Genomic DNA, 133,718 nt, shown 5'->3' with positions numbered 1-133,718 from the left:
TCCTCGGCTTCTCGCTTCCTCCAACTTGGACACGTTGGGGGGTTTGGGCGAAAACGCCGGAGACCGAGTGTATATTTTACTGTAGGAATCAAATTCTGAAGCCTTCTTATGGAGCTGGTGTATTCCATCCAGCAAACTCTTCCCCACTTTCCCGATGCTACCCACTGATACGGCTATTTGCTCCAGCTGTTGACAAATATCCAGGGCAGCTTGGCAAATCTCCTGGGCCTTGACTTTAGGGTCACACTCTTCCTCTCTTGCGATGGAGTCTCTCAGCCTTTGCAAATTCTTCTTCACCCACTCCGTTTTGATCTCCCCGCTCTTTTCATCGAGAATCAAGGTGGTCTTAAGGCCCCCCTGGTCGTCCAAGAGATTCCTCAAGCTAGTCGCGAAAGTCAAAAGCTCGGCTGACTTTGAACATATGACGCTGGCCGAGATGAAAGGAATCATCCTTGTCAGCCCTTCACCTCCGCCCATCTCGCCTGCTTCTCCAAATGTCTTCTGCTTCCCTGCTAGCATCCGGCTGAACTCAACTGAAAGTGTCCCCAGGGTCTGGGTGAGAGTGGTGACCAGCTCCATTCCTACCGCATCCCACCCTGTAGGGATGGATTCCATGGCTTCTTTATACTGTTGGAAAGACTCTTCCACTTGCTCTTTCATCTGATGGTGGTACCGTTCGGCCATCTCCTTCGCCTCCTTGGCTGACTTTTCTCGGATCTTGGCTTGCTCCAGAGCGACCTGCACGTCCTTCAGCTCCTTCTCGTAGCCCCGCTTGGCATTGAGGCAAGCCTCCAGGAGTTCTTGGATGAGGTGGATCACTTCTGTGAACTTGGCCCTCACCGCCTTGGCCAGCCCGCCGCATTTCTCTGTCACAGCCTGGAGGTTTTTGAGCTGGTTCGGAAGCAACGCCGTGACGACCTCGGTCTCCTGGAGGAGAGTCCGTACAATTGTCTTCATCTGCTCTGGGATGCTGCTTGCTAAGAGCCTAATCTGATCCATGTTGACGTGGGCTTCGTTGAAGGCGGTCCAGCCTCGATTGCTGACTTGGCACAGGGAGGCTTTGAAGGATTCCGGATACTTGAGGTGCTGGAAGCCTCCTTCAGGAGGTAGCACGTTGATGGAGAAATCCCCCTGCCCTGTTGAGATGAAGATCAGCTCCCCTAGGATGGCAATGGAGATGGGCGCTGGCATGAGGAACTCCTCCCAGTTGGCATAAGGCTTCATGAGAAGCTCCGTTTCTCTCCGTACATCTTGCCCTCTGCTAAGGGTCTCTATGGCTTTGGCCACCTCGTGGGATTGTCCCGCCGATGCCATAGTGGGTAGCCTGCAAAGAAAAATGGACATCACTCTTAACAAAGGTAGTCCTCAGCTTACAAACGGTCACTTATCAACAAGTCTATGTGTCAGCATTCCAAATACCTTATTTTTCAGAGTATAAGACGCACTTTAGTTTTGGGGGAGGAAAATAGGGAAAAGAATCTGCTGACCAGATATTCATCTGCCTAGCGTCCTTAGCCTGGTCAGCTTCAGAACATTATTTTGTCCCCTGGTTAGGGCTTAAAAATAACCTTATTTGGAGAGAGTAACAATGAAAGAGCTTGCAAGCCAGTAAGTAAAACTCTTCAACACCACCGATAACACAACTACTCTCCAAAAAGACCTTGACGCTGTTTCTGAGTGGTCTAACACCTGGCAACTCCAAATCTCAACTAGCAAATGCTCTGTCCCACACATTGGGAAGAAGAATCTGAACTCCAAATACGAACTGAATAATCAAACTATCAAGATAATCCCCACTCGGTTAAAGACCTTGGTATGCTAATAACAAAATATTTAAGTGCCAAAGCCCACTGCAACAACATAGCCAAGAAGGCTTCAAGAGTTGTAAACCTAATCCTACGTAGCTTCTGCTCTGGCAATCTCACACTACTTACCAGAGCTTACAAAACTTTTGCCAGTCTAGAACTAAGATGCCTTAAACAAGATCTAAGTATTGCCCACAAGATCATATGCTGTAATGTCCACACACAGTGTTGAACAGCAAAAACCACGATCTTGACGAAACTACGAATCAGATAAACTGCCATGAGGCTAAACCAGCAGGCTGCTCTTTTAGCTGTAGCACTAATTACAGCAGCCCCACCCAACCACAGGTGGCCTCACTTATCTCCTGTAATAATCCTTCAGTTGATCTCTCCTATGCATCACTCTACGCATGCGTGGATGTGTCATAAGTTCTTGTTCAGAATCCAGGGATGATAAGGATGATTGATCTCCTCCTGGGCTGTCTGCCAAACTCCCCTCTTCCAAGTCACCCCCACCTTCTTCTTCTTCCGAGGAAACTTCACTACCTGACTCTGTCGGCAATAAAACAGGCCTGTGACATGTTGATGTTTCCCCTGCATCCACCTCCACATTCCTTGGGGCAGGAGCTGGGCCAGAGCCAACCACAACAACTGCCCTAATGTTTGCAACCAGAATGGGCAATCTGAGATTAGTAGCAAGAGGCTTAACAAATAGGGTTCTCTATTTATTTATTCATTTTATTTACTAATTGGATTTGTAGGTCGACCCTCTCCGAGGACTCAGGGCAACTCACAACATTTATATAAAAACATAGTTATAGTATCTGTGTTATGCTAGTTCCTAAATCCGGGGTCGCCATCCTGGCTGGGGGATTCTGGGAGTTGACATCGACAACTCTTAAGTTTGCAAAAATTTGGAGATCTCTGCCCTGAACGGATTCACTGTTCCCTTGAGTTGTTAAACTTATCTACAATTTGACTAATGAATGGAAGGAGCCCAGGGCCATTATCTCCTCATCATTTGCCATCTGATTTTTCCTCCACTTTTTTTTTTTTAAGTTTACTCGGGATCAAAGATTGATAGTCCTGTGGATTGTAGCAATGCAAGGACAATTAGTCATTCTTCCCTGAGATGCATTAAGGCAGTAGATTGGTAAGAGGCCAAACCATTAACTTTTCACATCTGGATGGGTTTATTAGTCCTTGCTTAATATGCCCTCGTAAAAAACTAAGCAAAAGAGGGCTGCTCCCTTGTTCTTGGCTGTTAAAGTGTTTTATGCTGACAGGGACGGTCATAAGAAGGGAATGTAATCAGTAAAGGACTACTCATACAAGTCGACATTAAGTGATTTTCAATTCCATTGTAACAGTGGTACAAAAGTATCAGCTGGGTTAAAGTCTTGTTTCTCAGCAAATTCATATTGTGTTATAATAGCCATTTTATGTAGCGTGCACTTACAACTTAAGGGCAGCACAAGCAAATGAAAAATATATGCAATACAGTGATACCTCTACTTACAAACTTAATTCGTTCCGTGACCAGGTTCTTAAGTAGAAAAGTTTGTAAGAAGAAGCAATTTTCCCCATAGGAATCAATGTAAAAGCAAATAATGCATGTGACTGGGGAAACCACAGGGAGGGTGGGGGCCCTTTTTTCTCCCAGGAGATTCCTAGAGAGGCCCCACGGAGGCTTCTCCCTGCCTTTTGCGTTACAGTTTCGGAGGCTCGTGTTTGTAAGTGGAAAATGTTTCTTATCTAGAAAAGTTAATAAGTAGAGGCATTTGTAGGTAGAGGTACCACTGTGTAAACAAACATCGCAAGAAAACAATATAAAAGCCGGGGTGGCGCAGCAGGTAGAGTGCTGTACTGCAAGCCACAGAAGCTGACTGTAGATCTGAAGGTCAGCGGTTCAAATCTCATCACCGGCTCAAGGTTGACTCAGCCTTCCATCTTTCTGAGGTGGGTAAAATGAGGACCCGGATTGTGGGGGCAATATGCTGGCTCTGTTAAAAAGTGCTATTGCTAACCTGTTGTAAGCCGCCCTGAGTCTAAGGAGAAGGGCGGCATAAAAATCGAATGAATGAATGAATGAATGAATGAATGAATGAATGAATGAATAAATGAATGAATAAATAAATAAATAAATAAATAAATAAATAAATAAATAAATAAATATAACAACCCACATAAATAATTGTCTGACTGTAAAATTACTCTGGTGATTCAAACGTACTTTTAATTTCTGATGTATGTATGGGCTCAATTCATGGAGCTGATTTGAAGTTTTAGGTGCTAGGAACTCATGATAAAAAATATTGTCAGTTTTCATATGAATTGAAGAAAATCCAAGAAGAAATGTATGTAGAGGGAGAAGCATAATAAATAGCTATTAGGAAAGTGAGAAGTGGCCCATTAGCTACCAAATGCCCATTCAAGCTGCAAGTTAAGGCTTTTTCCTCTAATGCTGAATTTGCTGAATTTGCTTTCCTGAATAAAGTACTGTATAGCAGTATGGATTAGACCAGTGATCCCCAAACTACGGCCAGTGGGCCACATGCGGCCCGCTGAGGCCATTTATCTGACCCGTGGGCCTTTTCCAAGGCCGCACTGGAAAAGCAATGAGAATGTCCCCCCCAATCTCATGTCATCCGAGGTAAAGTAAGGCTTGCCGAAAGCCGAGCTGGGCACAACACACACATACATGCACATATCCGCCTCCTCATCCTCTTTGAGTTGCTAGCTCCCATTTTCTGAATGGGGATTGAATGGGAGTCCGGGGTCGGAGGGAGGAGGCTTGTCAGGTGAGTCCTCCGCGGGGAGAGAAGAGGGAGGGTGAAAGAGGGAAAAGAGAGAGAGAGAGAAAGAAAGAAAAGGGAAAGAGAAGGGGAAAAGAGCGAGGGAAAGAGAAGTGGGGAGGAAGGAAGGAGGGAAGGGAGAGAAGGAAGGAAGGGGGAGAAAGGGAGGGAGAGAGAAAGGGAGGGAAGGAGGAAGAGATAGCGAGAGAGTGAGAAAGAGACAGAGAGCAAGAGACAGAAAGAAAACAAGAGAGAAAGAAAGCAAGAGAGAGAGAGAAAAAGAAAGAAAGCGAGAGAGAAAGAAAGCAAGAGAGAGAGAGAGAGAAAGAGAGTGAGTGAGAGAGAAATAAGGTATGTGCAGTGGGCATAGGAATCTGTTCATAGGTTTTTTTATAGTCTGGTCCTCCAACAGTCCGAGGGACAGTGAACTGGCCCCCTGTATAAAAGGTTTGGGGACCCCTGGATTAGACTATCTGGTTTGTAGAGACATGCCATCTACCACAAATGAACCAAGGACTGGTTCCATGGAGAGATTTTTCTGCAGACTGGAGGGACATGGTTTCTGTGTGTTGCATGCATCCTGTGGATGGGGCCTCATTTGCTTGCACAGCCCAGTTTCTGGCATGCTGGAATACTGTGTTCAGTTCTGGAGACCTCAGCTACAAAAAGATATTGACAAAATTGAACGGGTCCAAAGATGGGCTACAAGAATGGTGGAAGGTCTTAAGCATAAAACGTATCAGGAAAGACTTAATGAACTCAATCTGTATAGTCTGGAGGACAGAAGGAAAAGGGGGGACATGATCGAAACATTTAAATATGTTAAAGGGTTAAATAAGGTCCAGGAGGGAAGTGTTTTTAATAGGAGAGTGAACACAAGAACAAGGGGACACAATCTGAGGTTAGTTGGGGGAAAGATAAAAAGCAACATGAGAAAATATTATTTTACTGAAAGAGTAGTAGATCCTTGGAACAAACTTCCAGCAGACGTGGATCACGAGGTCTTTTTCTGCCGTCAGTCTTCTATGTTTCTATGTGCCCCAGAGCATGGGGGGAGGTGTTCGCGATTTCTGAGTTACACTACAAGAAGGAGGAGGAGAGTGGAGGGAGGGGGAGGAGGAGGAGGAGAAAAAGAAGAAGAGGAAGAGGAGGAGGAGGAGAAGAAGGAGGAGAAGAAGACAAAGAAGAAACATAGAAACATAGAAGACTGACGGCAGAAAAAGACCTCATAGTCCATCTAGTCTGCCCTTATACTATTTCCTGTATTTTATTTTAGGATGGATATAGGTTTATCTCAGGCATGTTTAAATTCAATTACTGTGGATTTACCAACCATGTCTGCTGGACGTTTGTTCCAAGCATCTACTACTCTTTCAGTAAAATAATATTTTCTCACATTGCTTCTGATCTTTCCCCCAACTAACCTCAGATTGTGTCCACTTGTTCTTGTGTTCACTTTCCTATTAAAAATCCCTCCTGAAGCTTATTTAATCCTTTAACATATTTAAATGTTTCGATCATGTCCCCCCTTTCCCTTCTGTCCTCCAGACTATACAGATTGAGTTCATTAAGTCTTTCCTGATACGTTTTATGCTTAAGACCTTCCACCATTCTTGTAGCCCGTCTTTGGACCCCGTTCAATTTTATCCATACCTTTTTGTAGGTGAGGTCTTCAGAACTGAACACAGTATTCCAAGTGTGGTCTCATCAGTGCTCTATACAGCAGGATCACAATCTCCCTCTTCCTGCTTGTTATACCTCTGGCTATGCAGCCAAGCATTCTACTTGCTTTCCTTACCGCCTGACCGCACTGTTCACCCAAAAGGAGGAGAAGGAGCAGGAGAAGGAGAAGCAGAACTACTACTCACCCATGTGCCATATCCTTTTCAACAAAACTGTTAATTGTCAAAGAAATCTCTAATTTAAGCTTCAAAAATGCTTAACATTTCTTATATGTTAATGGCTGCCCGAAGTTTTTTTCCTGGCTTCACAGGTTTAACTTTAGATGCTCTGTATAGCTTTTATCATTCCCCCCACCCACCTGTGTAATATAAACACGTAAAATGTTACATACTGTCCTCCTATGATATTCTCTATGAAAAATTGTATTAATTGTTTTAGAAATTAATTTCACGATATTTTCCTTAGCAAAATGACTAAGTAAATAATCAGGGTGCTATTACATCTCCCTCACTTTTTCAATTCCACTCTGTTCTTCCTTCCTTCCTTTCTTCATTCCTTCCTTCCTTTCTTTTTTCCTTCCTTCCTTCCTTCCTTCTTTCTCTCTCTCTTTCTCTTAGAAACAAAGAAACAAAGAAGACTGACTTTCTTTCTCTTTCTTTCTTTCTTTCTTTCTTTCTAACATTTCAAAACTATTTGTCCCTTTCTTGTTTTGGTCCCCTTTAGAGTCTTGGGATCATTCCTAGATTCCCATAACTTTAGTGCATTCTCCCATCACCTCCTATTTTGCCAATCTTCGGATACAAATCTAATAAATAAATAAAATAAATAAATAAATTTCTATCTTCTTTTTGCATAAGTCTGAGAACACATCATAAATTCGTATCACCCCACCTTGCCCTGAATGCACTCACCTTTTATTGGAGATAAAGATAAAATATGCTTAGGTCTCGATGCAAAAGCCTAAATATGTGTCAGGGCATTTGCAGAGACGCACAAGCTTCTGAAATCTTTCAAAATAGCCTGGCTGCACCAGGAAAAAAAATGCATTTTAGTTCCGCCCAAGTTGAGATTTAAAGTATTTGCAAAGCTGATGGGAGGGGAAAGTTTCATACCCGAGGAATTAGCACAAATACCAAAGTTAAGGGAGATTTGATTGGTTGGTTGTCTCATCAATCACTGATTTTTATCATTATTTCTGAGGAGGGGAAAGGTGGTATTGGAATCAATAGTGAGATTGCAAGCAAGACGGGGGAACGGTCCCAAGATTTTCAATTGGGTAAGTTTTACACTACTACTCTAAGAGATAGGCGGGCGATTGCATTTTGTTTCTGATACTAAAAATAAATTTTAGATCATACGTGCCCTTTGATTGAAATAATTTGGAATACACGTAAACAGGAGGGAGGAATTGTACTTTGGCCTTCTCATGCAGAAAGTAGCCAGTTTAAAAAATTATAATCCAATTTTTTAAAAAAATCCAATTTTTAAAAAAAGTTGAGATAGATTACATAGAAGGGTGTGTGAAAATTTTTGCTTGTGTTCGGGTTGTCCAGCTGATAAATAACAAAGCTGACTTTATATCAAGTTTCTCTATGCAAGTTTCATAGAAACATAGAAACATAGAAGACTGACTGCAGAAAAAGACCTCATGGTCCATCTAGTCTGCCCTTATACTATTTCCTGTATTTTATCTTACAATGGATATATGTTTGTCCCAGGCATGTTTAAATTCACTTACTGTGGATTTACCAACCACGTCTGCTGGAAATTTGTTCCAAGGATCTACTACTCTTTCAGTAAAATAATATTTTCTCATGTTGCTTTTGATCTTTCCCCCAACTAATTTCAGATTGTGTCCCTTTGTTCTTGTGTTCATTTTCCTATTAAAAACACTTCCCTCCCGAACCTTATTTAACCCTTTAACATATTTAAATGTTTCGATCATGTCCCCCCTTTTCCTTCTGTCCTCCAGACTATACAGATTGAGTTCATTCAGTCTTTCCTGATAAGTTTTATGCTTAAGACCTTCCACCATTCGTGTAGCCCGTCTTTGGACCCATTCAATTTTGTCAATATCTTTTTGTAGGTGAGGTCTCCAGAACTGAACACAGTACTCCAAATGTGGTCTCACCAGTGCTCTATATAAGGGGATCACAATCTCCCTCTTCCTGCTTGCTATACCTCTAGCTATGCAGCCAAGCATCCTACTTGCTTTTCCTACCGCCCGACCACACTGCTCACCCATTTTGAAATCACAACCCCTAAATCCTTCTCTTCTGAAGTTTTTGCTAACACAGAACTGCCAATGCAATAACTCAGATTGAGGATTCCTTTTCCCCAAGTGCATTATTGTACATTTGGAAACATTAAGTTATTCTCATAGTTCTTCTCAAGGGAGACTATATGTGCCTCAAATTTCGATATGGCATGAATGACAAAGGAATGAAAGTTGTGAGAGAATCCTAATTGTCTATATTAGTGGAGTTATTGCACTTCTCCTATGCATGCACCTTTCTGTCTTTTATTCACAGCAATGGGGTACGAAGCAATGAAATGACTGAGCAAGGGCCGATTCATCTTTGCAAATCTGGAGAATGCTTTTGATTTTTAAAAATCACAATATTTCATGTTACCTTTAAGAAGTGTGAAAATGTTTGCAAGGCATTGTGTTTTTCATTTGTGTGAACACTGAGTCACTGAATCCAAATTTACATACATTGAATTTATTTTAAATTGTGCCACAGCCTTCTCTTTTTAAGATTGATTTCATTTTAGGGGATGTCCTAGAACCGCGATGGCGAACCTATGACATGCGTGGCAGAGGTAGCACGCAAAACCATATCGGAGGGCACACGAAACGTTGCCCTATGTCAGCTCCAGAGTGCATGTGTGCACAGGCTAGCTGATTTTCAGCCTTGGGGAGTCCTTGGTGCTGTCTTGGTCAAGCTACGATAACTGAATAACAGACTTGGAAGGGATCATGCCCTCATCACCTCAAGGTTCGACTACTGTAATGCTCTCTACATGGGGCTACCTTTGAAAAGTGTTCGGAAACTTCAGATCGTGCAGAATGCAGCTGTGAGAGCAATCATGGGCTTCCCAAGGTATGCCCATGTTACACCAACACTCCGCAGTCTGCATTGGTTGCCGATCAATTTCCGGTCACAATTCAAAGTGTTGGTTATGACCTATAAAGCCCTTCATGGCATCGGACCAGAATATCTCCGGGACCGCCTTCTGCCGCACGAATCCCAGCGACAGGTTAGGTCCCACAGAGTTGGCCTTCTCCGGGTCCCGTCGACTAAACAATGTCGTTTGGCGGGACCCAGGAGAAGAGCCCTCTCTGTGGCAGCCCTGGCCCTCTGGAACCAGCTCCCCCCAGATATCAGAGTTGCCCCCACCCTCCTTGCCTTTTGCAAGCTCCTTAAAACCCACCTCTGTCGTCAGGCATGGGGGAACTGAAATTTTCCCTTCCCCCTAGGCTTATAGAATTTATACATGGTATGCTTGTAGGTATGATTGGTTCTTTAAATTGGGGTTTTTTAGATTATTTTTAATATTAGATTTGTTTACATTGTCTTTTTTATTGTTGTTAGCCGCCCCGAGTCTTCGGAGAGGGGTGGCATACAAATCTAATAAATACAATACAATTAAATCTTGTAGGTCATCTAGTCCAACCCCCTGCCCAAGCAGGAGACACTTCATCATTTCTGATACATGGATGGCAGTCCAGTGTCTTCTCGAAAGCCTCAAGGGATGAAGCACCCACAACTTCAGAAGGCAAAGCTGTTCCATTGGTTGATTGTTCTCACTGTCAGAAAACTTTTCTTATTTCTAGGTTGAATCTCTCCTTGATCAGTTTCCATACATTATTCCACAAAGCTTAATGTGCTTTGGAAAAATAGCTTGACACCACCACACCCATCCTCAAATATTGGAAGACTGTTCTCATGTCACCTCTAGTCCTTCTCTTCCCCAGATTAGACATACCCAATTCCAGCAACTCTTCTTTATCTGTGTTAGCCTCCAGTCCCCTAATCATCTTTGTTGCCCTTCTCCGCACTTAACATCCAAACTACTATATACAGTGGTACCTTTACTTACGGACTTAATTCGTTCTGTAACCAGGTTCTTAAGTAGAAAGATTTATAAGAAGAAGCAATTTCCCCCATAGGAATCAATGTAAAAGCAAATAATGTGTGCGATTGGGGAAACCACAGGGAGGATGGAGGCCCTGTTTCCTCCCAGGAGATTCCTAGAGAGGCCCCATGGAGGCTTCTCCCTGTCTTTTCCAGCCCTGTTTCCTCACAGGAAATTCCAAGAGGCCCCACAGTGGCTTCTCCCCACCTTTTCCAGCCCTGTTTCCTCCCAGGAGATTCCTAGAGAGGCCCCACGGAGGCTTCTCCCTGCCTTTTCCGGCCCTGTTTCCTCCCAGGAGATTCCTAGAGAGGCCCCACGGAGGCTTCTCCCCGCCTTTTCCGGCCCTGTTTCCTCCCAAGAGATTCCTAGAGTGGCCCCATGGAGGCTTCTCCTTGCCTTTTCTGATTACAGTTTCAGGGGCTCAGATTTGTAAGTAGAAAATGGTTCTTGAAAAGAAGCAAAAAAATCTTGAACACCCGGTTCCTATCTAGAAAGGTTCATAAGTAGAGGCGTTCTTAGGTGGAGATACCACTGTATATTGTACATAAACTCCAACATAAACAAGGATCAAGCCCCCGTTCCCTCGCACTGAGGTTAGAGGGGTGATTGAAGGTCTGGAAGCAAACCAAGAAGCTTAGAGAGCACCAAGGCCTTCACAATTGAACCCTGGGCTTCAGATATTCTCTTCTGTTTGTTTCTTGCCCTCCCAGGGCCGATTTAAGTTGTTCCTTATCAGTGTTATTAATGTTTTTATCTGTTAGGTGATAACCTCTGCCACAGGCCTCTTAAAGTTAAAGGAATGCGAAGGCTGCCTCGGGGATAGAAGGCTGACACATCTTAAAAATGCTGATCTCAGGGGAAATTCTTGTTCAGAAACCAGGACTTCCTTCCAGATCCCTGGGGAGGGAATTCCCCTCCTGTCAAAAAAATAAGAACAAAAACAAGGCTTGTAGGCTCGACAGATTGCTGAGGTCTTCTCATCTCCCCGAGTCTCCGGAGAGGGGCGGCATACAAATCTAAATAATAATAATAATAATAATAATAATAATAATAATAATTATTATTATTATTATTATTATTATTATTATTATTATTATCTCTTCTCGAGAACCATTTTCCACTTACAAACCCGAGCCTCCGAAACTGTAACCGGAAAAGGCAGGGAGAAGCGTCCATGGGGCCTCTCTAGGAATCTCCTGGGAGGAAACAGGGCCTCCACCCTCCCTGTGGTTTCCCCAATTGCACGCATTATTTACTTTTACATTGATGGGAAAAATTGCTTCTTCTTACAAACTTTTCTACTTAAGAACCTGGTCACGGAACAAATTAAGTTCGTAAGTAGAGGTAACACTGTATAAACAAACAAACAAACAAACAAACAAACAAACAAACAAACAATATAACCCAGCTATTCATAAACAGGAACCGGTTGCCAAGTGTCCGAATTTTGATCTCATAACTTTAGAGATGCTGCAATGGTGATAAATTTGAAAAATAGTCAGAAGTATTTTTTTCCATTGCTGTGGAAACTTTGAACAGTCACTAAATGAATGATTGTAAGTCAAAGACTATCTGTACATCAAGAATTCTTAGAATTGAAGTGTATACACCTGAAAGTTGCCAAGGTTGAGAATTACTGATCTGGTGAGAACCTAACAATGCTCAGAACTCAATAGGGGACTTCTAGATGCTGCTACTCACCACACTACCTCCCTTCTAAAATTCAAACAAATACTGTAGATTTTGAGCACAAAAAAACAAGTGCTCTTAAGTTTAACCTATCTATCTATCTATCTATCTATCTATCTATCTATCTATCTATCTATCTATCTATCTATCTAGTCAAACAATTATAGGGTGGTAATTTGTACAAATAAAACATTAGATAAGTAATGATAAAAAGTAACAAAAGAAGACACGGACGGCAGGCACAGTGGTGCGCTTATGCACGCCCCTTACAGACCTCTTAGAAAGGGGGAGAGGTCAATTGTAGATAGTCCAAGGCTAAAGGTTTTGGGATTAGGAGTAGAAACCACAGAATCAGGTAGTGCATCCCAGGCGTTGATTACTCTGTTGCTGGAGTCGTATTTTTTGCAGTCAAGTTTGGAGCAGTTGACATTTAGTTTAATTTCGTGCTTGTGTGTTGTTGCGGTTGAAGGTGAAGCAGTCGTTAACAGGTAGGACATTTTGGTATATGATTTTATGAACTATAATTAAATCGGAACGGAGACCACGGAGTTGTAAGTTGTCTAAACCAAGAATTTTAAGTCTTTGTTGTATTTTTTCTTCTTCTAGCTCTGAATCCATCTCCATTTCTCATGGCTCCTTTGCAAAATGAGAGCTGTAATGAGTCCACTAAGGAACAGTTGGAAGCAGGAGTGCAACAACTTGTGTTCCTAGCTGAGCTTCTACTCCTCCTACGGCCAGACGAAGAGGCCTGCGTTAAAATCCGTAATTGTGTTGACACGGCCCTTCGCTATTTTTCAGAGGCTGAAGAGAAGGTAGCATCTCAATTGCTGCTGGCCGATTCTCAATCTGAGTCCCTGATAGCAGTGAAGAAACTCATGCAAGATGATCTGAGGGAGAAACAGAAGAAGTTGGCGGATTTGAAAGCTCAGGTTGTTGCCCTTCAAGAAGCCAAGGAGAAATCGGTGGGCACGTTTCAAAGTGCCCAGTTGCACCTGGAAAACACAAAGAAGCAGCTCACATTAGCTCAGGAAGAAATGGAAAAAAACTCTGCGGGACGAGATATTGGTATGCACCTGATGCTCCTTCCAGGACTTGGGACATTCATAGGTAGGTCATTTAATCCCCAAACCAATAGATTTTGAATCTGAAGGGATTCCTTCAAAACTATAACCTCATTCTCTGTAGAGATTTAGAGCACATCTATTATCCCTCAAGTAAAACTGAGGTAATTTAAAAGCCAGTCCTCATTACTGTTAAGTTTAAGCAGGCAACATTAGTTAGATGATAAAAAAACACCATAAATTATTATTATTATTATTATTATTATTATTATTATTATTTATTAGATTTGTAATCTGCCCCTTTCCGTAGACTCGGGGCGGCTCACAACACAATAAAACAGTTCATGACAAATCTAATAATTTACAATTTAAAATATTTTTAAAAAACCATTATTAAGCAAACATACATACAAGCATACCATACATAAATTGAATTGAAGAGGCCCGGGGGAGATATCTCAGTTCCCCCATGCCTGACGACAAAGGTGGGTTTTAAGGAGTTTACGAAAGGCAAGGAGGGTAGGGGCAGTTCTAATCTCTGTGGGGAGCTGGTTCCAGAGTGTCGGGGCCGCCACAGAGAAGGCTCTTCCCCTGGGGCCCACCAACCGACATTGTTTAGTTGACGGGACCCAGAGAAAGCCCACTCTATGGGACCTAATCGGTCGCTGGGATTCGTGCGGCAGAAGGCGGTCTCGGAGATACTATATCCCACCAATTAATTAAATGTAGACTGACTCATAGCCTGTGCACTGGAGATCATAGTTACTGGAATTTTCTTAAGACCTGGTTTTGTTCCCAAGCCTGGGTTTAGAGCAGTGTTTCCCAACCTTGGCAACTTGGAGATATTTGGACTTCAACTCCCAGAATTCCCATGCTGGCTGGGGAATTCTGGGAGTTGAAGTCCAGATATCTTCAAGTTGCCAAGGTTGGGAAACACTGGTTTAGAGTATTACAGAGTCCCCGATGTATTTTCAGGTATTGGGCAGTGTTGTTTTGGTCTGGGCAATTATGTGTTGTTTTAAAATGGTTTTTTTAATCGCTGTCTCAGAGTCCCTCTTTTTTTTTTTTAAGTTTTAAAGTTTTGGATTTTTTAAAATTCATCTCACCTCACCTTCTTCCTTCAGAAGCGACTGTCCTCCTCCTCTTCTTCCTCCTCCTCCCATCCAAATTCCGAGCTTTTATTTTTTTCTTAATGGGTTTGCACGCATTATTTGCTTTTACCTTGATTCCTATGGGAAAAATTGTTTCTACTTAAGAACGTTTCTACTTAAGAACCTGGTCACGGAACGAATTAAGTTCTTAAGTAGAGGTACCACTGTATTTTGAAGAGTAATGAAACAGAATGCCTTTGGTACATACCTTAGATCAAGAATGTATCTTTGTTAGAAAAACAGCTGAATGAAGGGAAAAGGAGGGAGTGAAACTTTGATTCAGATATACAGTGATACCTCATCTTACAAACCCCTCATCTTTTTTTGCCTCTTCTTCCAAACTATTTTCACTTTACAAACCCAAGCCGCTGCCACTGGGATGCCTGGCCTCCAGACTTCTGTTGCCAGCGAAGCGCCCATTTTTGCACTGCTGGGATTCCCCTGAGGCTCTCCTCCATGGGAAACACCACCTCCGGACTTCTGTGTTTTTGCGATGCTGCAGGGGAATCCCAGCAGCGCAAAAATGGGCACTTCGCTGGCAATGGAAGTCCGGAGGTGGGGTTTCCCAGCGAGGAGAGCCTCAGTGAAATCGCAGCATCACAAAAACACGGAAGTCCGAAGGTGAGGTTTCGAGGACTTCTGTGTTTTTGCGATGCTGCAATTTCATTGAGGCTCCCCTCGCTGGGAAACCCTACCTCCGGACTTCCATTGCCAGTGAAGCACCCATTTTTGCGCTGCTGGGATTCTCCTGCTGGGATTCCCCTGCAGCATTACAAAAACACGGAAGTCTGGAGGTGGGGTTTCCCATGGAGGGGAGCCTCAGGGGAATCCCAGCAGTGCAAAAACGGGTGCTTCGGCTGGCAAAAGGGGTGAGGTTTGGGCTTGCACGCATTAATCGCTTTTCCATTGATTCCTATGGGAAACATTGTTTTGTCTTACAAACTTTTCACCTTACAAACCTCGTCCCTGAACCAATTAAGTTCGTAAGACGAGGTATCACTGTATTTGGTTCAGAATGTTCAGAATACAATTATTTCAGTGGATTCAAAACATTTTTTTTAAAAAACGACCCTTTTGATTCCTCTGGTAGCATGGCTACTTATATGGATTTGGACACAACACAATCTGTACAGCACACTATAAAACAGAGTCCCTAATTATCAATTGATTATTAATATCATAATTGGTGATTTATTCTAACCAGTTTTAGTACTGACACGATGCCTGCAGCCCCTTCAGACAAAACTCTGTCCAAACTTTCCTTAGTTCAGCAGCTGATATTGGAAGGATTTTTTTAAAAAAAAATCGTTGTTCTTGCTCTTGGAAAACAATTGGGGGTTAAAAGCCATATCACTAATTTTTTCTTTCTTTCTAGGTGCTGGTGTATTCATTGGTTATCAAATAGCCCTGGAGTCAGCCGAAAATCTAGTCGCAGAAGCGCAACGGGCAGTAGAAGAATATACAATGGAAGTGGCTGGTTACCAAGATAAGTTCCTACACTTCTCCGAAAAGGAACAGGAATTACAAGATGGGATCACCACCATGAATCAGAAGCTCATCCAGACCAAGGTTCAATCCGATGAGCTGCTTGCTTTCCAAGGGGATGTTCTAATAAAGCAATCCTGGATCAGAAAATGCCTTGTGCTGCTGGATGTACTGGCAGGCAAGGTTCATGTAGCCTCCATCATGTCTCAGCATGCTTGTTTCCCTGAGCTGCTGATGGACATCTTAGGGGACATTGCACAAGTGATGGGTGAGAAAGGTGGGGAAGTGTTCCATAAGAATCCGAAAATCCAGGATTCAGTTCTGGAAATAAAGAAAGCAGTGAAGACTCTGAAAAGCAGAGTGGGAAAGAGCATGTTGCAAGGTTATTAATGTTTCCATGGTCTCCTCCATGCTCTAATTATTTAACAAATTAACAGAATTGCAGGTCATCTAGTCCAACCTCCTGCCCAAGCAGGAGACCCTACATCTGCCTCTACCTAGGATCAAACTCACAACCTGCTGATTGTGAGGCAAGAGCTCCACCTCTAGGCCACTGCAGAGAAACAATTTCATTAATATGACTGTGTACAGGTAGTCCTCAACTTACCACCGCTTGCTTAACAACCAAAGTCATGACCTATTCTTCCTAGCTACCATATTTTCTGGAGTATAAGATGCACCTTAGTTTTTGGGGAGGAAAATAGGGAAAAGAATCTGCTTAGCAGATATTCATCTGACCAGCGTCCTTAGTCTGGTCAGCTTCAGCACATTATTTTATCCCCTGGTTAGGGCTTTAAAAAATCTTTATTCAGAGAGAGAAACAATGAAAGCGCTTGCAAGCCAGTAAGAGCTGGGAACATCATTAGCACCTGGAAAGAAACATTTGGAGCAAGTAGAGTAATGGGAAAAACCCTGCAAAGACTTAGGGCTTGGAAAACATTCTTCGCAGAGAGTAACAATGAAAAGGTTTGCAAGCCGGTAAGACCTGGGAACATTGTGAGCACCTGGTTAGGGCTGGAAAGAAACATTTAGAGCAAGTAGAGTGAAAAAAATCTGACAAAGACAGAGTTTGGAAAACATTTTTTGCAGAGAGTAATAATGAAAAAGCTTGCAAGCCAGTAAGAGATGGGAATATTGTTAGCACCTAGTTAGGGCTGGAAAGACACTTATTTGAGCAAGTTAAAGCAATGAAAAAACCCTGCAAAGACTTAGGGATTGGAAAACATTTCTCACAGAGAAAAACAACGAAAGAGCCTGCAAGGTAAGAGCTGGGAAGATCCTTAGCAGCTAGTTAGGATTAAAAAAAAAACTACATTCAAGTATAAGATGCACCTAAATTATCAGCCTCTTTTAGGGAGGACAAAGGTGCATCTTATACTCTGAAAAATATGGTACTTACAACCCAGATTCGAAGTTCTACCCTCAGTCAAATATCTCCATTTTAAGCACTCAGTAATCCATCCAACATTTATGGCTATTTGCAATATCCTGCGGCCTCATGAACATGTATTACAGAGATTATACCAGAAACTGGCATTTACTTCTGATTTTCAGCAAAATTGGCCCGTAGTAAACCATTAGGCAGGTTCCATTGTAGCAACAGCAGTATCACTTAGACTTATATACTGCTTCATAGTGTTTTTAAAGCCCTCTCTAAGGAATTTACAGAGTCAGCATCTTGTCCCCAATAATCTGGGTCAGGTTCAAACTACTGTCAGTCGGCAGAGTTAACTTCAATACTGCATTCTAACTACTGTGCCACCACGGGTCTAACTGGTCATAACTCAAGGACTACCTGTGTTCAATCCATGTTCCAGTTCCTTATAGGGTACAAACATGGAACTAAACACTGAAATAACCTACCAATTTTGTATGCATTCCACTGGCACAACTTTTTCCACCTTTTTGCTTTCTAGCCATGTTGAAATACAATTTTCCAGATAGGTTATCCAGGTCCTATTGTAGTTCAGAATGTATTTTTCTAGCAGATGCTTCCAAGATGAGAGTTTTATTATACAAGTGTCCTGCCTCTTTGTCAAGAAGGTAGATACTACAGACTTCAATTTGGAAAGCTCTTGTATTTTGTAGCCACTTAGGCCTTTTTTGTCTTCCAAGAAAAGACTTATTATCAGACAAGAATGAGTGCAGAGTATTGAAATAGTCATCTCTGTATGTCTGGACTCTGGGAAAAAGTGTTATGTATGTTTAAATGGTTACCTCTTTTTTTTGTTCCCCTTCTTTCTCAGCTAAAATCCCTTTCACCTGTGATTATTGTATTTAAGTTTAGTTTGCTGTCCTCACTTTGCTGTCCCCCCTTTTTTTTCTTTCTTACTGTACAAATGTGATGGTGCATTATATGCTCACTTGTTTAGAATGTTTTTATTGTTAGAAAGGAACCCCCTTTTTTTTTTGCATAGTTAATTTGGTGTTGAACCAGAAAGGTAATGTGTATTTTGTGGGTTTACTTTTGATTAAAAACTGTTTCTTTTGACTTGAATTATTCAAGTTTAGCTTGAATTATTATTTAGCTTGAATTATTAACACAGAGTGTCTTTGTAGTCATAACCCAAAGAGCCATCCATGTTCTAATTCACTTTCTGCAACCTTCTCCTTTCTGACTGAGCATTTTTGGAAACGCAAGTTTAAACACTTCTGGACTTCCAGATGGGGAAGTCCATTCTAATAAAACATTTTATAGTGTGCACTTTTGATAACCTAAATGTGACTGAATGCTTGCATTTACTTGTATATTTGCATTACTCTGAACACTGAAAAGTGATGTTTGTGTATTTGTTGAAACCTGCTTGTACAACAATAAATGTGCTGGTTTTGAAGATGTCAGAGCTGCTTGATGGAAATACCAAGGTTTTGAAAAATACCAGATTTTCAGTGACAAGTTCTCTCTTGCTTTATGAACATACATCCCTCTGCCATGCCTGTAACCTATTGATCCAAATTATCTTTAGATGCAATTTTAGCATTCCTTCGAGAGGAACAGTCCCACATTTGGAAAATATAAGCAGTAATTTGACAGGTGATTTGCCATCCCAGGTTCCTTTCACTAAATCCCAACACCTATAAAAAAGTATCCCCCCCTCCTCAGCAGACAAAACAGTATCTGATAGGAGGGAAGAGAAAAAAGAGGTTCTTCTATCCACAGCTTCAACTTGGTGTTTCAAACTTGGCAACTTTAAAATGTGTGGATTTCAGCTCCAAGAATTTCCTGGCCTTAAAGCTGCCAAGTTTTAAAAATATTACTTTGTCCTTCTCTGAATGAATAGCAACACCATGACTCCCAGGAAAATTGACTGCAGTGAGGCCTGATTTGGAAATAAAGATAATTCAGGTTGTTTATTTGGTTTATTACATAAACTGCTTGATCATCTGTGCAATGCTAGATGACATGAATAATTTAACAAAGAAAAAAATATGTTAAATTTGGCTGGAATACTTTTCTTCTAGCTGAAGGACAAGGAGGCATTCTAGATTATCTGAATTTGTGATCTCCACAAATGCTAAATATGATCTTAGTTACAATTATAATGAATCCCTTTGATCAACTTTCACATTACTTTCATCAAATGAGATGAACAAACCCACTGAATTCATTCATTCATTCATCTATTCATTCATTCTAGAATATAGAATTCTTTATTGGCCAAGTGTGATTGAACACACAAGGAATTTGTCTTGGTGCATATGCTCGCAGTGCACATAAAAGAAAATATAGATTTGTCAAGAATCATGTGGTACAACACTTAATGATTGTCATAAGAAATAAATAAGCAATCAGGAAACAATGTTAATATAAATAGTAAGGATACAAGCAACAAATTACAGTCATATAGATACAGTCATAAGTGGGAGGAGATGGGTGATGGGAACAATGAGGATAATAGCAATAGTAATGTAGCCTTAGTGAATAGTTTGACAATGATAAGGGAATTATTTGTTTAGCACAGTGATACTGGTTTAAGAGAAGAAGCCACGCTTCCTTTTCTCTTAATTCACCGTTTTAGGTCGGAACCATAGAAGCGGGCGTTTAAATATAAGGTTCTCTTATTGGATGGAAACTGTTCACTTTAATTTTTACAGAAGTCTATCTTAGCGCCCTCATCGCTTATTATTGCTCTTCTCCGTTTTCATTGGCTTAGCGTTCGCGGATGGGCGGAGCTAGAGTGCTTCCTCTCTTGGCAACCGAAGCTTCCCCCCACCCCTTCTAAATTCCAACCCGGCCCGCTGCAACTACGCGCATGAGCAGTGCGAGATCCCCGTCTGTTGACCGAACGTTGGGGACCGTTGGTAAAATATTCGAAAGGGGCGGGGACGAAGGGGGGGGAGAAACATATTGGAACTAACCAATGAAAAAGAAGGGAGGATCTGGGGTAACCTGGGTTCCAGAGCCTCACAGCCAATCAGAAAATTCGCGAATGCTGGGTAAGTTGAAACATGGGGAGAGGTGTGTAGGGAAGCTGCTTCGAAGGGCGGGCGTTGTCTTGAATCGCCAGTTTTTGTTTCTTATTTGGGTTTACCGTATGTCTCATTAAAAGCTTGGGGACAAAAATTGGGATTGAACCAAAGGAGGTTTCATGCGCAGGTAGCTATGAAATGTACAGCAACATAGCCATTATATTACAACTTAATGTGTACATTAATAAGTACATTCCAAGTTAATGTGGGGCATTGGGGCTATCTGAATCGCCAGTAGTGGTTAAAGGAATCTTCATCCCTGGATGTTTTTAAGAAGAGACTGGACAAACACTTGTCTGAAACGGTATAGGGTCTCCTGCTTGAGTAAGGGGTTAAACTAGAAGACCTCCAAAGGTCCCTTCCATCTCAGTTGATTGATTAATCCTTGATTTAAGGGTACAGTTTATGCTGGATTTGATCAGAAGTTATATGAATTACTCTGAAACCAAAGCACTGCATGAATCAAGGTGAATGCTGTTTCATCAGATTGTTTTAAATATCTGACACTCAAAATTCAGAGAGTTTAAAAATCCGATAAATGATGAAGAAAAAAAACTCCTGGAATTTCCCATATAGGAAAAATAACTTGAGAATCCTGTGTCTAAAACCATCCTTCTCCAATGTGGGGACTTCAGCTTCCAGTCATGTGGAATCCCAGGTTGGTTGCATAGCCTAACTCAGGAAAGTTGGCTCTTCTGTGATATGTGGACTTCAACTCCCAGAATTCCTGAGCTAGCTTGTATTGGCTCAGGAATTCTGGGAGTTGAAGTCCACAAGTCATAGAAGAGCCAGGTTTGCTTACCTCTGCCCTAACTGAAGCATCTGAGTGAGATTGTAAGATTGGTCAGGCTCTGGTTTAGAGTCTTAAAACCAACGCTTTTCCATTTTTAAGATATGTGGACTTCCAATTTCCAGAATTCCCCAGTCAGGACACTCAAATCTCTTTGTTATCCTTAGATGATGGAATGATCTTCCCCAGTGTTTGTCTACAAGCAATAATAGGCTCAATGAGAAATAAACTGGAATGAATCCACACAAATGGAAATATTTTTTGTTGTAAGGGGACATGATCTGGAAGATGGAATCCTCCTTTTCCCAAGGGGGGAAGAATGAGGCTTTTATCAGCTAAAACTAATTTGGCAGCTCCAGACTTTTCTTGAAAATATCTAACCGATCTTTAAACAGTGATGCATTGTAAGGTTTCCTGCAAAATGGAACGTGAAGTACTGTATGTGGCATATGTACACACATGTATGTAATTTGCATGTAATTTTCAGTAAAGTGGCAGAAAAATTTATAAGGTTATAAAAAAAAATTGTTCTTAAATAGTTACATTGATTTCCTGTAGATTCTCAGCTTAAAATACTGTATAAAGCATATTGGCTGTCATCTTAAACAACTAAATTAGGTTAATTTTACCTAAAAGGAGACCATTTTTATATAATCTCTGCAGTAACAGTGTTTCTTAAACCTTTTTTCTTTCAGGATTCCTTCCCATTTTTAAAATTATGAAAAACTCCAAAAGAGCATTTATTTGTATGGGTTATATTTATCAATATTTACTATATTAAAAAAAAATGGATGTATTCACTGCCATTACTATTTCTCACAACTGTTTGATAGGATTTTAATATTGTATTCCAACATAGGCTGGAGAATAATCTTGATTTCATGGACCACTGAAAGGTTATTGGGAAACCCCAGGGATGCCCTTTAAGAGACACTGCTTTATGTAATCCTTCTCAGATAGTGGAACTGCCTGGAAAGATACTCCTGAGTGCCATCAATTCAACAGATTGTGACTTGTGATCAGTCTTCTGTCATTGGGCAGTCATTTGGGGTCTTAAGGAGGATTTCCTGCTTAAGCAGTTGGTTTGATTAGATTCTAGTCTTCTTCTAGTCACTAGAAGGCCTCTTCCAACTCTGTTATTCTCAGTCATTACCTTTAAGGTCCAGTGGCATTTTTCCTTAATCGGGAGTCTACCTTCTTTATAGTCCTGCAAATAGGTCTTTGATTGTAATAGATTTAATTAATTTTCACATGAATGTTGTTCATTCGTTAGCAAAATTTTGATTTAATAATGTGTTTAAATTGTCATGAGTAGAATTGAAATTGTTATTACTCGATGCATTTGTATATTTTGAAGGACATTTTAAATGAGACTATGGACAAAAGGAAAGATTCAGGCAAGCACCTGGACTCCCCTGCTGTGTTCCGGACTACAAGGCCAATGGGTAAAGACTCAGCAAATTCCTTCTTAGAGATAACCTAGTCATAAAGTTATTGCTATGGTTGTAACTTCTAAGATAGCCTGTTTAATGCATTACATGTGTTCTGTAGAAAGTACCTGAAATCCACAAAGAGCAAAGTAAATTTTCTGGATTTTTTCCTGAGACTAACCACAATTGTTAAATTATGAGACTAATGCACTTCTGGTTGCATTTTAAAACGTTGCCTATAAAGCCTTTACAGAACCAGTTTCATATAGTTGTTGAGGCACCAGGCTAGAAAATAGGAGACTGTTTTCTGTTTCTAGTCTCCTGATATAAATAGCAGTCACCAGAAGTCAATATTGACTTGAAGATGTGTATACACAGAGACACACACCATACCCTTTTAAGAAAACAGTCCTATATCTCACTGTGGAGCACTTTAACCTCTGAGGGGTTCTCATACAATATGAGAAATCAGTCAGGTGACCAAAAGAGCAAAGAGATATTTGTGTTTATAATTTTCTTTCATTAAACCAGCACAACAGCTGTCTGTTTAAAACCTAAGATCCCTGTTCTGTGTTTTCATTAACAATGAATGGTCTTCTAGCTGGGGAGAGCTGGCTTAGCATTACTTATCCAAATAGAAAAGCATAGGTCAGAGGTCTTCAAACTTGGCAACTTTTAAGACTTGTGGACTTCAACTCCCAGAATCGTCTAACCAGCAGGTGTTGTCTGTGTTTTTTGCCCCCCTTAGGATTTAGAGAATTGATTCCACCTTCACATTTCCAGAGCCAATCAGCACCACCTTTAATAGTATCTACTACTGGGCTCTTGGGGGCCACAGCTTACCCTAACTGGGAAGAGGCTGCTGAACTCCGACGGGAGAATTTGCGTTTAAAGGAAGAACTCCAAAGATGGAATACCAAAGTAGATACAACAGAAGGCCTAAAGGATAAAACCAGGTGAACAATTCTGTATTTTATTCATTTTCTCTGAAGTTTGTTTGTTTATTTGATTGATTGATTGATTGATTGATTGATTTATCTGCCACCCAACTCCAATAGGACTCTGGGCAGCTTACAGTCATGAGAATAAATACCAACAAACAACAAATAAAACAAACAAGAACAATAAATACAAAATACAAAAACAGTATAAAAGACATTATTAACCCTAAAAAGTCATACCTACCCTCACTTATTCAATGTTCCCAGACCTGTCGGAAAAGCCATGGTGGGAATAATATGGATCTCCAGAGGCAGTTTGTTCCAAAGCAACGGAGCTGCCACAAAGAAGGCCCTTCCCGAGGCCCCACCAGCCAACATTTTTTGGCAGACGGGACCTGGAGAAGGCCGAGTCTGGGGTCGTAGGGAAGTATGAGGTGTGAGCTTGGAGAGGAAACCATTAAAAGAACATTGCTTTGAACTGTTTCTTAGCTGAATGATTGAGAGAGCCACCTTTTACATTGATTTTACTCTGGCTTTGTTTTGCTTCTTTGGATACTGTACAGGTAGTCCTCCACTTACGACCACAACAGAGCCCAAAAATGTTAATTACTAGGAGGGTTTGACCCATTTAACGACCTTTCTTCTAGTGAATCATAGCAGTTAAATGAGTAACATGGTTGTTATGTGAAACTTGCTTTCTCCGCTGACTTTGCTTGTGAGAGGGACACAAAAGGAGATCACGTGACCCCAAGACACTGCAACCATCATAAATACATGCCAGTATTTATCTGAGTTTTAATCCCGTGACCATGGGGATGCTGCAACGATTATAAGTGTGAAAAAAACAGCTGTAAGTCACTTTTTCAATGCTATTAAATATCTTAAAAGGTTAAATAAGGTTCAGGAGGGAAGTGTTTTTAATAGGGAAGTGAACACAAGAACAAGGGGACACAATCTGAAGTTAGTTGGGGGAAAGATCAAAAGCAACATGAGAAAATATTATTTTACTGAAAGAGTAGTAGATCTTTGGAACAAACTTCTAGCAGTCGTGGTTGGTAAATCTCCAGTAACTGAATTTAAGCATGTCTGGGATAAACATATATTCATCCTAAGATAAAATACAGGAAACAGTATAAGAGCAGACTAGATGGACCGTGAGGTCTTTTTCTGCCGTCAGTCTTCTATGTTTCTATGTTTCTATTGTACCTTTGAACGGTCACTAAAAGAATGGTTATAAGTTGAGGACTACCTATATAGCAGATCAATCCATTTATCGTCTCCTTGACTCGCAGTTTTTAGCTGAGAAATATTATGTATTCCATTGTTATTAAGTGAGTAGTTCCTAGAATTATCCTTCCTAATGTAGATGTCCTTCAAGATTGTTTGGACATCAAAATACCAGGATTCACAGCTATGCTGGCTGTGCAATTCTGAGAAAGTCTGCCTAGAGCAGGGGTGTCAAACTCAAGGCCTTAGATTTGGCCCACAAGGAAGCCTGGATTCATCGGCCCATAGGCCTTGAGGAGGGGGGGAAGGAAGGATGGAAGGAACATTATACTGAGAGGGAGGATCTGAGGGAAGTCCTGCCTTAGCACTTGGCCACCACATGTGCCTCAGAATGAGTGGCATTGAACTGGCCATGTCCGCTCCAGCCACACACACCCCGCCCACCAGGCGGGGGTTCCTACTTACCATCATGACTGGAATGGTGCGTGCACAGCTCTGTATCACTGGCATGCATGCACCCCAGCAAGATTTTGTTTCTGCATATGTGCTGGAAACAAAATTTTGTGAGAGGACGTGCGCGTGAGAGAGATTTCAGCGATTTTTTTCCCTTCCGCGCATGCGCAGAAGCAAAAAATTCCCAGATATGCCCATGTTTCGTCATCACTCCACGGCCTGCACTGGCTGCCGATCAGTTTCCGGTCACAATTCAAAGTGTTGGCTATGACCTATAAAGCCCTACATGGCATCGGACCAGAATACCTCCGGGACCGCCTGCTGCCGCACGAATCCCAGCAACCGATTAGGTCCCACAGAGTTGGCCTTCTCCGGGTCCCGTTGACGAAACAATGCCATCTGGCAGGACCCAGGGGAAGAGCCTTCTCTCTGGTGGCCCCGGCCCTCTGGAATCAGCTGCCCCCAGAGATTAGGACTGCCCCCACTTTTCTTGCCTTTCGCAAACTTTTGAAAACTCATCTATGTCGCCAGGCATGGAGGAATTGATATATCCTTAGCTGCCTTTGATTTTATGGATGGTGTGTTAGGGTTGTATGACTGTTTTTAATAGGGGTTTTTTAAAGACTGTTTTAACATTGGATTTGTATATGATGTTTTATTGTTGTAAGCCGCTCCGAGTCCTCGGAGAGGGGCGGCATACAAATCTAATTTTATTATTGTTGTTGTTGTTGTTGTTTTTATTATCTTGTGCACATGTCCTCTCGTGAGATTTTGCCTCCTGCACATGTGCAGAAACAAAATCTTGCTGGGGTGCACACGCATGCATGCCAGTGACACAGAGTTGCAAATGCAGCTCCATTTTCACTACCAGTACGGAGTGTGGCCTGTACCGGCTAGCAACCCAGTACTGTCGTCCCCCCCAGGTCAAATCCAACCCTGCTGCGACCCTCAATGAAATTGAGTTTGACACCCCTGGCCTAGAGCATTCTCCCTTGAGATAGGAGAACATCCTGACATCTTCCTCTCTTCTATCCAAGGTCCTTGGATAGGTTGGCTGAGCCTTCAAATGTGACCCTGGCCATGTCTCAACAGGCTGAAATCATCTCCCATCAGCTCCACGAGATCCAGCGGCTGGAGTCAGACGTTAGCACCCTCCGAGTTTCCTCTGCCCAACAGGAGGCGACCATAGCTGCTCGGGAAAGAACCCTGTCCAGTCTCCAAGGAGAACTAACCTCCCTCAAAACCCAGAACCTTACTGAAGTTTCTATCCTGAAGACCCAACTGGAAGAAGTCAGGAAAAGTAGTCAACAAGAGAAAGAGGCCCTAAGGAATGAATTGGAAGAGCTCAGGAAGCAAAGTCAGCTGAAAGCAGATTTTCTGAGAGAGGAACTGGAGTCAACCAAGGAAAGGAGCAACCATGAAATCACCCTGGCACAGGAAGAGCTGCAGTTGTTGAGGGAAGAGAGAGAGATGGAGCGGAGGAGGCAGGAAGCCATGGTTCAAGAATGCCAACAGTTGGTGCTAAAAGAGTACCAAACAAAGGTAACTGCAGAACTGAAAATTGAAATACCATATTTTTCGGAGTACAGTGGTACCTCATGATATGAACCCCTCGTCTTACGAACAACCTGAGATACGAACCCGGGGTTCAGAAATTTTTTGCCTCTTCTTACGAACTTTTTCCTTCTTACGAACCCGCCGCGGTGGCGAAGCCTTGCCGCCTGGCTGTCGCTTTTTGAAACAGCCGGGGGGCTTCTCAGCGTCCTCCTGAACCCGAACGCCAAACCCGAACTTCTGGGTTCGGCGTTCGGGAGGCCGCCAAAAAGCCCCCCGGCTGTTTCAAAAGACGACAGCTGGGTGGTGGGGCTTCTCAGCGTCCTCCTGAACCCGAACGCCAAACCCGGCTGTTTTAAAAGGTGACAGCTGGGCGGTGGGGCTTCTCGGCGGCCTCCCGAATGCCGAACCTGGAAGTTCGGCAAAAGTTCGAGTTCGGGAGGCCACTGAGAAGCCCCGCCGCCCGGCTGTCACCTTTTAAAACAGCCGGGGGGCTTCCCGGCGGCCTCCTAAACGCCGAACCCGAAAGTTCGGGTTTGGCGTTTGGGTTCAGGAGGACGCTGAGAAGCCCCCCGGCTGTTTCAAAAGGTGACAGCCGGGAGGTGGCGTTTTTTTTGCGGGGGGGTTTTTTGGTTGCACGGATTAATTGATTTTACATTGTTTCCTATGGGAAACAATGTTTCGTCTTACGAACTTTTCGTCTTACGAACCTCCCCCGGGAACCAATTAGGTTGGTAAGACGAGGTATTACTGTATAAGGTGCACCAGAATATGACGCACCTTAGTTTCTGGGGAGAAAAATAGGGAAGAGAATCTGCTTACCAGGTATTCATCTGGCTAGCGTCCTTAGTCTGGTCAGCTTCAGCACATTATTTTATCCCCTGGTTAGGGCTTTAAAAAAACTTTATTTGGAGAGAGTAACAATGAAAGAGCTTGCAAGCCAGAAAGAGCTGGGAACATCATTAGCACCTGGAAAGAAATATTCGGAGCAAGTAGAGCTATGGAAAAAACCCTTCAAAGATCTAGGGCTTTGAAAACGTACTTTGCAGAGAGTAATTATGAAAGATCTTGAAAGCGGGTAAGAGCTGGGAACATTGTTAGCACCTGATTAGGGCTGGAAAGAAACATTCGGAGCAAGTAGAGAATGAAATAAAAACAAAACCCTACAAAGACAGGGTTTGGAAAACATTCTTCGCAGAGAAACAATGAAAGAGCCTGCAAGGTAAGAGCTGGGAAAATCATTAGCAGCTAGTTAGGGTATAAGATACACCCAAATTATCAGCCTCTTTTAGGAAGGAAAAGGTGGCATCTTAAACTCCGAGAAATACGGTAAGTGGAATAAAAGATATGAAGCAGGCATCAAAGATATTATACAAAAAGTAAGGAGCAAGTAAGTAAGTAAGGAGATGATGAAAATCTCTGGATGTATGGATTGTATAGAGCAAAAACTGGAATATATAATATGTTCTGCCGGCGTGTTTCAACCACCTGTAATTACAGGGTAATTAGTCCAGGAAGACACACACCACACGATAAAAGGGAAAACCCAAAAGTTTTTATAAACAGAAAAACAGAAACAGCTCCCTTTTTAAATGTCAAAGGGATTTTCTGGTTCACACATGGCACAGGTTAAATGCAATCCAATTGCTCACCCAATAACTGGGAAATTGAGTCCAATTCTAAAGTCCAGAGAGTCCACACACAATCTTGAACTGCACAAAAACCACGATCTTGACGAAACAATGAATCAGATAAACTGCCATGAGGCTAAAACACCAGGCTGCACTTTTATCTGTAGCACTAATTACAGCAGCCCCACCCAACCACAGGTGGCCTCATTTTCTCTTGTAATAATCCTTCAGTTGTTGTCTCCTATGCATCACTCTACGCATGTGTGGATGTGTCATTAATTCTTGTTCAGAATCCAAGGATGATACAGATGATTGATCTCCTCCTGGGCTGTCTGCCAAACTCCCCTCTTCCCTGTCACTCACGCTTCCTTGGTCAGAGGAGGCTTCATCGGCAGATTCCATTGGGAGCAAAACAGGCCTACGGCATGTGGATGTTTCCCCCACATCCACCTGCACATTCCTTGGGGCAGGAGCTGGGCCAGAGCTAACCACAACACAATACAAGGAATAACAAGCATAGATCAGAACTACAAGGAAAGAATAGAAGAATCTGAAAAAATGGAGGAGACATTAGAATTGGGAAATCAACAAAAAAGAATAAAATAATGAGGATAATAATAAAATTGATGGTGAAAAAAGGTTTAGAGCACAAGGAAAATACTTTTAAAAGACATGGAAGAGAAATGGGAGAAACGGGAAGATAGCTGGAGAGAAGAAAGAAGGGACTAGAATAGGGAGAATAAAATATCGAGGGATAAAAATAAGAGGAAAGAAAGTTAGAGATTATAGTCAAATTACGGACTCAGAAGCAGATGAAATAAATGATTTAAAAGAAGTGTATAGGAGACAACCTGAAAAAAAAGAGAGAAGAGTAAAAATTTGGATGAGGGTGAAAGATGTGGGATAAAGAGCAATGAAAAGAGAAGGAGCAATAAATAAAACATTTTATGAAAGCTAGAATATTAGAATATTAGAATTATATAAATTGAACAATTGTATGGTGTAAGAGAAAAAATATTTTGTGATGTAGATAAGGAATGTAGTAAAGGAATTTATATTGTTACCAGAATTGTTTAAGTTGAAAAATGAGTTGTACTAATAGTAAGAGTACAAGAAATGAAGCCTTGGAGAGAATATTGTAATAAGTCTCCAGCATCTCTTTTTTCCTCCCACAGTTGAATGAGCTGTCTGAAGTCTATGAAGCTGAAACGACTTCCTTGAAGCGTCAGATAGGCGCATTCCAGCAGGATTTGGAAGCTCAGCGTAAGGAGGCCAGTCAGTTAAGGGAGAAAAAAGATATACTCCAGAACCAACTCAGGTTAATTAATTTTCCTTCCCCCTTCTCCCTTCCTTGGTACAGATATTTCATTCAAGGTAATCCCTGGTTTCTGTCTTCCAGCGTAACTGAGGCAGAACTGGCTTCCCAGAGTGCTTTGGTGCTGCAGTTTAAGGCCTATGTGGGGGAACAGAAGTCAAGTAAACCTGGTTTTGAACAGGAGCAGCTGATAAACCGAATACAGGTGAGACTACAAGCAGGGCTGCTGGTTTGGCCCTCTAACCCATCCAGTCTAGCAGTCTGCTCTTTGGATCAGCTCCAGTAGAGAGCCCATTAGTCAACTAGCAGACGGCTTGGAAGGCAGTCTCACTGCCATTAAAGCTTATAGTCATAACCGGTGTGTGTGTGTGTTGTTGCTTCTACTAGTGTGCTGTGCACGCAGCTTCACGTCTCCGGCTTCTGTGTGCGCGTTCGAGTGAGATTTTGCTTCTGTGCATACGCAGGAAGCAAAACCTTAGAGGGAACGTGAACATGAGATTTCAATGATTTTTTTTTTTGCTTCCGTTCAGAAGGAAAAAATCAGCAAAATCTCGTATGCGTGCACGTTCCCTCGTGAGATTTTGCTTCCTGCACATGTGCAGAAGCAAAATCTCCCTTGGATGCGTGCACACACTGAAGACCCAAAAATTTGCGTGCAGCTCAATTTTTGCTACTGGTGCGGCGACCTTATCCGTACCGATAGCAACCCGCTACTAGTCATAACATAGTCCTTGAATTCCATGCCAGTGGTTGTATGTGAAAATTGGTCACAGATCACTTTTTTTTCAGTGGCGGTGTAAGTTTGAACAGTCACTAAACAAAGGGGCACCTGGGCACCATTGTTTCTTTTTGTTTCAGCAACTGGAGGATGAGAAAGAGGCTCTCAAAATGACAGCTGAACTTCTGCAAGTTCGTGTGGCTTCGTTGGGCGATATCTTGACTCTACAGGAGACTGAGCTGGGTAAAAAGGTGATTTCATTGGATCCCTTGAGAAAATTACGATGTCTTATCTAATTGGGGTTTAGAATATAATGATACATATAGCATTGTTGTAATACCAGTACTTGTAAGGGAATATAAAACCTTACACAACGTAAGATCTGGTTACTGCACTGCATAGCAGCATTTCCCAACCTTTCTGGATTGGCGGCCCGGGGTAGAAGGAAGTGGAGATGGTTTTCTGCAAGGAACAGGCGTGTGTTTGTGGGAGTGGGGCTGTCAGTGGTGGCACCCACCGCTTGTGAGTGGGGCTGCAGTCACATGCTTACACAGCTCAGTTATGAATGGGCCATGGCCAGAGATAGGTTCCTCCCGATTTGGTCTGGTTCGGTCTGGTAGCGACCCAATGGTGACATCACAATGACATCACGGAACCGGTTCAGTTGGTGCTGGTCCATGGGCACTGCCATCTTTAAAAAAAATTTTTTTTAATTAGTTTTTTCTTCTGAGCATGTTTCTCCAACACTCCGCGGACTGCATTGGGTTGCTGATTGGTTTCTGGACACAATTCAAAGTGTTGGTGATGACCTATAAAGCCCTACATGGGATCGGGCCAGATTACTTAAGGGACCGCCTTCGGGCCGCATAAGTCCCAGCAGCCGGTTCGGTCCCACAGAGATGGCCTTCTCCAGATCCCGTCGACCAGACAGTGTCATCTGGCGGGGCCTGGAGAAGAGCCTTGTCTGTGGTGGCCCTGGCCCTCTGGAATCAACTCCCTCCAGAGATTCATACTGTCCCCACCCTCCTCAACTTCTGCAAAAGTCTCAAGACTCACTTATGTCGCCAAGCATGGGGCAATTAGATCATGCCCCCTTGGCTGTTAAATGTGATGTGTGGTTGTGACTGAGTTGGTTGACTGTTTTTAATGTAGCTTGTTTTTTAATTTAGATTTGTATATGCATTGTTTATATTGTATCTTGTGAGCCGCCCCGAGTCTTCGGAGAAGGGCAACATACAAATCTAATAATAAATAATAATAATAATAATAATAATAATAATAATAATGTGTAAAAGAATAGAACAGAATAGAATAGAATTCTTTATTGGCCAAGTGTGATTGGACACACAAAGAACAAGCCAAGTTTCTGTCACTGTGCATGTGGTCGCCATCTTATTTCCTCATTGTATTGACCTTGGAAGAATGGAAGGCTGAGTCAGCCTTGAGCCAGTGAGGTTTGAACTCCTGCCTGTGGCCAGAGTTAGTCTGTGATACTCCATTCTAACCACTGTGCCACCCACGGCTCCTTCTAGCCTTTGCTTCACCACTGAACCAAACTGGCTCTCCTATCATGTTCACTTGCATTTAGTTTTGGTCGCCATGATGTAAAAAGGATGTTGAAACTCTAGAAAGAGTGCAGAGAAGAGGAACAAAGATGATTAGGGGGACTGGAGGATAAAATATATAAAGAATGGTTGCAGGAACTGGATATGTCGTAGTTTTATGAAAAGAAGGACTAGGATTGACATGACACCAGTGTTCCAATATCTCAGGGGTTATTGACATCATCAACTCAGAGTTTTCCAAACCTGCCCAGAAGCCGAGAGGGAAAGAGTGAGAGGGAAGGAGAGAGAGAGGAAGAGAGAGAAACAGATAGAAAAAAGAGAGGAAGGAAAAGAGAAAGAAAAAGAATGAGGAAGAGAGAAAGAAAATCAAAATCTAGTTTGAAACTAGCTCAACTATTTGAGTGGCATTTTGATATTGATAGTTGCCCTATTATGAGCTCACTGTTATAGACACACAGTACAGTATTTTATTTTGAAATTCTGAGGCAAAACAGGGTGGGTTTTTTGTTTGTTTGTTTATTTGTTTATTTATTTATTTATTTATTATTTCTGTGCCGCCCAGTCCCGAAGGGACTGCCGCTCAGACACTATACTTTTCCACCCACCCCCCCAAAAAATTAGAGGGAACACTGGCCACAAAGAAGAGAGAGTCAAGCTATTCTCCAAAGCACCTGAGGGCAGAACAAGAAGCAATGGGTGCAAATTAAGCAAGGAGAGAAGTAACTTAACTGCCACACAGAGGAGGGGGTCAGACTGTGTTCCAAGGCACCAGAAGGCCAGACAAGGAATAATGGATGGAAACTGACCAAGGAGAGATTCAACCTGGAAATAAGAATAAAAACCCTTTCTGACAGAGCGATCAACCAGTGGCACAGCTTGCCTGCGGAGGGTTGTGAAAGCTCCAACACTTGAGACTTTCAAGAGGAGATTGACGGCCATTTTTCTGAAATGGTGTAGGGACTCCTGCTTGAGTGGGGGGTTGGACTTGATGACCTACAAGGTCCATTCCAACTCTAGTAATTTAATTTAATTTAATTTTTCCATATGCTACCAATGGTGTATTTTGTCCTTCCTGGTATCTGCAATAATTCCAAGTAGAAAGGGATTTATTTATTTATTTATTTATTATTTAGATTTGTATGCCGCCCCTCTCCCGAAGACTCGGGGCGGCTCACAACAAGATAGAACAAATCATAAATAATCCAAATAACTTTAAAATATTTAAAGATTTAAAAGAACCCCATATACTGAAACTGAACTGAAACATCTCCCCTGGGCATGTACAATTTATGTTTGGTATGTTTGTGTGTGTGCTTGTTAGTATATTGGGTTCTTTTTAAAAACTTTTTCTTTTTTAAATATTTTAAATTTATTTGAATCTATTTGGATTTGTACGATTTGTTTATGCTTTGTTGTGAGACGCCCCGAGTTCGCGGAGAGGGGCGGCATACAAATCTAAAAAATAAATAAATAAATAAATAAATAAATAAATAAATAAATAAATAAATAAATAAATAAATAAATAAATAAATAAATACTAACAGACACACACACACAAGCATACCATGTATAAATTGAACATGCCCGGGGGAGGTGTTTCAATTCCCCCATGCCTGACGGCAACGGTGGGTTTTAAGGAGTTTACGGAAGGCAGGAAGAGTAGGGGCAGTTCTAATCTCTGGGGGGAGTTGGTTCCAGAGAGCCGGTGCCACCACAGAGAAGGCTCTTCCCCCTGGGGCCCGCCAACCAACATTGTTTAGTTGACGGGACCCGGAGAAGGCCCCACTCTGTGGGACCTAATCGGTTGCTGGGATTCGTGTGGCAGGAGGCGGTCTCGGAGATATTCTGGTCCAGTGCCATGAAGGGATTTAAAGGTCATAACCAACACTTTGAATTGTGACCGGAAATTGATCGGCAGCCAATGCAGATTGCGGAGTGTTGGTGTAACATGGGCATACCTTGGGAAGCCCATGATTGCTCTCGCAGCTGCATTCTGCACGATCTTAAGTTTCCGAACACTTTTCAAAGGTAGCCCCATGTAGTGATGGTATTGGATGTCTGATTTTGTGCTTTTATCTTCTCAGGTGCATCTCCAGGACCCTCTCCAATCTGAGTCATCTCAAAAACTTCAGTGCCTGCTGACCAGATGGCGGGAGAAAGTATTTTCTCTCCTGGTGCAGCTGAAGTCTCAGGAGCTGACCCCATAGGGGGGGCACTAAACATTTGGAGAAGAAGGTATGGTCTATCCATGAACAGGGACTGGGGGCTTGACCAGCTGTTGTGCATTTTACAAATGGGACCTCCTGAACTTGTCTGGCTCTGTGGTGCAGTGGTTAGAATGCGATACTGTAGGCTAACTCTGCCCACTGACAGGAGTTCGATCCTGATGGGGCCCAAGGTTGATTCAGCCTTCCATCCTTCTGAGGTTGGTAAAATGAAGAGCCAGATTATTTGGGGGGGGGGGGGGGGGGGGGGGGGGCGGCGCGGCATTTGCTTACTCCATAAATTGCTTAGAAAACTTTGTAAAGTGCTATGAAGTGGCATAAAAGTCAAAGTGCTGTTGTTGTTTGGTTGAATTGATTAAATGCATCTTCCCAATATGTTTATTGAGAAATGGGTACGTGTTCCAGAAAACTTTGCAAAAACGGTGGCATTTTTGCCATCTCCAAGCACCGAGGAGCTCTCTGAAGGCTTCCCAGACTCTCTGTCCACTCTATTTTTGCGAAAAACCAGTCCATTTTCCCCCCAAAAAATGTATGCAGGGGCAGGGCTTCAGGAAGCCAGAAATGGCTATATTCAGTGTATAAGGGCACACCCAATGTTCCACTCTCTTTTTTGTGGGGGGGGGGGGGGGGGGGGGGGGGGGGTGTCTTATACTCTGAAAAATATGGTGATTTGTGTTCATGTGATTGGTTTTGATCAGAGCTGCACCTTTGGCTTTCTCTGTGTTATTTGAAATAGAGCTCACAAAATGCCCCTTCAATTGCCAATCCAATTTTTTGGTTTATTGTTTCTTCTGTTTTATTGTTTTATCCATCTTTGTTTGTAAAGTGTGCTTGGTGGTAGATGTTGTGAGGAGTAAATTATATAAGACAAAAAGATATTGACAAAATTGAACGGGTCCAAAGACGGGCTACAAGAATGGTGGAAGGTCTGAAGCATAAAACGTATCAGGAAAGACATAATGAACTCAATCTGTATAGTCTGGAGGACAGAAGGAAAAAGGGGGGCATGATCGAAGCATTTAAATATGTTAAAGGGTTAAATAAGGTCCAGGAGGGAAGTGTTTTTAATAACACAAAAACAATGGGACACAATCTGAAGTTAATTGGGGGAAAGATTAAAAGCAACATGAGAAAATGTTATTTTACTGAAAGAGTAGTAGATCATTGGAACAAACTTCCAGCAGACGTGGGTAGATAAATCCACAGTAACTGAATTTAAACATGCCTGGGATAAACATATATCCATCCTAAGATACAATACAGAAAATAGTATAAGGGCAGACTAGATGGACCATGAGGTCTTTTTCTGCCGTCAGACTTCTATGTTTCTATGTAAAGGATCTCACAAGCTTTTACATTCTTGAAAGTACAGTATAAAAGTTAACCCTGCTCCTATGCTCGGGTCTATATGACCCAAAATGAAATTTGAGATCCTGATGATGATGATGATGATGATGATGATGATGATGATTAATTAATTAATTAGATTTGTATGCTGCCCCTCTCCGGAGACTCGGAGCGGCTGTCATGCTAATCTGAAACGTGATTAATTGACTTTTCCTCATTTGAGGGGTTCTTACTATTAGTGTGGGGGGTTTTTTCCGTTTTGTTTACTTTTTGCTACACATTGATTGTTACATTTTGTTACACCCCGGAAACAGAACAAGTAAATGTGAATACAACAGCAGGGCTAAGTGACATTGTATCTAGCCTTATGTATTCTTAACTACAGTGATCTCTCGTTAGCGCGGGGGTTACGTTCCAAGACCTCCCGCGCTAACCGATTTCCGCGTTATATTGGATGCGTAAGTAAAACCACCATCTGCGCATGTGCGCCATTTTTTTCATGGCCGCACATGCGCAGATGGTGGAGTTTGCGTGTGGGCGGCGGGGAAGACCAAGGGAAGATTCCTTCAGCCGCCCAACAGCTGATCTGCTCCGCAGCGCGGAAGCAGCGAGGAGCCGAAGATGGGGTAAAGGCAAAGGGGAAACCCCATCTTCGGCTCCTCGCTGCTGCCGCGCTGCGGAGCGGATCAGGTGTTGGGCGGCTGAAGGAACCTTCCCTTGGTCTTCCCGCCAGATCACTTGCCGCTTGCCGCTTGCCAGTCCACACACGCCCCCCTGGATGAGCCGGCCACAGGGGCGAGGGGTGGGGATGAAGGGGCAGGACTTCCCGGGCGGAAGGCATGCTCGGCTCTGCCGCTCCAGCCCCTTTTGGTCGAGCCTCCCTAGCCAAGCGACTGCCTTCCGTCGCAGCGGGGAACATCGGCGCAGGAGGCAGGAGAGGACCGGGCGACCGGAGAAGCAGTGCTGCCGCCGCCACGCCTGGCTCGACTTCCCTGGCTGCTTGGCCGGGGAGGCTCGGCCGAAAGGGGCTGGAGCGGCAGAGCCGAGCACGCCTTCCACCCAGGGAGTCCTGCCCTTTCATCCCCGCCGACCACAGGGGCGAGGGGTGGGGATGAAGGGGCAGGACTTCCCGGGCGGAAGGCGTGCTCGGCTCTGCCGCTCCAGCCCCTTTCGGCCGAGCCTCCCCGGCCAAGCGGCAGCCTTCCACCGGGAGGCTCAGCATTCCGTCAGTCGCAGCGCTGGCTGTCAACTTTTATTTTTAGCACTGGGGAGGCAAGTCAGCTCCTGCCCAGTTTTAAAAAGAAAAGTTGACAGCCAGCGATTGTTCCGCTGCCGCCAGCATGGCCTGGCTGGCAGCGGAAGATGTAACGGAGCCCACGGGGGATTCGCCTTCCTCCCACCCGCAGCCGAGACTGATCGTGGGCTCCTTCGCAACCTCGGAGAGCTTCCGGGGCATGAAAGCTCACGAAAACCAGGAAGCTCTCCGAGGTTGCGAAGGAGCCCACGATCAGTCGGCTGCCGGCGGGAGGAAAGCGAATGCCACGGGGCTGGGCTCGGCTCCCCCCCCGGCTCCCCCCCTTACCAGCCCCGCTGCGGAAGGCTCCATTCTGTTCCCTGCCGGCCCGATTGAGCGGCCGGCGGTCTCCATTCAGGGAACAGAATAAAAAAAAATTTATTTTTTAATATTTTATTTTTTTTAATAATATTTTTTGAAAAACCGCGTTGCAGCGTTTCGCGCTAATCGAGAACGCGCAAGTCGAGGGACCACTGTATAGGCCCTCCAGAGTCTTTTTGGAGTTGGGCAGCCTTGAAACCCAAGAAATCAGAGGCCGTTTAGTGTAGTGTTTAAGGTGCTGACCTAAAAACCAGGAGACTGTGAGTTCTAGCCCCGCATAAGGCATGAAAGCTGAATGGGTGGATTTTGTGTCAGTCATTTTCTCTCAGTTCAACTCACCTCACAAGGTTATCGTGGGAGAAACGAGGAAGGAGTATTCTGTATATTCATTGCCTTGAGGTACTTATAAGTGGATAATTCACTATCCCCAGGTAAAAGACATGGAAGAAGAAGTGGCATCTACAGAACAGAAAGCAGCGCTGTTGCTCCACAGTCTTGAGGACAAAACTGCCGAAGCGGATATGGAAAGAGTAAGAAACAAGGTAATCTCTTCTCGCACAACCCCTCTTGAAACAGAAAGATTTGCGACTACAGATCCCTCTGCAGTATTTGGAAATGGTTGTCCCCAGAGTGACCAATTAATAGTTGGTAGTTGATGGAAGAATATCAAAGGAGGAGGATTAGGTGTGTTTTAGAAGAGATTTTTCTAAGTGGAAAGTGTAACTACTGTAGAGAAGGAGGATGGCTTTAATTTTGATTAAGTGCAGTCTACGTATTCTCTATTTTCTTCTTTGTTTGGATAACCAGAGTTTGTGCATTAAAATAGTGTTTTCTATTCCTGATTGAACTATTCACATTCCTACAGAGGATAGTGTTTTGAAAGCTGAGTTCCTCCCATTCACTGCAGTGTGGCAACTTAAAAAGTTTGTAACAATCCTTAGAAGGAGAAAAAAACAGTCTCTCTATCCACATTATCTTCTGCCTTGCTCTAGAATTGGGGCTTATTTACCAAAGCTCTACTCATTAATTTTCTTTTTTGTTTGTTTGTTTGTTTATTTGATTTTTTTATGCCGCCCTTCTCCTTAGACTCAGGGTGGCTTGCAACATGTTAGCAATAGCACTTTTAAAAAGAAAAGTTTATTAGAGTGATGGTAGCTCAGTGGCTAGAATGCAGCATTGTAGGCTAAACTCTGCTCACTGCCAGGAGTTCGATCCTCACCAGGATCAAGGTTGACTCAACCTTCCAACCTTATGGGGGTGGTAAAATGGTGACCCATATTGTTATGGGGGAGGGGGCGATATGCTGACTCTGTAAACTGCTTAGAGAGGGCTGAGAAGTTACTATGAAGTGGTATATAAGCAGTGATGGGCTCCTATGGGAACGGTCAGGAACGCAGTTCCGGTAGCAAAATTTGGAGCTCCACCCCAGAGCACCCAATTTGCACTGAAAGATGTTGAAACACAATGCATAAGCCCTTCATGGCATCGGACCAGAATACCTCCGGGACCGCCTTCTGCCGCACGAATCCCAGTGACCAATTAGTTCCCACAGAGTTGGCCTTCTCCAGGTCCTGTCGACTAGACAATGTCGTCTGGCGGGTCCCGGGGAAGAACCTTCTCTACGTCGGCCCTGACTTTCTGGAACCAGCTCCCCCCGGAGATTAGAACTGCCCCCACCCTCCTTGCCTTCGGTAAACTCCTTAAAACTCACCTCTGCCGTCAGGCATGGGGGAATTGAGGCATTTCCCCCCCCCCTCTCCCCCGGGCCTATACTATTTATGTATGGTATGTCTGTGTGTATGTCTGGTTTAATAATGGGGGTTTTAAATGTTTTTTAAATTTATTAGATTTGTCATGAATTGTTTAATTGTATGCTGTGAGCCGTCCCGAGTCTACGGAGAGGGGCAGCATACAAATCTAATGAATGAATGAATGAATGAATGAAAGAAAGAAAGAAAGAAAGAAAGAAAGAAAGAAAGAAAGAAAGAAAGAAAGAAAGTCTAAGTCCTACTGCTATTATTCAAGCAGCATACTGACTGGCCTTAGTGAATTAACCTATTATAGCCACCCTCCTGTTTTCATTCTCTGGATGGAAGGAGATATGCAAACAGAGGTGTCTTCTGTGAATTCTGGCGTGACTTATAGAGATCACTTGGGATTTCCAAGTGCACGGGGGATGGGCAGATTTCAAGACATTGATTTTGCATCATAGATGAAACCGGAAGGGCCTTCTCTCATTAATTCAAAGTACCAGGGAAGCCAGGAGTTGATTCCTTTCTCACATTTTCCTCTTATCGATGGCTCAGTACCATTTTGGATCTTTCATTTAAATAAGGAAGAGATTCTAAAATGAACGCGGGGCTTCTGATGCTGGTGCTTTCTGCATTCCCCTGAGAGGTGGCCATTTTCTTCCCTCAGAATTTCACCTCTAATGTTCTTCCCAAACAAAACAGATGATGGCAGTCCCTGCCCTTGAATAACGAAATAGCTATGCCAAGAGATAACTTTTGTGTACTTTTTATAGCTATCTGCGTAGGGGGGAAAGTATTAGGAATTCTCAGTAGCCATCTGAAGATGGGAGGTAATTTTTTTAAAAAATAGAATTGATCTAGTGATTCTCAACCCCTTTAGGAGTTGAACGACTGTTTCACAGGGATCACCTAACACCATGGAAAAAGACAAATTTCCCATGGTGTTAGGAATGAAAGCTTATATTCTGGCGCCTTGGAACATATTTTTACAATCTGCCCAATCAGGTGTTTGTGGTGGGGGTTTCCCTCTGATCTTCCTGCCAATCAGCTTAAAGCTCTGTTGGGAGAATTGGCGCTAGACTTATGATTGGGGGTCACCACAATGTGAGGAACTACTGTATTAAGGGGTCGCGACATTAGAGAGGTTGGGAACCATTGACTTAGACTTATATAACCCTCCATAGTGTTTTACGGCCCTCTCTAAAGCAGTTTACAGAGTCAGCATTTGCCCTCAACAATCTGGGTCCACATTTTGCCGACTTTGGAAAGATGGAAGGCCGAGTCAACCTTGAGGTGGTCAGGCCACTGTTAAAATTGGAATTTAAAATGAGAAAGATAGTTATTTGATCCTAAAATAGGGCCTTGCAGTAGTATTAAGAGTTTCTACCTTGTTTGGCGTACTCTGAAGAGATGCCAAGAATTTAATTTTTTATCCTATTCAACAAAGAGCCTTCCTTTTCTTACAGACTCTTCAAGCAGAGATTCTGTACTGCAAGGAACAAATGCATGGTTTGCAACAGAGGGCGGAGGCTGGTGAAAAAGCCCTTCGGGAACTGGCCAACTTTGTCAGCAGGTAATAGGGAGAATGGATTCTGGGCTTTTCATCAAATATCAATTCAGTTTGTACAGGTAGTCCTCAACAGTTCATTTAGGGAAACTTGATGTTAATATATGCGCAAAGTAACCTTTTTAACAAGGATATGCACACACAAACATTTTATGGGATTAGTTGTGAATAATTATTCGGCCACACACAGATACACTAACTCGAGTTGAAGTTTCCTTTGAGAAGTAGCACAATCCAATATACAGTCCAGGTCATATACGTAATAGTAACAGCAACAGTTCAAAAAATATCAAATTATAAAGTCTTCTTACCAGTTGTCTTTGTTATGAACAGTAAACAAAGATAACAAGTTTAAATACAGTTTAGCTACAACAAAGAATGCAGATCAGAGAATGAGTGTATTGGAGAAAGAGTATAGCAGAGAGATAGTGGGAGAACAAACTATGATCTCTAGCTCCCTCTTATGGCAATCTGCAATACAATCAACCAATCAGAAACATTATACAGTGATACCTCGTCTTACGAACTAAATTGGTTCCAGGACGAGGTTTGTAAGGTGAAAAGTTTGTAAGATGAAATAATGTTTCCCATAGAAATCAGTGGAAAAGCGATTAATGTGTGCAAGCCCAAAACTCACCCTTTTTGCCAGCCGAAGCGACCATTTTTGCGCTGCTGGGATTACCCTGAGGCTCCCCTTCATGGGAAACCCCATCTCCGGACTTCCTGGTTTTTTTGTGATGCTGCGATTTCGCTGAAGCTCCCTTTGCTGGGAAACCCCACCTCTGGACTTCCATTGCCAGTGAAGCGGCCGTTTTTGCGCTGCTGGGATTCCCCTGCAGCATTGCAAAAACACGGAAGTCCAGAGGTGATGTTTCCCATGGAGGGGAGCCTCAGGGGAATCCCAGCAGTGAAAAAACGGGCGCTCTGCTGGCAGCAGAAGTCCAGAGGTGGGGCATCCCAGTGGCGGTGGCTTGGATTTGTAAGGTGAAAATAGTTTTGAAGAAGAGGCAAAAAAATCTTAAATCCCGGGTTTGTATCTCAAAAAGTTTGTAAGACGAGGTATCAATATACAGTTAAAACTATACACATTAACACAGTTAAACCTTCATACATACATTGTTGGTTTATATATTGCCAACCCAACTGTTTGGCAGAGTCCTCATTCTTAATTCTCATAAAAGAATTCACATAGAGACCATATACCGTATTTTTCAGAATATAAGATGCACATTTTTCTTCCCTAAAAGAGGCTGAAAATGTGGATGCGTCTTATACTTTGAATGTAGCTTTTTGAAGCTTTTTCCCCCTAGCCCTAACAAGGCACTAATTCTCTTCCCAGCTTGCAAGCTTTTTCATTGTTACTCTCCAAAGAATGTTTTTCCCATCCCTAAGTCTTTGCAGGGTTTTTTTCATTTTTACTCACTCCAAATAGTTTTTTTTTAAGCCTTAACCAGCAGATAAGATAATGTGCTGAAGCCGACCAGGCTAAGGATGCTAGCCAGATGAATGCCTGGTAGGCAGATTTCCCCCCACTATTTTCCTTCCCAAAAACTAAGGTGGTCTTATACTCCTGTGCATCTTATACTCTGATTCATCTTATACTCTGAAAAATATGGTAAATGACTGAAGTGTGGAAAGTATTTCCTTCAGAAAAGATACCTTACTGATCATAAAAGGATTCAAAGAAAAATGAACCCATATAAATACCCAGGGTGGAAAGAGCTAGCCAGATGAATTAGTTGGGGGAAAGATCAGAAGCAACGTGGGGAAATATTATTTTACTGAAAGAGTAGTAGATGCTTGGAACAAACTTCCAGCAGGCGTGGTTGGTAAACATGTCTGGGATAAACATATATCCATCCTAAGGTAAAATACAGGAAATAGTATAAGGGCAGACTAGATGGACCATGAGGTCTTTTTCTGCTGTCAATCTTCTATGTTTCTATGTCAGTTTACCTGTACATAATAATAGTGATAATAATATTAGAAACATAGAAACATAGAAGTCTGACGGCAGAAAAAGACCTCCTGGTCCACCTAGTCTGCCCTTATACTATTTTCTGTATTTTATCTTAGGATGGATATGTGTTTATCCCAGGCATGTTTAAATTCAGTTACTGTGGATTTATCCACCACGTCTGCTGGAAGTTTGTTCCAAGGATCTACTACTCTTTCAGTAAAATAATATTTTCTCATGTTGCTTTTGATCTTTCCCCCAACTAACTTCAGATTGTGTCCCCCTGTTCTTGTGTTCACTTTCCTATTAAAAACACTTCCCTCCTGGACCTTATTCAACCCTTTAATATATTTAAATGTTTCGATCATGTCCCCCCTTTTCCTTCTGTCCTCCAGACTATACAGATTGAGTTCATTAAGTCTTTCCTGATACGTTTTATGCTTAAGACCTTCCACCATTCTTGTAGCCCGTCTTTGGACCCGTTCAATTTTGTCAATATCTTTTTGTAGGTGAGGTCTCCAGAACTGAACACAGTATTCCAAATGTGGTCTCACCAGCATTCTATATAGCGGGATCATAATCTCCCTCTTCCTGCTTGTTATACCTCTAGCTATGCAGCCAAGCATCCTACTTGCTTTCCCTACCGCCTGACTGCACTGTTCACCCATTTTGAGACTGTCAGAAATCACTACCCCTAAATCCTTTTCTTCTGAAGTATTTGCTAACACAGAACTGCCGATACAATATTCAAATTGAGGATTCCTTTTCCCCAAGTGCATTATTTTACATTTGGAAACATTAAACTGCAGTTTCCATTGCTTTGACCATTTATCTAGTAAAGCTAAATCATTTACCATATTACAGATGCCTCCAGGAATATCAACCCTATTGCACACTTTAGAGTCATCGGCAAATAGGCAAACCTTCCCTACCAAACCTTCCCCTATGTCACTCACAAACATATTAAAAAGAATAGGACCCAGAACAGACCCTTGTGGCACACCACTTGTAACCTGACTCTGCTCAGAATACTCGCCGTTAGCAATAACTCTCTGATGTCTACGCTTCAGCCAGCTGCAAATCCATTGAACTATCCAGGGATTAAGTCCAATCTTCACTAATTTATCTATCAGCTCTTTATGTGGAACCGTATCAAAGGCTTTGCTGAAGTCCAGGTAGGCAATATCCACAGCACCACCTTCATCCAACACCTTTGTGACATAGTCAAAGAAATCAATGAGATTAGTCTGACATGATTTGCCTTCAGTAAAGCCATGCTGATTTGGGTCCAATAAGTTATTGTTTTTTAGGTGCTGATTTATCCTCTTTTTGAGTAGTCTCCATCATTTTAACTACCACTGATGTCAAGCTAACTGGCCTGTAGTTACCAGCTTCTTCTCTACTGCCCTTCTTGTGGATAGGCACCACACTGGCCATTCTCCAATCCTCAGGAACTTCTCCTATTAACAAGGATTGGTTAAACAAATCAGTCAGGGGGGTAGCAATGACAGATCTGAGTTCTTTAAGAACTCTGGGGTGGATGCCATCTGGACCCATTGCCTTATTTATCTTTAATCGTTCAAGTTCTTCTAAGACATCGGCTTCTAAGATCACTGGAGCTGAATCCGTACAGCTGGAAGCAATGCTATATCCCTCTATAGTATTATTTTGTAAGGTGTCTTTTGAGAAAACTGAACAGAAGTAGCTATTGAAATGGTCAGCGATCTCCTTATTCCCATTAATGCATGTATTATTCCCGGTACTAAGCTTCCTGATGCCGCAATTTTTCTTCTTCTTATCACTAATATATCTGAAGAAGGTTTTATCCCCCTTCTTTACAGATTTGGCAATTTCTTCCTCTTTTGAGGCTTTAGCAGCATATATTATCTGTTTTGCCTCCTTCTGTCTCTTATATATAGTAATAATATTTCAACTTCTAATTTCTACCTCTATTTAACCATTGTTTAAAACAAATCCCCAAAACAAAAATATTCTGTATCTTCTTTATCCTTTCGCTTTAATGTTAACCTATCAATTTCTGCATAATCTAGTATTTTTTTATATTATTTTTTCATCTGTAGGAGTTTCCTAATTTTTCTAGTACTGCCCAAATACAATTCTCTCTGATGTCAAGACATGTAGTGTTAAATATATATCCCCTTTGTCAGATTCTTCTGGTAATATACTTAACAAAAATATTTCTGGCTTTAAATCTATATGTTGCCTTATGCCACTGATTTTTACTCCTCTAGTTTTTTTGGATCTGCTCCCTTCTTAATCATAAGAAGATCTAGGATCATTTAGCTGATTATTCTGCTCTGGTTTTCTCTGTCAATATTGACCAGCCCAAGTATATCTGGAATATTTACAAGCATGGATAGGAAGGGCCTAGCCCTTTTCTCTTGTTGCATCATAGCAATTGGTATTTAAAGTATGCTTATAATTCTGGAGACTGGATAAATTCATGAATGATTATGCTACTGATACCACCGCCCAAGAGATACCATCTTTTTAAAATAATCTGTTAGTAAAATGATGCATGTTGACAACAGCATATTCCACAATTTAACTATTTGTTGGTAAAAGAAGTGTTTGTGATCTAGAGGGATTGACTCTCTCTGCATTTAGTTTCAGTAGATGATTAAAAAACTTAGTATTTATGAGAGGGAAATGTTCCCAACTTACCACATTTTTGGAGTATAAGACGCACCTTAGTTTTTGAGCAGGAAATCTGCCTACCAGGTATTCACCTGGCTAGCATCCTTAGTCTGGTCAGCTTCAGCACATTATTTTATCCCCTGGTTAGGGCTTAAGGAAACTTTGTTCGGAGTGAGTAGCAATGAAAAAATGCCTGCAAAAACCTAGGGATGCAAAAAACATTCTTCCAAGGGAATAGCAATGAAAAAGACTACTTTCCAGTTAGAGATCCCAAACATCTTGAAAAACTTTGAAACACAAACCAATTGCTTTTTAGGCTGAAGCAGCAACAGATGGAGCAGGAAGAGAGATGGAAGGCAGCTTTGTCACGGCTTCTGAGCCTGGGAAATAGGGTCAGTTTTGCAACCAAGAGAGTTGATACCATCCAAGGTAAGCAATCTAGACATTATTGGTCAACACTGTAATCTTGTCTGGCATGGCACACACCCCTCCCCCAATTAATTTATTAAATTTCTATAGCCTCCCTCTCGATTCAATTTATTCTTTATGACTGGTGGGCTTCAACTCCCAGAATTCCTGAGCCAGCCCTGCTGGCATCCCATAATATAATGGCTCAAGAATGCTGGAAGTTGAAGTCCTCCCCTCATTAAAATCCTCGGAGAGGGGTGGCATACAAATCCAATTAAATAAATAAAAGGACCATGGTTCCCCAACCTTGCTTTATACCATTAAACTAGTAGTTCTCAACCTTCCTAATGCCGTGAGCCTTTAATATAGTTCCTTAAGTTGTGATGACCCACAACCATAAAATAATAAAATTATAGGGCCGCAACTGGTGCACCAGGCGATCCTGGGCAAACGCCCCCCTTGCCACAGCTGAAAGATGTTTCTCTAATGTGAGCTGTGGATCGAGGAGCAAGCCCAAGTTGTGGACCCTCTCTGAGGGGGTCAATAATTCCCTCCCCCCCAGGGTTATGGACGGACAGATGGAATTATCCTTGGGAGGCAGAACCCACAGCCACTCCGTCTTATCCGGGTTGAGTTTGAGTCTGCTGACACCCATCCAGACCCCAACAGCCTCCAGGCACCGGCACATCACTTCCACTGTTTCGTTGACTGGACATGGGGTGGAGATGTATAACTGGGTATCATCCGCATACTGATGATACCTCACCCCATGCCCCTGGATGATCTCACCCAATGGTTTCATGTAGATATTGAACAGCAGGGGGGAGAGGACCGACCCCTGAGGCACCCCACAAGGGAGTAACCTCGAGGTTGACCTCTGACCCCCCCACTAACACCGACTGCGGCCGACCGGATAGGTAGGAGGAGAACCACTGAAGAACAGTGCCTCCCACTCCCAACCCCTCCAGCTGGCGCAGAAGGATACCATGGTCGATGGTATCGAAAGCCGCTGAGAGGTCAAGAAGCACCAGGACAGAGGACAAGCCCAAGTCCTGGGCCCGCCAGAGATCATCCATCAACGCGACCAAAGCAGTTTCCGTGCTGTAGCCGGGCCTGAATCCAGACTGCTGGGGACCTAGATAATCGGCTTTTTCCAAGACTTACCTCACTGTTGATTCACTTCCTCCTTCAATCAGGGTGCACCTCAAGGGCACATATGTCAATTTAAAAAAAAAAATGGCAAAAGCCAAAAGTAAGATGGTGACACATGTGCAGTGCCGTGAATTCAGTTTCTGTATATGCTCAGAAGTTCTCATGATACATTTTTTTTTGCAGTTATCTATTTGTATGTGGGTGGACCCGCCTGGAGATGAATAGAGAAGCAGTGTCTAGGTTCCTAAGACCCATCAGAAATGTGTTTTTTCTGATGGTCTTAGGCAACCCCTGTAAAAGGGTTGTTCGATCCTCAAAGGGGTCATGACCCACAGATTGAGAACTGCTGCATTAAACCATTACCGGTAGTCCTTGAGTTGGAACCGCAGTTGAGCCCAAAATTTATGTTGCTGAGTATAAACATTATTTAGTTCTTCCCATTTTGCAACTTTTCTTGCCATAGGGATTAAGTGAATCACTGCATTTGTTAAGTTGGTAACACGGTTGTTAAGTGAATCTGGATTCCCCATTGACTTTGCTCTTCATAAGGTTATAAAGCGGGATTCATGACCCCCAAGGTGCTACAACGGTCATAAATATGAACTAGTTGCCAAGTGTCCAAATTTTGATCACATGACCATGGAGATGCTACAACAGTCCTAATTGTGAAAAATGGTCGTAAGCGCCCTTGTGTCTTTGAACGGTCAGGAAATCAACTGTTGAGAACTACATTACTTCCTGTACAACAAGAAAAAACAATTCAGCTGTGGTTTGTACAAAAGGTTTGTTTTGAATTATTGTTGTCAGGAAAGCTTCCTGCTCTTCTGGTGGATGTTATTTTTAGAGATTTGCCACTATTGTCTGTTGAAGGCACCGAGATGGAAATTCTGAACGTTTCTCTTGGCTATTATTGCAATACAAACAAATTAATTCAAATAAAGGAAATTCCCTTTACACTTTGTTTTGTTACCATAGTACCGAGTATTGCAGCATGTTTCACAGAGAAGTCCAGGGTTCCTCTGTCACTTCAGAGGGCAGGACATAAGATCAATTTTTAAAACTGATTCCAGTTGAGTGTTGCAAGATAACGTCTTAAGCATGAATATTTAAACATTTGAATCCAATTATCAAATGAGGTGCCGAGCTCCCATTCATTTTACTATGTTGAGGCAAAAAGAGTAAGAGTTTAAAGACTCACTTATGCCGCCAAGCTTGGGGTCATTAGACTCTACCCCCTGGCCAATGAATATTTATTATTATTATTATTATTATTATTATTATTATTATTATTATTATTATTTATTATTATTATGTCAGTACAACACAGCAAACAAGATCACTATGCTGGATTTCGTATTTCGTCACCAGTCGGGCATTTCCCAAACACCTACGACTGCCTGATGTAGCGGCGAATTATGTTTGCCGATCCCAGTAAAGTGGCCTTTTGCAATTGACAGATGGAGATTTTGTCAATTCCGATGGTTTTCAAATGTCTGCTGAGATCCTTTGGTACTGCGCCCAGCGTGCCAAGTACCACTGGGACCACTTTCACGGGCTTATGCCAGAGTCGCTGCAGCTCGGTTTTTAGATCTTCGTATTTCACTAATTTCCTAGCTGCTTCTCCTCAATTCTGCTTTCTCCTGGGATTGCGATGTCGATAATCCATACTTTCTTTATCTCCATGATCACAATGTCTGGTGTGTTATGCTTCAGAATTCGGTCAGTCGGAAGTCGGAAGTCCCACAGTAGTTTTGCTTGCTCATTTTCAACCACTTTTTTGGGCTTATGATCTCACCAGTTCTTTTCCACTGGTAAATGGTAGTTCCGGCACATGTTCCAGTGGATCATCTGTGCCACAGCATCATGTCTATGCTTGTAGTCAGTCTGTGCGATCTTTTTGCATTATTATTATTATTATTATTATTATTATTTATTAGATTTGTATGCCACCCCTCTCTGAAGACTCGGGGCGGCTCACAACAACAAAAAACAGTACAAATCCAGTAATTTAAACAGTTTAAAACCCTTAATATAAAAAAACAATCACACATCTCATACAAACCATACATAAAACGGAAACGGCCTAGGGGAATCAATTTCCCCATGCCTGACGACAGAGGTGGGGTTTAAGGAGTTTACGAAAGGCAAGGAGGGTGGGGGCAATCCTAATCTCTGGCGGGGAGTTGATTCCAGAGGGTCGGGGCCGCCACAGAGAAGGCTCTTCCCCTAGGTCCCGCCAGACGACATTGTTTCGTTGACGAGACCCGGAGAAGGCCAACTCTGTGGGACCTAACCGGTCGCTGGGATTTGTGCGGCAGAAGGCGGTCCCGGAGATATTCTGGTCGGATGCTAGGAAGGGTATATAGAAGGGAATATATAGTGAGCTTGCTGAATGGGATTTGTGCATGTTAATAGGCTTTTTAGTTTCTTTTTTAAATGTAACTCTTAATTTTAATTTATTTTTATCTCGATGTATACTTTTTTTGTATGTTGTGAGCCGCCCCGAGTCTTCCGAGAGGGGTGGTATATAAATTTAATAAATAAAATAAATAAATAAATGAAATACTGATTTGGATTCCTGCATACATAGACAATCCTAATATTAACCATTTATTTTTGCTGTCTGGCCTGGTAAAGTCAGTAAGGAACAGAAAAACTGTCTTTAACTGGTTATTTTGGATCACTCATTTCCTCTCAGCACCTAGGAAGAAGGCAGTGGCAAACCTCTTCCAAAAATGTAGCCTAGAATGCCTTATCCTTGCAGTTAGCTAAAATCAAATTTCACACATAAATCTGTATAAGTATATGTGTATCCTGCTTCAATGTAACTACGATCGGTAATGTATAATATAGTATTTGTAAATTGTAAAAACAATTAAAACATTTGTGATATGATATAAAATAACACCAACAATTAAGATAAAACCAAACAGGGACAAGAATACAATAATGACATTTAAAAAAAAAAAAACAGGAACAAATATAAGAAATAATTATGGTGCATTGAGTCAGTTAATGATCTCCAGAATAGGTTTGGTGGATTACACCTTAACAATGGTATGAAATAAATGTAAATAAAAGTCTTACCCTCTTTACTAAGCTACAGTTTGTGGAAGCCATGATATTAAACTGATATTAACAAGATGATAAACTTGTGGTCATAGTTCCCTCTAAGCTGAGCAGTGAGCAATCGCTCACTTAAAAATCATCATCAACTCAGAGTTTTCCAAACCTGCCCAGAAGCCGAGAGGGAAAGAGTGAGAGGGAAGGAGAGAGAGAGGAAGAGAGGAAGAGAGAGAAACAGATAGAAAAAAGAGAGGGAGGAAAAGAGAAAGAAAAAGAATGGGAGTAAGGAAGAGAGAAAGAAAATCAAAATCTAGTTTGAAACTAGCTCAACTATTTAAGTGGCATTTTGATATTGATAGAGTTGCCCTATTATGAGCTCACTGTTATAGATACACAGTACAGTATTTTATTTTGAAATTCTCTGAGGCAAAACAGGGTGGGTTTTTTATTTGTTTGTTTGTTTGTTTATTTATTTATTATTTCTGTGCCGCTCAGTCCCGAAGGGACTTCCGCTCAGACACTATACTATTCCGCCCCCCCGCAAAAAAAATTAGAGGGAACACTGCTTGTGGTATGCCATAAATCTTTTATTTTCCCTTAAAACCATTACAGCTACTTGCCCTCTCACTTCTCATCCTAATATTAGATTAATATTTGGTGAGATGGATGGATGGATGGATACCTGCAGTCAGTGATCTCTTCCAAAACAAAACTTGATTACTGTAATCAATTTATAGTGCTTAATTTTTTGGAGCTTGGTTTTTATTTATTTATTTATTGGATTTGTATGCCTCCCCTCTCCGGAGACTCGGGGTGGCTAACAGCAATAATAAGATAGTGTACAATAATAATCCAATACTAAAAATGATTAAAAACCCATTAATATAAAAACCAAACATACATACAGACATACCATGCATAAAATTGTAAAGGCCTAGGGAGAAAGAGTATCTCAATTCCCCCATGCCTGACGGCAGAGGTGGATTTTAATTAGCTTATGAAAGGCAAGAAGGGTGGGGGCAATTCTAATTTCTGGGGGGAGTTGGTTCCAGGGGGGCCGGGGCCGCCACAGGGAAGGCTCTTCCCCTGGGTCCCGCCAAGCGGCATTGTTTAGTTGACGGGACCCGGAGAAGACCCACTCTGTGGGACCTAACTGGTCGCTGGGATTCGTGCAGCAGAAGGTGGTCCCTGAGATAATCTGGTCCGGTGCCATGAAGGGCTTTATAGGTCATAACCAACACTTTGAATTGTGACCGGAAACTGATCGGCAACCAATGCAGACTGCGGAGTGTTGGTGTAACATGGGCATATTTGGGAAAGCCCATGACTGCTCTCGCAGCTGCATTCTGCACAATCTGAAGTTTCCGAACACTTTTCAAAGGTAGCCCCATGTAGAGAGCGTTACAGTAGTTGAGCCTCGAGGTGATGAGGGCATGAGTGACTGTGAGCAGTGACTCCCGGTCCAAATAGGGTCGCAACTGGTGCACCAGGCGAACCTGGGCGAACGCCCCTCTCGCCACAGCTGAAAGATGTTGCTCTAATGTGAGCTGTGGATCGAGGAGGTTTTTGGAGGTTTTTTTGCACCTTAGTGGTTAGATGGCTTTAAACCAACTCCACCCCCCAACCTATGGCTGTGGCCCACTAGTAGGCCATGAGCTTCTTTGCAAGGGGGCTGCAGAAACAGCAGGTGAGCGTGTGTCCATTTATCTCCACTTGCGTGAGCAGCGAATATCAACAATATCAATACAAAATGATAAAAAAGAAATCAAATTTAAAATCTAAAAAATTATAAAACCCTAATTATATGATATGCCACACGCTAAATAAATAAATGTTGCCCCCTTATTTTGGGTATTTCTTTTCTGGAGGATTGGGCTGATTGCCATTGAAATGATCACTAACTGTTCTTTCTTTTCATCTTCAAGTAAAAATAACTCTTTCAGGCTTTTGTATATTCAGGAGTCAGGGATAATTTTGTTGTAATTAAATGTAGTTGTGTACGAGAATGGCTTCCTGAACTCTGGCATTTCTGCCTTCGTTCAAATAACTTTAATATTTCATATGATAACGCTCCTTCCCACGCTGTAATTATACACTTACGTACATCTCGGTTTGAAGAGGCTTTTTTTTTTTTACAATTCAGTTTCTATTTTGCGTTCTAGGGCTTGTATGTCGGAAAATAGCACTGGCAAAACTTCAGCGAGAAGAAGAAAAACAGATTGCGGGGACAGACCGAGAGTAAGTTCCAAATTCCAGGTCCCAAAAATAAGTACTGTAAAAGGCAGGTTGTTGAAGCTCTTAATAATTCAGTATGTTTATTTAAAGGGGCAGTGCCAATTAACTTTCTCCACTGTTGCATATGACAGATTATTCTGACTCTGGTATTATGTATGGCTATTGAGGCTGATAAATTACTTCCTGTTCAGCACATATATGGCTAAAATGGAGTTTTGAATTCCAATCAAGGGCTATACTTTTCTGCAGATAGACCATCCTTGTGTTAGACCTCCTGTGGGCCCCTGTGCCCATTTGTGCCCTCATACAGCTCCAGAATGGCGTGAAATTTTGTAGCTTAAAACTTTTAAAGCTTCTCCCGACCTTCCCTCTTTTATGCTTGCAAAATGTAGCAAAAATGTGGCTAAAAGGTCCTATCTGTTCATTTTTTTTCATTCAGATCTTCTTAAATAGGACTCAGGTATGGCAAACTCTCAAAAGCCTGAAAAAAGGGTTTATAATTCACCATCTGTATATGGTGAATTATATCACAGAGTGGAAAAGCTGGAATGAATGCCCTCGGATATTTTGAGTACAGATAGTTCCTTGAGTTACGACTAAAGTGGAACTCAAAATTTCTGTTGCTGAGTGAGACATTTGTTAAGTGAGCTTTGTCTCATTTTACTACCTTGCTCGCCACCGTTGTTAAGTAAATCAATAGACACATGGTTGTGAAGGGAATCTGTCTTGCCCGTTGAGTTTGCTTGTCAGAAGAACTTGCAAGGTGATCACATGGCCCTGGGACACTGCAATTGTTATAAGTATGAGTCAGTTGTGAAGCATCTGAATTTTGATGACGTGGCCATGGGAACATCATAATGGTCATAAGTGTGAAAAAAAGTCAAAAGTCACTTTTTTCCAGTGCCACTGTAACTCTGAACAGTCTCTAAATGAATTGTTGTAAAGTCGAGGATTACCTGTATTTTGGGAGGTAGATCTAGAAAGCAGAACATCTAAGCGCCAATGCAGTTAAGTCACAACGTTGTACTTTGTGGACAAGGTGAAAAAAGAAAGTCCAAGTATGATTCACCAGTTATGGCTTCTTCTGCTGGCACTTTCTTTCCAGGATTCAGCCATCATATGAAGACCTACAGGCTGAGTTACACATGCTGCATGAAGAACGGGACCGACTCTCTGCAGAGCTTAAACATGGGGCTCAACTGATAGAGAAGAAGGTGGCTGAAGCAAGAGAGAGAGGTGACTTCGCTACCATTGTATTTCAGACAGTTGGTGCAGGCTGCCAGGATATTCCACAAAGATGAAAAATTCAAGAAATGGCCAAGTGTTGGGAAAAAAAATCCAGTTTTAGCTTTGATTCTTCAATCAAAGATTTTCATGTTGAATTCATCAATGTCCACAGCTGGAATCTGAAAAAAATGTGGCATGGAGACCTTATTTGTTTAGTGATGCTTCCCTGTTTTTAAGATTGAATTTAACAGCTTTTTTTTCTTGGAAGGGATATGGCAACATTGGTCTGTTATCTCCTCTTCTCATTTTAACCCTTTCTTTTCACTCTTCTTCTCCCAAACAGTGGAAACTGATCTGAGCAAAATGAGGGGAGCGTTGCAGAGCCTGGAGGAGACGCTAGAGGCAAAGACCGTGGTAGAGCGGGAACTGAGGCAACAGTTGGAAGCTACAGAAAAGCAACTGGAAACAACCAACAGTGAGCTCCAGAGGAGTACTGAAGCTGCAGATAGCTTGAGACAGGAGGTGGGACAATTAAGAGGAGAGTATGAGAGAGGTACGTTAAGATCTTCAGGGGTGGGAAGAATATATTTCTGGAGATAAATAAGCTCTTGCATTAGAAGGTTCATTTTTTATTATGATGAGTAGAAACAATTGGAAATTCCTGTGGCAGAAGGAATCCTATTAAAACACCAAAACACATAGAGAACTACAGCTCTGGGTTAAGTAAATTTTTCAGGATGATGGAATGTGATTAGATAGAAGGATTTCCAAACTCTCCCCCCCCAGCTGTTTCATTTTATATTATGCTTTCCAAATGCAGCAATATTCTGAAATATTATCATCAATGGTGTAACAACAAAATTGCTATTGCTATTTTCACATAATGGGTACCCTAACTGTTGGATACACATACTAGATGGGCCACTCATTGCTGGAATCCTTACATATAAAATCCCCCAAATCTCCCTAGTTAAAATATAAAAAATATATAATTGAGATTGGATGTTTATTACCAATGAGTGATTACTTAGTGAGTGAGTAATGAGTGAGTAATGAGCAATTATGCATAGAAAAGGGCTTTATTTAGGTTCAGTAGTTGCATTTCAGGATGGAGAGCTGGTAGTGACAATGATTAAATGAGAAAGGAGCATTTCCCAAATAGGAGAAATCACATGGAATCCAGGGTCTTAAGTTTAGAAAAACGGATTACGAGCAGTAGTGAGAGGCATTTATTTAAGGTCAATGTCATTTTTTCTCAGCCCTGCAGGAAAAGGTAACAGAAGTTGAAACGCAGTTGCGGAAGGATCTCTCGGAAATGGAAAAAGCCCTTAATACAGCACGGAGAGAACACGCCAAAGCAGGTAAGAGTTGTCACAGTATTGTCAATAGAAGAAGACTGAAGGTATTTTATCTGTGGAGAGAAAATTTTTTAAAAGCCTTTTGTGGTAAAGGGATAGCAGGAGATTTTTATACAAGGCTAAGCTACCGTTAAGGTTCCAAGATGGACTACAGGGTCCATGCTAAATATATAAATATATAAATAGAAACATAGAAGACTGACGGCAGAAAAAGACCTCATGGTCCATCTAGTCTACCCTTATACTATTTCCTGTATTTTATCTTAGGATGGATATATGTTTATCCCAGGCATGTTTAAATTCAGTTACTGTGGATTTACCAACCACGTCTGCTGGAAGTTTGTTCCAAGGATCTACTACTCTTTCAGTAAAATAATATTTTCTCATGTTGCTTTTGATCTTTCCCCCAACTAACTTCAGATTGTGTCCCCTTGTTCTTGTGTTCACTTTCTTATTAAAAACATTTCCCTCCTGAACCTTATTTAACCCTTTAACATATTTAAATGTTTCAATCATATCCCCACTTTCCCTTCTGTCCTCCAGACTATACAGATTGAATTCATTAAGTCTTTCCTGATACGTTTTATGCTTAAGACCTTCCACCATTCTGGTAGCCCGTCTTTGGACCAGGTCAATTTTGTCAATATATAATTGATATGCTAACTGTCTCACTATCAGATGCAATTCAGGAGGGTTATCCATTTTACCCAGAACTCTTACACTTAGTGTGGAATGACCTTTATCTAAACTTCCACAGGAACTTCTGCCATTCACAGTAGATGGCCTGCATTGACTGACCTTAGGGCAGTCAGGTGTATGGTGGCAAGAGGCTTGTGTCCCTTGCTCTCGGCCACATGCATCCTTCTTTAAATGTGTTTACATCCTTAGTGGTTGCCCTACGGCAAGCTGAGCGGCAGGCAGCCAGACACAAAGCGAGGAGTGAGGAACTGGCAACAATTCAGGAGTCTGCAACAGAACAGGAAGTGGCCCGTCTAGAAGGACGTCTGAAAGAGCTTGAGAGGGACAAAAACGTGTTAATGGTATGTTCAAGCAGTAAGGGGGGATTGTTTACCCCATTGCTGGCTTTTCATTGAGATTGTTTCCTTCCTCCTACAGACCACCTTGAGGCAAGAAGGGCTATTAGCCCAGTATAAAAAGAATCGGCTGTTAGCAGTCCCAGATAAATCAATTGGAAAGACAGGAACTAATCCTCCATCTAAAGGTATAGATTTGTTGTCTGGGAATTCCGATTTTAAAAGACATATTATTTATAGTTTTATCATTAAAAAAGGAAACACAAAACCGTAAAACAAAGAAAATTAAAGAAAACAAAAGTGTGCATTCAACCCTAACAATAACAACAAAGAAAAAAAGTGAAAAACACATTAACATATAGGATCCGGATTGTGGGGGCAATAGCCTTGCTCTGTTAAAAAGTGCTATTGTTAACATGTTGTAAGCCGCCCTGAGTCTAAGGAGAAGGGCGGCATAAAAATTGAATGAATGAATGAATGAATAAATAAATAAATAAATAAATAAATAAATAAATCCACCCTAGCTGGGTGCTGAAAGAAAAGAAGAAGCAATATATGAAGGAAAAGCATTACCTTAGTCTTCAAATCCCTTTGTTAACCAGCTGTTTAGTGTGCAGAAAAGCCATAAACAGTTTCCATGTCTTATAAAGCTGTCTGGTCCAATATCCCTAATCAAAGGAGTTAATTTCTCCATCTCTACTAATCCAGTCAACTTCCAAACCCAATCTTCAACAGTTCTATTGTTTTCCTGTGCTATTGTCAGTTAATGTAAGTATCATATTTTACTTATCATAATCCTTTACTATTCTTATTGATAGCTTATTTGTAAACATTTCAGAGTCTTCTTTTCTGGATGTTAAGTGTTACTTTTTCTTCTGGCTTAAGAATGTGTGGTCAAGGATTTTGTTGAAGACTTTCTGCCTCTATGACATCACATCATTTAAAAAAAAATCTTTTCACAGAATCCCTGTTTGCTGTGTTGGATGACTTACAAACTCTGGGTGCTGCTATCTTGGAGGAGGAAAAGCCTGACAAAAATGCAAACAGCATTATGGACACTTAAAAATACAGTGGGGAGAATATTGGAGAAGCAAGGATGAGAGAGCAGATACTTTTAATAAAAATAATGTAAATAAATTTATTATTTTATTTATTGAAATATTCAGTTTCTTTTACCAAATTCTGATTGTCTCTTACAGATCTTACACATTTTTGGATGGGGAGAAATAGTTCACAGGACCTCTGAAAGTCATACCAATTGATATTACACAACATAGTTAGGCCTATTCCTTGCTATATTTGTCCTTAACATTAGATTAATTAATTACATTCTGTTTTAAGACACCTGGGGTGATTTCACTGTAGCCACACCAGAAACATTTAGATGCTTAGTTTCTTTAGATATCAAATTAGAACATCCATCCCATTGTAGTTCTATGGCTCCATGTTATGGTGATTTTATTATGGTCTTATCTTAATATATTATCTCCTATATTGTGTTGTCCATATTTCCTACACACAAATACACATGCACACACATTCTGTTGCTTTAAAGTAAATTTGTATATCAGTGGTTGCAGAACGCTGTAAATGCCATACAATAAACAAATAACATTAGATTAATGTTTCAACCACTCACACTTGGCTGCACTAAATTAAAAAAAGGAAAGATGACATTTTGGTCTTAAAGGAATTTATCACCAAGACCAAAGAGAACCAGACAAATACAAATACACCAAAAGATACACTGGCTAGTGTATCCATGTGAACAATTTTATTCCACATAACAACTCCAAATTATAAACCTTCCCTCCCTGCCCTCCTCCATATCTCCCTTGATTTGTTTTTTCAGGAATTGTTGCTTTGGGAAAAGCAGAATCGGCAGGGAAGGGATTTAATTAGAACTATGGAAATGGAGATTCAGCACCTTGGTGTTTCCGCTAAGCATTGGAAACAGGAAATTCTAACCTGTTTCTGCCTACTAAAGGGATTGGGATACTTGAATCTTATCTTTAACCATCTCTTGATTTGACTGAATCTTGATTGGTTTGAATGGTGGAAATATGTCTTCTGGTGCTCCTGTCTTGCTGTGAATAATTTAAGTGTATTATGCATACATAAGTTCTACAGAGGAATTATTGAGTCTGTCAGCTGCACCTCTATAACAGTCTGGTTTGGTTCTGCAACCCAACAAGACAGACACAGACTTCAGAGGATAACCAAACTGCCGAAAGACCCGTTGTACCTACCTGAACGGTCTTCTCGATGCACTGGAAGGAGAGTCCAACATGGTAATGTACCAATCCTATTGGTAGAGACTGAGTTATAATTAGCATAATAATAGCTACCGCCCCCTTACTGCTCCCATGAGCCCCAGTTTTAAAAACGAAAAACCAATGTAAGAGGATAACCAACTTTTATTATAACAATTAACTTCAACTCCCCATCTCCGACGTCTCTGAACCTCAACTAGTCGGGTGGGTTTGGACTCTCCTTCCAGTGCATCGAGAAGACCGTTCAGGTAGGTACAACGGGTCTTCTCCACTGCATCTGGAAGGAGAGTCCAACATGGGATATACCAAAGATTTACTGCCCATGGGAGGGAGAAGGTCTTGACTGGGACGTTGGAGAGGCACACACTTTCTGTAGCACACGTCTACCAAACGCTGCCTCAGCGGACGCAAATGAGTCCAACTTGTAGTGCTTAATAAATGTCGTAGGCGCTGCCCAAGTGGCAGCTCTGCAGATATCTTCTATTGAGGACTGTGTAGTCCAGGCCGCCGATGTAGCCGCACTCCTGGTTGAATGAGCTGTTCATCCCGCCGGGGGGTCGTGTCCCTCCGCTCTGTAAGCCTCCAGGATGCAGTCCTTTAGCCAACGACTTATCGATTTAGAAGATAGTCCAAGTCCCATTCTGTGAGGAGAAAATGAAATAAACAACGTCTCCGACTTTCTGAATTGTTCAGTCCTTCTGATATAAATCTTTAGCGCACGTCTTACGTCGACTTTATGCCATCTTAACACTGATGGATGGTCTCCGTGCGTGCAGAAGTCAGGCAATATAAGTTCCTGTTTCCTGTGAAACAAAGTGTTCACCTTGGGAATGAACGTCGGGTCTAAGCGGAGTACCACTCTATCTGGGTAAAAGATACATAGATCTGGTCTCACAGAGAGGGCTGAGATCTCTGACACTCTGCGTGCAGAAGTGACCGCTACTAAGAAGGCTGTCTTCAAGGAAAGGAGCCTAAGTGGGATTGATCTCAAGGGCTCAAATGGTGGTCTTGTCAAAGCCTTAAGTACTAATGATAGATCCCATGAGGGAAACCTCCGTACAGGTGGAGTATGAGAATTTGAGGCTCCACGTATAAAGTCTCTTACCCACGGGTAATGGGCTAGCGAACGAGACTCCGGTATCTGGATCATGGTGGAAAGTGCTGCCACCTGTCTCCTTAACGTGTTAGGAGCCAGTCCCCGGTCTATTCCTGCCTGTAGGAACTCCAGCACCGTAATCACCGATGCCTCCCTGGGGTCCTTGCCCTCCTTGTTACAAAATGTGCAAAAGGCAGTCCACGTGGCCTGGTAAATCCTTGAGGTTGAAGGACGTCGAGCAGCTTGAATTGTATTGATGACCTTCTCTGGCAGGTCCTGACGCTTTAACCTGTGCCTTTCAAGTGCCAGACGGTTAGTTGTAGCCACTGGGGATCCGGGTGTTGCAGGTTCCCCTGGCTGAGGGAAATGATGTGGTCTGGCATCCTCCATGGTGGGGTTACTGACAGAGCCATCAGGTCGGCGAACCACGGCCGGCGTGGCCAGTGTGGTGCCACCATCAGAACCTCTGCCTTTTCTTGGAGAATTTTCTCTATGACTCTTGGTATCAAGTTTACTGGGGGAAATGTGTACAACAGTCCTGTCGGCCAAGCTGACAGTAAGGCATTGACCCCCTCTGTCCCCGGTTCCGGAAAGCGGGAATAGAACCTTCGGGTCTGCGCATTCCGGTGTGTGGCGAACAGGTCTACAGATGGAGTCCCAAACCTGTGCGATATCTGCTGAAACAGCACTGGGTCCAGCCTCCACTCTGAAGGGTCTAAGGTAGTCCTGCTGAGCCAATCTGCCTGGGTGTTGTTGGTCCCGGCAATATGCTCCGCGGATAAGGACGCTAGGTGAAGCTCGGCCCAGTCGAATAGATTTGCTGTCTCTTCCATGAGGCGACGCGACCTCGTGCCCCCTTGGTGGTTCAAGTGGGGGTATTTCTGATGCGATCGGTGTATGGGAACGTGCAGGTATGCCTCTTTCAGATCGATGGAAGTTAACAGGTCCTGTGATCTGATTGAGGCCAGGTTCAAGTGGGCTCTGGTCGCCACATTGTCTGTAAGCACTAGTATGTGTTTGTCCCGGACAATAGTGTGAAAGGTCTGAAGGGCTAGAAAAACCGCTCTGAGTTCGAGGAAGTTTATGTTTATAGGTGTCAATTCCTCTGCAGACCATGTGCCCTGTGCCATGTGGGGGCCGATGTGAGCTCCCCAACCATAGAGGCTGGCGTCTGTAGTTAGAATCAGTTTGTCTTGAATCTGAAAGGGAGAACCCTTGAGTACTGCTGGTGATGTCCACCATCTCAAGGACTTTCTGACATTTTGCGGTATGCGGATCCGTTGATGTGAGTGGCTCACCTTGGCTCTTTGTGCAGGTAGTAAAAGCCACTGTAGATCCCGGATGTGGTGCCTGGCCCAGGGCACAATTCCTATAGCCGAGACCAGTGTCCCCAAGACCTTGGACAAAAGGGACATTGGCACTTGCCTGTGTTGACTGAGGCTGGCTACTAAACATTGAATATTTGTTATTCTCTCCGGGGAGAGAGAAACTGTGCTTGAGGAGGTGTCTATGATCGCTCCTAGGTGCAACAGTCTGGTTCTGGGAGTCATTTGACTCTTCTCCACGTTGATGGTGAAGCCATGGTCTTCTAATGTCTGTATAGTCCGGTTTAAGTCGTGCCCCGCCTGCGTTGGCGACCTGGACAGTATAATGATGTCGTCCAGGTACGCCATTAGCCTGATGGATTGAGAACGTAGGTGGGCTGTCAGAGCATCCAGGAGTTTGGTAAACGTCCGTGGAGCCGACGAGAGGCCAAATGGCATGGCCCTGTATTGGTAGTGGGTTCCCTCTGAACAGAAACGGAGGTATTTCCGATGCGATCGGTGTATGGGAACGTGCAGGTATGCCTCTTTCAGATCGATGGAAGTTAACAGGTCCTGTGATCTGATTGAGGCCAGGATAGTTTGTAGAGAATGCATGTGAAATCTCCGGTACTTCATAAAGATGTTTAGTTGTTTCAGGTTGAGGATTAACCTGCAACCCCCTGAAGACTTGGGGACAATGAAGATCCTGGAATAAAATCCCTTGCCCTCTTCCTGGGGTGGTACCGGCTCTATGGCCTGTATTTCCAGCAAATGCTGAATCTCTTTCTGTAACTGTAGTTTCTTTTGTGGTTCCCGAGTCCTCGGGCAGTGTATGAACCGGTTGGGGGGTTGTCCCACAAACTCCAGGCGAAGCCCTCCCGACACCGTAGCCAGGACCCATAGGTCTGAAGACGAGGTGTGCCAGGCATCGCTGAAGTGCTGAAGCTTTCCCCCGATTGGCAGCTGACTGGCAGAGTCACTTAGAGCGGCGGAAACCTCTCTGGTTGTTCCCCCGAAAGGGCCGCCTTGAACCCTGGTATCCCCTGGGTCTGTCCTGAAATTACCCCCGGTCACTCCGGAAGGTCTGGTGGGTAAACTGACCCTGCGAGTATGGTCTGTGGCTCTGTCCTGCCCCTGTGGAGTTGTCCCAGCGGGGAGTCTGGCGCCTCGTAAATGGTGTCGCTCTGCGGTCCTGGCGTCTGCCAGTTCTGGGGAGGACCTTTCTCTTGTCCTTGTCCTCAATGAGGACCTTGTCCAATATATCCCCAAACAGCATAGATCCTTGGAACGGGGCAGACGCCAATCGCCATTTGGATTTCAGATCCGCAGGCCAGTGTCGGAGCCACAGGAGTCGGCGCGCTGCAATAGTGGTAGCCATACTTCTGCTGGAGAATTTTGCCGCATGTAATGTGGCATCTGCGGAAAATTCCGCCGCAGCCCGCAACTTGGCCAAGTCCTGACGTAGTCTGCCATCCTCCGGCCCTAGGCGGGACTGCATCTCTTGCAACCACCGGAGAGAAGCTCTATTTATGAAGGATGCAGCAGCTGCCACTCTGAATCCCCAGCTCGACATCTGGTGTGCCTTTTTCAGAAGTATCTCTGCCTTCCGGTCCTCCGGTTTCAGGCTCTCCCCTGTTTCTGAAGGCACCAGGGTGCTGGAGACCAATGTCACGACCGGCTGGTCTATGGGTGGAAACTCAAGAGTTTTCTCCACCTCCTCGTCGAACGTGTAGAATCTACGTTCCAGGTTAGACGGGCCTTGAGCAGCCGCTGGGTATTCCCAGGGGCGTTTGGCTCCCTGCAGAAATATGTTAGATGCTGGAAAATGCTCCGATTCGGGCTGGGATTCCTGAAGTAAGGCGTCTGGAGCCTGAGCTGTTTCTTCTGCTGTCTTAGTAGCCCCAGGCAGATTCATCACCTGTTTAGCCTTAAACAACAGAGTCCTGAACAGTGTTGGCTTAAACAAGCCCACTGGTTGAGGCATTTCAGGGGTGGTTTCATCCTCTGAGAGGTCATACTCCCTCTCGCTGTCCTCTCCAGTGATAGGCTCCTCTGATAGGGACCCCAAACCCGATGGGGGCGGTGCTGACCAAACTTGAGTTGCTGCTTGTAATGGTTGCTGGCCATATTGATGGGCCCCAGCTGATATGACTTGCGAATAAACATTTGCAATGAGGTTTTGCAGGTCAGGTGGCATATCCTGCCAAGTGCTTGCCTGCGCTCTCAGTCCTGCCGCTGTGGGCGTGAATGTGGCTGAGGGACCCTGAGAACCCCTTCTAGGGTAGCTAGCTGACCCAGGTCTGTTCCATGAGGGGCCTGGTGAGGGCATGATGTGAGGCCCTGCAGGGGATTGCCTGTCAGGTGACCAGTCCCCTTCATGTATGGTTCCAGGCATCCCAAAGTGGAGTGGGGTGACTGGGTCAGGTGTCGAGGGCAGCTTCTGGGTCAGTGGCATGGTTGATGGGGAGGCTTGTAAGGCTGCCTCTAGCTTTTTTTCTAAGGCCTTAATGTGCTTTTCAGCCTCTTTCAGAGATGAGGCTGAGGCTGGGGATTGTGAAGTCTTGGACTTCTCTTTGGCCTTCCCCTTAGGTTTGTCCTTGGCCAAGGCAGGGGAGGTTGCCCTCTCATTGCTCACTTGCTCCTCCATAGTACTCACACTCGATTGAGAATTGAGGAGTCTCGAAATTCCAGCCCTGAGAGCCTCGTTACTCAGTGAAAAATGGCTGCCGTCCTTGTGGCTTACTTGCGCATGCGCACTGAGGCTTGGTGACCTCTTCGCGCCTATCAGCTGCAGGAAGGGCTTCCTTTTCGCGCCTTCGGGGGTTGTGGGCACAGCAACCCAACATGGCGGCCCCCATGCCTTTTCGCGGCTTTTTTCCTCTCTCCCCGGGGGGGGGGTGCAGCTCCTTGCCGCTCCGGGACCAGCGGTCCTCCCGCGGCTTTCCTTTCATCGCCGGAGCTATTGGCTTTCCCGGCGGTAGCGGCTCGCCCAGCGGCTTCCATGCCGCCGGTGGCGGCGGCGGTGGCGGCTTGTTCGGCGGCCACCGAACAGCTGAGAGGCGCGGCTCCGCTCTCCTGTCTTTAGGGAGCCCGATCGATCGCGCCTCCGAGCTTCCCAGTGGGGGGGCGGACCCCCCCACGTTCAGCTCACAGCCCGGTCTGGCCACGGAGGTCAGGGACCGCTGGCTGGCTGCTCCTCTACGGGGTGTTCCCTCGGAGGGAATACATAACCCCTGAGGAGATTTGTTGGGGGTGTTGCCCGCGGAGGGCAGAGACCCCGTTCCTCTGTTCCTCTTTGATCTTCCATCTGAAAAACAAAGAACAGGATTAAACAGGTCAAAAACAGAAATCATTCATTTACACATTCTATTCTTTTATTTAAACTCTAAACCTTAGAGGAAAACTCAGTATGTCTCTACTCTTGGACTGAGTTTTTAAAACTGGGGCTCATGGGAGCAGTAAGGGGGCGGTATTTATTTATTTATTTATTTATTATTTGGATTTGTATGCCGCCCCTCTCCGAAGACTCGGGGCGGCTCACAACAAGTGAAAAACAATCCAATACAATCCAATTAATTAAAATATTATAAATTTAAGAAAATCCCCTATACTAACATACACACATACAGGCATACCATATATAACTTCAACGTGCCCAGGGGGAGATGTTTAGTTTCCCCATGCCTGACGGCAAAGGTGGGTTTTGAGGAGTTTACGGAAGGCAGGAAGAGTAGGGGCAGTTCTGATCTCCGGGGGGAGTTGGTTCCAGAGGGCCGGTGCCGCCACAGAGAAGGCTCTCCCCCTGGGGCCCGCCAACCGGCATTGTTTAGTTGACGGGACCCGGAGGAGGCCCACTCTGTGGGACCGAATCGGTCGCTGGGATTCGTGCGGCAGAAGGCGGTCTTGGAGATATTCTGGTCCAGTGCCATGAAGCTATTATTATGCTAATTATAACTCAGTCTCTACCAATAGGATTGGTACATTACCATGTTGGACTCTCCTTCCAGATGCAGTGGAGAAAAGCAATTACTGCCTTCCATTGAGGACCTGTATACTGCACGAGTCAAAAAGAGGGCTGTGAAAATATATACAGTACTGACCCCTCGCATCCTGGACACAAACAGTTTCAACTCCTACCCTCAAAACAACGCTATAGAGCACTGCACACCAAGGCAACTAAACACAAGAACAGTTTTTCACAAAAGTCATCACTCTGCTAAACAAATAATTCCGTCAACACTTTCAAACTATTTACTAAGTCTGCACTACTATTAATCTTATTGTTCCCATCACCCATCTCCCACTAATGACTGTATGAATATAACTTTCTTGCTTATGTCCTTACGATTTATATTGACTGTTTCCTAATATGAGACTGCTTATTTGTACCTGGACTGTCATTGTGTTGTGCCTTATGATTCTTGATGAACATATCTTTTCTTTTATGTACACTGAGAGCATGTGCACCAAGGCAAATTCCTTTGTGTCCAATCATACTTGGCCAAATAAATCCTATTCTATTCTGTTCTAGTCTAGTTAAGGCTCAAAGATTCTTTAAATACAGATCATTCTCGTTTTCTCTCCAGTTCATCCAGCATTTACCCCACCTGCTGTATTTTAAAAGTACCTGATCCAGTGGTCCTATTCCACCTTTTGTACATTACCTTTACAGAGAAATAACTGTCTTCTATTTTTTAGGAAGAGAAATGATTGTCAGCCTGTATTTCCCTCCCATGCTTGTTTTTTTCCAATAAGAGTGCAGGAAGAACAGGAGAGGGCATTCTTTTGACTGGTGACTGGTGACCTCCTTAAATAACAAAATAACTTGATTTGGAAGGGACCTCGGTGGTCTTATAGTCCAACCTTATACCAGTGAAGGCGAACCTTTTTTTCCTCAGGTGCTAAAAGCACGTGTGCGAGCACTATTGCACATGCATGACTGCCCACACCTATAATTCAATGTCTGGGGAGGGTGAAAACGGCCTCCCCCGTCCCCAGAGGCTGCCTGGAGGCTGGAAACGGCCTGGTGGACTCAAGGGGGGGGGCATTTTTGCTGCATTCCCTCAGAGGCCCTCTGGAAGCCAAAAACTCCCAGAGCGGACTCCATAGTGTAATGGCCAAACCCCCAACACTTTATCTACGGTTGACCTATCCAGATTCCTAAGAGGTCAGTAAGGGGCGAGTACCAGTGCACTAGAGTGCCTTCTGTCCCCTGTCCTATTGCTCTCCTATATCTCCTATACCTTTCTTCTATTCCTATATCTCTTCTTCTATTCTTTCATTGATATGTTCTATTACTATATCTTCTTTTCTATTATTTCTTAGATATATTTTACTATGAGTATCTCCTCTATAACCTTCATCATGCATTTTACTATGTGTATATAGATATATACCCACTAAAACCCTCATTGTGTATTGGACAAAATAAATAAATAAATAAAATGTGAGCTGAAAATCAGCTGGCCGGCATGCACATGTACATTGGAACTGAGCTAGGGCAACCGCTCGCGTGCCGACAGATATGGCTTCGCTTGCCACAAGCTCACTATCACTGCCCTATACCATTTAGACAAGTGGCTGTCCAGTCTTCTTAAAAATCTCCAAAGATGGAGCACCACAACTTCTGAAAGCAAGTCTTTCCTCTGATTAATTGTTCTAATTGTCTGGAAATTTCTCCTTTGTTCTATGTGAGTTTTCTCCTTGATTAGTTTCCATTCCTTCCTTCAAGGCAGCCACATCCAGCTCTTCCTTCAAACAAGGAATCCTTCGTGCAGGTTTTCATGCTGTGTCACTACCTCCTGCCCCTCCTTCAAGGATATCCTTGGCTTGCCCATGCAGTTCATAGCTTCAACTTAATGTCCCCCAATTGAGGCCAAACCTTTTGTGGCTAAGCGAGACATTTGTTAAGTAAGTTTTGCCCCATTTTACAACCATTCTTGCTTCGGTTGTTAAGTGAATCCCTGCAGTTGATACGTTAGTAACCTGGTTTTAAGTGAATCTGGCTTCCCCATTGACTTTATTTATTTACTATTTATTTATTAATTGGATTTATATGCCATCCCTCTCCAAGGACTGTCAGAAAGTCGCAAAAGGTGAGTCCTTTGGGATTGGGTGGCATAGAAGTTGAATGAATGAATGAATGAATGAATGAATGAATCACATGACCTTGGGACACAGCAGTGGTCACGAATATGAATCGGTTGCCAAGCAGCTGAATTTTGATCACCTGATCGTGGGGATACTGCAAATATAAGAGTGAAAAATGGGTGATTAGGTCAAATATCTATGGAGATTCTCAGTCATGGTTGTCCCAAAGGTTTTTTCAAGAAGCAACTGGACTTGCTTTGTTTTTCTTCGAAGACGTTTCACTTCTCATCCAAGAAGCTTCTTCAGCTCTTTTGTGTTGTGTTAGTTGTGCCTTCTTTATAAATTGTGTGAACTGTTCCAATACTTCTGTTGGTAGAAGTGATTTCAGAGTTTGTGTTTCCACTCTATTTCAAAACCTCAGTGGTGAAATTAATCCGTCTTATTCTTTCACTCAGAAGCCGGAGTTGTGCTTTCTGCAGGATTTTTTTTTTTTAATCCTGTGGTCCCTTCACTGTTGAAGGCAGATGCAAGCTGTTGGAGATAAGTGTGTGCTGCCTGCATCTCAAACTGAGGCACAAATGGTTCCTGTAGTCTGCAATTTTTCTGGAAATCCGTTCATTCTCCTGCACCATTCAAAGGGAGTTTCATCCCATAGGCATCGCTAAATGTTTATGGAGATTCTCAAGTCATCCAAGTCATGGTTGTCCCAAAGATGCTTTTTCAAGAGGCAACTGGGCTTTCTTGGTTTTTCTTTGAAGAAAAAAATTGAAGAAGCTTCTTGCCTCGAAAAAGCACCTTTGGGATAACTGACATTTGCTTTCCCAACTTGGAAAAAAAAAGTTGACATGGTGAAACAAGACGAGGTACCAATCAGCCCCCTTGTTTCTACTTCCTGCAAAGTTAAATAGAATTGAATTCTTTATTGGCCCAATGTGATTGGACACACAAGGAATTTGTCTTTGGTGCATAAGGTCAACTTCAGAGCATCCCAAAGGTGCTTATTCTGGAAGCAACTGGACTTGTTTTTTTTTTCTTTGAAGATGTTTTGCTTCTTCAGCTTCTTGGATGAAAAATGAAATGTTTAACAAAGAAAAAAAATGAAGTCTAGTTGCCTCCAGAATAAGCACCTTTAGGACAAACCATGACATGTATGACTTGAGAATCTCTACAGATCTTTTAGCCAAACAATTTGGGATGGACAGCCTTTCAATGGTCTGAAAGTAGGAATGGATTTCCAGAGGGAAAAATATTGCATGCTACAGGAGACAGGAGCACTACTCAGGTGACACTTAGTAAACCTCCAAGTGCTTCATTAACCTTCTAAATATGGATCGCCAACCTTAGCAACTTTAAGCCTGGTGGACTTCAATTCCCAGAATTCCACAGCCAGCAAAGCAAAGCTGGCTGGAAAATTCTGGGAGTTGAAGTCCACCAGGCTTAAAGTTACCAAGCTTAGAGACCCCTGCTCTAAAAGGATGCAAATGACCAGCTGCCTGCAAGGAATATAAATCCTTCCATTCCCCACTATCCTGTCAGAGCTGAAGAAGCTTCTTGGATGAAAAGTAAAACGTCTTCAAAGGTGGGGGAGGAAGAGTCTTCAGTCCAGTTGCCTCCTGAAAAAGCACATTTGGGACAACCATGACCTGGATGACCTAGAATCTCTACAGAAGTGCCAAGCATCCTTGTCAAAACTGAAGACAAGAGAGTTCTTGACTTACAGAATAGAATTATTTATTGGCCAAGTGTAGGGGTAAGCAAAGTTGGCTCTATGACTTGTGGACTTCAACTCCCAGAATTCCTGAGGCAAGCATATTAGCTCAGGAATTCTGGGAGTTGAAGTCCAACTTTGCCTACCCCTGGCCAAGTGTGATAGGACACACAAGGAATTTGTCTTTTAATTTAACAATCTTTTAACTTTAACAGTTGATTTAGCAACAATTCGAAGTTAGAATAGTCATAGGTCACTTTTTTGTGGTGCCTTCTAACTTCGAACAGTCACTAAACGAAGCCGAGGAATCCTGTCACTCGACTACTTTCTAGTTAAGAAAGCGAAGCTCGGAAGGCGGCGCCAAAGCGATCCATCCCGCCAATAGTTATAACTCCTCCCTCCCTCCCTTCTTTCCCACCCGTCCTCCCTCCCGCCACCCAATCGCTTTCCGCCGGCCGAAGCCCACCCTGACGCTACCACCCAATCAGGGCCTTCCTTTCGCCCCAAAGCCCAGCGTCGGGCATCTCGCGCGCTTCTGCTCGTCGGCCCGCCCTCCAGCCTTCCCAGCCAACGGGACGGCGAGGCTTTCCCTCGGGGCGGCCAATCGGCATCGGAGGCCACGGCCGCCCCTCCGTCCCTTCGCTTCAGCCGGGCCAATGGGAAGGCAGCGCGCGCCGCTCGGAGGCCCCGGGAGCGGCTTTTGACAAGGAGAGGAAAGCCTCAGGCCAAAGGCAAAGCGGAGGAGGCTCTAGAAGGCGATTCGAGGCGTCGCCAAGGAGACGCGGATTCCAGAACCCTGCGGCCCAGATTGCTCCTTTGCTGCAGCGACGCCCGGGGGTCCTAGAACCGAATTGGGTCGCTTTTGGTAGAGTTGGATGTTCCAGAACGCTTTGCAAGGAAGGGCGGTCGACTTCGCCACCGGGGAGACCCGACGGTCGAGAACTCTGCAACTTTGTGGTGGCCGCCGGTCTCCCAAATCCGAATTTCATTCTGGGATCCTCAAATCTGCTGAAAAAAGCCGATCCGGTCCATCGAGATCTGCATCCCCCCGAGGATGCTAGAAAAAGGGGCTGGTTTCCCACGACCTTGGAACCTGCTTTAAGGATCGCGAATGATTTAATTGCCCCTGCAAGTGGAAAGCTGGAACCTTCCTGCAGAAGGAAAAAAAAGGCTTCATATGCGAGAATTGCCATTGCTATTGTAAGAATTCCCATGGCCGGTTACAGACACGAGTGTTTGCACCCGCGATGCGGGTTTGACTCGAAATTGTGCTCTTGTGGAAGTAATGGTCTTTAGGAACGTCTGAATCGGTCTTGCAACGCGTGTCATGATGTTGCACGACTGAAGAAGCCTTGGTTTGTATGTTTTTTTCTTTGCAGTTAAAGCACTTGGGGGGGGGGACCCTTTGGCTGCAGGTAGAGATGAACCAGTGATTGCACAATAGCCTGTGATTTGGGGGTCCAATTTTTGTAGCAATCTCAGTTTGCAATTGACCCTTATTCGCCTAACAATCCAGTGTTGCTGCTTTCCCCTTTGAAAAGTTTGCTGGCTGTCACAGCTGAAAGTCAGCTCCCTGGCTGGCAGGTGGAGTGAACTGAACCCTTGCCCCACCTGCTTGTCACCTGACACCCTTGTCTTGGGATTGAAGGAGATCTTAGCCATGCTCGCAGAAGCTCTGCCCTGCTTCCAGTTACTCCGGATAGGCCCGGCCTCTTCTGGGGATTTGCCAAACCGGGATCTCTACACTTTCCGACCTGCCAAGCCCAGCTGCATTTATCGCCTGGGTCGCCGAGCTGAAGTTTGTGATGTCATCCTGGTGTCCGAACAGAACCCGGCCTTGATCTCTCGGGTCCATGCGGAGATACACGCAGAACGGGATGCAGACAGCATGGCGGGGGAATGGCGAGTGGGCCTGGTGGACTGCAGCAGTCATGGTGAGTTCTTGTAAATATATTAAGGTATGTGCAGAGTAACCCTTAAGTAGCAAGGATATGCACATAGAAATGTGTGCATAGAGTCTTCGGAGAGGGGCAGCATACAAATCTAATTTATTATTGTTGTTATTAATGTATTGGAGTAGGTATGAATAACCATTCAATCACACACAGATACATTAAGGGATCTCGGAGTCTTGGTGGATAACCAACTAAATATGAGCAAGCAATATGCAGCAGCGGCTAAAAAAGCCAATGCAATCCTAAGCTGCATCAACAGATGCATACACTCCAAGACTAGGGAGGTATTAATACCACTCTATTATGCCCTAGTCAGACCTCACCTGGAGTACTGCATTCAGTTCTGGTCTCCACACTTCAAAAGAGACATAGAAACTCTGGAGAAGGTGCAGAAAAGAGCAACCAAAATGATAAGGGGACTAGAAACCAAGACATACGAAGAGAGGTTGCAGGAACTGGGCAAGGATAGCCTAGAGAAAAGAAGGGCCAGGGGGGACAGGATAGCAGTCTACAGGTACTTGAGGGGTTGCCACAGAGGGAAGGGGGTCACACTGTTTTCCAGGGCACCAGAGGACCGGACGAGGAACAATGGTTGGAAGCTGACCAAGGAGAGATTCAACCTAGAAATAAGGAAGAACTTCCTGACGGTCAGAGCGATCAACCAGTGGAATGGCCTGCCAGCGGAGGTTGTGAACTCCCGAACTCTGGACATTTTCAAGAGGAGATTGGACTGCCATTTGGCTGGGGAAGCGTAGGATTTCCTGCTTGAGCAGGGGGTTGGACTAGATGACCTGTAAGGTCCCTTTCAACTCTAATAATAAATAAAGTGCATAGAGTTTCACAATCCAATAAACAGTCCAATAGCAGTAGCATTTAGACTTATGTACCGCTTCATAGTGCTTTTACAGCCCTCTCTAAGCAGTTTACAGAATCAGCATATTGTCCCCACCTCAGAAGGATGGAAGGCTGAATCAACCTTGAGCCGGTGGTGAGATTTGAACTGCTGAACTACAGCTAGCAGTTAGCAGAAGTAGCCTGCAGGGCTGCACTCTAACCACTGCACTGTCCCAGCTCATTTCCCAACTCCCAGTGGGCATGCATGCCAGACCTGACCTCACGTGTCCACCAATATGGCTCCACCTGCCATTTGTGGTACATGTTCCATTGGTTTGCCATCCCTGGTTTAGACATTTCTTCTTAATTGTATTGAATTTCAGCACGGCTGGGCTTTTGAGGGTTAAAAAGAATTGCTTTTATTTATTCGCCTTATTTGGAGGACTTCAGAACAAAACCCACAGCTCAGAAGTGGAATAATTGATTAGACTAATACAGGTAATATTTACATAACGGGCATCAACTTTCTCCTTCAAAAGCCAAGTTCATTTTGGAAGGAGAAACATACATTCCAAAAGGCCTGAGATGAAACACATTACCATACAGGTAGTCCTCAACTTACGACTCTTAATTGAGACCCAAATTTCTGTTGCTGTGTGAGACAGTTGTTCAGTGAGCTTTCTCCCATTTTACGATCTTTGTTGTTAAGTGAATCACTGGAGTTGCTCAGTTAGCAACACAGTTGTTCTGCGGCTTCCCCATAGACTTTGCTGATCAGAAAGTTGCAAAAGGTGTTGGTGACACTGCAACCGACATAAATATCAGTCATTTGCCAAGTATCTGAATATAAATCACGTGACCACTGAGATGTTGCAATGGTCATTAAGTGTGAAAAATGGTCATAAATCACTTTTTTAGCACCGTTCTTATTTCAAATGATCACTAAGCAGGAAGAGGGAGATTGTGATCCTGCTGTATAGAGCGCTGGTGAGACCACATTTGGAATACTGTGTTCAGTTCTGGAGACCTCACCTACAAAAAGATATTGATAAAATTGAACGGGTCCAAAGACGGGCTACAAAAATGGTGGAAGGTCTTAAGCATAAAACTTATCAGGAAAGACTTCATGAACTCAATCTGGAGGACAGAAGGGAAAGGGGGGACATGATCAAAACATTTAAATATATTAAAGGGTTAAATAAGGTTCAGGAAAGATGTGTTTTCAATAGGAAAGTGAAGACAAAAACAAGGGAGCACAATCTGAAGTTAATTGGAAAGATCAGAAGCAATGTGAGAAAATATTTTATTGAAAGAGTAGTAGAAGCTTAGAACAAACTTCCAGCAGACATGGTTGGTACATCCACAGGAACTGAATTTAAACATGCCTGGAATAAACATACCTGTATATCCATCCTAAAATAAAATACAGGAAATAGTATAAGGACAGACTGGATGGACCATGAGGTCTTTTTCTGCCGTCAATGTTTCTATGTTTCTAAGTGAACTGTTGTAAAATGAGGACTGGCAGATAGCAATAGGACGTAGACTTATAGACCACTTCATAGTGCATTTACAGCCCTCTCTAAGCTGTTCACAGAGTCAGCATATATTGCCCCCAAACAATCTGGGTCCTCATTTTACCCATCTCGGAAGGATGGAAGGATGAGTTCAACCTTGAGTCTGGTGAAATTTGATCTGCTGAACTGCTGGCAGCCGGTGATCAGTAGAAGTAGCCTGCAGTACTGCACTCTAACCACTGGGTCACCGGGGCTCATTGTAGTCCTTGATTTAACAACCATAATTGAACTCAGAATTAGGATTGTAAATCATACCAGTCCTTAAGCAGGTCGTCACAGGCTTGGCTTGATTTCATAACTTTTTTTTAATTTTTGCAACAATTCTTAAGTGAATGCTGAACCTATTTGTCTGCGGTGAGCTTTTTTTGCCAGGAACTGGAAATAAATGTTGGTGTCTGGAAGAAGACCATCATAAATCAGGATCAGGAGACTGTGGCATGCTGCAAACTGGACATAAATTTGCCCAAAATGTGATCAAAGGGGAGGGAAGTGCCCATCAGAACTTCATATTTCTGATATTTTGGCCTATAAGAGAAAGAAAGAAAGAAAGAAATACTGCTCAAAAAATAAAGGGAACACTGAAACAACACAATATAACTCGAAATAAATCAAGTAAAACTTCTGTGAAATCAAACTGTCCACTTAGGAAGCAACACTGATTGACAATCAATTTCACATGTTGTCAGCACATTCAACTTTGTACAGAACAAAGTATTAAATGATAATATTTCATTCATTCAGATCTAGGATATGTTCTTTGAGTGTTCCGTTTATTTTTATATTTGGGTCATAAATATATTTTTGGGGTCTCTTGTGACTCCAGACAATTAATTGGCGGCTGATCATACCTTAAGATTTAGACTACATGAAACACCTTTCCTCCCTAAATGGAGAATTAAAGGTGGTAGACTCAGGTGAATTTTGTGGATTTTGAGGAGGCAGCATTAGATTAGCAGTATACACCTAGAATAAAGAGTTATGGTATAGATATGGTATAAAACACAATGAGTTTATAAGGGACAACGATAATTAAAAGATGTATGGGAATATGTTATCAGTCTGTTAAATACAAGATGAATTGTTAGAATCACTCAGAGAAATTTAAGAGGGAGAAAGAAGAAGTAGAAAGGGAAAGGAGAAGAGACGGAGTAGAGGGAAGTAGGAAAAGGGAGAGAAAGGAGAAAGAAGGTAGAAGGAAGAGATGGAGACTGAGGAAGGGGAGTGTAAAGAAAGAAGGAAAAACAGAGTGATAAATAGCCATATAAAATAGGTGCAAAAATAGGAAATTGATTCATGATAGATTGGATAAAAATGTATAATTATGTAGTTTTAAAATATGTTTTAAGGTACCGTATTTTTCAGAGTATAAGAAGCACCTTAGTTTTGGGAGAGGAAAATAGGGAAGAGAATCTGCTTACCAGGTATTCATCTGGCTAGCGTCCTTAGTCTGGTCAGCTTCAGCACATTATTTTATCTCCTGGTTAGGGCTTAAAAAAAACCTTATTTGGAGAGAGTAACAATGAAAGAGCTTGCAAGCCAGTAAGAGCTAGGAAAATCATTAGCACATGGAAATAAACATTCAGAGCAAGTAGAGCAGTGAAAAAAAAACCCTGCAAAGAGTTAAGACTTGGAAAATATTCTTAGCAAAGAGTAACAATGAAAGAGCTTGCAAGCTGGTAAGAGCTGGGAACATTGTTAGCACCTAGTTAGGGCTGGAAAGAAACATTCTGAGCAAGTAGACCAATGGGAAAAAAACCCTACAAAGACAGGATTTGGAAAACATTCTTTGCAGAGAGTAACAATTAATTAATTAACAATGAAAGAGTTTGCAAGCCGGTAAGAGCTGGGAACATTCTTAGCACCTGGTTAGGGCTGGCAAGAAATATTCAGAGCAAGTAGAATAATTTAAAAAATTCACAAAGACAGGGTTTGGAAAATATTATTCACAGAGAGTAACAGTAAAAGAGCTTGCAAGCAGGAAAGAGCTGGGAAAATCGTTAACACCTGGTTGGGGCTGGAAAGAAACATCTGGAGCAAGTTAGAGCAATGAAAAAAACCTTCAAAGACTTAGGGCTTGGAAAACATTCTTTGCAGAGAATAACAACGAAAGAACCTGCAAGGTAAGAGCAGGGCAGATCGTTAGCACCTAGTTAGGGCTGGGGGAAAAAGCTTCAAAAAAGCGACATTCAGAGTATAAGATGCACCCCAATTATCATCCTCTATTAGGGAGGAAAAATGTCTGTCTTATACTCCGAAAAATACGATATATAGATAGATATACATATGGAAACTGGAGAATTTTTTTAAAAAATTACTAAACCATTTTCCCCTCCCTGTGTAATTATCCTTTCAGGTACATACATCAATGCTCTCCGCATGTCCCATGGCCAGCGGGTAGATCTGAACGATGGAGACCTTCTGACTTTTGGCCACCCCAGCCCGGTGCCTGAGGGTTGTGTGTTGCCGCCGCCGCACGGCGACTCCGAGTTTTATTTCCTCTTCCAGAAAGTCCGTGTTCGGCCGCAAGACTTTGCGGCTATCACCGAACCCAAAGCCCCGTGGGTTTCCTCCTCTGGTTTCCGACCGGTGTTGCCTTCTGACAACCATCGCATCCGTCCTCTGACACGCCATTCGCCCACCTCCCTCTCGTGCCGCCCCAAAGCCACCCTCATCCTCAGCTCCATCGGCAGCCTCAGCAAACTGAAACCCCAGCCCTTCACTTTCTCGCTGAGTCGGAGCCGATGCACGGATCCTCCCGCCCAGCCCAAACCATCCCGCAATCGCCGTAAGTCGGTCCACACGGTGCTTCCCGAACTAGAGGATGAAATCGCACGCCTGGAAGAGGAACAGCCACCCCCAGACAAGGAGCAGCGCTTGGGGATTTACCAGTGTTGCCAGAGTAGCAATTTGAGGCTCCAGCAAAGAGTGCAGGAAGGGAGCAAAAACATCCAGGAAGATGTAGAACCAAAGCTTCATATCACACCGAGTGGGTGAGTCGCTTTAAGATCAGTGTTATATTTATTTTAGTGATTGATTATTTATTTTATGAATTGGATTTCTACGCCGTCCTCCTCAGACTCCTGGTGGCTCATGACAACAACAACAACAACAGTAGCAGCAACAACAACAACAATAATAATGTATTAGATTTGTATGCCGCCCCTCTCTGAGGACTCGGAGCGGCATACAAATACAATACAGCAGTACCTCTACTAACGAACTTAATTTGTTCCGTGACCAGGTTCTTAAGTAGAAAAGTTTGTAAGAAGAAGCAATTTTTCCCATAGGAATCAATGTAAAAGCAAATAATATGTGCGATTGGGGAAACGACAGGGAGGGTGGAAGCCCTGTTTCCTCCCAGGAGATTCCCAGAGAGGCCCCACGGAGGCTTCTCCCTGCCTTTTCCGATTACAGTTTCAGAGGCTCGGGTTTGTAAGTGGAAAATGATTCTTGAAAAGAGGCAAAAAAATCTTGAACACCTGGTTCTTATCTAGAAAAGTTCGTAAGTAGAGCAATGTACCCTCTAAGGTGTGCGGCCACGCGGCTGCGTGCCCCAAAACACCCCCCGCATACTCTTTTCCAAGGCCACGCAAGGAGCCGCAGCCGCCCCTGCCCCTACAGCGCCTCCAGCCCCCTCGTGTCCCTGGCTTCTCGCCGCTGCCCCCGCCCGCCCACTCGATCCGCCCCTCTTTCTCCTCCTCCGCTTCCCACCTTGGGGTGCTGCTCCTCCCACAGTGGTGGCTGCAGCGACGCTGGTGGCTGCAGCTTGTCGTCCTCCCGATCCGGCCGCTAGCCTCTTCGAGAACGCCCGCCCTCCTGTCCCTCTCACAGTCCCTTCTCCGAGAGCGCTTTTGTCCCGGCTGTCGGCGAAGGGGCTACAAGAGAGGCGGGGCGGGCGTTCTTCTCACAGTGGAGGCAGGTGAAGTTGATTTGGAATGTTGGGCGCGCGTGCGTGCATTCCCCATCCCCCTGTCATTTAAAATAACCTTCGCCGGCCTCCACAGATAAGAAAGGAAGAGAGAGAAAGAGAGAACAAGAGAGAGAGAGAGAGAGCAACAGACATAGCGAGATAGAGAGAAACTGAGTAAGAGAGAGAGAGAGAAAGAGGGGGGAGAGAGAGAGGGAAAGAGAGATCCATCCATCCATCCATCCATCCATCCATCCATCCATCCATCCATCCATCTATCTATCTATCTATCTATCTATCACTGCAACCAAATGGGGGCAAGGATCTTTCCTAAGGATCTTAAGTTCGGGCAGGTCTGACAGTATCTCAGGAATGCACTTCGGTGAATATGATGCGTTACCAATGCGTTATATATTCGAAAGCTCCTGAAGACCCACCTTTGTCGCCAGGCATGGGGAAACTGATATAACCCTAGCTATTATGGTTTATTCATGGTCTGTTAGGTTGTGTGATTGTTTTTCTTTTTATAATAAGGGTTTTGAATTGTTTTTTAACATTAGATTTGTACATGGCGTATTGTTGTTGTGAGCCGCTCCGAGTCCTTGGAGAGGGGCAGCAATCAAATCTAATAAATAATTATTAATTATTATTATTATTATCATCATCTCTGTTTTGGTTCCTTCCAGGAAGCGTCGTGGCCGGCCTCGGAAGAACCCTCTAGGAAGCACTGGCCAAGTTTTCTCACAGACTCTGTCTTCCTTGGAGCCATGTGCGGCTCCCCGGTGCCGCCTTCCTCAGGATGAGATGGTGGAGTGGGTCCAGTGCGATGGTTGTGACGCCTGGTACCACGTAGCCTGTGTGGGCTGCAGTTATAGTGTGGTGAAAGAGGCAGATTTTCGGTGTGTTGCCTGCCGTTCATAACGCCAGATAAATTCTCCTCAGAAAACGGGTCCCATCAGTGACCGGAAATATATATATATTAAAAATTAAGATCCCTGATGGACGGACACATGTGGACTACTGAAAATTTGCACAGGGTAAGCCTTCCTTCAATGAAAAGGAAGTAGATATTGAGGAGGGTGAAGTGTGGGTGCGTGTAAAGGAAAACCCTTTAGACGGAATAGGGTGAGCAACCTTTGACACGTAAAAGGAGACAGACTTCTAAGTTATCGGCCCCATTTCTTTGGAAATCATTGCCTTGCTGAGAAGATGCCAAACAGGAGTTGGAGAAAGGTTATCATGCTGTAAATTGTTACCTGGTGAACATCTGGAGAAGGTCAGTAAGAGCTTGGAGATCGATGCGAAATAGACCTTTGGTGCAGAGTCCCCAAATCCTGGAATCTTTTCATTTTTTGAAACTTTTCCGAAATTTCAAAACAATTCCATTTTTGAAAACATTATCATTTTTGAAATCCTGCAGAAGGCACACAGGGAAGAACAATCCGTACGTCAGCCGAATATCGCCCTAAGGTCATATTTGGCACCAACATTCGGATCACCCCAAATGGCCTGACCACAATCAGTGCTTTACAATGGGGAGAAGGCGGCTGTTGTGTGAACAACAAGCTGCTTCCTGGAGTGGGTCAACCAACAGAAGCAGCAAACATGGAAAAAGGCAGCTCCAAGAATTGCGTCTCCGGATTTGAGATTTTGGGGCTCTTCAAATCTTCACTAAGTTCGCGTACTGTATGGGACGATTTTCCAAGAACAGGATATGCTTTGAAAAAGAGACACCTGCCCTTTGTCTCAAGCCTTTGGGATGGGTGAGATGGTGGGAGAAGAAGCAAAGATGTTCAAATGGAGTTCAAAGATGAAGAAGTAAACGAAAAACAAAACCAACCCACTCGTTCTAAATTCCAGACTGATGAATGGGGCTTGTATTAGAATTGTTGAGGCCGAGGCTGGTACCGTTCACCATCTGTTTTGTCCATATTTAAAGTGTATCTGTTTGCTTGAATGTTAACACCAAAAGCAACCAGGAAGGAAATATTTCCCATCGTCTTCGCTTTTCACCCTCTCTTCTCGCCTCCCAACACTGGGCTGAGACTATTTGGGGGGGGGGGGGTGTTTACTCCTTTAGCAATCGCTTTTTGACTTAAAAAAAAAAGCTTCTTGCACTTTATACGCAAATAAGGCAGACACACACGATTGAGTGCTCCTTTTGATTTAACTTAGCTCCTCTTTTTTAAAATAAGCGGTCTGGCACAATATTTCTAAACCTTGGCAGCTTTAAGATGTAGGGAATTCTGGGAATGGAAGTCCAATACATCTGTCAAGGTTGAGAGAAACACAAGTCTTGTGGCATCTTGCGAGGGAAAATGCATGGCTTCGTTGGTCCCAGAAGGTTCCTACAGCATTATCATCAGTCTACGTCACTGATGGCGAACCTATGTTTTGCCCTCCCTAGGCTCCAAAGGCTTCCCTGGAGCTGGAGGAGGATAAAAAATCCTTCCCCCATCCCTTAGAAGCTCTCTGGAAACCAAAAACACCCTCTCAGAGCCTCTGTGTGAGCCAAAAATCAGCTGGCCGGCTCACACATGCATGTTGGAGCTGAGCTAGGGCAACAGCTCGTGTGCCAGCCGATAGGGCTCTGCGTGCCACATGTGGCACCCGTGCCATAGGTTCGCCATCGCTGGTCTAAGGGTTCTTTGCAGACGTGATAAAGGGGGTAAGTTGCTGGTTTTTAAAATCTTTCTCGAGAATGCTCAGTAGCTTTAATTTCCAGCATAGAAACTGAAACCGTTTTTTTTTTTTTAATAAAATAAAATCTGTCCGTAAGCCTGTAAAGCAGCATGGTAAGATTCCCTAAGGAAACAGTCCAGATGTGTGCAGATGTGTATGCATAAGGTATCCCAGCTATATAAGGCACTTTACTTAATTGAAAGCCTGGGGAGGTACCTTTTCCCCCTTGGAAAAGTGAAATCCTCATTCTACGTTATCCGGAAAGTAAGGTAACAAGGCACGTAGCTCTCATGGGGAATGTTCACGGGGGAAGTTGGTATTACTCTCGTGTAGTGGGAAGTTGGTATTACTCTCGTGTAGTGGGAAGCCAGCAGAAGAGAACGAGCAGTGCCATTGGTCAGTAGATCATCGACTGGCATTATGGTGAAGGCGATGAGCATCCTCATTCTGTTTCCCTACTGTTCTGCCGGGCTGTCTGGTAGGAGCCTCCCGAAAATTCAAGGGTACAAATTGCAGACAAACACACACGTTTGAAAATTCAAAACAATGTTCTTTATCACAAAATTCAAAATAAACTAAGCACTCTTTTTGTATTGCAAAGAGCACTGGTCCCAAAACAACAGGGTAGTCTGTACAATTTCCCTTAAGCAGTCATTAAGTACTTAGCTAGCAGCTGTGAAGAAACTTCACACCCCTTCTTCCTCCAAGGAAGTGAGACACACACACACACAAACACGTTGCTCCGCTGTGGTTTCAAAGGCGTGAAAAATCAACAAAGTCCAGAAAACAGCAACACACGATTCCTGAAGAACTATGATAAGATACTCTTTCACAACGGCCAAACCATAGGTGGCCTCATTTTCTCTTGTAATAATCCTTTAGTTGTTGTCTCCTATGCATTGCTCTACGCATGCGTGGATGTGTCATTAATTGTTCAGAATCCAAGGATGATACATATGATTGATCTCCTGGGCTGTCTGCCAAACTCCCCTTTTCCCTGTCACTCATGCTTCCTTGGTCAGAGGAGGCTTCATCGGCAGATTCTATCAGCAGCAAAACAGGCTTGCGGCATGGGGATGTCTCCCCCACATCCACCTGCACATTCCTTGGGGCAGGAGCTGGGCCAGAGCTAACCACAACACCTACTATTGTCTTTTTGTATACGTTGTGAGCCACCCGGAGTCCTCGGAGAGGGGCGGCGTACAAATCCAATTAAACTTGAAACTTGAGGTGCAAGGTGCGGGCTTTAATACACTACCTAAATGCTAAGGGCATGAACACTGCTGCGATGGGTGACCAAGATTTGTGCCCGATAAGTGCCCAAGATTTTTCTCAACGATTGCTGAGTTTTGAATTTGGGGGCTGAAGGAGAATGGGTATGGCGCCAAATGCATTGATTGACATTTGCTCTCTGGAGTATGATGACAGGCCCAAGTTTCATCTCCTGTCATTATACAGTTGAGAAAAGTCTCAAATTGATCAAGAAATCCTCGGGCGGCACTGCCTCTGTCGATGTTGTGAGCATCTTGGGCGCCCATCGTAGCAGCGTTCATGCCGTTAGCATTCAGGTGACGTATTACAGCCCGCACTTCGCACTTGGAGGGAAACGGAATTAGGACGCTCACCACAATGCCAGTCGATGACCCACTGACCACTGGCACTGCTGGTTCTCTTCCACTGGCTTCCCGCTACACGATAGTAAGACCAACTTCCCCCACCACGAAAGCTACATGTCTTGTATAAGTTTACTTTCTGGATCACCCTTGTACTATGTACTTAGCTATAGATCAGTGCCAAACGAGAGGGAATCTGCTTGCCTAGATGTTGAACGGCAGGTCCCAATCTCCCTTTGGGCGATAACATCTGGGGGCTACACATCTGGAAGGGACCTATCTTCCAGCTTAGGAGGGAAGAGTGTGTGTGTGCTGGGGTGTCATGCCACAGAATGATCAAACCACGGAATCTTCAACCTGGGGAAATGCTAGAACCAGGCGCCACCTTTCCAAGGGGACGTGGTTCCAATGTCAAATACAAGCCACCTGCTAGCAAGAAACAACAGGAGATTTTAAAAAACGGAACCCTTCTCGAAAAAGGATACTTGCCATAAACCGTAGGATCTACCTTGTTTTCTCAAAATGTGTCAACTTATAAAGCACTTTGCAGTTAAAAAAGAAAGAAAGGCAGTTCTTAACTTCCGTCCCGTTTCTCCCAAATTTCACCCTGCCTTTGCTGTTAAAAGACTTATTAGTAGCTGTTCTGCCGACGTGTTTCAACCGCCCGTAATTACAGGGTAATTCGTCCAGGAGGACACACACCACACGATAAAAGGAAAACCCAAAGGTTTTTATAAACAGAAAAACAGAAACAGCTCCCTTTTTAAATGTCAAAGGGATTTTCTGGTACACAGGTTAAATGCAATCCAATTGCTCACCCAATAACTGGGAAATTGAGTCCAATTCTAAAGTCCAGAGAGTCCACACACAATCTTGAACAGCACAAAAACCACGATCTTGACGAAACAATGAATCAGATAAACTGCCATGAGGCTAAAACATCAGGCTGTGCTTTTATCTGTAGCACTAATTACAGCAGCCCCACCCAACCACAGGTGGCCTCATTTTCTCTTGTAATAATCCTTCAGTTGTTTCCTATGCATCACTCTACACTTGCGTAGATGTGTCATTAATTCTTGTTCAGAATCCAGGGATGATACAGATGATTGATCTCCTGGGCTGTCTGCCAAACTCCCCTCCTCCCTGTCACTCACGCTTCCTGGTCAGAGGAGGCTTCGTCAGCAGATTCCATCGGGAGCAAAACAGGCCTGCAGCATGTGGATGTTTCCCCCACATCCACCTGCACATTCCTTGGGGCAGGAGCTGGGCCAGAGCTAACCACAACAGTAGCACATTTGCCCACACTGGCCGCCTCTACTGACTCAAATCTGGAGGGGGGGGGATCTGCTTTTTAATATATGCCAAAAGGAAAAAAAATAAGTTACCCCTGTAGGTTCACAGGAAAATTTTCTGCCACAGAAGCCAAGAAGAAAGTCAACCAAAGACTTTGTAGTTTAGGAAAAGAGGCATTCATTTATTATTATTATTCTTGTGCACTTGTTTTTGTCTTTGCTGGGGAAGGAAGGAAGGGTATCCTTCTCCTGTAAAAAAACCCCATTTCTCATCTTGCAACAGGCTTGATCTTAACATTGAAATAAACCTAAACTGCAGACTTAATGGCTGTGTAGATTATTTATTTTATTTAATCCAATCCCGAGGGACTCAGGGTGCCTTGTAACAATATAAAATTATCATATAAAATTGCAAATAACAATGAGAAGGCGTCAAGAAAAAACTATAATTCTAAAACCCTGATTAAAATTTAAAAAAAAACGTAGATGTGCCAAGGCTGAACGACATGTGTTCAAACTAAGTTATCTTTCCTTGAAAACAAGTTTATGGCAGTAGAATTACAGGATCTCCCCAGTATCAGTTCCTGCCGGTACGGATAAGGATGCCACACTGGTAGTAAAACTGGAGCTGCGTGTGCAGTTTTGGGATCTCTGGTGTGTCCGCGTGCATGTCCCAGTGAGATTTTTCTTCTGTACATGCCCAGGAAGCAAAATTAGCGCACGACAAATTTTGGTGATTTTTTGCTTCTGCGCATAGTGGCCACCCCCACCAGGGTTTCACCAGTTGAAAGAACACTCAACGTTCTCAGTGGGATCTCGGACATTACAAAGTTCACAATTTACAGGTAGTCCTCGACTTAACGACCACAATTGAGCCCCAAATTTCTGCTGCTAAGTGAGATGTCGGTTAAGGGAACCTTGCCCCATTTTTACGACCTTTCCTGCCCCATCTGTCAACTCAAATCACCGCAGTCGTTAACACAGTTGTCAGAGCTTCCCTATTGACTTTGTCAGACGGTCGCAAAAGGGGATCACATGACCCCCGGGACACTGCAACCGTCATAAATGTGAGTCCGTTGCGCAATTAGTTCTTGTTTTTGGACACATCCACCATAGGTGATAGAATGTTCCTTTTTCTCTTTTGCATTTCCGGCAAAATACATGATTATGTTCAGGAACATTTTCGATATTCTCTCCGGTGGCAGATGCCATCGGTTAAAAACATCTTGCATTGGTTTTCTTTGAATGCTTTTGATCTAGTGCAGTGATGGTGAACCTGGCATTGTCCTAGCTCAGCTCCAGCATCCATGTGCACACCAGCCAGCTGATTTTCGGCTTGCACGGAGACTGGGAGGGTATTTTCGGACCAGAATAACTCCGAGGCCGCCTTCTGACACACGAATCCCAGCAACCGGTTAGGTCCCACAGAGTTGGCCTTCTCTGGGTCCCGGCGACGAAACAATGTCATCAGGCGGGACCCAGGGGAAGAGCCTTCCCTGTGGTGGCCCCGACCCTCTGGAATCAACTCCCCCCAGAGATGAGGATGGCCCCCACCTTCCTTGCCTTTTGCAAACTCCTCAAAACCCACCTCTGCCATCAGGCATGGGGAAATTGATTCCCCTGGGCCGTTTCCCATTTGACACAAGGGTTGTCTAAGATGTATTATTGTTTTTTATATGTAGGGTTTTAAATTGCTTTTTTTATTGTTCGATTTGTATCATGTTTTTTGTGTTGTGAGCCGCTCCGAGTCCCCGGAGAGGGGCGGCATACAAATCGAATAAATAATAATAATAATAATAATAATAATAATAATAATAATAATAATAATGGAGAAAAAGAAAGTATGGATCATCGACATCGCAATCCCAGGAGACAGCAGAATTGAGGAGAAGCAGCTAGAGAAATTAGTGAAATACGAAGATCTAAAAATCGAGCTGCAACGACTCTGGCATAAGCCAGTGAAAGTGGTCCCAGTGGTACTTGGCACGCTGGGCGCAGTATCAAAGGATCTCAGCAGACATTTGAAAACCATTGGAATTGACAAAATCTCCATCTGTCAATTGCAAAAGGCCGCTTTACTGGGATCGGCAAACATAATTCGCCGCTACATCACGCAGTCCTAGGTGCTTGGGAAGCGCCCGACTGGTGATGAAATACGAAATCCAGCATAGTGATCTCGTTTGCTGTGTTGTACTGACATCATCATCATAATAATAATAATAATAATAATAATAATAATAATAATAATAATAATAATAATAATAATTTTCAGCTTCTGGAGGGTCTCTGGGGGATTGGGGGAGGGCATTTTTGCCTTCTTCAGGCTCCAGGAAAGAGCCTGGGGAGGGTTAAAAATGGGCCTACCGGGCCCACCAGAAGTTGGGAAACGGGCTGTTTCTGGCCTCCAGAAGGCCTGGGGAGGCAATTTTCACCCTCCCCAGGCATTGAATTATGGGTGTGGCCACTCATACAGGTGTGATAGTGTGTGTGCATGGGCTTTTGGCACCCAAGGGGGGAAAGGTTCGCCATCACTGATCTAGTGAGTTGCCAAGCACCTGTATTCTGATCACATGAATGTGGGGATGCTGCCACAGTCAGTGTCGAAGCAACAGTGCTACAACAGTGAGGATGCTGCAAACAGTGAAAATTGATCATGGGGGTGAAGCACAGGGTTTGTATGTGCAGGGGGGAAAGGGGTGTGGGCACATATTGGCCTTCTGAAAAGCAGCTAAGACCTGGGACTTTTCCGGCAGGCCTGGGGCCCTTGAGCTCATGGTTGCAATCGGTGACATCTGGCCCTGGAATGATATGTATGGATTCTAAATATTTAAGATGTTTTTAATATTCTGTTGTTAAGCCGCCCAGAGTCCTTTGGGAGTCAGGCGGCATATAAATTTAAATAAACCAATATTTATTTATTGGATTTGTATGCCGCCCTTCTCCGAGGACTCCAGATGCCTGGGGAGAGTAAAAACAGCCAAAAAGAAGGCCGAAAATCAGCTGGCCAGTGCCTGCATGATGGCTGGACCTGACATAGGGCAACACCTTGTGTGCTCTCAGATATTGCTCCACATGTCTCCTGTGGCACGCATGCCATAAGTTCATCATCACTGGTTTAGACCAGTGTTTCCCAACTTTGGCAACTTGAAGATATTTGGACTTCAACTCCCAGAATTCCCCAGCCAGCGAATGCTGGCTGGGGAATTCTGGGAGTTGAAGTCCAGATATCTTCAAGTTGCCAAGGTTGGGAAACACTGGTTTAGATGATGGTTGAAGTAACCGCTGGGGTCCCGATTTGCACACTGAACCATAACGTGCACTGGTGTTGAGTACAAACTAGGCCAAGGGTGTCAAACTCAAGGCCTGTGGGCCCGATCCAGATCCTGGAAACAGTGAAGGACCGGCACGCAATGCCTCTGCAAAAATGGAGCTTGGGAGAGTCGTAGGCTCTATTTTCAACAGCAATTGCCTCCTCAAACCCTCTGCCACTGAAATTGGAGTTCGCAGAGGCCACCCATGGCCTGCCCAGTCTCCATTTTCAGCCATGATAGCCTCCTGGAGCCCTTTTCCAACAAAAACTGAGCATGGGGAGGGATTTATTTATTTATTTTGTCCAATACACAATGAGGGTTTTAGTGGGTATATATCTATATACACATAGTAAAATACATGATGAAGGTTATAGAGGAGATACTCATAGTAAAATATATCTAAGAAATAATAGGAAAGAAGATATAGTAGTAGAACATATCAATGAAAGAATAGAAGAAGAAATATAGGAATAGAAGAAAGATATAGGAGATATAGGAGAGCAATAGGCTGTCGTGGCCAAAAATAGAGCCTCACTCTGGCCAGCCCAATCCACCCACCAAGCTCCGGTCAAACACAACCCCAATGTGGCCCTCAATGAAATTGAATTTGGCACCACGGAACTAGGCCCTTTGTATGATTTATGAAGTAATCCACAGGCCACGAAAACCAAAAAGGGTGATTTGGCTGGTTTAGTTGTGGCCAACACATCACGATCAATCTTGATACAAAGATACTCCTACTCCCCCCCCCCCCAAATAAATCACCTTCACGCCTATGTTAATCAGCAATATATTTTTTAATAGAGGCCTTTTATGTCATGCAAACAATTGAGCAGATTAGAAAAATCAAAATACAAAGATAAAATCACATGAGGTTATGATTAAAATACAACCACCAACATTCTTCTCCCATTCCAGATACAATAAATGTTATGAAAGACAAAATGAGGGATGGGGGTTTCACTTTGAATGGCTAGCTTTCTTTCCATGTTTGATTTTTCCTTTGATGTGTTGGCCTGGTGTGAAATATATCGAACACCATGCGTTCCTGTGTTTTTTAAGACTGTGGACTTTTAGAGATGTGTAATCCAGCCTCTGTGTGTGTACTCAGGAGCAAAGGGTATTGTCTAAAATCTGATTTTTGAGGACTTCAATGGCAATCAAAGCCAAAAGGAGAATGTTTCTGGGGATACCACTGAGGTCTCTCCATCTTGGGGTGGTGGGGTGGACAAAGAACCAAATCAAGATTTCAGTAAGCTTGCAAAGACTTTTATTGGCTGGTTCAGACACATTTGGACACAAGAATGGTTTGAGATAAGTCACCCCTCAAAGAAAGTTTGTATTAAATGATAGAAGGATGGGGAGGGAAAAAGAAAAGAGAGAGAAAAAAGAAAACCCATTTCTGTTTTTTTTACCTGCAAAAACGTGAGGTGGGGGGGATACACACAAAGTGATGCAGCTATCTGATTTTTGAGGTTTTTTACCTGCAAAAGGGTGGGGAGACGGGGCACACAAAGTGATACAGCTATCTGATTTTTGAGGTTCACCAAGAAAAAAAAATCACATGGCTTTGTATTGGATACTTATGAGAACAAAGCCTTTATAAGCCTTACCCTCTCATTAATTACAAGTGGGCAATGATACCCAATTATCGTCAGTTCCCCCCAAATCTGCTTGGTCCTTTAGGGGCAGAAGCACCTGGATTTGGGGTGAGTAAATATGCATGCATGCCAAAGACCAGCTATTATAGATTCTAGAGAGACCACCCAAAAAAAAAAAAAAAGGTTGGGAATGAAAGCGGCTTTTAGAGGCACCTTTTCAGTTTATCAGAATATTAAAAAATATAAAAAAATCATTGCAAAAAATCTTTTTTAAGAACCCTGATTAGAAAAGCCTTACCAAGAAGCTTTGTATCCCTGAGTGTAAAAGAGGGTCAAAAAGCCTAAGCTCTGAACCCTTCCTTTCCTAAGGAAGACAAATCTAAGAAATAAGAAAGAAAACAGCCTCCCTGAGATTAAAAAAGTTAAAGACGCCCGAGATCGGCTAGACAAAGACTGCTCAGGTGGAATGCATTGAGTGGCCCATCACAGCCGAGGCTGAAGCCGGAGCAATAAAAACTTCTTCGTGGAACTGGGGCATGTAAACAGCAGCAAACGCAGTCGTGTTGTAACCCTGGGGCGGTGGAGGCAGCTGGTGATGGACCCCGGGGCCAAGGCCATGGGGCGGAGCTTGGAGTGGCCCATGAGGACAAGCTTGGGGCAGAACAAGACCATCGGACTCATCCCGAGGTCCAGCTCCTGAGTTGCGTTTGCCCTTCTGGCGGCGGTTGCAAAACCAGACACGCACCACCTGCAAGAAACAAAGCACATGTAAGAACATAAGGAGAGCCATGCTGAATCAGGTCAAAGCCCATCAAGTCCAGCCTTCTGTGTCACACAGTGGCCCACCAATTGTCCATGGGGATCTTGAGCAGAAAGAGAAGGCAAAACCCTCCCTTTCCCTTGACCCTCAACAAATGGTACCCAACGGAATCCTGCCTGCCTCCACCAACATAGAAGTGGCATCCGTTTCAATAACCACCGATACACTTGGCATCCATGAATCTGTCTAATCCTGCCTTGAAACTATCCAGGCTGACAGCTGTCACGACCTCTTCTGGAAGTGAATTCCATAAACAAAGACTCTGGGTGAAAAAATATTTCCCTTTATTTGTCCTCACTTTCTTACCTATGAGCTTTAGGGAGTGCCCCTTGTCCTAGTATTGCGTGATAGAAAAAAGAATTTTTTTCTATCTACCTTTTCTATCCCCTGCATGATTTTATACACTTCGATCAAGTCACCCCTTAAACGTCGTCTTTCAAGGCTGAAGAGACCAAGGCATTGCAAACTGGTTTCATAAGGGAGGTGCGCCATTTCCTTTATAATTCTTGTTGCCCTTTTTTGCACCTTTTCCAGTTCCATTATATCCTTCCTGAGGTGCAGTGACCAGAACTGTACACAGTATTCCAATGTGGTCTCACCATCGATTTGTACAGAGGCAACACAACACTTACCTACTTATTTTCGATTCCCTTCCTAATCATGCCAAGCATGGAATTTGCTTTTTTTTTTAATTGCTGCTGCGCACTGGGTTGACATCTTCATTGAGCTGTCCACCAGAACCCCAAGATCCCTTTCTTGAGTTGTCTCAGAAAGCTTGGTTCTATTAAGTTACAACAAGAGCACTTAGAATTATATACTGCCCTATATTTTCTGCAACTAAATAAAACTCAAGTCATCCCGAGTTAAAATTATAGAAATTATAGTTCAACACATTTTGCTGCCACCCAAGTTGCACAGAGTGCTTACAATGAGGTGTGATGGAACTGTAATTCAACAGACAAACCTTTTTTCAAGTTAAAGTGGGTAGGGTGATTATGGCAATCATAGGGTGTTTGTGTCACTTTTACAGATTGACAGATAGTGTTTCGGAAGAAGATACCTCATGTTTTGACATTTTGTCTGGCGTTTTGACAATATGTCAGAATATCTTTGTTCCATGGCTCCCTTGCTTTCATCTTGAAAAAGTAATCTGTGCAGAATACTGTCTATCTCTCAACCTAAGGATAATCTTCTAAATCAATTTTTCTCTAAATTAGGTGAATGAAAGCACCCGGAATGGACTATCTCTCTATCTTGTTCTATGGTCCCAGAACGTAAAAAGGAATTTAATTTCCCATTGTTTTGCTAAGCCAAAAATAAATAAATAAAACTCTTTTGGAATGCAACCCATTCAAAACTGGTAATTGGCAACTATCACCATGTCTGGTGGCAATGACTTTCACAATTTAACTCTGTATGGCGACATGCTTTTAACTCTGCAATTCCTTTCTAAAGAATGATCCCGACCCTTCCCTAACAATGGAATATCTGTGTAATGTCCAGCCCTACAATATACTTTTGGAGTGTTCAGCATGGACTATCCTTTTTTGGCCCCAGGAAAGATAAAGAATAATTCCCATTGTTTGCTAAAACAAAAACAATAAATAAGTGTTTTGTTCTTGCAACCCACTCAAAACTGTCAATTGGCAACTATCACCATGTCTGATGGCAATTATTTTTGCAATTTAACCTTGGGTGGTAACATGCTTCTGAATCTCTCTGCAATTCCTTTCTCGCCCTTTTGGAGTCTGGATACTTTTGGAGTACCTAGAATGGACTATCACTCTTAATTCTGGAGACCTCACCTACAAAAAGATATTGACAAAATTGAACGGGTTCAAAGACGGGCTACAAGAATGGTGGAAGGTCTTAAGCATAAAATGTATCAGGAAAGACTTAATGAACTCAATCTGTATAGTCTGGAGGACAGAAGGAAAAGGGGGGACATGATCGAAACATTTAAATATGTCAAAGGGTTAAATAAGGCTCAGGAGGGAAGTGTTTTTAATAGGAAAGTGAACACAAGAACAAGGGGGCACAATCTGAAGTTAGTTGGGGGAAAGATCAAAAGCAACATGAGAAAATATTATTTTACTGAAAGAGTAGTAGATCCTTGGAACAAACTTCCAGCATACATGGTTGGTAAATCCACAGTAACTGAATTTAAACATGCCTGGGATAAACATATATCCATCCTAAGATAGAATACAGAAAATAGTATAAGGGCAGATTAGATGGACCATGAGGTCTTTTTCTGCCGTCAGTCTTCTAATGTTTCTATGTTCTTCTTTGGGCCCAAGACAGTAAAATAAATTTTAATTTCCCATTGCGAAGGCCAAAAAAAAGTGTTTTGTTCTTTTGAAATTCAGTTCACTCAAAAAGTGTCAGCTTGATTTCTTCCAAGCTCTGAATCAAAACAAAACCATACACTTCGAATCAGACATCAAAATCTGACCCTGGAGAGCTAGGATTTTGGGCACTGAGATGGTGGCTGCTTTGGGGAAATGCAATAAGACGGGGGTCACTCACATCCTTCTCCAGGCAGAGGTCATCAGCAATCTGTGAAATCTCCTGCAGGTTAGGCTTGGGGCATCGCTGATAGTACGCCTCGAGTGAACCCCGCACGCTGTTCTCAATGCTGGTGCGCTTGCGTTTCCGAGCCTGGATCATGGCCGACTCCATGGAGCACAGTTGCTGAATAGAGGACGAGAGCTATGTTTGGAATCACTGCTTGGAGGTCACAACCCCTTCTGACCCACCCACTAAGAGAGTCCCTTCTCCACCTCTGCTTAAAAGCTGTCAAAGCCACAGAGGGAGCAATAAAATAGCGTCAGGTGTCACAAACGAAGGCAAATATATGTGTCTCGGGATAATGTTGCAGGATTCAATATGGGTCGATCACCAGAACCAGTAATTTTGTCTTCCGAGCTTTCAGAAAAACTCGGAAAACAAAACTGCTGGTTCCAGTAACTGACCCAGGTTGGATCCTGCTTCAGATGTCTCTAGCATCTGCTACTTACAAGATTAAACAATCAATGCTGTGACAAAGGCCTATTGTAACAGTCTAAATGTCTCTCTTGGGTACCTGTCGGTCTTTTTAAACTCTCTATCCATGTCATTTATGCTTATAGAGGTAAGGCTCAACTTATGATCACAACTGAATTTCAGCATTTCTGTCACTAAGCAGCAATATTGTTCGGTGAATCACAGTAGATTTTAGACACACACCCCCGCCATGGTCATTAATTAAAAGTAGGGCTGCAGATTCACTGTTAAGTGAATCTGGTTTCCCTTGTTAACTTTGCTTTCAGAAGTCTAGTGGGAAGGCCACAAATGGCAATCACGCGACCCAAGGATGCTGCCACGATCATAAACACATGACGATTGCTGATGCCTGAATTTTGATCATGTGAGCATGGGGATGATGAAACAGTTTCAAGTAACTTTTTTCAATGCCATTGTTAACTTTGATCACTGAATGAATGGTTGTCAATGCCTACTCCTCCTAGCACCCAAACATTATCCATTCCCCAATGCAAACCTGCTGCCCAATCCTCCATTTTGTAAAGCCCTCCCTTTGAACCATGTTTCAATGAGTGACATATCCAAGTTGGATATTTCTTTTGCTTCCAAATCTGCGAAGCTTCCTTAGTCTCTAATTTCCTCTACCCTTTCCAACTTTGCGTCCCCCTCCTTCCAAAATTCCTTTCACATGTCAAGGTAAAGGAGCGTCTCTGCTAAATTAAGTCCACCAGATATATTTAAAAAGCTCACAAGCCAACATAGGTGGTTTATTGTTCTCTTCTACTGTTAATCAACTAGCTGTTACTTAAAGATAGATACCTATGATTTAGGAAGAGTAAACAACCACAAAGGAGTCACCATGGATAACTTGGGTCTACTTGAAATTATCTGGACTGCTTTCAAAATTATCTAAATTGGTAACTACCAACATGTCTGATGGCAGTGACTTTCACAATTTAACTCTGGATGGTTACATGCTTCTGAATCTCTCTGCAATTCCTTTCTGAAGTATGATCCTGACCCTTTCCTAACAAAGTAATATTCATGTCATGTTCACACCTTTTTCCAGCTCTACAATACACGTTTGGAGATCTCAAAGTCGATTCGATATTCCAAGAGTGATCTTTCGATTCATTGTTACATTTAGCTCTACATTCCATTCTCAGTGATTCCAAGCATAGAATGTCCTCTTTTTAAAGCAGCAAAACTGTGAGTTAACATGTCATCCACCATGATCCCCAAATCATGGCCCTCTTGAGTCCCAATATTGGACATGCAAGCTGGATCTTTCGTGCTGATGTGCATCAATTTGCATTTACATGTATTAAACCACATTTTCTTCTCTGAAGCCCATTCACCAGCTTGGAAAAATCCTTATGGGATTTTCTGCGCTCTCATTTAGATTTTACTATCCTGGATAGTGTCTAATAACATCAACAAATGTGGTCTCCTTACCTTACTGTTCATCTGAATATGTGGAAACTGTTTAAAAAGCAATTGATCCATGAAGGACTCTTTTTGAATATCTCTAATTTGAAAAGGGTTAATTTTTATTCTTCTGTTTTTCTAGGCAGCATCTTCCTTTTATCTAATAGCTGTTGAATTTTGATTACAAACTTCATACAAGAGAAATGTCAAAAGCTTTTTAAAAACCCAGATATCCTACCTACTAAATTACTGCTATCTACATTTTTGCTGACATCCTATAAAGTTAATGAAACAAAGCAAGATTTGTAATGAATGTTCAAATTATTTCCTCTTTCAACATTTTATCCAGAGTGGATATAAAGTTGTTTTTAATTAACCCATTAGTCTTCTGGCTTCATCTTTATCTCAGTTCATCTGATTTCCTCCTTGAAAAAGCTAGAATGTTCTACATCTTCAAAAATGAAGACAAGAATAAATACCTTATTTGGTTTCTCTGTAATTTCTTCTCTCCTCTTTTAGTTCTTTTAGGGCAGTGTTTTCCAACCTTGGCAACTGGAAGATATTTGGACTTCAACTCCCAGAATTCCCCAGCCAGCATCTGCTGGCTGGGGAATTCTGGGAGTTGGAAGTCCAGATCTCTTCCAGTTGCCAAGGTTGGGAAACACTGCTTTTAGGGTAATTAAGAGTGTGTGGATGTTAATGTGGCGGTAGCATATTTACAGAACATTCAACTGATCATTACTAAGGAATGAATGAACACAATTACAGAGCTTCAAATAATGATCAAAAGACTTTAGATTGATCATTCTCCCCTGTAGAACCATTTAGGCCCCAGTGAATGGAATGGATGGATGAAGAATGAATGAACAGAAACATGGAATGGAGGAAGCTGATCCACATAACTAAACTATGCTGAGCAATATAGCCAAAATTCATCAAATTTGTCTTTTGTCACTGGGACTGAAAATTTAGACACTGTGATTTTTTTCACCAGCTTGCTTTTCCCAAGCTTAGAACATAGAATCGTAGGACTGGGAGGGACCTGGGAGGTCTTCTAGTCTAACCCCCTGCTTGAGCAAGAGACCCTATACCAGTGATGGCGGACCGTTTTTCCCTTGGGTGCCGAAAGAGCGTGGGCATGCACTATCGCGCATGCACAAGTGCCCACACCTGTACTCTGGAGGCCAGAAAAAGCCTTGTTTTCCAACTTCTGGTAGGCCCAGTAGGGTCGTGTTTCGCCCTTCCCCAGGCTCCAAAGCTTCCCTGGAGGGTAAAAACGCCCTCCCCCGTCCCTCCGGAGGCTCTCTGGAAGCCATAAATGCCCTCCCAGAGCCTCTGTGCAAGCCAAAAATCAGCTGACCAGCACACACATGCACATTGGAGCTGAGCTAGGTAGGGCAACAGCTCATGTGCCAGCAGATATGGTTCTGCGCGCCACCTGTGGCACCCGAGCCTAGGTTCGCCATCACTGCCCTGTATAACTTCTGAATGCAAGCTCTTTCATTGGTTGATTGTTCTGTTAGGAATTTTCTTCTTAGTTCTAGGTTGCTTGTCTCCTTGATTAGTTTCCACCCACTGCTTCTTGTTCTGCCCTTGTTACTTTTTGTCTTGCCTTTTGGTGCTACGGGAAAACAATTTGACCCTTTCACCTTTGTAGGAGCTCCTCAAATATTGGAACACTGCTATCATGTCTCTCCTGGGCCTTCCTTTCACTAGATATACTGAACTCCTGTAACTGTTCTTCGTATGTATTAGCCTCCAGCCCCCTAATTGTTTTTGTTGCTCTTCTCTGCACTCTTCCCAATGTGGTGAGGTGACAAGAACTGGAATCTAGCATTCCAAATGTGATACTACTTGTGGTTGTCTTAACAAATGGTTGCCCAGTCTATTTTGCAAAACCTCCAATGTTGGAGCACCCACAACTCCTAATTAATTCATTTTTATCACTCCCAGGTCAAAACCCTCCCACAAAAGGATGTGTAACATACATCAGTCTGAGAAAACTGTATTTTGCAATAGTGGCGAATATCTGTAGCTCAGACGTAGGATGAGGGTAAAGATTCGTTCTCCGAGCTTGTAGGTTGGTTTCTGAATGTTTTGTTACTAGCCTAGGTAACATCTTAAAGCAGACACAACCACCACACCTGAAGCCTTTATGAACTACATACATAAGAACATAAGAAGAGCCATGCTGAATCGGGCCAAAGCCCATCGAGTCCAGCATTCTGTGTCACACAGTGGCCCACCAATTGCACATGTTGGGATCTTGAGCAGAAAGAGAAGGCAAAACCCTCCCTTTCCCTTGACCCCCAACAAATGGTACCCAAGGGAATCCTGCCTGCCTCAACCAACATAAAGGCGGCACTTGGACTTCCGTTTCAATAACCACCGATACACTTGGCATCTATGAAGATACACTTGGCATCTATGAATCTCTCTAATCTTGCCTTGAAGCTATCCAGACTGACAGCTGTCACAACCTTTTCTGGAAGTGAATTCCATAAACCCAAACTGAGGAACACTGACCGACATCCCCCAAACTGCGCTGATGACGTTACTTAGCCCGGTAACAAAACATTCTGAAATCAACCCACAAGCTCGGAGAACGAATCTTTACCCTCAAAATAGCATGTATAACTGCCTGCGTTTGAGATCAATCTCAGCCTTCACTGAAAAAAAATTCCAATGAGCAGATCCTTTGAAATAGCCAATTTTTTTGTGTGTGTGATATTCTGGACCATCACAATTTTGAATGCTCTTTTCACTTCAAATGTTAAAGAAAACCCTTTACATTTTATACTCCTTAGGAAAGAAGGAAGTTCACTCTCAGCAAAGTTTGCCATTATTAATAATTATAGCTATAACAATGAATAAAATTCAACCACCCAAATGAAAAATTTGTTCAGGTCCTGGAAGCAGGATAGCCATTCCTCTGTCCTACAAACTCACCTCCTGCAAATTCTCGTTACTGTCAGCCTCTTGAAGCCAACGCTGAAGAAGGGGCTTCAGTTTACACATATTCTTGAAGCTGAGTTGCAAAGCTTCAAAGCGGCAGATGGTGGTTTGACTAAACATCTTCCCTGTATGAGTAAGTGAAAAAACAACAACCAGATTTAGAAGAGGATCTCTGGAAGGTTAGATGTTGATTCTATAGATATCAGAACTCAATCTCTGTCTCAATCTCATTGACCTTGAGGGGCTGTTTGTAATGTGTTCATACATTGTAGTAACTAAAGAAAAACAGAGAATATTCAATATTGTTGGCAACTACTTCGCTAATAATTCAAAGTATTGGAAGAACTTTTGAATGTTGTCTAAGGCAGCGTTTCCCAACCGGTGTGCCGCGGCACAGTGGTGTGCCGCGAGACATGGCCAGGTGTGCCGCGAGAAGCTCAAGCTGGGCGGGGCGCTGCCGGCGCCCCTGCCTGAGTGTCATCCTGTGGATGGTCTTGGGCTTCACAGTCGCTTCCTGGTTCCCTCTCCTCCCACCGCCTGTGTCTCCCGCCGTCACCTCCCACCAAGCCGTCGCCCGTTGCCGTGGGTTCCTCGATTGGGAGCTGCCGCTTCCCTCTGTCCAGCTCAGCCATGCTGCCGTAGAAAGCACAGAGGTTATTGCCACCGCTTCTGCCTCCACTCAGGGAGCCACCGTGGTCACCGCGCCTTTTCCTCTCCCTCAGCTCAACCATGGTGGCTCCCTGAGTGGAGGCAGAGGTGGCGGCAATAACCTCTGCACTTTCTACGGCAGCGTGGCTGGGCTGCCTGGTAAGGAAGCAGCAGCTCCGAGGAATGAGGCGCTGGCGGTAGACACAGGCGGAGGGAGGAGAGGGAACCAGGAAGCCACCGTAAAGCCCAAGACCAGCCACAGGACGACCTTCAGCCAGGGGCACCGGAACCGCGCACAGCCATGGTGGGAGCAGCATGAGGTAGCAACGAGGCGCGAGGACAAGCAGGCAGCTTGGCGGAGGGGAAGCGCTGAGGGGCTCTCCTCCTTCCCCACCCCCGCGCTTCTCTCCCGCCCTGGCTTTCGCTTCGCCCCATGATTTCCCCGCAATTTCATCCAGGCCACCTCTTGCCTCCTTTTGAACTGCGGGGAAATCTGCGGGCAAAGCAAAAGCCAGGGCGGGAGAGAAGCGCGGGGGTGGGGAAGGAGGAGAGCCCCTCAGCGCTTCCCCTCCGCCAAGCTGCCTGCTTGTCCTCGCGCCTTGTTGCTACCTCCTGCCTTTTTCCAGGGGCCTTTGGAAGGCACCCAGGGAAGGGGGGGGATTGGGGGTGGCTGCAGTGGCTTCTCGTCCTCCTCATCCGGCTGCTAATGCCCGCCCGGCCCCTCTTGCAGTCCCTTCACGGAGCGCTTATGTCCCAGGCTGTCAGCGAAAGGGCTGCAGGACAGGCGGGGCAGGCGTTCTTCTCACAGCTGAGGCAGGATTTGGAATGTCGGGGGTGTGTGCGTGCGGGCTCCGCATCCCCCTGCCACCCGGAACATTTAAAATAAGAAAAACCTTCGCCGGCCTCCGCAGAGAAGAAAGGAAGAGAGAGAAAGAGAGACAGAGCAAGAGAGACATAGCAAGAGAGGCAGAGAGAGAGAAAGAGAAAGAGAGAGAAAGAGAGCTAGCAAGAGAGAGAGAAAGAGAGACAGAGAAAGAGAGACAGAGAGAGAGAGAAAGAGAGAAAGAAAGAAAGAAAGAGAGAGAATGAAAGAGAGATAGCAAGAGAGGCAGAGAGAGCAAGGGAGAGAGAAAGACATATAGGGAGGGAAGGAGGGAGAGAGAAAGAGAGCAAAAAAGAGAGGAAGAAAGAAAGAGGGATGGAGAGAGAGAAAGAAGGGAAGGAAGGAAGAGAGAGAAAGAGTGAGGGAGAAATAGAGCGAAACGGAGGAAGATTTTTTTTTGTCAAAATTTTTCTTTAGCCACCCCCCCACCCACCCCGTTCAGTGTTCCCCAGGATTTTGAAAATATGAATAATGTGCCGCGGCTCAAAAAAGGTTGGGAAACACTGGTCTAAGGCAACTTCTTGTCCAGTGTTTTTATACTTTTTAGAGTCAAATGCACAATTATTTTCAGGAGAAAACCAAATCAAATTAGACTATGTAATTTACAAGAAAGAGAGAAAGAGAGAGGGAGGGAGGGAGGGAGGAAAAAGAGGGGAAGGAAGGGAGGAAAAGAGAAAAGGAGAGAGGGGGAAGGAAGGAAGAAGAGAGGGGGAGGGAGGGAGGAGATTGATTGATTCCAGGTCATAGAAAAATTTCTACAACATGAATACAGTGAGAAATACCTCTGAAAGTGCTACAAGATTTAGTTGATCAAGATTAATCAACACACTTAAAAATATTTCCTTGTAAATTAGCTGCCAGTTTATTTATTTATTTGACTTCTATGCTGCCCAATCCCAAAGGACTATATCTTTTAATATAAAAGCTATAAAAAGAGGATCCCTTGTTAGATAACAATGTCTTTAAAAGAAGAGATGTTTCTCACCTTGGAACTATTTACTGGACTAATGGGTCAATCTTATCAACAGATCAAGATTAATTCCAATTCAATGCAACACATCTCTTTAGCTCAGCTGGCTTCTCTCCAACTCTTTTGTTCTACAAGCTCTACCATTCTGAGCCAGGACTGCTCAAGTGCCACAGAAAGACTCTTAATCTTAGCTGAGACAAAAAAGTTGCATTTCTTCTCATACTAACAATAAAAACCGCCCTTAGAAAAAAAAATCCCTCCCACCTCCCTTTATTTTTTTGGTATTTTACATACCTAAAACTCTAACAGTTTGTACCTACCATAGAGTAAACCCAGAGCCATCCCCACATCTGCCTGAGTGAAGCCCAGGGTAATTCTTTTGTGCTTCAGTTCCTTAGCAAACTGTTCCAGTTCTTCTGTAGTGGTTGTTTCCTAAGGGGGAGAAAAGAAAATAAAGCAAAGAAAAAGAAGCACTTTGATTGGCAGGTGTCTATTTCAAGACAGCAATAAGACCTCCTTGATGCACACACATTTTTCCCCCCAGAAAAGAAGTTACAACTTTTGGCTAAATGTCTATGGAGATTCTCAGTCATCCTGAGTCATTCAGGATTGGGTGGCATAGAAGTCCAATAAATGAATGAATGAATGAATGAATAAATAAATAAATATTTCTTGGATGAGAAGCAAAACATTTTCAAAGGGGGGAAAAAAACCAAGAAAATCCCAGTTACTTTTAGGGGAGGCAAAGAAGCACCTTTGCGATAACTGCTCTCTCACTTGGAATTTATTTACTGTATTTACTTAATTTATTTATTCTAATTCGACTTCTATGCCGCCCCAATCCCAAAGGACTCAGGGTGGCTTACAATAATATAAAAAAGGTACAAATACAATAAAAATAAGTCAAATATAGAAATCTAAAACTATAAAACCTCAGTTTAAAAAACCCACAACTCAACTGTCCAATCAACACACATTCATACCATTCAACACGAAATTCAGCCATGACAGGTATCAAATTCATGGCCCCCAGGACTGCTGGCAAAGCCAGGTCTTCACGGCCTTACAGAAGGCCAGTAGGGTGGGAGCAGTACAGACATTGGGGTGGGGTGGATTCCATAGAGCCGGGCGACAACATAGAGAGCCCTCCCCGTGGCCCTGCCAACCTGCATTGTTTACTTGACGGGACCTGGGGGAGGCCAACTCTGTGTAATCTTATTGGTTTCTGGGAGGTATTATTATTATTATTATTGTTATTATTATTATTATTATTAATTCATTCACTCACTCACTCACTCACTCACACTCATTCATTCATTTATTTATTTATTAGATTTGTATGCCGCCCCTCTCCAAGGACTCGGAGCAGCTCACAAAAAACAGTACAAATTCAATATTTAAAAAACAGTTTAAAACCTTTAACATAAAAACAATCATACATCTTATGCAGACATAAAGTGGAAACAGCCCAGAGCAATCAATTTCCCCATGCCTGATGGCAGAGGTGGGTTTTGAGGAGTTTGCGAAAGGCAAAGAGGGTGGGGGCAGTCCTAATCTCCAGGGGGGGAAAGTTGATTCCAGAGGGTCGGGGCCACCACAGAGAAGGCTCTTCCCCTGGGTCCCGCCAGACAACATTGTTTCATTGATGGGACCCGGAGAAGGCCAACTCTGTGGGACCTAACCGGTCGCTGGGATTTGTGCGGCAGAAGGCGGTTCCAGAGATATTCTGGTCCGATGCCATGAAGGGCTTTATAGGTCATAACCAACACTTTGAATTGTGACTGGAAACTGATCGGCAACCAATGCAGACTGTGGAGTGTTGGTGTAACATGGGCATACCTAGGGAAGCCCATGATTGTTCTTGCAGCTGCATTTTGCATGATCTGAAGTTTCTGAACACTCTTCAGAGGTAGCCCCATGTAGAGAGTATTACAGTAGTTGAACCTCGAGGTGATGAGGGCATGAGTGACTGTGAGTAGTGAGTCCCGGGTCCAGCTAGGGCCGCAACTGGTGCACCAGGCGAACCTGGGCAAACGCCCCCCTCGCCACAGCTGAAAGATTGTTCTCTAATGTAAGCTGTGGATCGAGGAGGACGCCCAAGTTGCGGACCCTCTCTGAGGGGGTCAGGAATTTCTCCCCCCTCCCAGGGTAATGGACGGACAGATGGAATTGTCCTTGGGAGGCAAAACCCACTGCCCGTCTTATCAGGGTGAGTCTGAGTCTGTTGACACCCATCCAGACCCTAAAAGCCTCCAGGCATCGGCACATCACTTCCACGGTACTTCCATGGTACTTGCTATGCGGTCCTTGAGCAAATTGTAAACTATTTTAAACTATTTTTAAACTATTTTGCTCTTATAACTTCATCTGGAATATGTACTTTATTTATTTTTAAAATTGTAAGGGGGAAAAAAAGGAGGAAGGCAGGTTCAATTCCACCTTCTTGTATAGCAGGTCACTGAGTGAGCAGCTCAAAGCCCATCAAAATGTCGCAAAAACATTCTGGATACACGGGGGGGAAATGGACACACTAAATACATGCACACATACATACACACACACAAACACACACACATACACACACACCACCACCACCACCACCAAACCTAAGATTTGAGGGCAGTGGTTTTAATTCTTATAATCTATTTAAAGAGCCAACATACCAATAATTATTTCTTGGTGATAAATGGGTTAATGGATGAGATATATAAAATATGATCATTGTATAAAAACTGGTTTACAATAAATATGTTTAAAAAGTTGTGTAATAGAAGGTGAGCACAATAAAAATTGTGATTTGTTACACAAATGTCCAATGTCTTTGTTTTGTGTATATATGTTTATTAATAAAAAAATATATTTTAAATTGAACATTGAATTGAAAGAGAATTGAAAAGATTCCATGCCAAGACTATGGGTAGTTTGTAAATCAGAAGAGTATAATGAATTCCTTTTAAATCACTAGGAATCAACTGTATGAACAGATCTCAATGCTTCTTCATACTTGAACCTCTCCCTGCTGGGGTGATTTATTAAATTTCTTGCTACAAGGCAGAGTTCAAGCTCAGGTATCACTTTCATTTGTTTCTAATCTATTTCTTTCACACTCTTTGGAGCAGTAGATAATCTCCAGAAGACAATTCCAATTCCCAGCAGACAATCTTTCACATCTTTATGATAAGAAAAGAAACCCAACCAACGGGCTCCGCGTTTTCTGCGTTGCTTCTAAAAATAGTAACCAGCCAATCTTACTAGCCTGGAGCCTATTTAATTGCCCATCAGAGCTAATCATATCTTCTCTGGAAAAATCTGCCAGGTTTTCTTTCTGTCCCCTCAAGCTCCTATTCTTCTTAACTATCAAGTACAGACTCCAAGAGATAGTCAATAAGAGGTAGAAAGAACAATTGCAACCAGCAGTGCCTTCCATGACGTATATTGTGTAGATCAAAAGAACTGAGAAAATAATCTACATTGCTATAAGGCATTCATTGCAGGCCAAAATAATGCCATCACTCTGCTCCAATCATCTAATCCTCACACAATACTGTCTAATGTCTCTGTGAATTAAGCCAGGGAGTATAGCTGTGGTATTATTACTTATCCTTTTGATGATCTTCTTTACTTTCCCTTTTATTGGCATTAAAAAGTTTCAGTGCAAATTTCTTGTGTATCTAATTACTCTTGGCTAAATAAAGTATTCAATCCAATCCAATCTTGTTTCTGCCATGTTAAGTCCTCGATTTAGAACCCCGCCAGAAATGCAAAATCCTCGACTTACGACCGGACAGGAGGACTGATGCTGAAGCCTGATTGGCTAAGCCCAAGAAGCCTTTCGAGCGCGAAGTTAAAGCATTGTGATTGTATTTGTATATTTGTATTTATTAGATTTGTATGCCGCCCCTCTCCGAAGACTCGGGGCGGCTAACAACAATATAAAAAGACAATGTAAACAAATATAATATTAAAACAGTCTAAAAACCCCAATTTAAAGAACCACTCATACATACAAGCATACCATGTATAAATTCTATAAGCCTAGGGGGAAGGGAAATTTCAATTCCCCCATGCCTGACGACAGAGGTGGGTTTTAAGGAGCTTGCGAAAGGCAAGGAGGGTGGGGGCAACTCTGATATCTGGGGGGAGCTGGTTCCAGAGGGTCGGGGCCGCTACAGAGAAGGCTCTTCTCCTGGGTCCCGCCAAACGACATTGCTTAGTCGACGGGACCCGGACAAGGCCAACTCTGTGGGACCTAACCGGTCGTTGGGAGTCGTGCGGCAGAACGTGGTCCCGGAGATATTCTGGTCCAATGCCATGAAGGGCTTTATAGGTCATAACCAACAGTTTGAATTGTGACTGGAAATTGATCGGCAACCAATGCAGACTGCGGAGTGTTGGTGTAACATGGGCATACCTTGGGAAGCCCATGATTGCTCTCGCAGCTGGTTAGCCCTCTGACAGCCACACTATAAAAAGAGCTTTCAGAACTCTGGTCGCTGTTCTATTTAACCCTGCTGTTCTGTTCGAAAAAAGTTCCTAATGCTATGTTCCCGGGTCACCCTGACCCGGACCGAAAACTCTTCATTTGCAGTGCTTATGTTTGGTCTTTTTGAAAGCTTTTTTCACCTGGAAACATGTTTGAACATTTCTGCACACAATGGAATGAAAATTGAACTGAAAAAATTAATCCTTATTGGTTTATTTTGCACATAAATGTGCCTCCCCCCCGTTTTTGTGAAAGTTTTTTCAATTTATGGATAGTTTTGCTTGCAAAATCCATTCTATTTTACTAAAGTTGGTATGGGATTGGTAGCTTGAACATTTCTGCACACAATGATATGAAAATTGAACTGAGAAAATTAATCCTTATTGGTTTATTTTGCTCATAAATGGGCCCCCATGCTTATACTCAAATAGGCTTATACTCGAGTAGGCTTATACTCGAGTATAAAATGATATGGTCTTATATTCAAAAATAAACCAATAAGAATCATTTTTTTTTCAGTTCATTTCTATTTTTCTTATGTTTAGGATTGTTCAATTTAGTATATCAAAACTTTTGAGTTTATTGATAATTTTGCCTGCAAAATGCATTCTATTTTACTATTCTATTTTGGTGTGGGATTGGTAGCTTGAACCTTTCTGAACATAATGATATGAAAATTAAACTGAAAAAATGATCCTTATTGGTTTATTTTGCTCATAAATGGGCCCCCATGCTTATACTCAAATAGGCTTATACTCGAGTAGGCTTATACTCGAGTATAAAACAATAAACCAATAAGAGTCATTTTTTTCAGTTCATTTATATTTTTCTTATGTTCAGGATTGTTCAATTTAGTATATCAAACCTTTTGGGGGAAAATTCCTTAGGGATTTGTAGCCTTAAAAAATATAAATTGACACGAAATTCAAAAAGGATGGGGGGAGGGGCTTTTTGATCAAAATAAAAATATAAGTCTCAATTTTTCCAGTTCAATTTTCATATCATTATGTTCATAAATGTTCAAACTAGTTTTCCAGTGGAAAAAGTTTTCAAAAAGACCAAATTCAAGTACCTAAAAAAAATCATTTTGATCCGGGTCTATATGACCCGAACAGAGTAAATGTGACTTTTTTTTTGCCAAGAAAAAATTTTTTCCCCCACCCCCACAAATATTTTTTTGATGATCAGCATTGTTAAATTGAGTAAATGAATGCGTAAGATTTTAAAGAATATTTCGGATTTGGAGCATAAAAAAATAAAAAGTGAAAATTGTTGCAAGCAGCCAGGGGGGGGGGCTTATTTCTGATGTTAAAAAAACAGTAAGAATCATTTTTTTCAGTTCCTTTATATTTTTCTTATATTCAGAAATGTTCAAGGTACCATTCCCACACCAACTCCAGTAAAATAGACTGCATTTTGCAAGCAAAACTATCCATAAATTGAAAAAACTTTCACAAAAACGGGGGGGGGAGGCACATTTATGGGCAAAATAAACCAATAAGGATTAATTTTTTCAGTTCAATTTTCATTCCATTGTGTGAAGAAATGTTCAGACTACTTTCCAAGTGAAAAAAGCTTTCAAAAAGACCAAACATAAGCACTGCAAATGAAGAGTTTTCGGTCCGGGTCAGGGTGACCCGGGAACATAACATTAGGGAGTTTTTTTTTTCCAGCAAGAAAGAAACCTCCCACCCCCCCAAAAAAATTCTCATAGAGAGAACCCCTGAAATGATGAAAAGTCATGAAATTTCAAGTTTCAGATATGCAGGGAAAATTTTTTACAGGGTCTCAAACCTTGATTTCGGGTCTCACAGACCCGAACAGAACAGCAGGGTTAAACTGAGCTGGAGTGGTGCTGAAAAGGCCAGAATAAAAGTTCCTTGTTTTATTCTCTGGGCCTTTTAATTATCCTAATTGTTCTTCTTCTCTGCAAGTTCTCAAGCAAATCTTCTCTGATTCTAGATGGTCTGGGCACCGTGAAGAAGGTATGGCTCCTCCTAAGATCTATCCTGCCCCAATTATCTCTTGCAGCAATTAACGTACATTCTCTTCAGTAGGCTGTTCTCCAAAACTCATAGTGAACTGGTGATTGTGAAAGTCGAAATCTCAACAACAACAACAACAATGATAATAATAATAATAATAATAATAATAATAATAATAATAATTTATTCGATTTGTATGCCGCCCCTCTCCGTAGACCCTAACAACCTCCAGGCACCGGCACATCACTTCCACTGTAATTCCATAGTACTTGCTATGTGGTACTTGAGCAAATTTTAAACTATTTTAAACTATTTTTAAACTATTTTGCTCTTATAACTTCATCTGAAATATGTATTTCACTTATTTTTAAAATTGTAAGGGGAAAAAAGGAGGAGGGCAGGTTCAATTCCACCTTCCTGTATAGCAGGTCACTGAGTGAGCAGCTCAAAGCCCATCAAAATGTCCCAAAAACATTCTGGATACACGGGAAAAAACGAACACACTAAATACATGCACACTTGGAAGGATTCAAAATTTGGAAAATTGAGCAAGATAGCCATTCCTGAAAGCATATAACTCCATAGAAATAGACTCCATGTATCCTGCAGGGGTGAAGAGCAAGCTGAGGTCCAAGTCGAGATTTCTTCCATTGACTGGAGGCGAATCACAATGTCTACCTTGCCAGAGGCAAGAATACGGAATTCTTTCAAGGCACCAACAAGAGCGCTTTGAAGTAACTACAAGTGGCTCTACAAAATCCTTAACCTAGACATTACAGGGAGAGGGGGATGGTTTTGGAAGGCCCTGGGGAATATCATTTCCAGTGAGGAAGGGTAGGAGAAGGAGGGGGGGGTCTTGGCTGAAAGCCCCAAAGGCAGGATGGAGCAGACAGGAACTGCAAGGGTTGTAGGGCAGACATCAGATCCACAAGCTTGTATATATTGCCACCCCCCCCCACCCTCCAAAAAAGGTAAAGGAAAGCCATAGCAGATCCTCCCGATGTGGCAAAGTTAATACACAGGCTGAGCGTGCTTAACCATATGGTCTTCACGGTGATGTGAAAACCAGATAATGTATGGCTTAAGTGAACCAAGATGCCATTGTTTGTTCAATGAACTATGATCTTTTGGTGCAGGTCAGCCTTCATTCATGGAAGCTCACTCTGCAAATTTGGTCCCAATTCAATCTAATCTCTTCCCTCTCTCCCCACTCCCATTAAATATGAACCAGCAATGTGCAGCAGCCGCCAAAAAAAGCCAATGAAATCCTAAATTGCATTAAAAGAGAAATACAATCTAGGACAAGGGAGGCAGTAATACCATTCTATAAAGCCTTAGTTAGACCTCACCTAGAGTACTTCATCCAGGTTTGGTCACCACTACAAAAAAGACATTGACACTCTAGAGAAAGTGCAAAGGGGAGCAAGCAGGATGATTAGGGCAGTGTTTTTCAACCAGTGTGCCGCGAGACATGGTCAGGTGTGCCACGAAGCTCAGAGAGAAAGAAAGCAAGAGAGAGAGAGAGAGAAAGCAAGAGAGAAAGCAAGAAAGAGAGAAAGCAAGAGAGAGAGAGAGAGAAAGCAAGAGAGAAAGCAAGAAAGAGAGAAAGCAAGAGAGAAAGAAAGCAAGAGAGAGCAAGAGAGAGAGAGAGAAAGAGAACAAGAGAAAGAAAGAGAGAGAGCAAGAGAGAGAAAGAAAGCAAGAGAGAGAAAGAGAACAAGAGAAAGAGAGAGAGAGAGAAAGCAAGAGAGAGAGAGAGAGAAAGAGAGGGAGGGAAGGAGAGAGAGAGAAAGACATAGAGGGACGTAGGGAAGGAGATAGAAAGAGCAAAAAAGAGAGGAAGGAAGGAAGAGAAAGAAAGAAAGGGATGGAGAGAGAGAGAAAGAGGAAGGAAGGGAGAGAAAGAGGGAGGGAGAAAGAAATAGAGCGAAGGGGAGGAAGAGAGAGAGAGAATTTTTTTGTCCAAACTTTTTTTAGCCCCCCTCCTCCCCCGCTCAATGTGTCCCAGTGTTTCGTAAATGTAAAAAATGTGCCACGGCTCAAAAAAGGTTGAAAATCACTGGATTAAGGGACTGGAGACTATAACATATGAAGAGAGGTTGCAGGAACTGAGCATAGCCATTCTGGCGGAAGAGAAGGACCAGGGGAGACATGATAGCAGGGGTCCAATACTTGAGGGGCTGCCACACAGATGAGGGGGTCAGACTGTTTTCCAAGGCTCCAGAAGGCCAGACAAGGAATAATGGATGGAAACTGACCAAGGAGAGATTCAACCTGGAAATAAGGAGGAACTTTCTGATGGTGAGAGGATTCAACCAGTGGAAAAGCTTTCCTGCACAGGTTGTGAGAACTCCAACACTTCAAACTTTCAAAGGGAGATTGGACTGCCATTTGCCCGAAATAGTGTAGGTGGACTAGATTACCTACAAGGTTCCTTCCAACTCTAATAATCTAATCTAATCCCTCCCCTCTACCTTTTCTCCCCCTCTCTCGCTCTCCCCCTTCTCTGCCCCTTTCTCTCTCTCATTTCATTCTTCCTTCTCCATCCTTCCATAACATAAGAGCACATATCTTTTGAATTTGCATTTACATTTTGAAAATGTGCATTTATCTTATCTTCATTATTGCTTGTGGGGTTGTCGATTGGGTGACCAAACCTTATGTCCAAACATGCTCTGGATATTTTAATATTTAGAACCATAGAAACACAGAAAACTGACAGCAGAAAAAGATCTAGTAGTCCCCTGAATCTGGTTTGTTTTTTTATTTTATTTTAATATTTTAATTTTCTTATTCCCTTAATACAGGTAGTCCTCAACTTACAACAATTTGTTGAGTGACCATTCAAAGTTGCAATGGCATTGAAAAATGTGACTTATGACCATGTTTCATACTTACAACTGTTGTAGCATGCCCCATTATTACATGATCAAAATTCAGATATGTATTTATTTATTTATTTATGTATGTATGTATGTATTTATTTATTTATTTATTTATGTATTTATTTATGTATTTATGTATGTATTTATTAGATTTGTATGCCGCCCCTCTCCAAAGACTCGGGGCGGCTAACAACAATAAAAAAGACAATGTAAACAAATCTAATATTAAAAATAATCTTAAAAAACCCAATTTAAAGAACCCCAATTTAAAGAACCAATTTGGCAATTGGCTAACATTCCTCCCAGTGTTAGAATTCTGTGTCTCTGACTGAAATGAAATATTAAGTGACTAAGAAACAATGAACAGAGTATTTTTTTAAAAAATGATGTTCCTGGCATGAAATTTATGGCCGTTGGGTATTGATGGCCATCGGCATGGAATTATTTTTTTTTTTAGGAGAGGATTGGACAAGTTCAAGAAAGACAGAACAAATCAAAGCTGTCCTTCTTAGGGGCAGTTTGCCATTCTGAAATACCAGCTGCTGAGGAGCCGCAGTGCAGGAGGGGTATCAACCCCCTATTCATGTTTGTGTGTTTTTGGAATGCATATTGACTGCCTACTGTGAGACACAGAGTGGTGGACCAGATCAGCCCTACTTGATCCCAGTAAAACTCTTTGAAGTTTCTCATTCCTTGGGGAACATTAATTAATGAAACATTGTGATCCTGCTCTCAAAGCCAGAGAAAAGGCAATTGTGTGGCATTTCTTTTTTTTTTAAAAAAGAGTCAAGTTTCCAGAGGAAAAGAAGCAAACTTAATGTCTCCCCTTCCTCCACTCTCAACTCAAGATCTATCATGGAGACAGAAATTCATATCACTGAATATTTCATTTCAATCAGAGACACAGAATTCTAACACTGGGAGGAATGAAACCTTTCCATTTTCTATAGCATGCATTGATTTTGTATTAAGCTATCAAGTTTTTATTGGCTGAAAAAAACCCTTCAATTGTTGTAGCCTTTCCATACAGGAAAATCTTTCTAGTTGCCTCACTCATTTAATCCCTTCTTTCCTTCCTTCCCTCTCTCTCTCTCTCCCTTCCTCTTTCTTTTCTTTCCTTCTTTCCTTCCTACCTCTTTCTCCTTTCCTTCTCTCTCTCTCTTTCTTTCTCTCTCTCTTTCTTCATAATAATTTTTGGGGAGTTTTATTGTGAGTTACTTTGGCTATATGGAACATTTAACAATTATTGAGATACTGAGAACAATGTCACCATGTGACAATGCTATGTAAGTAGTCCTCAACGCACAACAGTCCCTTTAGTGACTGTTCAAAGTTACAACGGTAGTGAAAAAAGCGACATGATCAGCTTTCATACTTACAACCATTGTGGCATTCCCCCATAGTCATTTCATCAAAATACAGACATTTGGCATCTAACTCATACTTATGATGGTTGGTTGGAGTGTCTCAGGTCATGAGATCACTTTTGGTGACCCTCTGACAAGCCATGTAATGAGGAAGTCAGATTCACTTAACAGCCGGTTTACTAATTTAACCACCACAGTGATTCACTTAACAACTGCGACAAGGAAAGTTGTAAACTCACTTAACAAATTCCAACATAAATTTTGCAACATAAATTTTGGTGGGCTCAATTGCGGTTATAATCTGGGGACTACCTGCACTGCATTGCTAGTTTGCATTTCACATCTTGCTATGCAATATATATGTCATAAGCTATGAACAAATCGCAATCATGTCAAAACTTCCCATAATCCCCCCATCCCCAAACACCAAGTTGGGGGAACAGTGATGCGATCCAGTCTGTTAGCGCAAAAGAGGGGGGGGGTTGTTATAGCTGATATGCAAAAGAAGAGGATAAAAGGTAAAACATTATAATCCTGTGCTACAAATATTCTTCTTTTATAGAGTACTTGTATAAACAAACAAGAAACTGCATCCAAAATCTGGCTGAAAATGTTACTTAGTTTGGGAATGAAACATTATTATTATTATTATTAATAATATTATTGTTATTGTTATTATTTATTAGATTTGTGAATCAAGCAGCAAATCTGCTTAAATCTACAACTTGAGCTATGAACTTTCTCTACAATTTCAGTAGTTAGTCTTCAGTTCAATTGGAAACATAAATTATGCTCAATAAGGGTGAGAAGAAGAAAAAATATTTCTCTAAATTCTCCTGGAATTTATAAGAAAAATATTTTCTCTTACCTCTTCTGAGTTCATATGCCCAGCCAATCAAGTCTGACTTCTTGACCCTGTAATTGATTTTATTAGTTGACAACTAATGGGATTAGGTGACTTTAAACAAATTGAGAGGTGCAATGATTTTATGGACCTTCATTAACATGTTTATATGCTGCTTCTCATTTTAAAAAATCTCAAAGCTGTTTGTAACATTAAACACATCCTGGAACTAATTAATCACCCTTAATCCTCCCAATTCTACCAGGGCAGTAGAATCTGAATGCTAGTTCTTGAATGGGGAAAACAGGAAAGCTATTGGCTTTACATCCTTCTCCATCATCCATCAACTCAAGTACCCTTTGCCTTACTTTAACAACTAAGGCAAAGGGTACTTGAGTTGATGGAGTAATCTGACACAGCTTTGCTATGTAATTACTTTTGAAAGAAAGAGGGCTATTTAGAGCTTTATCTCCAAAAGTTCAAGGGTGTAAAAGAAACAGTTCAGACAGTTTTTCAGGAGGATAACTAAAGCCACCTGTTCTCAACTTGATCTTCCATAATATCAACTCAAATAATATCTGCCTGCTTCTAATTTGTTGACACCTTAAAAGCGATTATGCACAATACCCTGAGCGTTCACGAACTACAGTCTGTTTATGGTGTATAAAATATGGAAGTTGGATTAAAAAAACTTCATTTTTTCCCCAATTTCCACATATATACTGAATGGGTGGCTGTGGGATTGGAAAAAAAAGAAATACAGAAAATACAGTTTGATTTACAGAAGACCCATCCTAAAAAACATCTCATAGCATGTATCACTTCCAAACACAAGATACCATGGAGGGCTTGGTTAGCATTCTACTCAAGGATTTGTGATTTAGCATGTTAGATATATTTATTTATTTACTTACTTACTTACTTACTTACTTACTTACTTACTTACTTACTTACTTACTTACTTACTTACTTACTATTTATAACCCTTAAAACTGGCAACTAAGATTCAGTGTTTTGGATAAAAACCAAACTGTGGCTAATTAAGAAATCAAGTTACCAGTTGTGTAAAGAGCCGCTGAGCTACAAACTAATTACAATCCCACTTCAGAGAATATGTAATAAGCTAAAACAGAGTTAGTTTGTGATTCAGTCTTGCAAACCCAACCACTTATTTATGTTTCAATATAAGCTTAGAGATTCTCATTCAAACATGACAAAAAAAGGGGGATGGACCATTACTTTCTTTATTGTTACAATCATGAAATGGTGGCAGGACATGGTACTTGATCCTGAGCTGGGATCTAAAAACCTAGTTACAATTCTTCCAAAGACTTAATTATTATTACTATTTATTAGATTTGTATGCCGCCCCTCTCCGCAGACTCGGGGCGGCTTACAGCAGTGATAAAACAATATACAATAGCAAATCTAATATAAAGTCTAAAATAACAATAATGGACTCTTAACAAATTTATCCTTATTTATCAAGGAGTCCCAAAGGAGATCATGGTTTATTCCATTTTGTCCTACTCAGCAACAATAATGAACAGTACAAGCAAGCCATTCCATAATAAATGTGAAGTCCCAGAGCCAAAGGTGGTTTTCCCAAAATGCAACTGGATTTTATTTCGCTTTTCATCCAAGAAGCTTTTTGGATTGAGAAGTAAAACTTTTTCAAAGAAAAAAAAACACCAAGAGAGTCCGATTGCCTCTTGGGAAAAACTGCCTTTGGGACAACCATGACCTGGATAACTGTGAGAATCTCCACAAACCTGAACTCCCAGAGCACTTCATACAATTCCATAATAACAATAACAATAACAACAACAACAACAATTATTATTAATTAGATTTGTATGCCGCCCCTCTCAGAAGACTTTCATTTGCTCCCCATATTTGCCTAACAGTCTCCAAAGCCTCAATCAGATTGTTGTTGTTAGTTGTGAAGTCCTGTCTGACCCATGCAGACCTTTCCTGTCCTCTACCATCCTCTGAGTCCATTTAAGCTTACCCCACTGCTTCACTGACTCCATCCAGCCACCTCATTCTCAGATGTGTCCTTCTTTCGCCTTCAATCAATTTGTATCTCAATCAGATACAAATGCTAACTAAAACCCTTTGCTTAAAATCCTCCCTTAAAATGCTCAGCTAAAACAGACACAGATCAAACCCAGGATTGTTATGTGAATGCAAAAAAAGAGACTCTCCCTCCGGGATTGCAACACCACAGCTGAATGCAATGAAAAAAGAACGGCTAGGAATGCCTTTCCATTCCTTTTAAAACTGCTGGTAGGAACCAGCAGTTTTAAAAGCAACCTTTCAGCATCCTGAAAGAAAAATGGGCAACCCCCCTTCAAAAAAAAACCCCATCACTCTGGCAAAGACACAATTATTCTTTATTGGACACACACACAAGGAATTTGTCTCCTGTGCCTAAGCTCTCACTGTCCCTACATGCAAAGAAGTGATGGGTTGCATAGTCACAGTCAATAATAAGATACATCAACATGGTATCAATATCACAGACACCAATAGGAGACAGCAGTAGGAAAGATGAGAAAAAGTGTGAAGGATCCTATCAATGAACCCTACTATACCAGGGTTCTCAGTTATATCCTTGCCATTTTAAAACAAAGTTGTACAGAACAGTTCCTCCCCATCCAACACCATCATTCTGTTAAACAAATAATGCCTTCAACACTGTCAAACTATTTCCTAAGTCTGCACTATTACTCTTCTCATCATTTCCATCACCCAATTCCTCCCACCAATGACTGTAACTTTGTGTCTTGCATCCTTACAGTTTACATTGACTGGTTCCTAATATAATTGGATTGCTTATTTGTATCTGGGACTATCAAGTATTGTACCTTATGATTCTGGATGAACCTTTTCTATTATGTACACTGAGAGCACATGCCCGAAGACAAATTCCTTGTGTGTCCAATCACCCCTGACCAATAAAATTCTATTGTATCATATTCCTATTCTATTTTATTCCTATTCTAATTCCATTCCTATTCTATTCTATAGTGTTGTACCTTATGATTGTTCACAAACTTATCTTTTCTTTTATGTATACATTGAGAGCACATGCACCAAGACAAATTGTGTGTCCAATCACCCTTGGCCAATAAAATTCTATTCTATCCTATTCCTATTTTATTCCTATTCTAATTCGATTCCATGCCTACAGTATTCCTATTCTGTTTTATAGTGTTGTGCCTTATGATTCTTGACAATGTATCTTTTTCTTTTATGTACACTGAGAACATATGCACCGAAGACAAATTCCTTGTGTGCCCCATCACAATTGGCCAATAAAAATCTATTCTATATAACCCTATACAGTATTGCAAAAAAATCACCCTCAGGTCGGTCCCAATCGTCCCCCTTACCTCTTCTCCGCTGCCCTCTTCGTCTTTCGCTTCCTCCGACGCCATCTGCTCGCTGGGCGTTGGGCTAACGTCGCTCCGGGGACTGCTCTCCGCACTGTCCGCCTCTTCGGCCCGACCGGCGGGGCTGCTGGAAGGCTGAGAATCGGGACTGCTGGACGAAGCGGCCTCCTTGCTGCTGCTGTTATTATCAATGCTGCTGCTGCTGCAAGAAGCCGGACGGGCCGAAGGGACCGGACACCCGCCGGCGGCCCAGGGATGCCCTCCGTAATAAGGGCCCGTTTGGTCGAAGTCGGGCTCCACTTTAATATCAGCCCTAGAAGCCTGACAGGCTTCTCCAGGCTGGGTCAGGGCGTAAGGGCTTACCACGATCCCGGGAGGGGGACCCCAGGCTTCCCCCGCGGCAGCGAAGGGGTACCAGGCGCGTGCAACTTCAGCCCCGGCGGCATAGGACTCCCCGAGGCCTCCCTGGGGCCCGTAGAAGGCCTGTCCTCCCGCCGCCCCGTTGAAGGCTTCGGGCAAGAAGCCCGACGGCGAGGAGGACGAGGAGGAGGTTTCGTGCTGAGGGACCGCCGGCAGGTTGCCGAGATGCATCGGGAAAGGGTAGGGGCGGCCCAGCTCTCGCCGCAAGGGCCCCGCCATGGGGGGTTTTGAAGGGAAAAAAAGGGAGGCCTCGGCCTCGCTCGGAAAGTTAAAGCCGAGATTCGCGGGAAGAGGCCGGTTTGAGCAAAAAGAAGGAGACGATAGGCGTTTAAAAGCTTTCTTCGACGGCCCAGGGGAGTTTCTTTTTCGTGAGGGCAACAATGGAGAGACACCCCGTCTCCTCACGACCCAAAGTTTGGGGAGCAAAAAGGAAAAAGAGGTGATGAGGGGGGAAAAGCTCGAGGGGAAAAGTCTGAGGGGAGGAGAAGTCAAGTCCAAAGCGGGGAGAGGCCTGAGTCCTTAGCCCCAAAGAGCAGGGGCCAGCGTCGAAAAGACCCCCTCAGAAGGCCAGAAGCGGAGTTAGGCAGCCCAGCCGCCCCCGTTAGAGGGAAGATTGCGTGCTCCCCCGGGACGGGTGGAAAAAGTCAAAGCCGTTCAGGGAAGGGTCCCCGCCCTCCTGCTTAAAGGGGCCCTTCTGACCACACCTCTCCTCCAGGTATTGGCCGAAACGCCAAGAAAAGGCCTCGGGCCTTCCCACCTTGGGGGGTCCGGCCCAGCCCCGCGGATGCCTCAAACACCCCCCTTCAAAGCGCAGTCGAGGGTGGGCGTCGGGGAGAAACCCCCCACTCCTTCTATCTCTCTCTCCCCTCACCCACTGCCATCCTTGTGCAAGAGATCCCTCGATGGCCTGAGGGAAAATTAGGCTGCAAAGGGGGGGGGCAGCCCCAAGGATGGCTTCAAAGCCAAGGGAGGAATGGAGGGAGGGGGGTAAAAGGGGTCTCCAAGGTCTGCATCCTTGGGGCAGAGGGTGGGAAGGACCTAGGTCTTGGGGTCTCCCAAAACACGAAGGGGTTCTTTCCCCCCCCCCCATTTTCTTCTCCACATACAACTTTATGTACCTTCAATGCATCTTAATGCACATTTATCATTATTCAAATAAAATAAACTTAACTGGCATTTCAAATTGCTTTGTATTATTTCATCTGCATCCACCTTGCTTCTCTCCACTTCCCTCTTTCTTTCTCAGGCGGCTATTCCACCTCTACTACCTACTTTCTTTCTCATCCTCCTATCTTCTACTACCATTCCTTTCTCCTCCATTCTCCTACTCTTTATCTCTCCTTCCTTACTTCCCCCCTCTAAATCTTTCCTTAAGTGGATAATTCTATAACCATTACTTAACATATTGAAATGTTCCCCTAGATCATTTTCCCCATTTAATTTTTTTTCTCCACATTCAACATCTTCATGGATCTTCAATACATCTTAATACACTGTACATTTATCATTCGAATACAACAAACTAACTCGCAGTTCAAATTGCTTCATATTATTTCATCTGCATTCATCTTCTCTTCACTTCCCTCTTTCTGTTTCAGGTGACTATTCCACCTCTATTACCTACTTTCTTTCTCCTTCTCCCACCTTCTACTACCATTCCCTTCTCGTTTCTCCTACTCTTTCTCTACTCTCTCCCCTTTCTCTCCTTCTTTACTTCCCATTCACCCTCTAAATCCTTCCTTAAGTGGATAATTCTGTAACCATTACCTAACTTACTGAAATGTTCCCCTAGATCAGGGGTAGACAAAATTGACTCTCCTATGACACCTGGCCTTCAACTGCCAGAATTTCTGAGCCAATCATGCTAGCTCAGGAATTCTGGAAGTTGAAGTCCACAAGTTCATAGAAGAGTCAACTTTGCCTACCCCTGCCCTAGATCATATCCATCATGATCCTTGAGGAAGGGGTTCTTGAGTGTTGGGTCAAGCAAAGTGACTTTGCTTTGGAGCTGTGGACCTCCTGTGGGGTGCCACCTTCCACAGTGGGTTGTGCAGCACCACAAAGGCTCATGCTCTTTTCTTTTCAACCACTAAGGACAGATAAATTCCTTAAATGAGGCCCTTTTCCATTTTCCAGAGGAGAAGGGGCTGCACCAGTTTGATAGCTGCCTGTTAGGTTGCAGTGCAAAAGAGAAAGAACCATAAAGAGTTGAGGAGAAGGTAGCTGAGGGCAACCTTAACCCTTAGCTTTGAAAGCGGTTAAGAAACAAGGACTGATTTTACTTGGAAGGAGGGTCATTCTATTTATTTATTTTACAGAACTTACAGTCTGTGGCCATTTGTATCATATCCGGGCTGCTCACAACAAGGAATAAAAACATACATACACCTCTATGAATTTACTTATAATTTATGTCTGCATTTTCCCACTGAGACTAAGGTGTAAGGTAAGGGAATGTATTTTTAGCCTCTCAACTATTTCAGGGAAGAAGGTTTAGAGGATGGTAGTTGGTCCAAAATGTCACAGCTGTGGATATTTAGATCTGGTTTGCCTAGGCCAGGGGTCAGCAACCTTAAACACTCAAAGAGCCATTTGGACTCCTTTCCCACAGGAAAAAAAAACACACCGGCAGCCACAAAACCCTTTTAATATCTAAAATAAAGACAATGCTGCATATATCTTTTTTTTACCTTTATGTCATGTATAAAAAACCCTATAGTACAGCGGTCCCCAAACTACGGCCCGCGGGCCGGATGCGGCCCGATGAGGTCTTTTAACCGGCCCAGGGCGGCTCACGAGATTTTACTGATCAATATAATAAGCTCCCGAATCTCCTGTCCACTCACCGCGGTCGGCTGCTGAGCGAGGAGAAGGTGGAGAGGCAAGGAGGCGGGGAGTAAAGCGGGCCTGCAATTGGCCAATTTATTTCTCGCCTTTAGGGAGAGAAACTGTTGCTGCCCTATGGCAGAGCAGCAAAAGTTCCTCTCCCTAAAGGCGAGAAATAAATTAGCCAATTGCAGGCCCGCTTTCCTCCCCGCCTCCTTGCCTCTCCACCTCCTCCCCTTCACCTCCGCGGTGAGTGGATGCGAAATTCAGGAAAAGGCGATGGCAATTGAAAAACTGTCCATTGAGTGGGGGGGGGGAGGCAGCTGCTTGAAAACCCCTGACCTCCATCGCCTCCCCCCCTCCACAAGGCAAGCACACCTCGCCGCTGACACAGGCGGTGGGGACCGCCCTGTCCCCCTTCAGGGCCTCTTTGACAGCTCTCGGCATCAGCGGACGCCATGGCGTCGTTGTTGTTGTCGTAGCAGCCACCCTGCACTGGCCAGTAAAGCCAGCTGCCCGAGAAAGCAGCGCAGGAAAGCAGCGCATTTAAAAAGCACAGGGCAGCCGCCGCGAAAACAACGGCTCAATGGCGGCCGCTGAAGCCGAGAGCCCGAAGCCCCCTCTCCAGCCCCAACACCAGGCTTCGGGCGAGCAGAGCTGTGCGCTGGCAGCCGGAGCTGTTGGGGAGGGCTCTGCCGGGAAGGGCTGTGACAGCGGCGAGGTGGCCACGCCGGCATTGTTCCTTCTAAGCTGCATGTGTGACCACCTCACACAGAAAAATTTGCCCCTTTGCGCTGCCCCACCACCCGTTCCTGCAAGTAGAGGTCGGGCGCATTACCGGGAGGTGGAGGAGTGAACGTGGCTACTGCCTCTCAGCTGCAGAGCTGAACGGGGGCGGAGGCAACAGTGGAGCCCGGCGCTGGGGACATGCGGGGCCGCTCATCCAGGGGGGCGTGGACTGGCAAGTCGCCCTCCGTTCTCTCTCTTTCTCTCTCATATACCACGCCGGCAACAAAGAGAGAAAGAGAGAGAGCGGAGGGCGGCTTGCCGGTCCACGCCCCCCTGGATGAGCGGCTCCGCATGGCCCCAGCGCCGGACTCCGCCGTTGCCTCCGCCCCTGTTCCAAAGAGGGGAGGGGGGGGAGAAAGAAAAAAGAGCTCCAACTTGGTGGAAGGCAGGAGGGGAGAACTGAGCGTGCTGCAGCAAGTTTGCTTGGCTTTCTGGGGCTTTTTTTTCTCCCCCTCCACCACTCCACAGTCCCAGAAAGCCAAGCAAACTCTCTGCAGCACGCTCAGTTCTCCCCTCCGCCTTCCGCCAAGTTGGAACTCTTTTTTTCTTTCTTCCTCCCCCTCCCCTCTTTGGAGGTGCAGATTTTTTTCCCCTCTTCCCAATCAGCAAGCGCACGTGTAGATAAGTCCAACCACTTCCACCCCACCACCCGTTCCTGCAGGAAGAGTTCGAGCACACTATGCGGAGGCGGCGTGGGGCTGGGCGCTGGGCACCATGGAGGGCGAAGGGGTGGACGTATGTTGGTCCTTTGAAACCGCCGCCGCCTCCGTTCGGGTGAATTCAGGGGGTTAGCTGGAGAGGCGGCAGGGGCGACGGCGAAGTCCAGTGCTAGGGCCATGCAGAGCTGCTCATCCAGGGGGCCGTGGACTGGCAAGCCACGCTCCGCTCTCTCTTTCTCTCTCTGTTGCCAGCGTGGTGTATGAGAGAGAGAGAGAGAAAAAGGAGGGGGGAGAGAGAGAAAGCAAGATAGAGAGAAAGTGAGAGAGAGAGAAAGAGGGAGAGATAGAGAGGGAGAAAGAGGGATAGAAATAGAGTGAGAAAGAAAGAGGGAGAGGGAGGGAGAGAGAGAGGGAGAGATAGAAATAGGGAGAGAGAAAGAAAGCAAGAGAAAGAGGGCAAAAGAGGGAGAGAGAAAGGAAGAGGGAGAGATACAAAGAGGGAGAGAGAAAGAGTGAGTGAAAGAGACAGAGAAAGAAAGAGAAGAGAGAGAAAGAGGGACAGAGAGAGAAAGAGGGATAGATGGAAAGAGTGAGAGAGAGAAAAAGAGAAAGAGAAAAATGAGAAAATTATGGAGAGAAAACGAGGGAGAGGAAAATGAAACAAATGAGAGAGAAGGAAGAAAAGAGAGGGAAGAGAGAAGTAGAGAGGAGGGAGGGAAGGAAGGAAGGAGAAATTGAGGGAGTTTCTTGATTTAAGTTTAAATTTACTTGTTACTAAAAATGTATAAATTACTTTATTACTTAATTACTTCTTATTTTAAATATTGTATTTGTTCCCATTTTGTTTTTTACTTTAAATAAGATATGTGCAGTGTGCATAGGGATTTGTTCATAGGGGTTTTTTTATAGTCCGGCCCTCCAACAGTCTGAGGGACAGTAAACTGGCCCCCTGTGTAAAAAGTTTGGGGACCCCTGCTATAGTATCTTGCATTTATGAAATCAATGAACTGCTACAGAGAAAACAAATTTGTATTTCTTCATGTGACAAAAACATTTTGAACTCCAAAAAAAAAAAAAAAGATGGGTCAAAATGCTCAATAAATTGTGTGCTGGCAGGTGTCACACATTGGCAGTTGTGATGCATGTTTTGAGTGATGGAGCCGTACCAGAGGGATGAAAAAAACACATGCAGCTCCAAAGCCACCAGTTGCAGACCCCTGGCCTAGCCCATGTTAATTCTTGCAGTTGATTGGGGTTCCCTGATATATATAGAGATCATTTATAAGACTTGATTATAAATGTCTCAAAATTTGAAATTATACAGATTTAAGATACCTAAACAATTAATTACTGTATACTTTTCCTCCCACCCTTTAAGAAACTTTCTTTTCTCCCTGCTTTATAATTTACTTATAGGTAAAGAAGTCCCAGTGACTAGTAGTTGCCCATCTTAGGGGGCTGTGCTCCTCGGTTTCATGTACTTATAGCCCAATCCAATCATATTCAAAATTAAAACCTATTTAGGTCATTGGAACTAGAAAGTGTTAGAAACAACCCTCACTAGTATCTAACTATGTTTAGGAGTGGGACATTTCAGCAGCAATCTTATGCAGATCTGTGGTTTTTTGCAATGCAATTTACTGGTGTGTAACCTTATCTATTTACAAAGTAATTCTGAAGTTAAAGTTTAGCATAATTTGAAGTTGTTTATTCCAAAGTAAGCACTACAGCCTTCTATGGAGCTTTACTTCCAGGCAATTTTAATAAGGTCACAGCCTTAAAATTAAGTTGCATATTTTTTTTCTTCAGATGTATTGCAAGCTCTGCTGAGTTCCATCATTCTTACTCCCAAGTGAAAACCAATAAAATTGCAGCTTTGTTGTTTGGAAGCCTACTGCTTTGCATTCCATAATGTTTTGTATCACAGAATAAATCCCAAAGTGACTAATAATAAATATGGTGCTAGTTTATAAAATTATGAAAGTATGCAAGAACCTAAATGCCACGGAGACTTTTTCTTCAACTTTTAAATGGAAAGTTCATAAATTTGAATCAGCAGGTCTCATCTGTATAGACATTCCAGTTGCCATCACAAAATTTGATCTTATGCATGGTTATTGGAAAGAATGTACAGCTTGAATACAGTGGCATGCACTTTCAATGATTTGTGAAATCTTCCCACAATCCGTCACTTTTTAATCTACCACATTTATAAACCTTTGAATTACTGGTAAGTTTGTTTCACAAAGGGACTAGGAAGAAATTTTCTGAGCAATTGAGTCCAGATTGTTGCAGTTGTTATTTATAATTTCCCTGGCTTCTTTCCCCCATTTTTTGATTCCTCTTATGTCATTATAACTGCAGTATTAATTTATATTTTTGTTTGCACAAATAAGAGAAATGCATTTTGGGTGAGCTCAGAAAACTATCCTAAACTTCAACTTTGGTTCTTCTGTTCTTGGAGCACCTGTGACCAGTTTCACCTGAGAAACATCGCCATTTTAATAATCTTATTTACTTTCCTGGAAGTAAATTACTGTATTGAGGTAGGTTTACTTTGGAGTAAGCACATATAGCATTACTTGTACCCTTAGGATATGTTGGAGGGCAACAATGTTATTGAAATTGAGAAATGCAACCTGCTTTCGAGGTGTGATACTGGAGAATGCTTTTGAGGGATTTCTTTGGAAATTAAACCAAAGAGATAAAAGAGATAAAAAATTCTCTAATTGTATTTGTTGCAAAGGAAATCAGAAGCTTCTTCTTTCTAATTATTTTTGTCTCTTTCCCTGCCCTTTTACTTTTTTTTGTTTTCTCTATTCTGTCTTGGTATCAGTTTTTCTCTCTTAAAACTTTTAATAAAATTATGGTAATACTCTGTGTAGTTCCAAGAAGGGCCAATGAACGCCTGCCCCAACTCTACACTAAATTAAGGGATTACAGAGTCGTAAATTGGAGTTTTATGGGAAGGAAAATCTTTAAGACACCAAATTGATTCTGTGACATAGCGATAAATATATTAACTTACAGCCTGAGCCCAATATTGTAAATTTTATGAAAAGTAAAGAAATGCTTAATCTGCATTCACGAAAGCCCCGTTTTATCTTCTCTTTCCAGACATCCCTGTGCATAATGAGATTTACTTTCACATTTTCCCATACAATAGCTCCCGAAGTAAATGAGATTGAGGAAGAACAAAAGTTAAACTCAATAGTAAAAGAAGAATAGGCATTTTTCCCCTCCTGTCTGCTTTATACGTTTTATTAGACTTTTTTTTTTAGGAATAGTTTTAAGATCCTTTAAAAAAAAGATTTCCCATTTTATATTCTTCCATACCCGGTAAATTATTTGAGTGATGTGTATGTACTTCAAAGGAGAAATGTAGGCGATAAAACATACTTTTGATGCAAATAAATAGAAAAGAAGCTTAGGGGAGCTTTCAGTTTTACAGGTGAAAACCAAAGGGTTATTTACCGTATTCTCTTTTATACCCCACTGTGCTTTGGAGAAGAGGAAAACCATTGTGCGAAGCTGAGAAAGGATTAACCTAAATTAGGTAACCATTCCAGTGGTGTCTTATTAATAATAAAATGCACTTTCATGGATTTGTATACTGCCTTCCATACATAGCATATGGGTATACGGTCACAATTCAAAGTGTTGGTTATGACCTATAAAGGCCTTCATGGCACCGGACCAGATTATCTCCGGGACCGCCTTCTGCTGCACGAATCCCCGCGACCAGTTAGGTCCCACAGAGTTGGCCTTCTCTGGGTCCCATCAACTAAACAATGTTGTTTGACGGGACCCAGGGGAAGAGCCTTCTCTGTGGCGGCCCCGGCCCTCTGGAACCAACTCCCCCCAGAGATTAGAATTGCCCCCACCCTCCTCGCCTTTCGTAAGCTCCTTAAAACCCACCTCTGCCATCAGGCATGGGGGAACTGAGATATTCTTTCCCCCTAGGCCTCTACAATTTACGCTTGGTATGTTTGTATGTATGTTTCGTTTTATAAATAAGGGTTTTTTAGTTGTTTTGGTATTGGATTGTTACATGCTGTTTTTATCACTGTTGTTAGCCACCCCAGTCCACGGAGAGAGGCGGTATACAAATCAGATAGATAGATAGATAGATAGATAGATAGATAGATAGATAGATAGATAGATAAATAAATATTGAATATATTGGACTGCTTTGGGAGGGAAGATTTGGGTTGTAATTTGCCTCCACAGCCATAATGCTCTGTGGATGATTGTGGACTAGTCCACAGGTCTCCAACCTTGACCACTTTAACACCTGTGGACTTAAACCTAAGACCTGTGGACTTAAGCTTTGCTGGCTGAGGAATTCTAGGAATTGAAGTCCACTAGTCTTAAAGTGGCCAAGATTGGAGAGCCCTGGCCTAATCACTTTCATTTATGTCCAGCCTACCATACAGGAAGGTTGTTACAGTGTGGGCAGAGGGGAAATAGAAGGAAGAGGCACTTGTGTTCCTGAAGGAAAGTCAAGATGTAAATCAGATATGTAACACAGCAGGAGATTGTTAAAGTAACTAATGGATTAGTAACATGTACAAATGTTTCTCAACCTCAACAACTCCCAGAATTCCCCATGCTGACTGGGGTTTTCTAGGAATTAAAATCCACCCCTCCTAAAGTTTGCTGAGGCTTGAAGAAATACTGTTGTAGAGATAGTCCTTGACTTAACAACGTGACTGTTTGAAGTTACAACATCCCTGACAAAAAATGATTTATGCCATTTTTCACACTTACAACCATTACGGGATCTCCATGGTCATATATACAACAATAATGAATGAATGAATGAATGAATGAATGAATGAATGAATGAATGAATGAATGAATGAATGCTGTGGCTGCACTAGCTCTTTATTGTAACAAGCCACAAATCATGAAAAGTGTTTTGCCTCAGTAGTAATTTCCAGCATAATCTTTACGACTTGGGTGTAAAATGGGATTGAGATGTAATGAAATCATTCATGAATATAGAGCTAGATTGGATTAACACCTTACTTCTGGAAGATTCTTCTCTAAAGAAGAATAAGAGCACTGATCCGGTCATTGAGAGGCTGCCACAAAACACCAGAAGGCAAGATAAGAATAAACAGATGGTAATTAATCAAGGAGAGAAGCAAAAATTATATATTTTTTCTTTCTTTTCTTTTTTTTGAAGTCCAAAGTGAAGATTAAAAATCAGTAGTGGTTCTAGATTTTAAAGTTGAAGTACAGCATGAGTCTGCTAAGGTATTATTTTATTTTTTAGGCTGGAAAACACTCTAGGGGAGGTATTAGAAGGTGGGAGAGGGAGTAGAAAGGGAGGAAGAAAAGGTGAGTGAAGTTGAGTAAGGAAGTGGTAAGTGATAGAGAGAAGGAAAGAGAGGACAAGGATGAGTGAAGGAAAAGTAGGTAGGAGGAGAAAAGGGGTTTGATGAAGGAGGGAATGTGCAAGAAAGAAAAGAAAGGGCAGATTGGTGCTGGTCAAAAGCGGGGTGAATCAATTAATTAAGATTTTGGCTTATGAAATAAAGAATAATTTGGAATTATGTGCATGTAATATTGAAAGGTATATTATACATGTTAAAAATTTTATGTGAAGGTGCAGGGGAAAAATTGAAACAAAAGGAGAGAAGCAATCTGAAATTAAGGAGAAACTATGTATAGTTATAAACTACAGTATATAACTAAATGAGGACAATTAACCAGTGGAACAACTTGCCTTCAGAAACAGTGGGTGCTTCATCCCTGTAGGTTTTTAGGAAGAGACTGGACGGTCACTTGTCTGAAATGGTATAGATTCTCCTGCTTGAGCAGTGGACTGGACTTCAAAGTTCCTTCCAACTCTATTCTAATTTTCCCCCTTTCCTTTTCTCTCCTTACTTTCAGGAAACGTTGTTGGTGAGCTTAAAGATGCTGTTTTCACAGCAAGATTTGCTGGGGGAACACAGGCAGAAGGAAAAGACCAGTTTTGCAAAACTGACAGCCATCAAACTTAATGTCCTTTCAATTAAAGTGATGGATTGCATTTTAAGGCCATTCAAAAACAGCAATGAATTTTACTAGCCTCCATAATGTAGGCTCTCCTGTGTTTGCTCTTAAATCAGATCCAATATCAATTGCCTCGCTGAAGGAGCCTTTCAGGGTGCCCTGAATTAGAGCAGTGTTTCCCAACCTTGGCAACTTGACGATATCTGGACTTCAACTCCCAGAATTCCCCAGCCAGCAAATGCTGGCTGGGGAATTCTGGGAGTTGAAGTCCAGATATCTTCAAGTTGTCAAGGTTGGGAAACACTGCATTAGAGAACAACCTGCCTTGTAAAATAAAAGCCAGTAGATATAATTTTATACCTTAAGATATTAAAGATCATGATTTAACATTCCATTGGGGGAAATTAAAGAGTTAACTCCCTAGAGTGTTCACACCCTTGGTGGAATACATCCACAATTGCAATATAGGGGTTTTTTTTTTGTTTAATTGTGTGATACTTTCAGGTTTTAATCTTGAGGTAAATGCCAGCAATACCTTCCAGCCCTTAAAAATCTCCTTCCTTTTTGAAATGTCCCAATCGTCCCCACAGGGGATGCTTACCCTAACCACTAGGCCCCATGGCCCCCCAGACATTCCAGAAGATATGCCAAGGATTGGTTAGTGCTCATCGGGGCTTATAAAGTGATAAAAACCCCAGCAGATAGCTGGAGAGATAAAAACCACAGGAGTCAAGGTCTCTCCCTCTTTTCTCAGCCCCTCCCTCCAGGACAATGTATCAAAGGCCCTTCAGGCTCCATTGTCTTGCTAAATGTGCTGTCAAGTTATCAATTGCTCTTCTTGGGTCCTTGATGGCTCTCCTGGTGGGTCGGTTTCCTGGAGTCCTATTTTCTGTTGCCTACGTGGGGCTGCGGCCCACCCCCCTCCCAGCTCACTTCCAAAAGGATCCATCAGCTTCCCCCAACAATGAGGCATTCACACCTCTCTGCTTGCTGGCAGCACCTCCTCCCCAAATTTATCCAACTCTAGTTGTAAACAACCTTCATCCTCTGCCCTGGAAAAAAAAAATCAAGGTCATTTGATCCTGCAAGAGATCAGGCTCCACTGTGCCTATCCAGTGCATTTTATTATTTTAATTTTAATTTTGTCCCATCAGAGCTAAGAGAATGAGTTACAAAAATCAGATCGTGGTGGTCTTAAAGCAAGCCAGTCTCTAGGATTAAGCCCACCTGTCTCTTTGCAGAGTCCAAGGCAGGTTTGTTTGGCAGAGGTGTATAGATTACTAGATCCAGATAATACACTGCTCAAAAAAAAAATAAAGGGAACACTTAAACAACACGATATAACTCCAATTAAATCAAACTTCTGTGAAATTAAACTGTCCACTTAGGAAGCAACACTGATTGACCATCAATTTCACATGCTGTTGTGCACATTCAACTTTGTACAGAACAAAGCATTCAATGAGAATATTCCATTCATACAGAACTAGGATGTGTTATTTGAGTGTTCCCTTTATTTATTTTTTAGCAGTATAATTGCAACAGGTACTTGAATGAGAAACAAAATGTTTTCAAGGGGGAAAACCCCCCCAAGAGAGTCCAGTTACCTTTGGAAAAGCACTTTATTAGACTAGTGAATAGAATAGAATTCTTTATTGGCCAAGTTTGATTGGACATGGACACACAAGGGATTTGTCTTTGGTGCATATGTTCTCAGTGTACATAAACAAAAATATACATTTGTCAAGAATCATGAGGTGCAACACTTAATTATTGTCATAGGGGTCAAATAAGCAATGAGGAAACAATATTAATAAAAATCTTAAGGATATAATCAATAAGTTACAGTCATACAGTCATAAGTGGGAGGAGATGGGCGATAGTAATGATGAGAAAAAACTAGAAGTAATAGTAGTGCAGACTTCGTAAATAGTTTGACAGTATTTGTTTAGCAGAGTGATGGCGTCTAGGAAAACTTTGAGTGTCTCCATTGACTTTGCTGTGTTTTGTGCAAGCCCATGGATTGCCATTTGTTTAGGGTTGTGTTTAGTGTGCAAACCAGGTAACTTGGTTGATTCAGTAAATCAGGGCTAAATCAAATTGTTGCAAATATTATTTGGATCTTGTTGAACTCTACACACTTCTGCTAAATAAATAGTCTCTTTGCAGAAGCTGCTTGGATGAGAGGCAAAATGTTTTCAAGAGGACCCCTCCCCCACCTCCACACACCCACACCAGAAAGTCCAGTTGCTTTGGGGACAACACCTGCTAAACTACCAAAAAAAGTCACCCTAGATTAAAGCTAATCAAGGATATTGTGTAAACTTGTGTGAGTGCAGCTGAGGCATATAAAGAGTGGAGGGGTATCATATTGCCTATTTCACCTTGATTAGATTAACAGGGTGGAAGGGACCTTGTAGGTCATCTAGTTCAAACCCCACCATCACCCTAAAGCAGGAGTTCCTATACCATTTCAGACAAATGGCAGTCCAATTAGCCTTTGAAGGTCTCAAGCCTTGGAGCTTTCACAACCTTCACAGGCAATCTGTTCCACTGGTTGATTGCTCTCACTGTCAGAATGTTCCTCCTTATTTCCAGGTTGAATCTCTCTTTGGGCAGTTTCCATCCATTGTTCCTTGTCTGGCCTTCTGGTGCCTTGGAAAACAGTCTGAACCCCTCCTCTGTGTGGCAGCCCCTCAAGTATTGGAACCCTGCTATCATGTCTCCCCTGGTCCTTCTCTTTGCCAGACTGGCTATGCTCAATTCCTGCAACCTCTCTTCGTATGTTATGCGGCCGCGAGAGCCATCGTGGGGCTTCCCAGATTTGCCCACGTTTCTACAACACTCTGCAGTCTGCATTGGTTGCTGATCAGTTTCCAGTCACAATTCAAAGTGTTGGCAGTGGACCAGAATACCTCTGGAACCGCCTTCTACCGCACGAATCCTAGCGGCCAATAAGGTCCCAGAGAGTTGGCCTTCTCCGGGTCTCGTCGACCAAACAATGTCGTTTGGCGGGCCCCAGGGGAAGAGCCTTCTCTGTGGCGGCCCTGGCCCTCTGGAATCAACTCCCCCCCGGAGATTAGAATGGCCCCCACCCTCCTTGTCTTTTGCAAATTACTCAAGACCCACCTATATCACCAGGCATGGGGGAACTGAGATACCTCCCCCAGGCTTTTATGTTTTATGTTTGGTATGTATGTGTTGTTTGGTTTTAATTGCTGGGGTTTTATATATCTTGTCTTTTAACATTAGATTTGTTTCACTATTATATTGTTTTTATTATTGTTGTGAGCCGCCCCGAGTCTTCGGAGAGGGGCGGCATACAAATCTAATAATAATAATAATAATAATAATAATAATAATAATAATAATAATAATTATTATTATTATTATTATTATTATTATTAGAGTCTCCAGTCCCCTAATCAGCCTGGTTGCTGTCCTCTGCACTTTCTCTAGAGTGTCAAAGTCTTTTTTGTATTGGGGTGACCAAAACTGGATGAAGTACTCTAAGTACTTGTCAAAGCGTGGAACTCATTACCGGACTCCGTAGTATCTTCCCCTAACCCCCAACATTTTACCCTTAGACTATCCACGGTTGACCTCTCCAGATTCCTAAGAGGTCAGTAAGGGGCATACATAAGCACACTAGAGTGCCTTCCGTCCCCTGTCCTATAGTCTCTCCTATATCTCGTATTTCTTCTCTACTATATCCTCTATAATCTTCATTGTCTATTATTGTGTATTGGACAAAATAAATAAATAAAATAATAATAAAAATAAATAAATAAGTAAGTAAAGAAAGAAAGAAAGAAAGAAAGAAAGAAAGAAAGAAAGAAAGAAAGAAAGAAAGTGTGGTCTAACCAAGGCTTTATAGAGTGGTATTAGTACCTCCCTTGTCTTAGGTACTAACTGAGCAGGAGGAAAGGTGGGATATGGCTCTTAAGTAAATATGAAACACCCAAAAGAGCTTCAGGCATTTCCAGTATTATTACTCTGGTTACAAATCTATATTTTCTGCAATATGTAGCTTTATTTGCATGGCAAATAAAGCTACATGGCATCGGACCAGAATACCTTCGGAATCATCTTCTGCCACATGAATCCCAGCGACCGATTAAGTCCCACAGAGTTGGCCTTCTCCGGGTCCCATTGACTAAACAATGTTGTCTGGCGGACCCCAGGGGAAGAGTCTTCTCTGTGGCGGCCCCGGCCCTCTGGAATCAACTCCCCCTGGAGATCAGTACCCCCCCACCCTCCTTGCCTTTTGTAAGTTACTGAAGACCCACCTATGTCGTCAGGCATGGAGAAATTCAGCCCCTGGGTTTATATTATTTATGTATAGTATGTGTTGTATGGTTTTAATAATGGGTTTTTAGATTTTTTTAAAAAAATGTATTAGATTTGTTTACGTTGCTGTTATTGTTGTGAGCCGGTCCAAGTCTCTGAAGAGGGGCGGCATACCCTTAGATTATCTATGGTTGACCTATCCAGATTCCTAATAGGTCAGTAAGGGGCGAGTACAAGTGCACTAGAGTGCCTTCTGTCCCCTGTCCTATTGCTCTCCTATATCTCCTATACCTTTCTTCTATTCCTACATCTCTTCTTCTATTCTTTCATTGATATGTTCTATTACTATATCTTCTTTTCTATTCTTTCTTAGATATATTTTACTATGAGTATCTCCTCTATAACCTTCATCATGCATCATGTGTGTGTGTATATATGTGTGTGTGTGTGTGTGCATTTATATATACAGTATATGTAGATTGTTCTGAGTTCGGGTTTTGCCCCGTGTAATATTTTGAGTGTCTATGCGACATTTCGGTGAAATCACATTCACCATCATCAGGCTGAAGTTTTAAGCTTCGTGTTGCTGTAAATATTTACAGCAACACGAAACTTAAAACTTCAGCCTGATGATGGTGAATGTGATTTCACCGAAACGTCGCATAGAGGGTTTCTTCCCGTGTAGGATTTGGAAATTTCTGGCGACGTTTCGACGAGGTCTCACTCATCATCTTCAGGCTGGTGTTTCTGTCCTTATTCTCAGGCGAACACTGCGAGACCTGAGCTGCCTTCCTTCTATAAATACTGGTGGCTGGGTGTGGTTTGATGGCTCAGCAATTGCCCGCTGTGTAGAAACTTCCTGGTGAGTCAGTGGGGTAACAATTGGGGTCGTTGATGTAGCTGAGGTATGCTGATTAGTTAATGGTTGTAGATTAGGCGTGATATCCTGAGTAGTTGGAACTTGCAGGCTACTTGATTGCTTTACAATGTGTGTTCTGAGTCTGGTTTCTATGGCTGGGATACATTTGAGGGCTGGTTTCCAGATGTCTGGTAAGCGAGAGGTATCATTCCGCTTGTTCATATTTTGGGGATGTTTTTCTATCTCAATGGCTTTGTACAAAATTAGTAATGTTAACTGATCAGCAGTGATTTATTTTTAGGTGCAATAGAATGCAACACACCTGAATATTTAATTTTGTTTTTCCACTAAAGAACAAAGTCAGTTAATACAGTACAGTGAAGATAGAAATATCTCAGGGGTTGCCACAAAGAAGAGGGAGTCAAACTATTCTCCAAAGCACTTGAGGATAGAACAAGAAGCAGTGGGTGGAAACTAAACAAGGAGAGAAGCAACATAAAACGAAGGAGAAATTTCCTGACAGTTAGAACAATTAATCAGTGGAACAAGTTGCCTCCAGAAGTTGTGAATGGCCCAACACTGGAAGTTTTTAAGAAGATGTTGGATAACTATTTCTCTGAAGTAGTGTAGGGTTTCCTATCTAAGCAGGGGGTTAGACTAGAAGACCTCAAAGGTCCCTTCTGACCCTGTTGCTGCTGCTGCTGCTGCTGCTGCTGTTGTTGTTGTTGTTGTTGTTGTTGTTATTATTATTATTATTATTATTATTATTATTATTATTATTATTACACCAAGCACTCCTCATTTTAATCTTGACCTACAAATATTATCCTTTATTCTTGTCAAGAAAGCATAAGGAAGCTACATTTCTGCTTCGCTTCCCACCATTCAGGGCTCATTCAGTGGGCTCAATTTTTTTTCTTTCTATATTTTTGTGGACAGCTTCACTTTTATTGGAAAAGGGATCTACGGTTTTAGAAATAGTCAGGTTTTAGATCATTTCTCTTAAGTAATTGAACAGATATAATGCTTTGGACTTTTATTTAACTGACCTTTCTTTATCTCATTGGTGGACTTGTGCAGAGAGCGATTGTATTTTAGGTGACATTTATGCAGAAATATTGAAATAAAAAGGGAATCAGGCTGTTAAAGAACATGGTGGATGGGCACTATCAAAGCCAATACCAACCATGGCATAGAAAAATTCAAAGTAGTAGTATAATATCTCACTTATGCCGCCAGGCATGGGGGAGTTAAGATATTCCTTCCCCCTAGGCCATTACAAGTTATGCATGGTATGTTTGTGTGTATGTTTGGTTTTATAGTAAGGGTTTTTAGTTGTTTTATTAATTGGACTGTTACATGCTGTTTTTATCATTGATGTGAGCCGCCCCGAGTCTACGGAGGGGGGTGGCGTACAAATCCAATAAATAAATGAATGAATGAATGAATGAATGAATGAATAAATAAATAAATAAATAAATAAATAAATATGAAGGAAGAAAGGAAGGAAGGAAGAAAGGAAAGAAAGAAAGATCTGATGGTGTGAAAGACCTGGTCAACAGAATGGCCAAGAGTCAGATGCGATTGAATGGATAACATCATAATCATCACTGAATATTCAGAAAGCTTCAAAAATGTTTAAGTACCATTGTTTTTTTATTTAATTTTGGAGTAGAGTTTCATTAGACACAATCCAGAAAAAGTGTGAACAATAAGAAAGGCAGGAGATAAAATGAAATCTACTTTAATTCAATCTAATTTACTGTACCTCAGTATTGTTTACAATCTCCCCCTATCTTATCCCCCTGTACCTTATACTTTATATCGTTTTTTTGTTTATTTGTTTTAATCCCACTTGTCTTTCATGGGATCTTATCAATGCCAACCAATCAAGGTATCTTTCTTTTAATGCATTCATTTTTCTTTTGCTATCCTGCAATTAAATCTCTATAAATATATTCTCTCAGACAAAGCTGCCTCAATCTACCTCCTTCATATTGATCCCCTTAGCATTCCATTCCTGCTGATTTTGTAACCTGTTCTCTCTCTGTCTCCTTTCTGCACATCAGGCAAATAATGGCGATATAAAAACTTAGAAATGTCTTGACATCTGGCGCTCTCTCCTAGAAATAACCAAGGAGGGTAAAAAAAAAATGCATCAAAGATAACCAATGGGCATGTCTGAACATGCCCATTGAAGGAACAGCAATGTTTTGATGATCAAGAGCAGGCATGTGAAACACAAATTTATTGAGGGCAGCATCAGGATTGTGTTTGATCTTGGGAGCCTGGGGGATGGCATGACCAAAGTGGTGGCAAAAAATCCAAAGAAATCTTCCCCCAAAGCTGAAAACAAGATGGTGACACATGCGCAGTGCCGGAAACTTAGCTTCTGCACATGCTCAGAAGAAAATAAAATAAAATTCAAAAGAAATTTAGAAAAAGATGATGTACAGTATAAAGACTGTACCTTTAAGGAACTTTTACAGGTTGGCCATAAGAGGGCGCCAACACCGTTCCCTTTGGGGGAAGTTACTTTGTTAGAGATATATTTGCTGTGAGCTGTATTCTTGCTGTGTGCATGGTTTGTAAACTATTAGTAGTATTATATTGTTGATTCTGTATATTGTTGTATATACATGGATACTCAGTCTGAGTCATTGTCTGGCTCAATGTTTCCCAACCTTAGCAACTTGAAGATGTCTGGACTTCAACTCCCAGAATTCCCCAGCCAGCGTTTGCTGGCTAGGGAATTCTGGGAGTTGAAGTCCAAATATCTTCAAGTTTCCAAGGGTGCAAAACACTGGTCTGGCTAATCCACATTTCCTACACTCAAAAACTCTGCTTAATGTGAGTTGAAGGTTTCATACTAAGACATACTAACACGGGTGAACCAGGAGGAACCCACCTCTGGCATGGCCAGCTCGATGCTGCATAAGGCCATTCTGGGCTCCATTTTTGGCTGTGACACACTGTTGCAGCTCTCTGGCAGTGAAAATGGAATCCAGGAGGGCCAAACTCTGTTTTGGCTGGCAGAAGGCTGCAGGCATAGTTCCCTCTAAGCTGAGCAGTGAGCAATCGCTCACTTAAAAATCATCATCAACTCAGAGTTTTCCAAACCTGCCCAGAAGCTGAGAGGGAAAGAGTGAGAGGTAAGGAGAGAGAGAGGAAGAGAGAGAAAGATAGAAAAAAGAGAGGAAGGAAAAGAGAGAGAAAAAGAATGGGAGTAAGGAAGAGAGAAAGAAAATCAAAATCTAGTTTGAAACTAGCTCAACTATTTAAGTGGCATTTTGATATTGATAGAGTTGCCCTATTAGGAGCTCACTGTTCTAGACACACAGTACAGTATTTTATTTTGAAATTCTCTGAGTCAAAACAGGGTGGGTTTTTTGTTTGTTTGTTTGTTTGTTTGTTTGTTTGTTTGTTCGTTCATTCATTCATTCATTCATTCATTCATTCATTCATTCATTCATTCATTTATTTATTTATTATTTCTGTGCCGCCCAGTCCCGAAGGGACTGCCACTCAGACACTATACTTTTCCGCCCCCGCCCCCCCCCCCCCCCCCGAAAAAATTAGAGGGAACACTGGCTGCAGGAGGCCGTCACAACTGAAAACAGAGCCCAGGAGGGCCATGTGCAGCCCTCACGAGCTCCATTTTCACTGACAGAGACACTGTGGGCTGGTCCTTTGCTGTATCTAGGATGGCCCTGCGGGCCAGATCTAAACACACCGCAGGCTGGATTCAGCCCATGGGCCTTCAGTTTGACACCCCCGAACAACAGTCACACTTAACACTTTTATCCTCTCCGCTCTTTGCCCGATTGTTGTGGAATGACCCAAAGTTGAGGGTCTAGACTGCTTCTTTTCAACACTGGTTTTGGGGAAGATGTTGAAATTGGGTTAAGCCTTGTTTGGCCTTACACACATTTTAACATGGTGGGTTATCCCAAAGATGTTTTTTCCAAAAAGGCAACTGGATTTTGATTTTTTTTTCTTGAAAACCTTTCGCTTCTCATCTAAGAAGCTTCTTCTTGGATCAGAAGTGAAACATTTTCAAGGGGAAAAAAGTCCAGTTATTTTTTGGAAAAGTACCTTTCGGACAAACACGACTTGGATGATTGAGTATCTTAGAAACATAGAAACATAGAAGACTGACGGCAGAAAAAGACCTCATGATCCATCTAGTCTGCCCTTATACTATTTTCTGTATTTTATCTTAGGGTGGATATATGTTTATCGCAGGCATGTTTAAATTCAGTTACTGTGGATTTACCAACCACTACTCTTTCAGTAAAATTATTTATTTATTTATTGATATATTGATATATTGATATATTGATTGATTGATTGATTGATTGGATTTGTATGCTGCCCCTCTCCGGAGACTCATTGCTTTTCTCACGTTGCTTCTGATCTTTCCCCCAGGTCTTCAAAATAATCATTTTTAAAAATTTCATATTAATTATATTTTCATTAAGTTAAATTAGCCAACATGGCGAAGGGATTGAGCTAGAAGTAGGGCGATCCTGATTCCAATTCCTTTTCAGCCACAAGGCTTCCTGGATGACTTCAGGCCAATCATTCCCTTATAATTTAATAGAATAACAGAATTGGAAGGGACCTTGGAGGTCTTCTAGTCCAAGCCCGTGCTCAGGGTGGAAACCTTATACCATTTCAGACAAATGGTTATCCAATCTCTTCTTGAGTGTTTCCAATACTACAGCTTCCACAAGTTCTGGAAGCAAAGCTGTCCAAGAACATAAGACCATAACGAGAGCCATGCTGAATCAGGCCAAAGCCCATCGAGTCCAACATTCTGCGTCACACAGTGGCCCACCAATTGTCCATGGGGATCTTGAGCAGAAAGAGAAGGCAAAACCCTCCATTTCCCCTGACCCCCAACAAATGGTACCCAAGGGAATCCTGCCTGCCTCAACCAACATAGAGGCCGCACCTGGACATCTGTTTCAATAGCTTGGCACCCATGAATCTGTGTAATCCTGCCTTGAAGCTATCAAGGCTGACAGCTGTCATGACCTCTTCTGGAAGTGAATTCCATAAACCAACGACCCTCTGGGTGAAAAAATATTTCCCTTTATTTGAGCTTTAGGGAATGCCCCCTCGTCCTAGTATTGTGTGATAGAGAAAAGAATTTTTCTCTATCCACCTTTTCTATCCCATGCATTTATTGATTGATTGATTGATTGATTGTTAGAGTTGGAAGGGACCATGCAGATCATCATGTCCAACCCCCTGCCTAAGCAGGAACCCTATAGCATCCCAGCCAAATGGCAGTCCAATTTCCTCTTGAAAATGTCCAGAGTATTGGAGTTCACAACGTCCGCTGGTAGGTTGTTCCACTGGTTGATCGTTCTGACCGTCAGGAAGTTCTTCCTTATTTCCAGGTTGAATCTCTCCTTGGTCAGCTTCCAG

General features: G+C 42.9%; 4 protein-coding genes across 7 annotated transcripts in view; 2 read left to right on the top strand and 2 right to left on the bottom strand.

The window, feature by feature from the left end:
* The first annotated feature begins 20,256 nt into the window (after nt 1-20,256).
* Nucleotides 20,257-56,640, top strand: CCHCR1 (coiled-coil alpha-helical rod protein 1). The gene is given in 19 exon segments (XM_070737811.1): nt 20,257-20,406; nt 22,427-22,514; nt 23,248-23,455; nt 26,158-26,662; nt 29,481-29,623; nt 29,705-29,825; nt 30,479-30,589; nt 33,988-34,104; nt 34,106-34,138; nt 37,522-37,632; nt 40,308-40,414; nt 45,340-45,452; nt 51,812-51,887; nt 52,990-53,120; nt 53,455-53,664; nt 54,371-54,472; nt 55,358-55,509; nt 55,586-55,691; nt 56,466-56,640. Coding segments are annotated over 18 exon segments (2,517 nt in total). The 5' UTR covers nt 20,257-20,406; nt 22,427-22,444; the 3' UTR covers nt 56,567-56,640.
* Nucleotides 56,641-68,657: 12,017 nt separating this feature from the next.
* Nucleotides 68,658-78,236, top strand: TCF19 (transcription factor 19). The gene is made up of 3 exons (XM_070737814.1): nt 68,658-69,908; nt 74,694-75,330; nt 76,934-78,236. The coding sequence occupies exons 1-3, from the start codon at nt 69,635-69,637 to the stop codon at nt 77,166-77,168; spliced, it is 1,146 nt and encodes a 381-aa protein (XP_070593915.1). The 5' UTR covers nt 68,658-69,634; the 3' UTR covers nt 77,169-78,236.
* A 7,687-nt stretch (nt 78,237-85,923) lies between these two features.
* Nucleotides 85,924-114,213, bottom strand: POU5F1 (POU class 5 homeobox 1). 2 transcript variants are annotated; one of them, XM_070737812.1, is made up of 5 exons: nt 112,437-114,213; nt 97,795-97,906; nt 94,968-95,098; nt 90,096-90,260; nt 85,924-87,494 (listed from the first exon to the last, which is right to left on the bottom strand). In XM_070737812.1, the coding sequence occupies exons 1-5, from the start codon at nt 113,073-113,075 to the stop codon at nt 87,204-87,206; spliced, it is 1,338 nt and encodes a 445-aa protein (XP_070593913.1). In that variant the 5' UTR covers nt 113,076-114,213; the 3' UTR covers nt 85,924-87,203. The 2 variants fall into 2 exon arrangements, with proteins under 2 accessions (XP_070593913.1, XP_070593914.1); XM_070737813.1 differs by lacking the exon at nt 90,096-90,260 and having other exon boundaries at nt 112,437-113,725.
* Nucleotides 114,214-124,768: 10,555 nt separating this feature from the next.
* LOC139160193 (TNF receptor-associated factor 1-like) overlaps nt 124,769-133,718 on the bottom strand; it is a 635,213-nt gene continuing 626,263 nt past the window's right edge. For all 3 annotated transcript variants that reach the window (XR_011557898.1, XR_011557897.1, XR_011557895.1), the window contains one exon: nt 124,769-125,032. The gene's annotated coding sequence lies outside the window, so the exon portion shown is untranslated. The remainder of the gene's footprint in view (nt 125,033-133,718) is intronic.

Source organism: Erythrolamprus reginae, chromosome 2 (assembly GCF_031021105.1).
Source record: "Erythrolamprus reginae isolate rEryReg1 chromosome 2, rEryReg1.hap1, whole genome shotgun sequence".
In the NCBI taxonomy this organism is placed as follows: domain Eukaryota; kingdom Metazoa; phylum Chordata; class Lepidosauria; order Squamata; family Dipsadidae; genus Erythrolamprus; species Erythrolamprus reginae.
Note: the sequence above shows the minus strand (reverse complement) of the source record. Positions and strands in the feature narration are given on the sequence as shown.

Excerpts from the sequence above, each read along its gene's own strand:
- TCF19 (XM_070737814.1), top strand. The coding sequence starts at position 69,635 with ATGCTCGCAGAAGCTCTGCCCTGCTTCCAGTTACTCCGGATAGGCCCG. Across the intron at positions 69,909-74,693 it reads GGTGGACTGCAGCAGTCATG|GTACATACATCAATGCTCTC; the intron begins GTGAGTTCTTGT and ends TTATCCTTTCAG. Across the intron at positions 75,331-76,933 it reads CTTCATATCACACCGAGTGG|GAAGCGTCGTGGCCGGCCTC; the intron begins GTGAGTCGCTTT and ends GGTTCCTTCCAG.
- POU5F1 (XM_070737812.1), bottom strand. The coding sequence starts at position 113,075 with ATGGCGGGGCCCTTGCGGCGAGAGCTGGGCCGCCCCTACCCTTTCCCG. Across the intron at positions 95,099-97,794 it reads GGCTCTGGGTTTACTCTATG|GGAAGATGTTTAGTCAAACC; the intron begins GTAGGTACAAAC and ends TTACTCATACAG. Across the intron at positions 90,261-94,967 it reads GTAACGAGAATTTGCAGGAG|CAACTGTGCTCCATGGAGTC; the intron begins GTGAGTTTGTAG and ends TCCTCTATTCAG.